The sequence below is a fragment of the Thunnus albacares genome, chromosome 11 (assembly GCF_914725855.1).
Source record: "Thunnus albacares chromosome 11, fThuAlb1.1, whole genome shotgun sequence".
In the NCBI taxonomy this organism is placed as follows: Eukaryota; Metazoa; Chordata; class Actinopteri; order Scombriformes; family Scombridae; genus Thunnus; species Thunnus albacares.
In genome coordinates this window covers 13,485,658-13,621,497 of record NC_058116.1, presented here as the reverse complement: position 1 = coordinate 13,621,497, position 135,840 = coordinate 13,485,658, and the positions used below count along the sequence as shown (strand labels likewise).

At 40.6% G+C, this 135,840-nt stretch overlaps 4 protein-coding genes across 5 annotated transcripts; 2 read left to right on the top strand and 2 right to left on the bottom strand.

Annotated features, from left to right (window-relative positions):
• Positions 1-5,932: 5,932 nt before the first annotated feature.
• Positions 5,933-19,915, bottom strand: LOC122991745 (retinitis pigmentosa 1-like 1 protein). The gene is made up of 11 exons (XM_044365024.1): positions 19,585-19,915; positions 18,412-18,702; positions 16,386-16,664; positions 15,550-15,660; positions 15,273-15,335; positions 14,781-14,945; positions 14,233-14,265; positions 13,532-13,774; positions 11,690-12,295; positions 10,292-10,378; positions 5,933-8,036 (listed from the first exon to the last, which is right to left on the bottom strand). Exons 1-11 carry the CDS (start codon positions 19,631-19,633, stop codon positions 7,702-7,704), a joined length of 2,262 nt encoding a protein of 753 aa, XP_044220959.1. The 5' UTR covers positions 19,634-19,915; the 3' UTR covers positions 5,933-7,701.
• A 1,556-nt stretch (positions 19,916-21,471) lies between these two features.
• klhl6 (kelch-like family member 6) lies at positions 21,472-29,858 on the bottom strand. Of its 2 annotated transcripts, XM_044365025.1 has the most exons (10): positions 29,829-29,846; positions 29,675-29,715; positions 29,297-29,409; positions 27,646-27,971; positions 27,401-27,566; positions 25,276-25,725; positions 24,769-25,006; positions 24,071-24,273; positions 22,446-22,659; positions 21,472-22,260 (listed from the first exon to the last, which is right to left on the bottom strand). In XM_044365025.1, the coding sequence occupies exons 4-10, from the start codon at positions 27,900-27,902 to the stop codon at positions 21,962-21,964; spliced, it is 1,827 nt and encodes a 608-aa protein (XP_044220960.1). In that variant the 5' UTR covers positions 27,903-27,971; positions 29,297-29,409; positions 29,675-29,715; positions 29,829-29,846; the 3' UTR covers positions 21,472-21,961. The 2 variants fall into 2 exon arrangements, with proteins under 2 accessions (XP_044220960.1, XP_044220961.1); XM_044365026.1 differs by lacking the exon at positions 29,297-29,409 and having other exon boundaries at positions 27,646-27,976; positions 29,675-29,858.
• A 172-nt stretch (positions 29,859-30,030) lies between these two features.
• Positions 30,031-35,802, top strand: LOC122991744 (immunoglobulin superfamily member 3-like). The gene is made up of 8 exons (XM_044365022.1): positions 30,031-30,256; positions 30,816-31,190; positions 31,298-31,717; positions 31,887-32,291; positions 32,542-32,913; positions 33,564-33,935; positions 34,065-34,448; positions 35,400-35,802. The coding sequence occupies exons 1-8, from the start codon at positions 30,187-30,189 to the stop codon at positions 35,594-35,596; spliced, it is 2,595 nt and encodes an 864-aa protein (XP_044220957.1). The 5' UTR covers positions 30,031-30,186; the 3' UTR covers positions 35,597-35,802.
• Positions 35,803-63,199: 27,397 nt separating this feature from the next.
• igsf3 (immunoglobulin superfamily, member 3) lies at positions 63,200-135,610 on the top strand. Its single transcript, XM_044365021.1, has 9 exons — positions 63,200-64,248; positions 81,982-82,362; positions 106,120-106,539; positions 110,080-110,466; positions 113,608-114,015; positions 116,764-117,189; positions 127,961-128,371; positions 130,256-130,702; positions 131,469-135,610. The coding sequence occupies exons 1-9, from the start codon at positions 64,209-64,211 to the stop codon at positions 131,717-131,719; spliced, it is 3,171 nt and encodes a 1,056-aa protein (XP_044220956.1). The 5' UTR covers positions 63,200-64,208; the 3' UTR covers positions 131,720-135,610.
• The last annotated feature ends 230 nt before the right edge of the window (positions 135,611-135,840 follow it).

The window sequence follows — 135,840 nt, the reverse complement described above, 5'->3', positions numbered from 1 at the left end:
GTCTGTTAAGTATTAGAGTCAAATAAAAGTGATTATATTATGTGACAAAAACAGTTAAAAGAACATCTCAGTGCGCTCATGTAGTATGTTATTGTGGTGAAGTGATCATGATTTCTTATCTCTCTCAGGAGATGGGAGGCACCTGTAAAACATGTAAAATGTTACTGAAAAGCACAGCGCAGACTCAGAAAGGCAAAGACAGACAGAGGAAGGGAGCGGGAGACTGAGATCAATGATAATGCGATCTGATGACATAGTTGAGCGAGCTGTTCCCCTCTGGTGGTCTCGGCATCGACCAACTTAGAGAGAGTGAATTTTGTTTGGATTGGCTTTAATCTTCCCATCAGACAATACGAAGCAGGCAGTGTGCTGCAAGTGTTTTCCATTTTGCCACAAGAGAATTATGTCAGGTTCTGAAAGTGCACAAGCACAGATACGTCAGCGTGGCACACTGACAGGCAGCTTGTTCAAATAAAGAACTGACAAATCTCTGAACTGAAAGACTTGACTCTTGAGAAAAGTATTTACAGAAACACATGCACATGACAACAGAAAACAAAAACAAAGTGATTCCCTCGACTTGTTCTCAGAAACTGCCTGTCCATGGTACTGAGGGGATATATATCCAGTCGCTGAAAAGGGCAATGCATGCTTTGCCACTCCAAAGTTAATTAGAAATGGTTACAGAGTAGGCTAGTTTAAAAATGTGAGCAAATGGAAAACAAACTTTTGTGACAGCTTTGCCTATGCAAAGTCAAGAGTATTCAACAGCTCATCTTTGACAAATACCATCATATGGTGCTCATTGTTTGACACAAAAAGAGTGTGAAACTAGATGAGGAGTCATACTTGTTTAAATGTATTAACGTGACATCCATCTATTTTTTTCTGTCTTGAGATGTCCATGCTCTGCAGGACCTTTATCATTAAGAGAAATGTAATAGTGTTCATTCTCTGCTTGTGCCCTAAACCCACAGGTCAGGTGGTATGAGATCACTGATTTTCCTGACAAATAGCACTAGGACAAGACTGAGCATCTACAGCCCTACTAGCAGCATTGTGAGGCTGAATTTAAAGGCTCAGCAGTGCTCTGAGTTAAATGCTAATGTCAGCATGTTGACATGCTTACAGTTACAATGCTAACATGCTGATGTTTTGCAGGTAGGCTATAATGTTTACCATGTTCACCATTTTAGTGTTTTAGTTTGCTAATGGACATTAGTTTTGCAGGCGTTTGGTCATAAACCACAGTACTGGACACATTTTAACCTGATGATGGTGCTTAATGAAGGGTTAAAGGATCATCGTTATCATCCTAAGGTGGACATGAATGTCTATATCAAACATCATTGCAATCCATTCAATAGTTGTAGAAATATTTAACTCGGAACCACAAATGTCAACCTCATGGTGGCGCTGGATGAAAAGGCAGGGGATTACTAAAGTCATACATTCTCTGGAAATCATGAAGATCTGCACAAATGTGTGCCCAGCCATATTGTAGATGTTGTAATATTATGTTTATTTTGATTTATTTGTTTAATTAAGTGTCCTTTCTGGTGCCCAGCCCATATGAGCTTACAAGACACTAGACAATAATAAACAGGATGACCACATGACAGATCAAGATGGACAGTTCCACAGATTCAAAAAGAACATTTAGTTTACATGGAAGAAATGTCCTGTTATGATGGAGTGTTCTCTGCCTTAGCAGCCAAGCCTCTCCTATAAATCATGCTAAAACAAAAATCTCCATATTAAAAAGCCGACTCAACATACCAGCTTCGGACAACCAAAACAAATCAGGGATTTTTAATGGGATCTTTTCAAACCAACAACTCCTCAAGTACACAGTGCAAAGGGCAATGGAATACAAAATGAAATCCATCCTTGACGGGGCTGGCTGCTTGACAACACCAAGATCACATAAACGTTGCTCTTCAGGAATACCTTTATATCTGCCTACCTCAATTGCCAGTGGTTCCACAGCCTCACCATTTCACCTCTCTGCTTTAAAAGATCGTGAAAAATTTAACCTGCTGGTGGCGCTAGAAGAATTGTCAAGGGGTCAACAAAATCATTAGGAGTCATCTTCTGGGGACCATGAATGTCTGTACAAGATTTCATGGCAATCCATCAAACAGTTGTTGAGATATTTAAGTCTGGACAAAAGTGGTGGACAGGCCGACCCATACTGTCAGCTGTTAGCATGGCTAATAACATACAGTATATTATTTAAGTCAAAATAATGTTTTCTAATGTTTTACAAAAGATGTTTGTCCATACTGTTTAGATAAAATACACACACAAGTTAGGCCATGTTCTGTGTCCCTACCACAATGATGAAAGCTGTCTCCAATGCAAATGTTCAAGAGAAACTTGAATGAAAACATGTGGATAAGATTCTTCCTGGCCATACAGTGGAAAATATTTACTTATTAACAATATGAATAATTTATGTTTTAGAGGTAAATTATTGTCAAGACATTATGTGACAGAGAAAGCTGTGACTGAGCTCCAAACTCCAGCCACAAAGGGCTGTAATTAACTTTAAGCTGTCCTGATGTTAAGGAATCCACCATGAGACTCACACAAACATTGCTGCCACTGTGCACACCTTTCTTCAGCAGGGAGGTCTAATAACTAGTGTTTATAATGTGGTCACCAAATATGCACATGGCAACAGTGCAGTGTTTAATATGGTTGAATTATTGTTCAAGCACAACCAAACAGTACATAACATCCTCAAATTAAATTGCATATTAGTGAAGTAATGACAACATTATAGCTGTATAAATCTTTATAATGATCACATCAGGTTTCCCCCCCACAAACAGCAGGGCCTCATTTATCAAGATCACAAAGACGCTGAGATATATTTGTAGTTACTTTAACTACTCCTGACTACTGAGATCATTTTTGGTTCAGAGAGGACAGTCAAACAACTTTCAATCTACCCTACACCTATTTTATCTGTCCCATTTGTAGCATTTATAGGAATATAAGTGGTATATTAATACATGTTTCCACTGTTTTAGGTACTGCCGTGGGTATAATAATCTTCCTCCCTAGGACGGAGTTGAATTTTACATGACCCAATGTTAGCAGAAAAATAAGAGCATACACATTGAGTTGGACCCAAATATACAGTCATAAACATCATTACCCAAGAGGGAAACCTTGTTTAATACAGTGCAATAATAACAGTGACAAACAATGCTCTGTCATTACTTCTCATACGGTAAAAGCAGAATCCAAAGACAAATCATGACTTAATAGGGGTTTTTTATAGAAATAGGAAGGGGATATTATTTCATTATAGTGTCTCAACCACACAAAAAAATTTATCCACATAATTATAGTGGACGCCCTAGTTACACACTTAAGTATGGCCCAGACAGAGCCAAGAACTTTTATTGAGCTGATATTAATTGATTTGTCCTGACCTACCCAGATCTGGCCTCCCAGGGTTCAGCTTCCTCAGTGGAGCAGTGCCAAGGCTCTGTCCTAACTCTGCATAAAAATAAATGAGAAGCTATGGGGCTAGCCTTTAAAGTCAGAGGATATTGTTCGATTTCACGTCAGCCCTCCAGGAGGCAATTTAAACAACCCAGCATGCTAATCAACCTGGTATAAAAGGCCGTTCTGGAGGGTGGCCCATTCTTCTTTTTTCCCCTCTCTCCTAGTGCAACAGGGCCAAAAAGGACCCAAACTATCAGAGGGGAAAAGTAATTGGACTTGTATATGAAGGAACATTACACTCCAGTGTAATGTAACTATACAATGTGGAAAAGCAAACAACTACTCTTACATAAAAGGATAAGGCTGGCGATTGTCTAGACTTTTCTAATTATCGACAAATATAATGTGCAGAGCCAAACCAACAATGAACTGATCTTACTTACAAGTAATGTGTGTGTATCCAAAGTCTGATATATTCCTCTGTGCCGCAGACCTCCATTGTTGTCCAAAAGCTATTAAAAACATGTCAATGAGCCTCACCGCTGTACTGGGTGACATGTTCCTTCAACACGGACAGTAGTTTGTTTAGAAACTGCTCCAAAGACTAATAACAGGGATCACATTTTCAGTCTCCGGAGTAGTTCCGTGTAAGGCAGACACCATTGCGCATGCTCGGGAAGGTGGTTCCCTTTGCACTGAAGTTCTTTGAGAAATTTACAATGTAGCACAAAGTCAAGAGGTTGTGATATGTAGCACAACAAGCTAGTGAAGCTCTGTAAATGGAACGGCGTTCTTGTGCATGCGCAATAGCGTCTGCCTTTGACAGAACTCCTCTCTGGAGACTCAAAACATGATTGCTGCTATTAGTCTTTGGAGCTGTTTCTCAATAAACTACCGTGCCCAAAACTCTTCATGATGAAGGAACATGTCAGCCAGTGCAATGGTGACGTGTTTTTAATAGCTTTTGGACAACAACGGACGTCTACAGCGCAGGAGGAATGAAACATATCAGGCTTTGGATACACAATACTTGTGAGTAGGATCAATTCGTTAAGAAAAATATTGGCAGCCATATTCTTTAAAAGCGTGCCCGAGGCCAGTTGCATGTATATATGGGCCGGCATGCCAGTGTTACATTTTTCGAAATCCTGGAAAAACTCAAAAAGCCTTTTTGCTGTACAGTAATCATCATGCTAGAGCTGGGATTCTTCTATAAAAATATGTTGGCTTGAAGAAACAAAGCAGGACTCCGCTGGGGGAATCAGAGCCAGGATGTAAGCTCTCCTGCTGCCTTCGACACATTAACAATGTCTCAGTGAAACCACATTGTGACCCTCATCTGAAGAGGCAAAACCCTGATCCCCACAAATAATTCAATACTCTAATATCCCCTTGGTATTTGCTGTGACCACGGAAATATGATAGCGTTCATTCTCTGCTTGTGCCCTGAACCCACAGGTCAGGTGGTAGCAGATCACAGAGTCTTCTGTGACTCAGAGGTTAAACTAATCATGCATGACTTTCTCACATGGCCTGACCAGTACCCTTAGAAATCTACACCAGCTTGTCATCCAGCCATGGGTGAACCTGCTTTATATTCATTTACATCACTGAGGACTTCTGTTGGTTTGACTGGTGTTTACTGTAACAGCTACACTGATCATCATTGAATTCAATTATGTAGACATACATACATTAGATTGTGCATGTCAAAATGTTATGCAACTGCCCAGTAAGACACACATTTCTTTCAACTGCACCAACAACTTCTTTGAACGTCTCACACACAGCCCAAACATGCCTACATACTGCAGCATTTGTACAACTTATCAACACCTTGCTCTGAACTCAAAGCAATATCACATACTTGTGTGTTCTTGACTTATGATAGGTTATCTGCAAGAAATTCCTGTAAAGCCACATTTCACCATCACATTTTTCATCTTTTTATTTGTCAAGCCTGTCTTTATAGCTAAGAATGTCCTTCAACCATGTCTGTGTTAATGTCTTACAAGAAAAAATAAATAAATAAATTCACATCCCAGCATAAAAATCAACCCATGACTGGAGGTAAGGGCTGATAAACACTGCCCCCTACTGACACAAAAATGTTCTTACAGTTACTTGCTGTATTTTTTTTCTGTGTGCAGGTTATAGATTAGATTTGCTGTGTTAAACTGTCAAACACAACACCAGTTTATTAGATTATTTTCCTCCTATTTCATTGCAAATGTATTATATTTCATTTCAATAATCATTTTTCTCTTGATGCATGGTTTCTTCTGTACATTTGTTGGCTCCATTTCTCAGCTTTCTTCAGGAATTTTAAGGCAAACCCTGCAACCTTCAATAAAGATTCTGGTACTATTACTAAGATATTTCTATAAACAATTTAAAGAAACTGAAATCTGAGCTTTTAGTGTATATCAAACCGATATTGAAGAGGAAATAAACTGCTTACAAATCACAATCACACTAGAAATGAATTTACTGGTCAGTGCAATAAACAATACCCAAAACATCAGCAAAAAGTACAGTGAGACAAATGAATAATTAAAAATACACCCTGAACTCTGAGAAATTGGAATTATTATCACAGCAGTTAATTAGCAGAAATAAGCCAGCCTCAAGATTAATGAGTGCAAGAAGCCTTGTTTTAAACACATAGAAGAAAACACATCTGACAGTGAACCCTCATTTGATCTTTTTAAAAGTGTGTATGGGGGTTACTTTTATAATGCAGCAGTATACAGCATCATAATATTACATAGTATATTTTTCAGTCCTTTATGAATCCACAAGAATCTGATACTAATGCTGATATTCTCCTAAATCACCTTCAATGAAGGTTTTGGATCCTAATAAACAACAAAGATCTGTTTTTTAAGTTATTTTTTCACCTTAGTGTATTCATTATGAGTAAAGTCAAAAGTCATAGTTTCAGCTTTATAAGATTAGTGTTCATTTCTATTGTCAATGTAGTGTCTTCCTAATATGTTAGGTCAAAGGTCAGAGCAACGCATTTGTATGATTTGTGCACTTAAAATGATTTAAGAGTTTACCTTTTGTGAAAAACAAACAAACAATGAAAAATGATACACAAGAAACAAGAGATAAATCAAGAAAAAGTCTTCTCTGGCAGTCCCTTCCTTCAAACTATAAAGTGTCATCTCTGTAGGGTCATACATACATAATGCATGCATAATGTCTCTCTGAGACTGACTGTTCACTGTGTATAAGTTGGCTGACTCTTTTGTTTGTTTAATCTTTCTTTAGTTTTGTTTTCTTCAGTTATGAAGATAGCATACTGGTATGGCTGGCTTAACCCTCATCCTCGCCGCAACATATTTAACATACAAAAAGCACCGACGGGGGGCCCTGGGGACCCCAAGAATACACTACTGTGAGAAACAACCATTATAGCAAAATGTTAACTTTTTTTCTTGTCAAAACATTATTAGTTATGCTATTAATGTCATCTGAAAAAACAAACAGATTATTATTATTATTTTAGGAAAGTTACAGTTAATTTGCATATTGTGTAAAATGAAAATATAAACTAATCTTTGACACAAATTGCAGCTTTTATCCCAAGTACAATCATTCTACAAAGCCTTCAAAATGACTGACAGAATGTCCCCTATCCCTCTGACAGTGTGTGGTACTTTAAATTAAGACCCATAGCAAACATGAACTCAATAAATAGTTCTATCTATGAAAACTGCATAGACGGAATTGGCTTTTGACTGGGGTCTCCCAGGACCGCGATACATTAGTATTTTTTAAAAAGCATTAATTAAAACAGAAACAGAAAACAATGAATGAATTCATTAGGAACAAATTGACTGACAAAGTCATGAACAATTGCAATAATAGAATAAAACACCTGTGAGATATGACAAAAAGTATACCTCTGGGGTCTGCAAGTACCCAAGTTGGTAGGATTAAGGTTAAAGGAGACAGTGATATATATTGTTACTTTTTTTTTTTGAACAAGTAGTGCACTTCACTTTTTACCTAATGTAAACTATTACTTTCCTGGCTCATGTTGCCTGCCTTCCTTCTTTTGGGCCACACTGGACCTCTTTTTTCTCTTCAACAGATTGACACTCATCTTTGTCTTCCTCTGCTGTGCTGCTGTCTGGCTGTCTCTCAGACTCATCTGAGTCATGTGTGGTCTTGCCCTCTTGTTCTGGCTCTGCCTGGGCAATGTCTAGAGACTCTTGACAGGTATTGGTGTTACTGTTGTCTGGTGTTGTCTGGTGTTGTCAGTGTGGCACTCTGAGGCTGCTGGGAGGTAGCTACAGACTGATTCTGTGCCTTATCTATTGATTCCTGATCACCTACACCATCAGATTCTTCTGTTGAGTTAGACTCCATGTGATTTTTCTCTGCAGTTTCTCCAGTGACCTGATCTGAGTTGGAATCTTCCTTGAGGTTAACAGTGATGTCCTCAGGTGACATATGTGGAGAGCTTTGGGTCAAAGAGGGATGAGGCTGAGGAGAAGAAGGAGGGACACCACTGGCAGGAACAGACTTTTCTTCCTCATCCTCATCTGCCTCCTTTTCTGGCTCTAAAACAGACAATAAAAAGTATAAGAAATTGCAAATAAAACACTGCATCAGTCTACTAAGAATTTGCAAAGTGATTAAATTGTTCATAGGCAGCTTTGGTTTAAAATTAATCAGTCTTACTCCAGGGAGGTTTTAAAAATGAGCAAATCTAAGAAGCCATCTTTCAAGTGAACCATGGTCTACATTAAAATGAACAATAAAGTGAATCAAATAAATCCTAATTGTGCAGTCATTTTTAAAGGGTAATAACTGGTTGACTTTAATTCTTTCGTCTAAGACCCAGGACATACTGGAAAGATTTTTCTTATCTGCCATGGTCTAGAATAATCAGTAAATAATTGTAACTCCTGCTGCTACACCGTTTGTAATGTGTATCTGATATTATCAAGTATGCACAAACTAACTTAGATGTCTTGGTTTCATCCAGTGGCACTGTACTGATCCTCAGTTTCAAATCAGACTGCTGTACTGTACAGTGAAAGGCATACATGCTCAAAATACTTCAATATTCAATATTTGAATGAGATACATTTACAAAGTAATAAAAATGATTATGAACATAATTTGTATCAGCATGTCAGAGATTAAGGGCTCTGAGAGTAATCAGTAAAGTTTTAAAGTCAATCCTAAATTTCAAAAAGTAGCCAGTGACTGCCCACAGATTAGGTTAACTGCCTGGCAGCAGCATTTTGTAGACGGAGGCAGGAGATGGTCTTAGAATAGAATAGTTGCAGTGATCTAGTCTTATATCTAGTCGATATAAACACATGAATTACCATTTCAAAGTCAGCAAAAGACAGAAATGACAGGAATGCAAAGGACAGTTACACACACCAAAATTACAGGCACCATGCTAGACAGAATTTTGGGGGTCATATGAGATGATTTGGGATTTGAATAATTTATCTCTCGGATGTTCTCTCATATCCATTACTTAACATTTGATAAACAGAGTAGAATGTGAGACCAGCCGCACTCATTGCAGGGTTTTAAAAGTGAAGACCTGAGAATCATCAGCATAGTGTTAATTAATGGTTGAATTTTGTGTTTGTGAATGATTCAGTAATATAATTTGAAAACAATAGAGAACCTGGGATTGATCCCTGTTGAACACCACAGGGCAGGAGATGGGAAAGAGAAGATTTTGTCTAACAACAGAGAAACTTCTGTTGTTCATCAAAACAAATCAAGTCTAAAATTCCAACATATTCATCTAGTTGACTGATTAAAATAGCAGGATATACTTTGACTAAAAGCCACAATCAGATCATAAAAGATTTGCATTTAAAAAGTAGATTGCTAGTGACCTTCAGACCTTCAGCCTTGTTTTAAAAGAAATAAATTACTTAAAAATATTGTTTTCTAAATTTTGATAAAAGCAGAAAATCAGAAAAAAAGGTCTATAATTGCTAAAAAACTATGGAATCACTGGGCTTCTTCAACACAGTCTAATTATAGCATATTGTAAAGATCAAGGAAATAAACCAAAGACAAGGAGCCGATAACAACTGCAGGTATGCTTTAAATGACTGACTGATACACATTTGTTCCTTTGAAAAAGGAAGCAGAAGGACCTACAAGTCCATTTCATACGATCAAAATCAATCAGCATAATATATATCTGTCAGTTAATAAACTCTAACATTACAGCACTATGTATAATATGGATATTACACAAGGATATGTACTTTTACAGTGATAGAGCAATATATATCACAATATGGGCAATTTCCTGACTTTTTTGGCTAATCCAGCAAAATAAATACCTGACAAATCAAGGTGCTTCATCATACTGATACAACAGTATTGTTCATTGAGTTGCAGCATTATCTGCAATGACCAAATACACCTTGTGATATTACAGCAATGACTATCTTGCTATAAACAGTAAAGTAAAGTGACAAGTCTCTATCCTACCATGGTATACATTGTCATATCACCCAACCCTAAATTCTGCATATCTAATTTATCATTTCATGTTCAGAAACTAGAATGTCTTTTCATTGCGGGTTAGTTTCTGCTGTGTTTTCGTGAATGCTTTTTTTCCCTGTTACTATTCTGAATCTAACTCAGACAATGTAGTTTCCAAACCTATTTGTTCAGGAGCAGTGGATGATTGCATATCATACTGCATGTCCTCACTGTCTGGTTTATTTGCCTCCTCAGAGTTCGAGGAATCACATGGAGAAAATAATCAAAAGAGTAACTGGTATGAAAATAAGTATTAGTTGCAGCGTTAGCTAACAAAAATTACCTTTCCTTGTGTCTGCTGGTGGTCTTTTGGGGGTAGTCTGTCCACCATTGTTTGCCTCAAAACGTTCTTTAACTTTCATGACGTAACCTGGAAAGAGCGAACAGTTAAAACCAGAAAAAAAGATAGGAATTAAACATAAAATGATTACTGGTTCAGTCCGTAATAGTTTCAATCAATTATGATTTGTTTCACATGCCATTCCCTGAAATTATCTAAATCTCACTGCGTTCTGTATTCTACAATGTAAAGATAAGGACTGGTCTGTTCATTGCGTATAAGCCGGCTGACTCTTTTGTTTTTTAATCTTTCTTTAGTTTTGTTTTCTTTAGTTATGAAGATAGCATACTGGTATGACTGACTTAACCCTCATCCTAGCAACATATTTAATATACAAAAACCACCGACAGGGTGCCCTGTGGACCCCAAGAATAAACTACTGTAAGAAACAACAAACAACAAACAATAGGGAAATGTTAACTTACTTCTTCTCAAAACATTATTAGTTATGTAATTAATGTCATCTGAAAAAAACAGATTAACAGATTGTTAGTTTGCATATAGTGTAAAATGAAAATATAAACTAATCTTTAATACAAATTGCGGCTTTTATCCCAAGTACAATCATTCTACAAAGCCTTCAAAATGACTGACAGAATGTCCCCTATCCCTCTGACAGTGTGTGATACTTTAAATTAGGACCCATAGCAAACATGAACTCAATAAATAGTTCTATCTATGAAAACTGCATAGACGGAATTGGCTTTTGACTGGGGTCTCCCAGGACCCCGATACATTAGTATTTTTTAAAAAGCATTAATTAAAACAGACACAGAAAACAATGAATGAATTCATTAGGAACAAATTGATTCAGTCATGAACAATTGCAACAACAGAATAAAACACCTGTGAGATATGACAAAAAGTATACCTCTGGGGTCTGCAAGTACCCAAGTTGGTAGGATTAAGGTTAAAGGAGACAGTGAGCCTTTTATATTGTTACTTTTTTTTTAACAAGCAGGGCAAGCTTCACTTTTCATCTACTGTAAACCATTATTTTCTTGGCTCATTTGCTTGTTTTACGTTGGTTCCCATCTTGCTTTGTTATAAAAATCTTTCCATCTGAATTTTGAAGTGGAACATCTAATAAAACAACTTTCTTTGGATTTTCTTTGGATGTTATACTGTCTTATAACTCTTTATCATTACATCTTTGCATGGAATTTTCTCTTTTGTCTCCTGTGTGTTATGTCACTTTTACAACTTCACTTTCACTATCAGCTTTTAGGGAAGCTATTCAACAACTTCACCTTTTCTTTGTTATTCAGGCTCATGTTGCCTGGCTTCCTTCTTTTGGGCCACACTGGACCTCTTTTTTCTCTTCAACAGATTGACACTCACTTTTTTTTCTCTCTGCTGTGCTGCTGTCTGGCTGTCTCTCAGACTCATCTGAGTCATGTGTGGTCTTGTTCTCTTGTTCTGGCTCTGCCTGGGCAGTGTCCAGAGACTCTTGACAGGTATTGTTGTTACTGTTGTCTGGTGTTGTCAGTGTGGCACTCTGAGGCTGCTGGGAGGTAGCTACAGACTGATTCTGTGCCTTATCTATTGCTTCCTGATCACCTACACCATCAGATTCTTTTTCATCTTCAGAAACTGGTTTGTCAGTTTCTTGCTGGTTATCTTCTCTTTTGTCAGTTTCTCCCTGTGCCAAGTGTGAATCTTGCTCATGTGCAGTTGTTTCTGAGCCTTTCTGGTCAGAAATGGTGGACGACTGTTTCTCCTCACTAGAGTCATCTGCTGAGTTAGACTCCATGTGATTTTTCTCTGCAGTTTCTCCAGTGACCTGATCTGAGTTGGAATCTTCCTTGAGGTTAACAGTGATGTCCTCAGGTGACATATGTGGAGAGCTTTGGATCAAAGAGGGACGAGGCTGAGGAGAAGGAGGAGGGACACCACTGGCAGGAACAGACTTTTCTTCTTCATCCTCATCTGCCTCCTTTTCTGGCTCTAAAACAGACAATAAAAAGTATGAGAAATTGCAAATAAAACACTGCAACAGTCTGTTAACAATCTGCAAAGTGATTAAATTGTTCATAGGCAGCTTTGGTTTAAAATTAATCAGTCTTACTCCAGGGAGGTTTTAAAAACAAGCAAAGCTAAGAAGCCATCTTTCAAGTGAACTATGGTCTGCATTAAAATGAACAATAAAGTGAATCAAATAAATCCTAATTGTGCAGTCATTTTTAAAGGGTAATAACTGGTTGACTTTAATTCTTTCTTCTAAGACCCAGGACATACTGGAAAGATTTTTCTTATCTGCCATGGTCTAGAATAATCAGTAAATAATTGTAACTCCTGCTGCTACACCGTTTGTAATGTGTATCTGATATTATCAAGTATGCACAAACTAACTTAGATGTCTTGGTTTCATCCAGTGGCACTGTACTGATCCTCAGTTTCACATAAGACTGCTATACTGTACAGTGAAAGGCATACATGCTCAAAATACTTCATCATATAAATACACACATATATTTTCGACAACTTAGTTGTTTGTTATCCAGTCTAGTTATCCAAACAAGTTGCAAAGCCATTTGAATGAGATACATTTACAAAGTAATAAAAATTATTATAAACATAATTTGTATCGGCATGTCAGAGATTAAGGGCTCTGAGACTAATCAGTAAAGTTTTAAAGTCAATCCTAAATCTCAAAAAGTAGCCAGTGACTGCCCACAGATTAGGTTAACTGCCTGGCAGCAGCATTTTGTAGACGGAGGCAGGAGATGGTCTTAGAATAGAATAGTTACAGTGATCTAGCCAAGTCGATATGAACACATGAATTACCATTTCAAAGTCAGCAAAAGACAGAAATGACAGGAATGCAAAGGACAGTTACACACACCAAGATTACAGGCACCATGCTAGACAGAATTTTGGGGGTCATATGAGCTTTTCTCTCGGATGTTCTCTCATATCCATTACTTAACATTTGATAAACAGAGTAGAATGTGAGACCAGCCGCACTCATTGCTGGGTTTTAAAAGTGAAGACCTGAGAATCATCAGCATAGTGTTAATTAATAGTTGTGAATTTTGTGTTTGTGAATGATTTAGTAATATAATTTTTTGGGATGTCTGGAATGTCTCTTTATTGTGGCTTAGTTTCTGCTGTGTTTCCCTGAATGTTTTTTTTTTTCTCTGTGATTATTCTGAATCTAACTCAGACATGTAGTTTCCAAACCTGTCTGTTTGGGAGAAGTGGGTGATTGCACATCACACTGCATGTCCTCACTGTAGTCTGGTTTATTTGCCTCCTCAGAGTTCGACGAATCACATTGTGGGGGCTCATTCTCTGTGGGTTCTCTGACTACATCTGCATCAGCTTCTTTGTCCTTGCTAGCATGATGGACAGGCTCAGTATTCACATCCAGATGTGAGGGAGGCTCAGGACCAGGAGAGAAAAGAGGTTTGTCTGCATTCTTCCCTAAACATGAAACACAAAGAAGAAAATAAATTGCAGAAAAAGAATGCTTTAAGAGATGAAACATACAGAAGCAGAAGTTGAGAGTCAAACAGTCCGGGTAAGTAGTGTTGAACTTACTTAAATCAATAGTTGATCAACATAAAATGGATGATTATCACTTTTAATTATGGACTTACATTTTAGTCATTTATAAAGCAAAAATGACAAATATTCACTAGTTTCATAACCAGTGAGTACTTGCTGCTTTTGTCTGGCTTATCTAATTGTTAATTGATTTTTTTACATGTTAGAGATACAATTTTGAGGGGAAAATCTGTCCACCATTGTCTGCCTCAAAACGCTTTCTAGTTTCCATGACACACCCTGGAAAGAGTGAACAGTTAAAACCAGTAAAATTAATTGGCTGCACCCTTTATACCATGTAACAGTTATAATAACAACATTTGTGTTGGTGTAACCTTTTTGTGACAACCGATCAGATACTTCTTGTGCTGTAAAAGAAAAAAAAAGAAGATAGGAATTAAACATAAAATGATTACTGATTCATTCCGTAATAGTTTCAGTCAGTTATGATTTGTGTCACATGTCATTCCCTGAAATTATCTAAATTTCATCACTCTATTCTCTACTCATAAGCACAATTCTTGATATTTATGTTAGTCCTAAAAGGCAATGTGAGGCATCCACAAGCCAAATATTTACATACAATGAAGGTTTTATTATTATCATTTAAAATTATTTGATACAAATTTTGTTTTTTGCACTCCTGATCAGGGCTTAACAGCAGATAAATGACATTCAGAGAGAAAATGACAATGCAAAATGTTCTTTATCCATTATTAGAAATATATTCCTTATTTGCTTTAAACCCATGTTTTTGCCACTGTGATAGCACATATTTACATGTTTCTTAGCAAAAGTGAAAGTTGTTATAAACCTGCCTATAGCCTAAAACAGGAACATAAAACAACCCAAATCAGAAAGTATAACATTCAGCATCCTTTACCTTTTTCAGTGTCTGGATCTGAGTATTTGGCTTCTTTGTGTTCACTAGCAGAGTCATTAGGCTCCGTTTGGACCAATGAGCGAAGTAGCTGTTTAGAGGGAAGTGTGGGTGCTCTGTCAAGGAATGGCTGATTTTCCTCAATCTCAGATGCCTTGTTATCTGACCCTGACAAAGAAATTGACAAATTTTTCACATGAAAGCCATGGACTGCATCATTTTGAATGACATAATGAATCAATACCCATTATGAATCCTCAATATAATAAATTACAAATAATTCATTATAAATCAAATGTTTTGGGGTTTTGGTCAGTTAGTCTGACAAAACAAGCAAATCTAAAGACAACTTGTGATGGGCATTTTGTTATTTTCTGGCATTTTGTAAACCTGTGAATTAATCTCAATAAAATGGTCAGGTGAATTGATGATAAAAAAAAAACGTTACTTGCAGCCCTACATCTGAGACTGACCAACGAAAACAGAGTATCGTACCTTCCATTCTCCGTTCTCCTGGTGACTGTTCTAAATCACCTCTTTTTCCTTTTTCACAGCATGCTGGAAGAGCAAGAGGACAGGAAAAGACGAAAAGAAACAGTATGTTTTAGTTTTATACAAAATGTCTGCACATAAATGCTTTTGTCTACACACTGCTGGTAGTCCTGTAGGAACATGGGATCTCTAAATGGCAAAGAACCTTGTCCCGGATAGAAATGGCTCCATGCGTTATTGTTATATTCAGTAAACCTCTGAGAACACACAGACACTGTACCTTTAGCAAGTTTTCTACGGAATATGAAGCCCAGGAGCAGGAGTAGGAGTAGAGCGATAATTGAAAACAAGATGACGAGGCCGATAATCAGTCCTGTAGATGAACTTTTGTCTGCACAGAAATACAAAAGTCAAACTTACAGCAACCTCTTAGTACACAACATTACATCACTATAACAACATTCACATACTGTTGTACCGTAACCCTGGACATTTCAGTCTAGATTTATGATAATATACAATACATACATACAATACATTTATTCCATTATTATTGATAAGGTACACATCATCTGTGTGTTTAATTTTCTATTTTCATAATGTTATCACTGTAAAAAAAAGAAATCTTTGAAAGATCAAAATCTCAGCTTCGCATTTAATGTTACTGTCAATGCAGCAGTGCAGGTATGGGTTTCTTATTAGTTGATTAATTGATTAGTTGATCAACAGAAAATTAAACAGCGACTAATCGAATTATTGTTTTAGTCATTTTTAAGAAAAAATGCCCAAAATTTGCTGATTGCAGCTTCTCAAATGTGAGGATATGAAGCTTTTCTGTGTCATACATGATTGTAAACTGAATATCTTTGGATTTTAAACTGTTGTTAAGACAAAACAAGTGATTTGAAGATGTCACCTTGGACTCTTAGAAATCATAACAGGTGTTTTACACTATTTTCTTTTTTAAATTTTATAGACAAAGCGATTAATCAAGAAAATACTCATCAGATGAATTAATAATGGAAACATTAGTTGGAGCCATAATCCAATGTAAATTACTGTAGTTTTCTGAAGGTATATTTGCTTGAAATGACAAAATCTACAGTGAAATCTTACCAGGGTAGCAATCCTTTGCAATGAATGTAGCTCTTTCATTACTCAGAGGGTTGCTCACACTACAACTGTATTCTTCATCATCATATCCATCCCCCAGAGATATTGTTATGTTTGGGCCAGGCTGCACTGGCTGGCCAGGCCGTGAGCTCCACTCTAACTTCATTAACGACTGAGGGTGACTGGGCTCTGCAGAGCACATTAGTGTTGCCTGGATTCCAAGTTTGTCTGAGCCGCTGCCGTCGATCATCTCACAGGATATGGTGGGCTTGGCAACTTTGTCTATATACGAAAACATAAATGGAAATAAATTATTTATACAACATCATACATTACATTCCTGCATAAACACTTAAAGCATGGTAAAGGGTATAAAAGGCAAAAAGTGCTTAGCAAGAATTAGCATTGCAAGACAAGATAAAATGTTAATAAAACTACTAAAAATTTGATTTAGTATTCCATAGAAGATGTATGAAAAGAATAAAATAAAACAGAATTCAGTAAGAGAAATAAAATAACAATGGCAGGGACATCATCATCATTATTATCATTATTAATTCCTATCTATAAATCTTCATTATTACAAAATGACACTTGTTGTCTTCTGATCCACTGCCTCTACATTTAAGGCATAATTAGGTTTAGAAAAGTATAACTACTTGGTTTAAAGGTCAGGGGAACATACAGGCCATGACAAATTAATTTTTAACAGTGTGGTTAGGGTTAGACCATCACACTTGGTCAATGTGAGGGAAAGAACGGTTAAAAGAAACAAACACTGACTACTAGTGCAAGACACAGGACACGTCAAAGTCAGTTGCTTTGTTCATCCATCCATATCAACTCATTTTCTACTGCAATATAAGAAAGTCACACTAATCCCTGCTTTGGCACTGATCATACAACTGACCAATATTTTCTGGAGGGCTACTAAAACCAGCAGGCCAACTATAAAATCCATTTTATAGGTGACTTAATAAGTGATAATACTGGTTTGATAACTTAATATCCTCACTACACACATGGAAATGCATTATCAAAAACAGTAAACTTTCAACTGTGTTGAAATTATCAATTTGAAACACACACCCTTTCAAAGCTTAAAAAAGCTATTGAGGTTTACATTCAACTCTTGAAAGTAAAAACAAATCCTAAACAAGTGATCTAAACTGAGTTGACAGTAAAACACATGTATTTGCCACCTCTTAGGTCCACATTATTTAGTGTAAGCAGCATAACAGCCTTGACTCTGAGTGAAAAGGTTTCTATCAGCCTTGCACATCTGGCCAGTGCAGTTTCCCCCCATTCTTTGTTGCTTGAGCTCAAAATTTATTACAAACTCTGAACTGGATTGCTAGAGAATAAATCTTCTTACAAGTCACGATTACCTTGCCAGTTGCAACAGGTTTTCCTCAAGATTTCTTAGTATTTTGCTGCATTTATTTTCACTCAACCTACCGCCACCATGCTTCTGATGTGTGGTGTTTGACAAGATAAAACATGGTTTCCGTCTCATCAGAACATAGAGCCATTAACCACTTTGTTTCATAGTCTCCCACATCTTCTGAGAAACACTAACCCACAGACCATGTGAAGGTTTTTTTTTAACAGCTTTCTCATTGTCACTCTACCATAATGTTGCAACTGGAAAAATGCCCGAGCAACAGTTTGTTTTATGCACAATGTCTTACATTGCAGAACTGAAACTCTTACAATAAAAAGTCTGTTTTCTGTTTAGTGTCAATGCAAAGTTGTAAAACATAAAACATGAAAGGATTCAATACTTCATATTGGCAGTGGCAGTGACAGTTGTGAGTCTACTGCTGAACCGGATATTGTTTTGTGTTGTGTTGGTTTTTTATGAACTTAAACAACAATTCCTTGAAAGCTATGAAGTTTTACTGAGTTACTATGGCAACACATCAACTTAAAGGGAATGCAGGTATCAACGTTCATAACACTGACTGACTTACTGTATATCTACTTTAATATGTAAAGGGTTGAAAAAGTTCAAAAGTAAAAAACTTACCCATGACCTCTAATTTGTGATTTGAACGATGAACCCTTCTACCCTTGGTTATTTCCAACTCATAGTCTCCACTGTCTTCATATGTGAGATGTGTGATAGTGAGCTCTGCAGTAATCCAGTCAAGAGTCACCCTGTTTTCATAAGTGCCGAACACCATCTGCTGCGTGCCATCATACTCTACCGCTTTGTGGCCTTTATGTTTCCACAGAATATCATCAGGATTTTCAGGGATGGATGGTATTAGTTTGACCTCCCGCCCCTTGAGTGCATATTGTGGAGACTGTCCTGTAACTAACACAGAAAATGGAGAATTGTAGGAATATTCAGGATTCAAGATTAAAGGACATGGTAACAACTTGCTTTCAACTATGTTTTGTGTGCAGCAGCGGATGGAGTTGCACGGTTGTCATGGAGATTGTTCAGCTGCCATCAAAATTCACATCTGACACCAGAGAAAGGACCACCTGCTATCACATGACAGAAGTTCCATGGTCACATGATGACAACTCCATCCTCTGATGAAGACCATGTAACAGGGTTAGAAGCTCCAGAAAAAGCAAGTAAATAATAGACCTTCAATGTTTTATTTACATTGTCAAATCCTTTGATATAATTCAGTCCTATTTTTTTTCAAGAATACATCTCTGTGGAGCTGCAACAGCTAGTCGATTAATCGATTAGCTGTTTGACAGAAAAATAACCTGCAACTATTTTGTAATAGTAATCAATTACTGATTCAAACATTTAACATTCCCTAGTTCCAACCAATAATTTGTTGCTTTTCTTATGTGATAGTAAATTGAATCTCTTTGGGTTTGTTGGACTAACAAACTTAAAGATAGTGTGACATTATTGCAGAGTTGTTGAATTATTTGATTGTACAGGTGTAATTACAGGTGTAATAAATCAGTGAAATCTGCATACAAATAAATGTTGTTTTGGGATATATCTCTCACCTTGTCCCTCTGGTAAGCTAGGCTATAAATGGAACAGCATTAACTGAAAATATGATAAGATTAATACTCACAACTTGAATCGTACAACTGAGGTAAATCATTAACATGTCATATCCTGTCAGGCCTGAGTCAGTCTCGTAGGTTTTAACCTTCTGTACTGTAGTTTTTATGTCCGCACTGCAAAGCTTAAAAAAACAAGCACAACTAAGAAACTCACCTAGGGCGAAAGCACAGAAAAAATAGGCCAATACATGTCGATGAGCCATAGCAGAAAAATCACTTGTACGTAGCCGCCGTACTTCCCTTCTGGTCTTCGCAGGTGTTACAGGAACAAACAGGTTAACAACTTCCAGATAAAATAAGTCGAAAAGTTCATGTGTTCTTTTTCCTGGAACAGGTTCGGGCAGGTCTGAAACAAAGAGTATCCGCAGGTTAACCAAAGGGTGTGTTTGGTGGATAAACGTCGGAAAACTTCCCAAAGCGAAAGTTACTCGTACAGACGCGCAGGTACGCAACACCTGAGTTTCTGGTTTTTTATGGTCAGCAGCGGATGGAGTTTGCATGGTGATTCTTCACAATAAGACCTTTAGTTTACGTTGAAACTTTGTAAGAGAACAAATCAAATAAGTCAATAATCTTGGATATCATGGAATATATAGGAATTACAACAAATATTTGCTAACTCGAGTGTTTTTATCTCCATACTTTTCCACATTGACCTCAAATCCTTCTCTTGTCAGTCTGCGCTAAAAGGCTACATTTGTTACTATAAAGATGTGGCATAGTTTTGTTTATTCATTTCCTTTTTAAGAAATTTCATATTTAGTCTCACACTTTTAATTACTTTTTTTTACTGGAGTGGTCATAGCATATGATTTAGTTTGAAAATACCGGACATTGACCTTGGTATTTATACAGGATATTCCTCTTCTCATTCTGCGGGCTACAGGAATGTGAGATATGTGTTCATGGAAATGTTTCAGGACTTCAAGACACCACCGAAAATAAACAATCATGGTTGTGTCTCCTACACTGAAACTTGTGTTTTCTGTGGTCTGTTTGGTTGACTGAAAGCAATTTGAATAAAACGAAACTCTTGAGTTATGTTCACCACTTGATGGCAGTGTTCGCAGGAAGACTGACAAGATCAAGCTCAGCAGTAAAGAGCAGTAAAAGACAAAAAGACTGTTGTGTGTGTGTGGTCTGTCATAGGCTACTTTTGGGGACAAATTTCAGACTTTGGACCAGTTAATTGGGGACAGTTTGTCCAACTGGGGACAAAAGCAGAGTCCCCAATTGGGAAAAAGCGTATTTTTGAGTCAGTGGTTAAGGTTAGGGTAAGGGTTAGGATTATGCAAGTAGTGGTTATGGTTAGTGTTAGGGTAAGTCTCCAGGAAATGAATGTACGTCTATATAATGTCCCAAAAAGTGACCAGGGTCTGATATGTGTGTGTGTATGTGTGTGTGTGTGTGTTTACCAGGAATTCCTCATGGTCATGTTTTAGGGACTCGCCTCCCTTATGGTGGCATAAAGCAAGTCCCCTTAACTTAAATCACTAATATACTAATATCACTAATATATATATACTAAGGTAAGTTTAGGGTTATGTAAAGGTTAAAGTAAGGTTTAGGGTTAGGTATGTGATGGTTATGGTTAAGGTTGAAAGTCTCCAGGAAATGAATGTAAGTCAGTGTTATGTCCTCTGAAGTGATGAAAACACAGCTGTGTGTGTGTGTGTGTGTGTGTGTGTGTGTGTGTGTGTGTGAGTGTTTGTGTTGTGAATCAAAAGCCCCAGGTGTCAGGGCTTTTGGTTTGGTTCCTCATATTCCATTCTGACAGCAACATTTCTTTGTTTAGCATGTTTGATTTAATGTCAATGTCTACCATAGTAAACTGTAAAAACCAAGAAACAGCATGTTAACTGATGTGTAATTCGACACTCAGTTATTGCTCTACATTAATTTTTATCAGTATCAAATCAAGTTTAAACGATATTGCTCCAATAATATAGTATCACACAATGTTCTCCAGAACAAAGTCAGGAAAAAAGGCAGCACTCCATAGTAAAAAAAAAACAGTAAAAAGAATCACTTCATGTATCAGTCCTTTACATTAATTTATTCATAATCAATAGGCTGACAAATATGTTGACATATTTTGGCATAAAGCCTTCCTCAGAGTATAGTATCATACTGTTAAAGTATAAATAGGTGAGGGATTGGGATACTGGATCGGGTCTTACATTGTGGTTTTGTTGATGGGTTAGAAGAAAGGACTATCTCTAGTGTTGAATGACTGCATGATTTAGCTGATGTTTCAGTCTTTATTTGTTAACCATTTTTGTAAGTACTCCATTTAATTTCCTTTCAAACATATTTATGAAATAATTACAACATTATTGCTTCACTATGATATTGTTTCATGTCTTTATATTAGTCTTAACTCAATGATTGACTAATATTTTAAAGTGTCCACTCACATGAATTGAGCATTGTAATGCAGGTAAAAGCATTTATTTTAAACACTTTTTTTCTTTCCATGTGTTATTGTTGCCTTCTCGGCAACAATAATGTCCTGTTTGCTGGAGCCTGTGTCATTGGCACTCTGGAGTAGGTACTATCCTGTGTATATGTGTGTAGGACTTCATCAGTGTCACACTGCCATGGTGCGACACTCCCATAGGTAAAACACACTCCTCTGTCAACACTCCTCGGTCAACATCCCAGCACATCACTGTGGAGATGACTTGGTTCTTGTTATCCCGGCCCCCAGTGATGAAGAGTTTGTTGCTACAGGCAGCAATGGCACAGCTTGCCCTCTCCCCAAGACGGGTCACAAGTGACCAGGAGTCTGACAGAGGGGAGTAGCAGTACATGGCGTGCATGGCGCCGCCTGGGAGCAGACAAAGAATTGGACATAATAAGTTTCCCAAAAAATAAACATATCTATTCTTCACTAAATATGTCATTACTCTTGTTTATTTTAAAGCCTGTCTCTCAATTTGGGATGAAACTCTTCTCATGTATTCTCAAAGGTAAACACAGAAACATTGTCCAAATTTAAAGCCACCAACTTACCAACTATATAGATGCAGTTCTTGAAGGTGACTGCATTAGTGCATTTGGTTTCGATGGGAATGGGCGCCCGTAGTTCCCAGCACTCTGTTCCAGGCTCCCAGCACTGAACTTTATCAGTTGCCAGCTTTCCATTCGGCCCACCACCAATCACATAGATCCATCTGTCAAAGTTTGCAGCAGCAAAGGAGCTCACACCTACCGCAAGAGGTGCCACCTGCAATAAGCACAGCCAAAATGACAGTAAGGCATGATGTGAAGTACAGTCAAAGAAACATAGAGGTAAATATGTGAAGTATAGTGTTTAAAAGCAGTATGCTCTATGGAGCATTGGATGTACATTACATAACACCTCATGTACACAATAATAGCACAAAATTAATGAGTATGGTATGGGCCCAATCCAGTGTCTGAGGAGGACATAACTTCCAGTTTTGAGAAAGACTAAACTTTTGGCTGAGGGGTATATGACCTTTAGAAGACCAAATGATATCTTTAAAGGGACATATCATGCACACTTCCAGGTCTATAGTTTTAATCTGGGGCTCTACTGGAATATCTTTACATGATTTACAGTTCCAAAAACTCCTTATTTATCTTATACTAACTCTCTGCACAGCCTCTCAGTTCAGCCTCTGCATCAAATAGGCTCCTGTCTCTTTAAGGCAACCCTCCAGATGAGCCCACTCTGATTGGTTAGCGGGAAGCTGTGTCATGGCTGACTTCTGGCCAGTCAGGGGGCTACGTCAACAAACCATGAAACAAACTATAGTAGTATAGTATAGTAGTAGTATAGTAGGATTTCAGTACTTTTTCTCGTTCTTTACTTGAAATGTCAACTTCTTAAATACATCTATACAAATTTGAGACAGAATCCAATCCGAAATATGAGAGTGGACAATACAAACAACACATGGAATAACCTTAGCAACAACCTTAGCAAGCAAGGCTACGGAATGGACACCCGTTTTTGGGCATGCATCATTGCAAACAAAGCCGTCAGGGCAGGTTGAAGCCTTAGCATTTGACTTGCAGGGAGCATGTCTAAATACATTAACCTCAAGTTTTGGAACTTTGACCATGTTTGACATAGATATCCGACATCATAACAGTTTATAAATAATAGACAACCATAAAAAGCACATCATTTCCCCTTTAAACATGCATTAATTGATTTTTAGGTCAGTTGGGGGCAGCAGAACCAAGCTGAAAACACAAACTCTCCTTATAAACTTGATGTGGCAACCATGTTAGCAAACAGTTTCCCATTCACACATCTAGCAGACACAGACAGACCAACATTAGCCTTCATATGGAGTCATGTGTCTGGCCAATTGATGAATGAAAATTCTTATATTCACTCTCCTTTTAGCTCTATTTTAGGCTCTACCAACTCCTGAGGGAATGTCTAGCTGCTAAATGCTCCACTATGTGCATCAGCTAGTCACCAATTTTGTCTGTCTGCCATCTGATGCTAAAGGCAGGTAGCTTACAGTCTCTCCACAGAGCTGAGGGGAACTGCAGAGTCAATCTAAAAATTATATAGCTTAATTATATCTTCTTTAACAATTATTTGGTGCAAAGTTACACGTAAGTGCCACTATTATATAAAATATTTGTATGTTTACCTGTGTCCAGCGATTGTGAAAGGGATCATAGGCCTCTACGCTAGTGAGTCTCTGAACTCCATCAAATCCACCCAGTGCGTACACCTTCCCCCCATGGACTGCCATCTTGTGTCTCCAGCGGCCAGTTGTCAAGGACTCTATCTGAATCCACTTGTCCAGGGCACCATTATATTTCCAAACATCGTGCTGTGTCTCTTTACCTCCTAAAATAACAGGAGCATTAGAGAGAGCAGTCACCTACAGACTAAAAACTAGGTTAATGTGTCACAGAATCTGCCTGACAAAATTATCATTCTGATTAAAAATGTAAAATCTCACAACCCAGTTTTAATTTGCACAGTGTACATGTTGCTGAACCGTTACAGAAACCACCATAACTGAGGTGTCAGTTCCTGAGTTGGGAAATGTAAAAACCACAACTCCTGCAGATGATGTCACATCCTCCTGTTGTTTTGTTCAGTGGGTTTACTGAGTAGAACAACATTACATTTGAATAAAAGAAGCCACATTTATTTCAATATCTCATCTAGAAAGTGCTTTATAGAGGAATTCTGTAAATCTTCAATGTAAAAACCAATTTGGCAGTCTGATCATTCAGTAGTTGAGCAACTGTTTCACTTTCATCTGCGCTATAAGGGGTCCCCCACATATTATAGTAACTAAGCCGTTTTCTGAAAGTGTGAAACAGCATCTCTTACCAGATATATACACTTCATTGCGGAAGGTAATGCAAGAAAACTCCACCCATTTTCTGTTTAGAGACTCATCCTCCAACTCTGTCATTGGCAGCCTAGCGACCTCCAGCCTGCTGCGTCTGAGAGGGTCCAAACAAGTGACAGTGGAAATGAAGCGTTCATCTTTAGTGCAGCCTCCAATAATCAGGAACACCTCAGATAAAAAGTGCCGCACACGGGGTTTGGTTCGTTCAGAGACCACCTATAAAACATGATACACACATACAAAGCACATGAAACTATAAAACAATAAAATACAGTAGATTATTTGATCACAAAATGAGGTAGCCACAAAAAAGGTGGTTTAAGCTTTTTCTACTGGTGGACAAAGTGACACACATTTAGATCTTTAATACAGCCTAAGTTTTTCAGATATATTCAAGGTATAATGTTTCCCAAAATAGCTGACCAGTATTTTGTAAAAGAACTCTACTTATATCCGACATATTTTGGTCCCCCCTGTATACTGACCTCCCTGCCGGAGAGGTGATAGATGCGGGCCTCTTGCAGCAAAGGAAAAACCTCACTGCAGCGACGAATCAGTTCATCCGACTCCACTTTTTCTACAAAGTATGCTGGCTCCAATAACGGCAGTCGTATATGTGAAAGCAACCTGGCCAGCAAAGGATAACGTTCATCCTGCCGGGCTCTGACCCAGCGCATGAGTGCCTCGAAAACACACTCCTCACACTTCACATCAAGATCGTCCCTCTGCAGAACAGTCTCCAGCGAGTCTGCTGGCAACTCCAGGAAGTCCTCCTGATGGACTACCTGGGAGAACTGAGAAATGATGTAGGCCTGAGCACTGGTCTTCAGAGCCAGCAGGGCATGACTTTCAGCCAGATTCAGAATCCCAATGCAACTCTCCAGGTGCAGTGATTTGCTCAGAAAGCCAGCACATGCATCCACCACACGCAGGAACTACAAGAAACAAGCAAGCATATGTGTTACAATTTCTTTTTAGCTGAAAATGGAGTAAGGACTCTGATGTAGATGTACAGTTTCTCACTATTGGGATTGTGACCTTGTTGATGAACAGATAAACCTTCAAAATTTCTTAGACTGATGAGTTCTACTATAAATTTCTTTAATAAATAAATTTTTAAAAAATCATTTTAGTATGCCACATTGAAAAACTGACAAGACAACATGAAAATTCTCTTGAAGGTCCAGAATGGGGTCAGAACAGATACATTAACAGTCCATGCTTAATCTCAAACTGCACCCTAAATCTTAATCTGATTGTAATTCTAGCATCAAAGAAGCGAGGACCAACCAGAATGCTTAAACTTAAATTGCTTCTCACAAAAATAGAAGTACACAGACACCTGTCTCATGTGTTATGTAGCACAGCTGTGTAGTTAATTTAAGCCTGTATGGAAAACTGATCCTGACTGTAAACAAGCGGGCAACTTTCACTTCCCTCTTATAGCGACTGGTCTTTTTTTAAAGTATGTTGTTTGTCTCAGTGAACAGGAGAAAAACTGTTTAATGTAAGGTTGGAAACAATTTGGTGATTTTCAATATAGTTCTACACTATAGTGGTGCCATGATATTGATAAAAATTATCAATGTAATATAATATGCCTTTTTGAATATAAATAAATACATTTTCTACATTTCTGATGCTTTTTGTTTCTAATTCTGTCCTACAGTGATTTCTGTCATTCTTTCTGTGTGCTAACTGATAATTCTGTCACTGAATCAATGATTTCAATCATAGACTATAGACTATATTAGGTCGAGCACAGTGTCGAGCTTCAGATTTGACTAGAATAGTGAGGGGAAGACAGATTTTGTTGAGGAGAACCTTCTTTTCACGAATGGATTATATAGGCAAGGTTGCTTCATTTGATCAGTATGTGATCAAACTGGGGGGTTGGTTGGAGCACAGTATAATAAGGACTCTTAATGGACCACACTGAAGATATATGAAATGAAGCTTATTGAAAGTCAGATATATTTGTATACAGCTTTGTGATCACATGTAATATATGCATGTTTAAATCTGAACATAGGTTTAGGTATGTACATGTGGGTGTATGTGCACAAATGTTAATCCATATGTATATAAACTGTATGTGTGCTGGTATGTTGTTTCGTTTTTGTCCATATATTTATAGTTTGGGGTTTTTTTTGTATGATTTTCTTAGAGAATTTCTGTGCTGGTTTATACAGCAAATATAAATCACAAAATGCAATGAATATCAGCCAAACTGTACACACAATAAAATGTTGCTGTTGCGTTAAAGTCTCTAAACCACAAATTTTGGTAGTATGATCCCTCTACTAGTAACACTTAAATCGAAATGAGAAAACGTTACAAGTCTCATGCTGATAATGCACTTTCACACCCAACTAAACTAAAGTTGTAACAAGTTAAGACCGTTTTATTTACTGGTTGGTTTATGTTTTGAGGGTATTACAGCTTTTTGTTTTGCAACTCATTTTTAAGATTAAAAGTTTGTGATTGCTACTAATAATGTGCTCCAGCCTGACAAGGAACTTAATGTGTCACAGATGATTATCGTGCAAAGTGAACTAATCAAGTATCTTTTTAAAAGTTTGTGTCATTTAAAAGCTATACTGTTTTTACCTGGAATTGACTGGCAGCCTCTAGTATTCTCTGGACATTTGAGAATGTGAAGAGGGCTTGACTGGTGTAGGTATATTCCAAAAGAGAGCGCATCGTCCCACTGTCCAACCCTTTAATTTCAACACGCTCCTCGTGACTCTCCTTCAGACCGCTGCAAAACATTGCCCTACACACAGAAAGACATTCATTCAGTAAAACTAGCAGTTTCATCATAATGGAGTCCGACAATGCTTGATTGTTTTTACCTGAAATATTGACTGGCGGCAGCAAGTATGGCTCTGTGGCAAGGGAAGTCATGTCCTTGAACACACAGTATCACATCAGTCAGTTCTCTGTTCACTCGTAGGGTCTCCATCCCTTTCTGCAGCTCCACAGGAAGACCTCCATCTTCCCAACGTAACTCACTCGAGCTTGTCACATTCCCTTTCTCCTCGTCCGGGCTGGGGTCATCTCCAAGAAGAGGCAAGGGACAGTCTGTAGTCTTCTCGAGTGAGTCACTCATCTTCACACCAGAAGCTCTTCAGAGACTCACTCTACTACAAAGAACAGCGTGCAGCTACTTTAGGTGCACCTGCACTGGTAAATAGGAACAAAATAAACCCTGTGGTTTATGCTTGCAACTGTTATGTCGCTCTGAAATGTGGATTTGTTTTTTCCTGTCCTCTTCATACTTCCTATTCCTGTTCTGTGAAGAACACGTATGTAGCAATGCTTGTGTCTAGACACTTCCTCTTCTTGTGCTGAGTAAATTTCCCCTAAGTAACCCAATTTTCCTCTTTTCTCAAGTTGCCAGGTCTCATACAACAGACCAAACAATAACGACACTCAGCATCTACTCTTGCTTGGGACAGAAAAGTCATTTAAGTGTCTGATGTCAAATAAATTTTTAAATATTGTATACTAATATGTTCTTGTGTTTCCACAAAATGCTTTCAACACAAACTATTTTTCTGTTTTATTATCTTACATAACTCCATAATTCTAAATGGGATAGATTTATCATAATAACAAGACCAGACGGTTGCCCGTTTGTTTCCCCAAGAGTAGCACATGCTCCTCCCTCATTACCACCTATCAGATGCCGCTGAGCGAGGCCCTTAAACTCTTAATGCAGTTGTTCTCAACCTCTTTGTCTTATGACACTTTAAAGTGAAGTAGTGTCTACTTGTGACCCCTTGGCACAAGTACCATATGTCTTAGTTGTGTTGTGTAGTTCCAAAGTAATTCCCCTTTCAGGCAGTTTTTCAGAGGCTTGAAAAAAGAAATTATACTGCCCAAGCAAAGATTAGAGAAAAGTTGGAAAAATATCATTTGTGTAGCAGATTTTTTAAATTGCTATCTATGATACATCTGCTCCTTGTCCACAATATATCACTATTTTTATTATTACCACTGAAGTGTAAGTAGTAGTAACATATCTAACACTATACTGTATATTACATTGCTTTATGTTACTTAACACTATATTACTACAATATTTTCATATTTGTATATATATATTTTTTTATGTACATATAATATGATGCCATGCTATTTTGTGGTATTATTTTCATTTTTACTAATATATTTCATATTTTTGTGTTAATTCTGATTGTTGTGTGTATATTATATATAATGTACATATTTTATATATATCACTATATACTTTAATATCTTATCATGTGCCGTATATAGCATTTATTATTCAGTATACACCGATACATACATTATAAATAGTACACACATCTTGGTTGCTGCATCGGATTACTGGGTTTCTTCTGCACAAATATTTGCACAGTTCTCTTAAGTAGTTTGAAGTATTATAATGTACATATTGTATATGACCTTTTGATGACATCACCTTAATTTCCTAAATATCTTATTTTATTATCAGTTACTTCATTTTTGAGGATTTACCTTTGCAATTATTGGACTAGAGCAGGCTGCAGTGAGAGTCAGTGCAGGCAATGTTATCATCTTCTCCACCATGTGGCACTATTGTCTCATTGATCCACAACACAATTTCAAACCTAATCAAAATGAATCACAAAAATGTTCATGTTTCAATATTTGATCAGTTGCCGAAACAGGTCAGACTTGGACCCCTGCTGCTTCCTCTAAACGCAATTAAACCACAGGCCCCTTATCTTCCATGACCTTCCTGTATGATCGGCTTATTGGAAGCATTGATCAAGTCAATGAATAACTGCGTTCGGTAAAAAACAGAGGTTATATTTTATTCTGAGATAAAATAAAATAAATACATGTAATTCGCTCTAAAGGCATAACACTTACAGACATAGGAGGATGTTGATGGAGTGTACATCACCTGCCGGCTGCAGAAAGGAGCAGAGAGCATCACGTTATTTCACTGCACATAACTTCAGGTGTCACTGAGGTAAAGTGAGCGCATTCCACCTTATTTCCAAATAAATGTTTGTTAATTTACATTTTGTGTATATTTTTCAGTCAGATGTATAACTAACTGTTATAACTAACTAGCTGTTGATGTAGGTCAGAACAGGGTTGTTTTATGTGACTTTTTCCCTTCAAAAACCCACGCAGTACCACGCGCGCATGCGCACATCGCATATCACTTTAAGTAATTGTTTTTGGTCTGTAACACATGCACTAATGTGTTAACTGGCTGTGTGTACAATGCAGGAAACATTTCAGACTTCCTCTTGGTGTACCTACAGGAAGCATGAGCCACTCTAATAGGCTAACTCTGTCTTCATGTAGAGAGACAGGCGGTCACAGCTGTTATGGTGTGAACACTGTGTTCCTTCTTCTGAAACAGTCTCAGGATGAAGTGTTCCCTGCGATCCTTTTGGAGGGTTTACCTGCTCTGCTGTCTGGGTCTACTCTGGTACTGTGGTAAGTAGTATTAATTACTGCAGTTGAGTTGGATTCCAGTGAGAGGCCATGCTGAATGAAAATGGTATAACTGTGGACAAAAAAGTACAAAATAATATAAATGATCATTTATATAATAATAATAATTATATTATAATAATAGAAAATGTTAAGTGTAATCTTTTGTGAATTAAGCTTAATTAAGAACAGAAAAGAAATAAGTAATTTTGAAGATTTCTGTGATTAAATTTGATTGAAACATTTCATAGTTGATGTTTTACTTTTGTTCTTGTATTTTAAGGAATAATTCAATTGATATAGACAAACAAATAATTTTATCATTAGACTGAAACAAAAGCAACAGCAATTTTTGGATGGAAATTAATGCCCTGTAACAGACCATTTCCACTATTTGCAGGTATTGGTCCTCATGGTTACTTATACAATACATACTTCACACATACTGTGAATAGTTAATATTTCATGCAATCTACAGTACAACTTAAATGTTATGGCACCTTTGTAATATGACTGAAACAAACTTCTAACAACATCTGTGTTTCATCTGTGCTCCACTCAGGAGAAGCCAGAGTGCTTACTGAAATTCAGGCTGGTCCTCTGTATCGTGTGGTGGGCTCCCCACTCTTCATCTCCTGCAATGTGAGCGGCTTCACCAATAACAACACTGAAAAAAACTTTCAATTTCGCATTTCCAAGCCTGAAAAGCCAAGTTTCGAAATCAACATCATCAGCACCGATGACCCAAATTTCGGCTATGCCATATATCAAGATCGTGTGAGAAGCAATGAAATTACTCTGACACGTGTGTCGCCAAACTCTGTCATCTTTAAAATAATAAGCCTACAGAAAAATGATGAAGGGGATTATGACTGTACTGCAGTCAATGAGGAATTGACTTATGATGGAACCTACAGTGTTAAGACCACCGTCAAAGGTAATCAATCACCATTCTACTCTTAAGACCTATTTATCAGTATATCTGGATTCATGTATTGTAAAGCTACATCTTTCTTTTTCTCTGTTTGTGATGTGGTACTGTAGTGATTGACAACTCCCTAAGTGTTTCATCACCACCTCACTCCACCTCACTGAGCTATAATGAGGGTGATGCTCTCAGTTTAACATGCCAAGCCTCCAGCAACACCGTCCAGCACACCCATCTGTCTCTCACCTGGTATCTCCGTAAAGCTGACGAGGACGACGCACAGCCCATCATTTCTCTGGACAGAGATTTCACACTGAGTCCAGGCAAGGGGTTTGAGGGGCGTTACCAAGCTGGACTCATAATGTTAGATAAAGTGGGAGAGGCCACATACAGGCTGAAGATGACTCAGGTGGAGCTGTCAGATGAAGGCAAGATATACTGCCGGGCTGATGAGTGGATCCAAGATCCAGACCGCTCCTGGTACTCTATCACACAGAAGGATGCAGAGGAAACTACCCTGCATGTCAAAGCCAAAGGTTAGGAGAAGCATCATTATCAATCATTTCATTTATATTATCTGTTAAATAGCACCAAAAATATAAGTCTTGAGAACACATTAATTTTTGCTCTTCCTGTTGTGGCTTCTTGACAGGATGTGTGGTGCATTTTTATCTCACTGTGTGTGTTATTTTTTGCCTTGAGTAGAGGTGGTGCTAGACACGGCGTCTCTGGTGGTGAGAATTTCGGCACAGCAGACAACTCTGCAGGAGGGGCAGGAGCTGTCGCTATCCTGTCACGTAGACACACAGAACCTGGAGGAAAGGTTTTTCTCTGTAGCTTGGCTCTGGGGAAGTGTTGAGCTGGCGCGCATCGGCCCTACGGGCATTCTGTCTTTTGGGTCTGAGTACAATAGTCGAGAAAAAGACGGAGAACTCAGGGCCGCCCGGATCAAGAACGGAGAATACCGTCTTATATTGCAGCCTGTCAGAACCAAGGATCAGGGAGAGTATGTCTGTAGAGCATGGCCTCAGGAAAGAGGCCAGGATGGTGCCTTTAAACAGGGTGCAGCCCAGGACTCCGGCTCCCAGCTGATCAGCATCTCAACCACAGGTTAGTCAGCAAGTGAGCCCATACTGACTGACACACACATACACAGGCATTTATTAAGGGTTTATTTTCTGGGTTTTCATTTTTAATTTCATCTCCTGTAAAGAAGGTTTCAAAAAGCTCAAGGTTATTAGTAATATTAATAATTTTATTACTATTAATGAAGTTATTATATTATCTAATATTATGTCCAACACACTCATGCCCTCTGTCTGTTATACATAGATTCACCCTGTGTCTTGTCTCATCACAGAAAGTGGGCTCTCAGTTGAAATGCAAAGCACTGTGAGTGTTAACGAAGGTGACAGGCTGAATCTCACCTGTAAAGTGCAGGGGGTCAAAGATCAGCTCTCCGTCAACTGGCAACGCAAATTAACATCAACATCAACAGCCACCTTCACCGATATCATCGGTCTGAGTCAGGAGGGTGTTATAGTTTCAGCGGAAGAGTTCGTAAATCGCAAAGTAAAGGCAATGCGTCCAGCAACTGACACCTTCACCCTGGAGCTTGATGAGGTCACAGTCACTGATTCAGGTGTCTACCAGTGTACTGTGTCTGAATGGAAAGCCAATAGCAAGACCAAAAGCCAATCAAAGACTGCAACTGTGACAGTGGCTCCTACAGGTATGATATGTTGCTCTCTGTCCATGTTGACAAATTAATACAGTAAAAATTATTCAAGGTGCATGAAGTGTTAAATCTGCATATTGACACAACAATCAACCTTCCTTGCATTACCCTCAGCACAAACTTTACACTTTTAACCCTACTATAGTAAAGTTCTAAGAACCACCTAGATCTTAAGGATGTTTTTTGTTCCGTATATTGGGTGTAATGAATATTGCAGGGTTCACTTACACGGCTTTAGACTTGAAGTCTTGTCACTGTGCATGTGTTGAAATAACACAAAAGTATAATCTTTGGAGTGCCTCACTGGATAACTTTGCATATTATTTCTTAAAAACGACTGCTTAATGCTTTTAGTTATAAGTGTTATGTGAATACAAGCATGTGGACATAGAAATATGTGATATTTAATACTTGAATGGTAAATTTGACTATATCTTGATAATTATGGACATATGAAACTTTTCTTGTTTTTGAGAAGGAAATGGTATTGAGAAATGATGTGTGAGACAATGAGCGTGAGCTGAACTGAGACAGGAGATAGACAGCACTTAGGAAATCTCATTTACGCACATCTCTTTATTTTGAGCACCCCCAGCTTCTGCTTTTCAGTCATCACTGTTTACTTTTTTGTATTTGTGTCACAGAGTCGCTTGTGAGAGTGAACCTGATAAGTCGCAAAAACATGGTGACTGTAGGAGAAATTGTGGAGTTGATGTGCCGCGTCAAAGGGCCTCGCCTGCAAATCACACTGACTTGGAGCCTACAGCGTGATGCCTCGACCTTAGATAACATTCTGACTCTGCACTATAATGGTGCCATCAGCTGGTCTGGAGACCAGCATCGCTACCAGCTGAAAGTAAAAAACGAAGGAGATGCAGTCACTCACTATCTACTTATCAACGGTGCGAGCCACAGGGAGGCAGGAAAATACCAGTGTGGAGTGTCTGTCTTCATGGAGAATGCGTACAAGAAGCTGCCTCCATCCAACCAGCTGGCTGTCATGGTGCAGAATCCAGGTACTGCTGATATTTATAAGGTCACATGTTATCTTGCTCAAGCTGTTTTGGATGAAAGCCATACTGTGTTTTCTGTTTCTTTTTTTTTCACCATGTAATGTATGTCTCAAATCTGTCTCTCTCCTTCAGTGAGCCGGCTCGTTCTGACCTCCACCCCTCTCTTGACAAGAAATATCAACACTGACATAGAAATAAAATGCTCCATTACCTCAGCTCACTCTGCGTCCTCTCGCTATGCTGTCACCTGGGTACTCCAGCAAAAGGCAAAGAATACAAGCCTTGTAAGCTCCGACCGGGATTCTTTAGTAACGTTTGGGCCCCAGGTAGACAGACAGCGAATCAGCATGTGGCGCACTGAGGGGCCTAGTTTTGAGCTGACTATTCGGCAAGCTCAGATCTCAGACAGCGGCTCATATGTATGTGAGGTGGTAGAGTGGCTACAAGATCCTCGTGGTGAATGGTATAAGCTCTCGCAAGTCTCCAAATCTACTGAGCTAGCACTGATTGAGCCTGGTAAGTTTGATTTCATTAAACACATAACACATCTCATCATCCACATTTAGTGCATACCATTTTGTCAATAATTTAACAAAGTTTTTGATCAACTTGGATTTCTCTTCTCTGCACACTCTCATTTTCCAGCCAATGACCTTTATTTAGATAAGAAAGAGTAGAGCACAACAACACAGCAAAAAAAACACTTCCCTATTGGTGAAGTCATATCTTTTGCCTTAGTGGGTTTTTTCTGGTTTATGTCTTTTGCTATGTCTACTTTCTAATGTGCATCTGTCCTACTTATTCTGCTTTACTGTCTCTGTAAGTATTGCAGATTTCTTTGTGTTTTGGTCTATGCCCTTTGCAAATCCCCCTAATCTCTCTTTTGTCTCCTTTCTCCAACTTCTTCCATGTCTGACTATACACCAGGAATTTGATCTTAAGTCCCATTGATTGGTTTGCCTGGATAAACTAAAGTTGAATAAAATGTGTCTTTTTTATCTTGGTGCTTTTTTATAGAGAAAGAACTGTCCATTGTAAAGGGAGAAGTGAAATTAAATGTGAGCAGATCCCACAATTTCACCATCCTGTTTCATGTCACCAAAGATTTTAGCCTTGAATCTAAGTTCTAGGTCACATGGTTTTAGCAGGAGGAGACAGGAACTAAACAACACCCCATATTCACAGCTTACTGAAACTCAACCCTACAAGACAGGTTTGGGAAGGGAGATCAACTAAGATTTAGTCACCCTTTGCCCAACCAATTCAACCTTACAGTCTTGAAGCCAGTTCCTGCAGATAGTGGCCTGTGTTTCTGTGAGGTAGAAGAGAATCCCTGTCCCAAGGGTGGAGGATGGTTGCAGTAGAAAAGTCAGGATATTTGACAGTCAATGTCTATACAGTGTCTCTCAGCAAACAGCAGCAACTGAAAATCATGTGAAATCATTTGTCTCTTTGTCTACTTTGCAGGGGACGCCCTCTCTGACACAGGATGCAAGTCAGATATCTGGATGGGAGCTTTCATTGGTGTTATCATCTTCTCACTGTTCATAATTCTGTTGCTGGTGCTGAAGAAATACTGTGACAAGGGGTCAGAAAAGAAGTCGGGCCAATCTCTGTGGGCAGAGCAATACCCTCTGAACACCAAACCCGTTGTAGAGACCTGAACCTAATAGACCGTATTGTTATATGTGTCATCTATTATATGCAATAATGTTTTATCATTTAAATAGTTGCACTTGTTTTTTACTCATTTTATAATTGTCTTTAGCAAAGTCCAATATTTCTTGTTTAAGTGAATCTGTTTGTAAATGGATATTTTACTCTCTGTGCAGCTGTGAATAATTTTGCCTCTGTGAATTAATAAAATTCATTAAACCTTTAAAATTAAACAGCCATTTCATTTTATAGCTAAAACTTCTTTGCATAATCACCCGCTTCTTACTGTCTGCCATGAACAGTCGAGCTAGGCAGAAGCTTGACTTTGTGTCTTTACACTCTTTACACTCCCAAAGCAACCTACTTTGAATGACAGATTCATTTTTATGCAGCAACGTGATCGGAGGAAGTCACAACATAGCATGACTGGGGGAGCAGCTAGGCACAAAATGTGGTAAGATTTGAAACCGTCCTCTACATAAAGAAGCCCGGCGATGAATCAACCAGGAAGTGCTCTGTGGTTTTGCACAAAGTACAGGATGACTGTGTGGTCTGCAATCTGCTGAAATGTGTGTCTAGTGTTTGTGCAGACAGAGCATTATCATAGAAGTCAGACATGGAAACTGTGTGCGTGTGTGTGTGTGGGCGGGGGTCTTTCATAGGCTACTTTCAATGACAAATTTACAAGTTTTAGACTAAAGACCAGATAATTGGGGACGGCTTGTCTAATTGGGGACAAAAGCTGTGTCCCCAATGCAGAAAAAGCTGATTTTTGGGTCAGTGGTTAAGGTTACGGTTATATTAATCTCAGGGTAAGGGTTAAGGATGGGCAGGTAGTGGTCAGTGGTTAAGGTTAGGTTCGGTCTCCAGGAAATTCATATAAATCTATGTAATGTCCCCCAAAAGTGACCTAGGACCATGTGTGTGTGTGTGTGTGTGTGTGTGTGTGTGTGTGTGTGTGTGTGTTGTCCATTAGTAATATAACAGTGAAACATTTTTCTCTGTCTTGGCACTCTCTCCAGCACAGTAGATCAGTAGATTTGACATGAAACCATTTGTGTCTTAGCAGACAGTGTTTTCCTTTTCAGCTGCAGTCAAAGGATAGTAAAAAGAGGGAATTTGGCACCTAAAAGACAGTATCTTTGAAATATATTGAATTGATTTGACTAATCTGAGTGCATTAGTTTCAAATAAACTTTTAAATACATTTTTGCACAGAAAGAGGGCTGTAGATTTTGTCCTCCATCACTTACATTCAAAGTGTATTATGAAAGGATCACATAATGGACAGTATGAACAAGAGGAATAATTTCAGCGAGAAAAATGTGTCAGTGTTCATTTGGGCACCTGACTATTGTCTTAGGAAAGACTGGGAAAAATTAAGAAAGGAAAAATTGTGAACCTGTCCTCTAAGGGCCAGTGGAAGGTTCTTGATTGGGCAAGTCAATAATCTCGATCCAGTTGAATAATTCCTATTCTGAAAACCAGACTAAAGGTAAATCTATACCACCTATACAAGCAAGAAGTGAAAATGACTGCATTACAGGCCTGGTAGGGTATCACCAGATAAGATACCAAATGTCTGACGATGTCAGTGAGTCGTAGACTTCAGGGAGTCAGTGAATGCAAATGATGTGCAACTAATTTTAAATATTTTAATTTGTCCTGTTTAATTTTGGTGCCCTGTTGTTGGGGGACTGCATAAAGAGGGCTACAATTCCTAAATGGTTTGTCTGATGCGTGTGTAAGCATATTCAGAGTAAAGATTAAAGTCAACACTTGAACCTTTAAATCAAATGTGCCAAATAACAAAAGTGTGTCACTGTCCAAATACTTACTGGCTGCCTTGTACTTGTATATGTTTGCATGTGAATGCATGTGAGGTTTTGAATCTCTCCCATAATATCATTCCTGTATGTTAACAGATGTTCCAACTCAATAAAATTGGATGCTGGAGAGTAATCAAATCAAAACTAAGGAAGCACAGAGTAGTCTGATTCTCTCTCTCTCTCTATCCCTTTCTCTCTGCATCAGCCCTATCAATGTTTAACACCCCATCTGTGTAAGAGACTAGAATAGAATCCATTTCTCCCTCTCACTTTGGAAGAAACAGGCCTAGGCACCAGATTACTCCCATACAGAGAAAGGCTCTTGTCTGATGAGTGTATACCAGTTATGTACAACTTAAGGTAAAACCAGCAGTGGCTTTCAAAAAGATGTGAGAGACTAAAAGTACACTGAGAAACTCTAAGGCAGGCTGTAGTCTTCTCAGCCCCAGAGACATGATGCAGCTCTGTCTTTGGTCTTGAATTATACCAGCTCTTCACAGTCTGGTGGACTGCTTACAGCCTTCCTCTTAACTTTACTGTAATTCTACTCCCTTGTGTTTCCATGGCAATGCCTGTCAGAGCAAACAAAGAAACATCGAATTTGGGAGGCGAATCGATGCTTGTGTATATGCAGGAAAGACTTGATGTAACAGGGACAAACTAGTGTGTATGACGGCAGCCGTGCCAGAATAAAGTAATAAAGTCTGAGCTTTAATATATTTAACAGTCATATCATCAGTTCTTGATGTGACATTGGCGCTGTTGCATGCAGTGCATGGAGTGCAAAATGGGATTTCTAACACTACATCCCTAATATTTCTCTCTCCAAATATCCAAAATAGGTGTTAGATGACATTGTGGTTCTGAGTTTCCCAGCATGTAGCTGGATGCTTTGAGCTTGTTATCTCCATTGCTATAATCTCATTCCAGATTTGATTTGGCATTAGTTTGATGCTCTGTCCTTCATGTGCCATGAATGCACTGGATTTATGAAAACTGTGTGGGCACAGTTCCATAACATCTTGAACTACAGCTACAACAGACAGGAGCATGCACATAGAAACATTGCTATGAAAAGTACACCACACTGAATGTAAATCAGCAATATCGCAGCAGTATATTACCTGAGTTAAAGCAAAAGCTACCTGTTTATAGGCAATGAAACTGAAAGAATGTTACTCATCCGAAAGCAACAGTAACTTCAGCTTGCATACCCGTAGACTTGTCAATCACAGGTACAATAAGCAACATTAATAATAGTTTGTGAATGCTGTCTTTCTGGCTTATTGACACACCTAAATGGCACGTGTCATTATTCATGTTGCACCTGTGTGTTTTGGTTTTGTTTTCTCCTAGCACCTTCATGCAGTTGACATTTTTTTTTGTTTTTGTTTCGTTTCGTTTTTGGGGGGGGGGGTTTCTGTAAAATGTCTCACTCCAGCAAGTCTAGTAAAACCATGTATACATTAGCATGAAATTTGGCACAGATAACCATGGTGCCCAGAGGATGAATTCTAATAACTTTGATGATTTCCTGACTTATCATTTAGTGCCATCAGTCTAATACTTCGGTTCATGTATCTAATAGCTTGTTAAAATTAGTCAAATGAAGTCATGTCTTTCATTTTAGTGCCAAATTCTCCTCTTTTCTCCTCTTGTGTATCTGTCAATACACAAGAAGGATTTTTTTTTTCTAAAAACACTGCAACTGTGGAAGATATTCATTTTATTTGACTAACTCACACTGCTGAAGCCTCATATTATCTTCAGATAAACTTTTAAACACATTTTTGCACAAAATGACTGTGGATTTTGTCCCCCATCACTTGCATTGTAATAACATTTGGAGTGGATCTTCTAATGGTGAGTTCAGGGGACCTTTTCCCACTACTTAATTCAATAGTTACAAGATAAAAGTTTGAATTTAATGATTTAGTTAACCTTTTTAAATTGTAAACATTATTTTAATTGGTTGTGTTGACATAATAATGTTGGTAATTACATCAACCTTAGATTGTGTGTGATTTCAATTCAAATTTTTGCATTCTTTGATTTAAAACAAAATTCAAGTTGTTGTAACTTAATGAAATTGGCTTGATTACTTAATTTCTCCCCACCTTGAGTGCAGTATTTCATTTACCATCCCCCACCCACTCAATATGCCTGGATATAATTAGACAGTTCAAACTGTGTATTACAGGAGCTGCAGGCTGAACAAATATCACACAGGTATACAGAGGACATTTTCAAGGTGAGTATCATTTAATTACAAACAAATTCTACTAAAGAAGTGTCTTTGGGCATGTTCTCTATTGCAACGTGACCAATAGTGGACTCATGTGCAGAAGTTAGTTACACCTGCTAACACACAACTTGATGGAATCTGTCACTACCAACAGTAGTCATAGCAGTGGATTAAAATGATGAAGTTTTATTTGTGAAATCTACTCAGCTGAAGAGGGCTTTTCATTTGGGAAGTGGGGAGGAAAAACATGTTTTTCATATTTCATATTCCTGTAACTGTTAACTACATTATGTAATCGAAATTCAGCCACAGACACTTTTAAAATCTGCTGGTTTTCACATAGATAGCCTTGTAGTTCCACTGTAGGAAAATTGCTGTTGGCCAACTTTAGGAGCCCTTGGACTGTGGGTAGTTCTGAAGGATGCGGGTGGTGCGCTGCAGGGTTTTTTTTCTCAGTCTCTTGCTCAATCCTCCAGCGTTGCTCTTGTGTCTATAAAACCTGCAGCAAGAGATGTGGTACAATGATATTTGTATTGTAAATCATTTGGGATTTTGGTTAATGTGATATTGTGATACAACTTTTGTGTTTGTGTTTTTCCTCATCTTAAAGGTTGCATTACATTTTTTCTTAATGTCAAGGAGCTGGGTGAGTGGAGCAGGTGGACCCAAACGCAGGGATGGTAAGCAGGGAAAATCCGATGCAGATATTTTTAATGAAAATGAAAAAAGTCACAGGAACAAACCAGAATGCAGAAGACACAGGAACATCAAACAGAAGCAGGGCAGAAGCAGGGCAGAAGCAGGGCAGAAGCAGGGCAGAAGCAGGGCAGAAGCAGGGCAGAAGCAGGGCAGAAGCAGGGCAGAAGCAGGGCAGAAGCAGGGCAGAAGCAGGGCAGAAGCAGGGCAGAAGCAGGGCAGAAGCAGACAACTCGACAAAGACCGAACTGAAAACTGGACTATAAATACACAGGGAGAGATTGCAAATTAAATACAGGTGAGGGCAACAAGACACAGGTGAGACACATGAAATAATCAAACACAAGAAGTAAAGTGACCAGGCACAAGGAGGAAATATTTAAAAATAAAACAGGAACTAAAGTAAACAAACAGGTGACACAAAAACCACAGGCAGAACACATAAGGGAACAGAGAAAGCCAAAACCAGGAAACACATGCAATACAAGGGAAAGAGTCCCTCAAAAAGTCCAACTAAAAACAGAAAAAGTCTGAGGGCATCAGAAGGATAACAAAAACCAAGGAAGTCAAAAGAACAAAAACACAAAGAGTCCAAAAAACACACAAAAGTCCATCCAGGGTGGACACTTAAGACACTTAAGATAAAAGTAAAAAGTAAAATATTGTCAATTTAAACAATCCAACTCTTTATTTCAAACACGCTAACCTATCTTTTAATTTGTTTTATACGGACACGGAGGAGTTCGAGGCTGGCTTTGATAGGCAAGTGAAGAAAACTGCCATCATGTGTGATTGCTCCACCCTAGGATCTGACCACAAGACAGCAACACTGTGGTCAAGGGAACCAAAATCCTGGAGGGAAGTGATATCCCAAGCTGCTGTCCTTTACTGAGGGGCATAATGTATGCTCTGAATCTGGGCTATCCCAAGAAACTTAAATGTACTTTTGAAGCGTTTTCAGCTGTTCCTTGAACCCGTTGGACTAAAATCCAGTGGAAAAGTCTGAAGAACAGTATTTTCTGAAGATTCCACTCATTTCACAGCAATATCAGATGATGTTGTTTTGTATGTTGAAGTCCACTGAAGAGGCTACAAAACTGATACTGAAAAGGAGACAGAAGACACCATTTGAAATTTTTTTGTGAACTGTCAAGACAAAATTTGTTGCACATACAGCATACTCTTGACAGAAATTTTGTAACCTTGAGCTAAAAGGTCTTTACTATATTATGCAAAAAAAAAAAAATCCAAAAACCAAAAAAACACTGCAGTACCTGAAGAAGATTGGGGGCCATTGAAAGTTAATACTTCATAAGCTTTGTTATCACCTGCTAGATTGCAGATTTTTTACTGTAGTTTTACAAAATGTTTCACAAAATGATTTTAAAACCAGAGTTAACATTTTTTTTTTGGCACTGTGGTTTTGAATACTTTGGACCTATAATTTTGTTGTGATAGCATAATTCAGCATGCTTACTGCTTGATTTCCAAAGACAATATGGATATTGCAGTGCAGTGCAAAATAAAAAAGGTTAATTGCCTAACAATTTTGTTGTTAAATGAATTTATTTCTTTAAGCCACTACATGAAAAAACCCTAAAAACTACTGAAGAAAGTATAATTGGACTGACTTGACCAACTTGTCCACTTAAAAACCTGTGTTCACAATTATGGTAATAAGGTACATAATACTTAAAAATTCCTTTTAAAACTAGTTGGAACAACAAATTTTATGAATAATCAACTTAAAAATTTGTGTTTATGCTGCCAATTATGAAGCACATGGTAATTAAAAATATCTTTGACTGTAGAGGAAAAGCTCCCCTAACTCACTGTAGTTTGTTGGTTCAACATAATTTCATCGGAAGTTGTCCTAACTCAAAAAGCTTGATGCAAACTGTTGCATTATTTTTTTTGTTGTCATTGAGCCAAAACATTTTTTCGAGTGTGTGAACTAGAGGAATCATTACGGCAAGCAAAACCTGTTTCAGGGTTCATACGGGCACCTGACTGTTGTTTTAAGACCGACCTGAAAAATTGTGAACCTGTCTTTTAGGGCCAGCACACATTGGCGACACCATGTAGTGTCACATCAACAGACATTTTTGAAACCTTGTTACTATGACAATTAAAAATATCCACTGTAAGAAAGGGATATTGTGGCATTCTAATATTCAGCACATCCTGACTTTCACCATACTATCTAAGAATAATTTGCCTCCTTAAGGTGTGGCGTAACGCCTACTCTCTCTCTCTCTCACACACACACGTACACACAGACGCACGCACACAGAGTTGTTTCCATGACTTCAGAGGACATTACATTGACTTACATTCATTTCCTGGAGACTTATCCTAACCTTAACCCTAACCACCACGTACTTAACCCTAATCCTTACCTTAACCCTAACATAACCCTAAACTAACCTTAATTTTAAACCAAGTCTTTACCCTTAAATTAATGATTTACATCAAGGGGACTTGCTCTATGTCCCCACAGCATGACTGTGTAAACAGATTTACGTCCCCACAATGTGAGGAATATCAGGACCACACACACACACACACACACACACACACACACACACACACACACACACACACACACACACATACACACACACACACACACACACACACATACACATACACACATGCAGCACAACTGATCAAAGTTAGCCCTGAAACTCCCTCCTGAGCAAGAGGATAATGTGTCCTTGCAGAGGTATGGATGACACGGGAGAAGAGAGACACTCAGACTACCATCTGCACAAATTACGTAAGGCCTCTCCTGAAATCTGAAAGACTTCTCTGAAGCACTTTATTCCTCCCTCTCACCTCAACTCACTGAATCTCTTTGCTTATACCCTCCGCTCCTCTCTGGTCCCCTATGGCCCTGTCTTGTCTTTGATATTCCCCTTTCTCACAAGGAGAAGACACAGGCCTGACAGAAATACCTTCTGTTCCTCATCTGAGCCAAAAGCTACATGGTTTTACTCTCTCTCTATCTGCCTCTCTGTCTCTCACTTTCTCTCCACATCAGCCTCATCATCTGTCAACACTAGAGGGAGCTATTGCTGTCCTAAAGGACAGAGACATACAGTAGTCAACAGGTTAACATAGAGAAGAGTGAGTCAGAGTGCTTCAGAGCTTGTCATTGCAGTATCCAATCTGAGATTCTGATAGCATCTCCAACCAGAAGACTATAATCTTTTTCTGCATTGACTTGTTGATATGAGCCCCCTCAGTGCTCAGAGATTGGTGAGTAAGTCTGTATGTCTGAGAGCATAGAGAGGGAAAAATGACAACAAAGTTGGACAGAGACATGCGATGCGAGTGGAAGTCAGCATGAGGTCTAAGAGCATGTGATGGTGTGATGGTGACACCTTAAAAAATGTTGTCATCTAGAATAGCAGCATTTGAGAAAAGTAGAAGCAAACTGAGCATGAGTGGCAGCCATGGTGTCTTCACGCAAACACACACACACACAGAATTACCTCCTTTATCCAACCCCACCCCTGCGCACAAATATATAGACACACATAGTGTATACAACTCTCTGTTCAGAGCTGTTTGCCTTTTCTTGTTGAGGCCTGATTGCTATCCCTAGAGACAGCACCGGCTGGTAGAAGGAGCTGGGGAGTCCAAAATAAAAACAGCTTAAATGGTGCAATATGAAGTAATAGCCCGTTCTGCTCTCTGTCAAGGGAGCTCTCAAACAAACTCAGAGCTCCTATTTTTTTTCACAGCTGTACACTCACATACTGGAACCGCATAGATGAACACCCCAATGCTGCTGTATCTGAGTGTCTCCTGTAACTTAAAGATATGTTTTTCATACTTGCGCGTGTATCTTCATGCACATGCCGTCGCTGCTACCTTTAATCATGTTTGCCGTGTGCTGTGTGGCTCCCCTGACAGAAGATAGACACAAGATGGAGGGGATGATGACAAGTTCAGATTTCATTTTTAACAGCATCGTGAAGCATGTATTGATTCATGTGTCAAAATGAAATGTACCTTTCTTTCTTTCTTTTTTTTTATTTATTTGTTGGAAGCGAATATTGTGCCAGTAGGCACATGAATAAAACAATAATTCTTAACTGAATCTTGATTTGGCATATTTCTCCTTTGTCATTCCTTCTCTCCTAGTCTCTAGAGACCACGTTTAACAAGACAAGCAGAGACATTTCCATCCCACTGACAAACAAGAAGTAGATTTTTCATTTCGGGATTAAATGCAACATATTCCCCAGCATACTTTTGATGTTTCTCTATAGGATTATAGGTGCCTTTACTATATGAGACTGCTTTTTCTTGTGGTGTGTAGAGCATCCTCTGGTCGCTATCATAACTTCATTCAGTCATACTAGAATCACTCATGCATCTATTTGGCTTGCCGATGACATACTGAAAAGGGCAATCTGAATCAAGAATCACCAAGGAGACAACAGAAGACAGAAGTAGTATGAACTCCGGAATGTCAGCTGGAGCAAGACTTTTTAATTTAGCACAACTGTGATTTCTGGCTATAGCTGTTGAATTGAACTTTTCTGGCGGAGAAAATGAGAAAACAACAGTTAAGCTGGTTCAACGCTGTCTATGTACAGTTTGACGTTATCTGATTTTGATACAGACAGAGCTCCTGCAGAGAGGAGGCCTCTTAGCTGAGGGATGAGAGCGGAGCAAAATGTCAGCTGCTTCCAAAACATTCACTCATTGGTATCTCAGAGCACGGGAATAAATATAGCTCTCCAGCTATCAGGGAAGTCTATCAGCAGAGGCCACGCCAACTGCTTATCAGCCAGTATATCAGCCAGTACCACTGAAGGCTTTCCTCACACCCAGTGCCCATCAGGGTCCAGATTCCAACATGTTTTCCTAAAAGGCAGAGAGGAGAGAAATGTCATGGTCAGTTTGACATTAACCACACTACACCTTGTTGTTACACACTGTGTGAGGAAAGAAATCAGACCAGTAAAGAAATAGCTGTCACAGTGTTGTTGTTGTCTGAAAGCAAATATGAAAATCCTGCATAAGCGTGTCTTTGCATTTTCCTCCACATTTTTTTTTGCGGTATGTCTGCATGATGTTGCTCTCATCTCTATTGTCCTCTATATTACTTATTTCACCTTATTCCACTTGTATAAGGTACACCAATTGTGTGTTTTTTGTGTGTGTCTGTGACTTTGACTTTTAGGCATCCAAAAATCATAGCCACGTGTGACTTTTACTTTCTTTCTTCATGTACACCTACATTACTGTAAAAAAACTCTGTGATGCACAGTTAAGAATTGTATGTTCTTTTTCCAGTACTGTAGCTAGCCTTCATATTGTCATGGTAACAACATAAGCACAATGAGAGAAGTGAAAAAGATAAAGATTTTCAATTTTACCCTTTGCTGCTCAGCCTCTCTATTCCAGCTGCTGTGGATTACTGTACGCAAGCAAATACTGTGGAGTGGGAAAGACTAAGATGAAGACAACTCAAATCAGACAGATCCATCAAACAAATAGAGCCAGTCTGACAGTGTTTGCTGCTTTCTTTTTATTTTAGTTCTGCACATTTGACTAGCTGCTCAATGCCACCAGGACACCACCATTCCTACTGGAGTGAGATGATGGAGTGAGTGTGTGTGTGTTCACAGGCACCAAATGTTTTTGTTCTCTGCGCCGCAACGCCTGATCAGTTTATTCACGCCACAATGCCAGTTTTGACGGCTGCCTCGCCTGTGACTAAGATGGCTGTGCTAGTCAGCGGATGTCTTCATTAGCAGTGGTTTAGATGCTGTCACCCCCCCTTCCCTCCCCTTCCTCCTCCTCAGTAACCAGCAACGATGCTCTGCTGCGCCCATCAGCTCCCATCAGCCTTTCTCTGCGTGTAAGGAGCTCCCACAACTGCTGTCGCACTAACTCATGTTGCTAATTAGCTGACAAACACTGTACAGTTCAACCGAGGGCCTGACACATCTGCAACACTCATGTTTGTGTACATCTGCAACCACACACACACACACACACACTTTATTATGATACATATGCACAGTAGCATTCATATGGCCATACACACATTCACATAAACACAAACATTCTCCCCCACCTCAATAGCTTCATTTACATTTCTTAATCTACACCACCAGGAGTACTGTCGAAATGCTATAATTAATTCAAATCTTTCCTCATATAGCAAATATACATTATATATAGATGCTTAATGTGCATATAATGATTTCAACTAAAATAGAGGATATGATTATCATCCCCCTTTCAAATCACTATGTTGCTACCATGGTAACCAACTCCTTAGGAGTATAACAGTTTTTCTCATTTGCTTGAACACATTCTTCCATTCAGAAGTTACATTTTCAAAACAGTTCACACACTGACCTAAACTGAAAGTCAGTGACCAAAATGATACACTTTGTTTGCAAAATGCTCTAATAGTCACAAAACACTAAAAACATTCAACACAAGCAAATATTTCCACCAAACAACACAACTTGTGGTCAAATTAATATATTCTTTCAATCAATCATTACACAACAGACAACAAAATACAAATGACAGCTATCAATATGAACCAGTTCAACCTTAATTTATGCTATATGCCTGTGCCATTTGTTGATACTTTACATAGTTACAGTAAGTGCCAAACAAGGCAAACAAGCATATCACAGCATGAATTGTTTTCTTTTCTCCAAACATGATTTAACTAGAGATAACAAACCCTGCTGCACTCTGAACCTGCACTTTTTACACTTTTTTGAGATGTCCTGTTGAAACAAAAAACCAAAGACATTTTCTAAGAAAGTTTTCTTCACTCATTTTATTCTTGTGTGCAGCTCTTTCTGTGCCCATGAGCTGTCGCTGACATGTAAGACCTACAGTAAGCACCTAGACTAGACAAACTCGGACATTCATTATGGTGCAGCTTTTGTACTGCATTCTTTCTTCACCAAAGAACCAATAAAGAATTTCAGCTACTCAGAAATATTCAGAAACAAGATTTTTATTGTAATGCATCAGATTTTTCTATGTCATTCTTTTTTCCATTCTTTTCAAACTCAGAAATGCTGAATACTGTAAAAAAATAAATAAATAAATAAACATAAAAGCAGCCGAAGGAATCTCCAAAAAACAAAATAAAGAGTTGAAATACTCAGAACTTAGGCCACAGGTTCTCATCAACATCGCCTTGGATGTTTTCCCTTACAATACACTGAGGGAAAAACCTCCTTGCATGGCGTATCCATCCCTGACAGTCCACTGCACCTATTGACAGGAAACCAGCATTCATTGCCTCCAGGAGGGACATCTGGTTATATGACTGGTGATCATATACCTTCCATATCCAAGCAGAGAAGAATTCTTGAGTTGGGTTCAGAAAAGGAGAGTATGCAGCGAGGAATTGCATCATCATATGGGGCTGTGCTGCAAACCATTCATTCATAAGGCGAGAGCGGTGAAGGCAGTATGTCCCAAATGATGACATAGAGAGTCATGCCAGGCCTCAACAGCCCTCTCTCTTTGGATGGAACCACTCTTTCATTCAGTGCTGTACTGTATGGGCTGATAGTTGGTATGTAGCAAAGGACAGCATCATTGGAAATGGCAGCACACATGGTGATATTGGCTCCCCTCTGACCTGGCACTGTAACAGTGGCCCTCTGCCCAATGATGTTCCTCCCTTGTCTCCTCACTTCAGAGAGGTTGAAGCAGGCTTCATCCACATATATGAATATGTGATGTGCCCGTTCAGCGTCAAGCTCAATTATTCTCTAAGAAAAAAGCAAATTCATTAAGCAAATCACTCCAGTTGCATGTAACTGTACAGTATGACAAGACATTGTAATAACAAATCCTTACCTGCACATACTGGGGTCTTGCCTCCTTCACTCTGTACAGCTGCTTCATTCTGACTCGATCAGTAGTAGCCAAACTCACACTGATGATATTTCTAAATGCTCCCTGGTCTGCAATTACTGCTGCCTGGTTTTCACACAGTCTGATTGCATTGTTTGCTACAACCATATCTACAATGGCAGCCTCCTGTTCAGCACTAAAGATCTTTTCTATGCCACCAGTGTGTGGTAGTCTGTAAAGTAAATGCAAAAAGCATGTCAAAATTGACATTATGACAGTGGATCCCAGTTTCATTAACCGTGTCTTAGTAATTTAAAAAAAAAAAAACTGTAAACAAAAGGAAAACATCTATTCACAGCTGATAGAAATTACTTGCATAATTATGAATTTCTAATGCACCATGTGTGAAACTGTGTGTTGCTATTTGAAAGCATGGATCAAAGAAGCCAAAGACACGCAAGGAGAGTAAGAGGCCATGGCAAAGGAGCATGAGGAGGAGGAGTTTGCATGTGCGGTGGAGGAGCAAGAGGAGAAAATAGCAACAATTATTGACCATATGATCAATCATGGCTTGTCCTTTAGAGAAGCTGGACAAAGTGTCCAGTCCATTCTGAGTCGGAGCACTGTGACGTCTATTGCCAGACTTTTTCTGAATGAGAATAGGTAAGTCACAGTGTTACTGTATTTCAGCTTTACTGTATTGCCCTGTTGGCAGAACAGAAGTAATACAGTTGTTTCGTCAATCCCATTTATATAACTGTCATAATGTCAATTTTGACATGCTTTTTGCATTTACTTTACATACTACCACACACTGGTGGCAGAGGAAAGATCTTTAGTGCTGAACAGGAGGCTGCCAGTGTAGATATCGTTGTGGCAAACAATATGATCAGACTGTGTGAAATCCAGACAGCAGTAATTGCAGATCAGAGACCATTTAGACCATGTGAGTTTGGCTACTATTGATTGAGTCCTTACACGCAACCATGTCGGAATGAAGCAGCTGTACAGAGTGCCATTACAAATAAACTCTGACATCGTGAAGGAGGCAAGACTCCAGTATGTGCAGGTAAGGATTTGTTATTGTAATGTCTTGTCATACCATACAGTTACATGCAACTGGAATGATTTGCTTTATGAATTTGCTTTTTCTTAGAGAATAATTGAGTTTGATGCTGAAGGGGCACATTACATATTCATATATGTGGATGAAGCCTGCTTCAACCTCTCTGAAGTGAGGAGACAAGGGAGGAACATCATTGGGCAGAGGGCCATTGTTACAGTGCCAGGTCAGAGGGGAGCCAATATCATCATGTGTGCTGCCATCTCCAATGATGGTGTGCTACATACCAACTATCGGCCTATACAATACAGAACACCTCATCACATTTCTTGATGCACTGAATCAAAGACTGGTTCCACCCAAAGAGCTGTTGAGGCCTGGTATGACTCTGTATATTATCATTTGAGACATACTGCCTTCACCGCTCTTGCCTTATGAATGAATGGTTTGCAGCACAGCCCCATGTGATGATGCAATTCCTCGCTGCATACTCTCCTTTTCTGAACCCTACTGAGGAATTCTTCTCTGCTTGGATATAGAAGGTATACGATCACCGGCCATATAACCAGATGTCCCTCCTGGAGGCAATGAATGCTGGTTTCCTGGCAATAGGTGCAGAGAACTGTCAGGGATGGATACGCCATGCAAGGAGGTTTTTAGAACATCCAAGGCGATGTTGATGAAAACCTGTGGCCTAATCATCAGAAAGAAACGAATGGACTAAATGTGAAGTTCTGATTATTCCAACTCTTTATTTTGTTTAAAAGGAAAATGAAGGTCTTCATCAGGGTACCCTTTATGGTTGAAGCCGGTTGGGTTTTTTTTATTGTAAGTAGCCATGGTTAATAAAATTTTTTACTTAATCCTAGATTTTTTCATTCTTGCTCCACACATGAGTGCCTGAAGTTTGTTTTTCCTTTTATGTGATGACCCTTATCTTCAAGAGCACTTGCGTTTTTCTTGAGTTTTATATGATCAACACAGTCCTCGAGCACACCACTACCTCTTTTTCACAAGTTTTCTTTATTTTGTTTTTTGGATATTTCCACCCATAAGTTTCCTTTGGTTGCTTTTATGTTTATTTTATTTGTATTTACGGTATTCAGCATTTCTGTGTGGGTGAAATTCTTTATTGGTTCTTTGGTGAAGAAAGAATGCAGTACAAAAGCTGCACCATAATGAATGTCCGAGTTTGTCTAGTCTAGGTGCTTATTGTAGGTCTTACATGTCAGCAACAGTGGGCACAGAAAGAGCTGCACACAAGAATAAAATGAGTGAAGAAAACTTTCTTAGAAAATGTCTCTTTTTTTTTTTTTTTTTTTTTTTACAGTATTTCAACAGGGCATCTCAATTGTTACTTACAATATGTGCCTTGTTTGGCACATACTGTAACTATGTAAAGTATCATGTTGAACTGGTTCATACTGATAGCTGTCTTTTGTATTTTGTTGACTGTTGTGTAATGATTGATTGAAAGAATATTTTAATTTGACCACAAGTTGTGTTGTTTGACAGAAATATTCGCTTTTGTTGCATATTTTTCATGTTTTGTGAGTGTTAGCCCATTTTACAAACAAAATCTGTCATTTTGGCCAGCGATTTGTCATTTTCAGTTTAGGCCTGTGTGTGAACTGTTTTGAAAATGTAACTGAATGTAAAAATGTGTTTAAGCAAATGAGAGAAATTGTAACACAGTTAATCCAATAGAGTTTTGGGTCTTTCTATGAGATCTATGTTAAATGTTTTGAAAAAGGGTGTGGAAAAATGTGTGAAACCAATGAAAAAGTGTTAACACATTTCCAAGAGAAGACTTCTGCTGTGCTAAGAAGGTGATGATGAAGATTAAGTGGATCCCAGTTTCATTAAGTCTGTCTTAGGCCCTGTTCACACCTGGCATTAACACGCGTCTTGGGTGATCAAATCACAGGTAGACAGCTCCAAGTACATCAGTGCACAGCTGGCATTAGTATACGTCTCCACATGTGTCTCGAGTAACCACTTGTGATCGGATCTCACTTCCCTGCTCTATATGCAAATAAAGACGTACATCATTTCTGTTTGCAAAGACCAAATGTGTTGCTTTTAACCGGCGGAAGGCAGCAAGGCACTTCCCGTGCCTAGTCTGCCAAAAATTAAAAGAAGAAGAAGTTTCAAAGACCTTGGTGTGCGGGCAAAATCAAAACCCTTCGGCCCAAATAAAAATCAGACAGTGTGTTTCGTGTGTACTCCATCCACAAGATTCCATTTTGCCTGTTGTTGTAGCTTCTTCTTGTTGTTTCACACTTAAATATGACGCCATTGGTGCGTGAACAAGTGCATACTTCCGCTTACGCAGAGGACATCAGCTGAGTAGGCAGTCCTTCAATGTGGCCCAGGACATATTCACATACACACTGTTAAAAGAATGTGGCCATATGGGGCCCAAACCACCTCTGAATGTGGTCTGAGTGATCGGATCTCAGTGCATCCTCAATACATCTTGGGTGCATTCACACCTGTACTTAGAGCTGTCCAGTTGTGATCAGATCACATAAGATGTATTTTAATGCCAGGTGTGGACAGGGCCTTAGCAATCGAGAAAAACTGTAAGTCAATAACTCAATTTACATTTCTTAATCTACACCATCAGGAGTACTATAGAAATGCTATAATTAGTTAAAGTCTTTCCTCATACTGCAAATATACATTATATATTGATGCTTAGAGCTGGAGTGTGGGACTTTTGTCTCCCCCTTCTGGCAGTGAGAGTAATTACAAAAACACTGCTGACAGACCGAAATACAGAGAGATTTATCTGGAGGTGATAGGCTTAATCAGCATTGTGTGAACTCGTTTGGCAAGGGCTTTAATGTGACAGATGTTCATTTATATGTAAAAGTTCAGCATTGCAGGTTTAATGTGCACATAATAATTTCATCTAAAATAAAGAATATGATTACCATCCCCCCTATCAAGCCACTCTGTGGCTACCATGGTAACCAACTCCTTAGGAGTATTAACAGTAAAAGTGAAAAATAAATGTTTTCATGATAACCAGTTACAACTGACATTAAGCCCTATTATATCTAATTCATAATCATTACTTCACTAATAATCACTACATTTTCTGTGACACTTGCAACTATTCCATCTCTGGTTAAATCTTTTATAGTAGTATATGCAGAAATATGAAACTAAAGGACTTTAAGTCTATATCTGTCACTGCCTCTCTCTCACTCTCTCAGTCCTGCAGCTTCTCTTGTTCTGAGCAGCTGGTTGAAGTGACACTGAGGCAGGCAGGCCTGTCGCACATCATCAGAGTCTTACGGTGTGACACATAGGTCTCGAGGGCAGAGAGATGGTCTGGTCCACGTCTACATGTAGGTATATCATCTTTTTCTAGTCCAGAGAACACGCAGACTCAAAGTCAAAATGGAGGTAATGAGAGGTCCCATGATACTTTTATGCGACGTTTTCTTTTATTCATCATGTGCCAGTCTCTGCCTAATTACATACAGTACTGATCTGTTACATCAGAGAAGCTACTCTTTTTATGTCATTCATGGTTTGCAACCATGAATTAGGAAATGACCTAGCAGGCACTGGCACAATATGACTATTTGGTGCTGTTTTGCAGGATTTTAATTGCATGCAACTAATGCAATGCTGATGGGGGAACATTATTTTGAGTACTATTATAAATCAGCCTTTCCTCTCTTTTCTTCCTCCTTTAGGAGGCAAATCTATTCTGATTCATGTAGGGCAGAAAATTGCAGGTGCAATGAAAGTTTGAATCACTTTGCACCTCCATGAACAATGTAATCAGAGATATAAAAGCAGGTGGCTCTCCTTTTCAAAGCTGATGGAAAACATCACAGACTGGGGGTGTGAGCAGAAATGCAGCACTTCTGACAGTTTCACCCACACAGAGAATGTGAATTCAGTGTTGATTTATCTTTTTATTTATTCTTTTGACAACCAGAATCACAAAAACTTTTTTGTCCTAAATCATTTTTTTGGAATCAATCATCTTTTCAATTCAACATTTTGACTTTCTTTTTACTATGTATAATTTTTTTTATCAATATTACATAACTTTTTCACACCAGTACATCACACTTCATACACATGACCAGACTAATGAGTGTTGAATAAGGTGATCACAGTATAAAGGCCATTCAGGTATTCACAGGTTACAGGTGATGCTGCTTGTTTTTTTTTTTTTTACACTTTAATAACACAAATATTTTCTTAGCATTTAATAACTTATCTACAGCAAAGATAGCCGATCTGCTACAGACACAGCTAACATGAAAGGCTAACCCCTGGAGGAAAGCATGTAGCCCGCTAGTGTTTTTGTCACGCTTTTCTGTGTGAAAGTGTGATAGCAAAAAACCTGAAGCGAGTTTAGATCTGGGTTACGGTCACTTACTGTAATGGCAGACGCTGTTCTTTCAGTATGTAAGCTGAACAAGAAAACCACAATGAAGCTTTATTATGACCCAGTGTCCGCATTAGGTCCTTCATAACTGTACTGGTAGTTTTCCTACAACAAGTTGCAGAGATACAGGTTTTACTGTAAGAGAACTTACAAGTATTTCATCCTGAGCGTCTCTCTGCCACAGCAGGTCCATTAGGCCTCATGATGCAGTGTGCAGTAATTGGTATTTCTGTTGGTAAGCAGCTTCTTTATCCTGGGGCTGAGCCTCACACTGTGCAGGAGACTATATGATATCAGACAACACGAAACTGAACCTGTATAGCGAGCCACACACCAGTCGCATAAACACCTCAGAGGATGAACAAACTCCAATACTTTACTTAGAAAATTCACTCATAGAGAGATTTGGTTTGGTTTTTGCTCCACATCCTGCTATGCTATGTAAATTCGCCCCGTCTCTGTATAAGCATGAAGCAACAATCCCTCCCCCAATGGATAATGGCTGTTGCATATCTTGAGCATACTCAATAGGATGACCCTGACACAGCTAAAGGGAAATTCATAAATTAGCATCTTTCTAAAATGCTGTTAGTCATCAAAATTGGCGGTTCAGTTTACACAAATGGCAAGAGGGCGGTTGCCCCTTTGATGTGGTAATAGGCTGTTTTGATTTCTGTGTGTCAAGCATGTTTTAACGGTGAGAGGCATTCCCAACAGCTACCACTTCAAAATAAATTAAAACCCTTTCACTAACAGCCCTGCCTGGTTCAGAAGGAGGAAAAACTAATTCTCTCTTGCAGTCATTTGAAGAATGTGGACCAAGGAGAACAGGGATAGGGTGTGCCAGGGGAGTGAGAGTAAGTCCTGGATTCTGATAGCTCGGCTGCAGCGTTATCTTTACTTTGTGTGCTGCTCACAGCACACAAAGTTAAGTGTGCAGGCAAGGGACACGGGCCAAATAGGCCTATATAGTGTCTTTTTTGTTATTCTAGATGTATGCATTTAACTTCATGATTGCATTTGCAGTGTTGGGAATTAATTGCATAATACAGTTTGTTGTTGCCAAAGGAGTAAAAGCCAATTTACATATTTTCTTCTGATAAAACTTAATCAACCGTTAATTGTTTTGAATCATGGTACAGTTAATGCTCATTAGCCATGCAATCCAAGCCAAATCTGTCAACGCCAATCTGATTAATTCCTGCACTTCCTGTAGCATTTACAAGTCCTTGAATTAATATCCCCTGAAACGGTTAATCTGCTAGAACTAATATTACATGATTTGATACTGGCTCTAAGTATCCTATTGATTTAAAATGATAATTTATTATTTGCTGATGAAAGTCTTGCTCTAAAACAACATTCCAAACCATAATTACTTTCTTCAACAGCTCACAGTGCCAAAGGTTGAACCCAAAAATCAATACAGACAAACAGGAATTATTTCTGGCTTCATGATATAAGATGAGAATGTCAAGACTTAAAAGTATCGTATGATATGATTCATAGAAGCCAGAGTCCTCTAATACACAAGCACTCCCAGTATAAAGGATTCGGAATTCTTTTTTGAAAACACGTGAGCCTGAGTTTGTTTGGGCAAGATTAGATTTTGTGCACATGTTTGTATGAGCATGCATGTCTATCTGCAGGTCCATGCTTGTTGGTTACTTTTACAGCCATTCTCTCCAGGCTGTGAAATCCCTTTGACATGCTGATATTTTGCAGATTCCATACCTCTCAAGAACAACATTTCTCCAGCAAGGCAGTCATGAAGTGCAAAGATACAGCACTGCGTACCTCCATTTATCAATATTGAAGGACAAACGTGTATATGAATGTGTGATGAAAAAGGAGAGCAGGCTCGAAAACATGTCAGGGATGTGTTTTGCATAGGAGTGATAGCATGAGATGGTGCATGAGATCAGAGGCAGTGCTTTTCATAGCAGGTGTATGTGTGTCTTAAACTGTGCGTGCGGGTGTGTCTTTGTGCGAGTGTGTCCATTCGCTCAGATGAATATGCAAGTGTGTTTGTTTAAGAGAGTGAAGTGCATGACTCAGCTCGAGGTAGGCAGGCAGCTCATGTTTCTCCTGACCTGATCATTTAAGAAGCCCTGGGCTTTACCTCTACCAAACAACACACACACAGCAGGCTCAGAAATCTGTAAACTCTCAACTCCCATCTGACTGGTTTGATTAAAGATCCGTGCACAGATTGCCTTGATCTAAATCAAAATAATGGTACTTAATCCTCTATTGTCTTTGTATTGTATTTTATTTTACTTGCTTGAGCTCAGATAAAGCACACATAACAAGGGGTTGCGGATAGATAGATAGATAGATAGATAGATAGATAGATAGATAGATAGATAGATAGATAGATAGACAGACAGACAGACAGACAGACAGACAGATAGACAGACAGACAGACAGACAGACAGACAGACAGACAGATAGATAGATAGATAGATAGATAGATAGATAGGTAGATAGATAGATAGATAGATAGACAGGGGATTTGCTCAAGGACACTTGGACAGAAGTCATTGCTGATTAGAGTAACCACATTACTCCTCATTGGCAGCCATAAGGTCAATACTGCTATGCTTTATGCCAATGTGTATTAACAATGAATTTTGGTTTGTAGTTCAGTTCATATGATGTCTTATTTTCATGTATATTTCATTATTGAATATGATTTGACTGAATTGAATGATGCAACACAGTTGCTCAGTGATGGGCTCTGGCACTGCAAAGGAATAGTTCAAAATGTTGGGGGAAAATGTGCTTATTCTCTTTCTTGCAGGGAAAAGAGAGGATCAATATCTTCATGTTAAAAATATAAAGCTAAAGCAAACTTGGCTTAGCTTGACTTAGCACAGTGACTGAAAACTGCTGGGGAAAGAGGTAGCATGGCTCTCTCCAACTGTAAAAAGCAAATGTTTTGAAGTAGTTTTTATATTTTGGTTTTATATGGATTCAATAACTAGCTGTTTCCCCCGTTTGTCGTTGTGTTAGATTAAACTAAACTCCTGGCTCCAGCTTCAGATTCAGCGTGCTGATATGAGAGTGGTTTTGATCTTCTTATCTAACTCCCGTAGATAATAAGCATATTCCCCAAAATGTTAAACTATTCCTTTAAATCAAGAAGTACTATGCACTGCTGGATTCCCAGTCTTGTACATAAGTATGAAGATGAGAGTATAGTTTGTCTGTCTGGAGATGTGTCCGGTGTGTTTCTATGCCTTGCACCCCAGTGTATGATTGAGAGCTGCATGTTCCACGACGATGAAGAGTATTAAGCAAGTGGAGAAAAAACAACTGACCTCCAAGCACATTGTATAAGACAGAAGTAAATTTGCATTTTACAGTCCCAACTTGTGCGCAAGTTGAAACCCATCCTTTCTTATTTCACTTTCACACATAAGGTGACATTAATCAGGTTTGACCCTTTTCAAGGTTCAAGGTTCATTTTAATCGTGATTATACAATGCAGGATTTCACAATGAAATTCAGTTGTAGCTCCCTCCGTGCTGCACACATAGACAATACATACATATTTATAAATATTAGAATATTTTAAATGAGAATAGAATCAATTTGGCAGTACAATAGAGCAAAGTACATAAAAGTAGCACTAAATAAGAAATACAAAGGAACAACTGTATTATATATACAAGGAATACACAATTACATAGACACATATAAACAGCATATATACTGTATATACCCATAAGTCTTTACAATATGTGCAAAATGTATGTTATATGCAAATCATAGTGCAAAAAAAGTAGTAGTTTTACCCAATAGACAGTTGTCACTAACGCTGTTGTTTCATGCACATTATCACTAAATTACAGACTTATGCCACATCTAAACAGGGCAATAATCTTTCAGTTATGGTTCCTGCAGTGTTTTAATTGGTTATTCAACAACAACACAATATATGTTGACATTAAGTTCAACTAAATCCATGTTTGTGGTTGTTTATCTGAGGAAGGAGGGACGGAAATGTTCCTGGGATTGAACCTTGTGGTTACAGAAATCCCAGCAACTGCCGGAACAGTGACATGAACTTGCACTATGTACACAACCACAGTAATGTCATAGTCCTTCTGTTTTTAATTAAATGAATGAAATTATCAAGTGAAACATATAGGGAATATATAAGGGATATACATAGGTGAATACAAGTAAACATCAACACACTCAGCAATGAAATTTCATTAATTTGATGTTCCAACTAATAACATTTCACATGTGGTGACTCTCTTTTGTTACCAGCTTGGATAATGCTGTGATTCAGTAATCTGGTGGTGTATTAACTGTGCCTCCAAAAGCCTTTTTCCCCCCCACATACTTCCTTTTCTAGCTATGAGTCATGTCCGATTTTTTTTCCCACCTTGTTGTGCAACACAAACTAAAACCTTCAGTAAGTGTGACCATGAAAAGCAATGTTTTTTCAGCCTGAAGATGATAGATAGCATCTGCTTTGTAGTTGTTGTTACCCAACAGCAAAAAAGGGCGAGCCTGTACCTGTGAGCGATGATGACGAAACGTGCATGTTGTGTAATATGGTCAGCGTTTTGGGGTGTAAAGTTGAGCAATCTTACAGTGTTTCTAAGCTTACCTTAATACCTTTGTCATCATGAGCTACAGTGTGTGTGTGTGTGTGTCACTCTGACCAGTACACTACAGCACAAATGAATAATGCATGACATTCAGCTGTGCACGTTGGGCAACACCCACATAATCAAGATAAGAGAGAAAAACAAAGACAGACAGACGGAGAGCAGAAAGTAGATGGATGCAACCCTCAGGCATGAACCTCACTAGAATTATTTTTAATGAAAATCCCAGAAAATTATTATTTCTGCTGCATTTCAAGGAAAGAAACAAATGTAGACAGCCGTCCTTCTTCATGACACAGGAGGATTATCGTACTGCCAGAAACTTAACTTAACGTAATTGAGTGTGACCTGCTTTGTTATTCAGTGTGGCCTGGTGGCTCTGCTGCTAACAATGGGTGTATAAGAACACCTGGTGTAACACAGTGTAATAACAGCTACAGTAAGCTTACCCAGGCTGGGTGAAAGGATCTATTGTTACTCAAATGTTCACGTATTTGTTCACTTTATTTAAAAGCCTTTAATTGTCACTTTCGGCTGGAGTAATCACTTGCAATGAAATAAATATAGGATATTTCTTGCAGCCACCTGTCAGCTAATGATAATGAAAATTACATGTAGTGTTCGGTCCTGTTGCAGCGTCAGCTCTGCTGTAATTTGAAAACAAAGGGGATTTAAATAAACATATGTTAGCCATCTCAACTATCTGCAAATGCACAAAGAAAAGATTAGACACCTTCTCTGTAGCATAGTAATTACTGCGGTACCTGTGTGTTATTGAGAGCCTACATGCTTACATGCATATAAACATCTAATGCAGTGTATTTTTATATATTGGGAACAAAAATGACATTCACATAGAAAAACTAACACATATTCAAGAACACACACATACACACACACACACACATTCACATACACACACACACATAAATACCGGTACATATAATTATCAAGCAATCATGGCAATCAGAGCTTTCAAGTGGAAAGAAAAACAGACATGGGGTCTGAGTAGCATGCGACACAAAATGACAAAGAAAGGGAGAGAAAAAGTCTGTCAGAGATGAAGGATGGAAAAGGAGACAGACAGAAAGAAGGCAAAAAAAATGGTAGCTTGACAGTTATTTCATATTAATACCCTACATTAAAAGCCCCCATGATGAATAATTAATCTTCTGGAAAATGTAGTGATTTGTGCTCCTGGCAGGCTAATGCAATGTAAAATAAAACCTTGTTACAGTGGCTGTGAACATATATACTGTAGAGTCAGTTTGTTGTGTAGTAATGTAAGTTTTGGAGAACTGAGCTTGATTTTTAGCTTGTGTTTGGCACTTTGTTTATTATATGAAGGCAAAATTACATCTCTGACTGCACCGGTCTCAGCTGTAAATAATCACAGGTTATCTGGCAATGCGGGGTGTAATCTTCTGAGCCGATGTGAAGTGTGGCGTGAGAAATTGGACTGTATTACTTTGACTGTGTTAGTGACTCAGCACACATTAAATCCTCGATAGAATAATGGCACTGTTGAATCTGGTTGGTTCCAGCTGGAGCGTTGCCTTCTGGCTGCTGTCAATATGTCAGGTTGGTACCTGTCACTATACTCTCTACATGCACTCATGACCCCCTGACAAATGCTAGTTAAAGGACAGTATTCAAGTCAGTCTTAAAACAATAGCCAGGTGCCCAAATGAACACTTAGGCAGGATTTTACAAGCTATAATCAGTCTTTCTTTTCATACTAGTCATTAAAAGATCCCTTCTTAATGTGCTTTCAATGGAAGTGATGGGGACAAAATCCATAATCCTATTGTGCAAAAATGTATTCAAAAGTTTATCCTAAGCTACTATAAGATTCCAGCTGTCCAAATTAGCCAAATCAAGTGGATATCATCCAAAGTTACTGCCTTTTTAGAACAAAATTCCCTCTTTTTGTAACTATCCTTCCACTGTAGCTCAGCAAGAAAACACTGTCCAGGGAAACACAAAGAGGGAATTTTGTATTAAAAAGACTGTAACTTTAGAAGATATCCACTTGATTTGTTTAATTTGGATAACTGAAGCCTCATACTAACTTCAGATATACTTATGAGTATATTTTTGCACCAAACAAAGACTGTGGATTTTTTCCCCCCATCACTCCCATTGAAAGCACATTAGGAAGGGATCTTTTAACGGTCAGTATGAACAGATGGAATGATTATAGCAACTAAAACCTGCTTCAATGTTCATATGGGCACAATACTATTGTTTTTAGACAGACCTGAAATCTGTGACCTTATCCAGATCAGGGCATGATAGCCTGTCACGTGTTTTGGATTATGATTAATGTTATTTGATTGTGAATGTGTCCATATGCCCACTTCTTTTTCATCAACCTCACTTGCACTCATGTTTAATTCACATATGGCAACATAAGTTTCACTTGACAATGAAAAGTTATGCTTCATCTGTTCTCTGTTTATCTTTACCCATCTGGTTTATTTCCACATCCCTCCCTGCCTGGCTCACTCCTCTTGGAGAAGCCTCTTAGTATGAATATGGTCAGAAGTAGTTTCAAACGCTTTTTCCTCTTGCTTTCTGACTCCATCAGAACAAAGAGCTTTTGTTGACTTATTTATACATTTCTCATTTGTTTCAGAGATCATTTATTTAACAGGACTCATTGCATAATCTGCGCGCGCCATCTTACAGTCAGGATTCATTAACAAAGTGGCTGCATGTGTGTGTGCAGTGTGTGTATTGAATAGTATGTTTTCACATGTAAGTGCGCCGTCTCAATTAGAAACTTCCCTCGATGCTTTTTTTTGGTTTGGTCTGCATGTTTTAATGAATGTATCCATCTGTGTGTGTATATGTTTTTGTGTGAATTGCCTCCCCTGTTTAATAAGACTCGCAAATTCACTTGAGACTGTGTGAATGATGAAATAAGCGAACAAATCTTTCTCTCTCTCTCCGCATAGAGCTTCTCTCAGCTCTCCTGTGTAACCTTGCTGACACCACCTCAACAGATAGTGCCGTAAGGGTACTAAAATATTAAGAATTTCAAAAATTAAGTCTAAGACAGTGCATCAGAGGAATGCTGTGGCTACCAAGATTTCATCTGGGTGATGGACTCTGTTATGAAGTACACACAAAGCAGACTTCTCTGTTTCCATGGAGACCTATTGTGATCCCCATCACCCACTATATTTGCAAACATTCCTCTGAATCCTCCCCCCAACCCTTGAAGCAAACATACTCGTGGATAGTCGCCAAAACTGGCGTGAGGAGCCAAAGGTGATCCAATCGCCAATGTTATTGGAGACTTTTAGCTGCCCGCTTGTGAAAACTGTGCCATCACTGGGCCATGCAAGGAGGAGTCTGTGGAGAACTGAGCTAAATTTAGGTGCAGCAATATGTAGACCAGGTGTAATGCACATGGCCTACCTAGCCAGCTCTGTTTGCCCGTGTATTAATTCTGCAGCGTCGAACCCGGATAGACCTTTGAAGAGGCTGAACCAATAGCCAATATGCTCTATAACAGTGTCTAGTCCCATTCTGGCTTACTTTTTGTTGGCAGCAATGTGTGCTAAAGCCTTTGTTTTCTCTATACAAACATGCCAAAAGCTGTCTGTCTTTTCTCTTAATACCATGACACAGTTTTAGACAGAAGGAGGGACAGTGTTTTTCACTAAATTGTTTGGTAAATTGTAATTCAGATGTGAAGTTATGGTTAATTAATGGACTGTATTCTGTAAACATTACTCATGGTGCCTCAGGGCCTAGACCCATTTCACCGTTTGTTCAGGAAGTTTTATCTGAGTTGAAATCCGTGAGCGCAGCAAACGGAGAAGAATCATTTTTACTGCTTCCAGAAAAGAAAAAAATGGTATTCATGTTGCATTCAGGCAGTGTTCGAAACTTGCAATTCCCAGATGAAAAAGTGAACACCAGATGGGTCCATCGCAATTACTTTTTATATGCACATGCGAAGGCCTGCTCATTTATTTATGGATTACACAGGAGAAAGCTTTGGGTTTCACTAAGCTTTTTGGATTCTATATTTCCCGTCCTTTCCCAAAAGCAGCAATCTTTCACAGCTTCACACCAAAGCTGTATTATCTCACTGTGCTATTTTCTGTTTCTCGGCAAACTCCCATTCACTCTGTCTATTTTGAGATCCTCCTAATAACGCAGCGGAGTCGTGCAAATCGATAAATCTGAGCATACTTGTATGTCAAAGTAATGCTTGCTTATGATGTGAATAAAAGAGGGATGGAATTTGCAACTTTCATCCCCTGAACACGTTGAGAAAGGAAAAAGTGTTTCCCAAGCAGAGTGACAGCTCATTATGTGTATTGCCTGTTGTGTCTATGGAAGTGTGGGGGGTGGGGGGTGGTGCTGGTGGAGGTGGGGGGGTGGTGATATAAAATTTCTGTCTATAACACACAGAGACTGCTGGGTAAATTATGCATGAGAGGGTGACTTTTGTGATCAGCGCAAGACAAGTAAACACCAGGAATGAAAAGCCTAGTATTTTATACAATGATTAGTGTCTCTTTTCTTAGAAAGACCCTATCATTATGTACTTAATAGCTAGGCTATACAGTATAATGTGATTTTGTGGCATCATGATTCAGCTTCAAAAGGTGGTTAAACTCTAGCCTGCAAATAAAAAGCAGAGAAAATTGCCACCTTTTCAGGCTTAATTACCCTCCACTTCGTTTAACCTATTCAAACCATCTACTTCCTGGCCTAGAATTTAAATTCAGAAATGCAAATATGGCCTCTCCCTACAGTGGCTGGTGTCCCACACGGCCGGGGCGTGGTCTCTGTGAGGCGGGGGTGGGGGCAGGCAGGCAGGCAGGCAGGCAGCACGCTGTGAAGTTTTCAAACTGCCGGTCAAACAAAGTGCTTTGCCAAGCAGGAAACAGGAAAATAACCTTGGAGGTAGAAACGCTGGACTGTTTCTTTTCCTGGAATCAGGGATCAGATCACAGAAAACTGCCAAAACAGAATTAAGCAGGAGTGTTTGGACTCGTGCTCAAGCTTTTTTTTTTGACGATTAAACCGTTTTTGTTTGTAGATTTATTTTAGTGCTATTCATGATTTAGTACACTGGCTCAGTAGTAGTGGCACAACTGAGGAGCCAAAGCTGTGAAGTGAAAGTATTTATTGATTCATCAGATTTATTGTGTCAGAGCACAAAGCCTTGTCTGCTTCATCTAGAGCGCCCGCCCATTGGGGTTTCTGCGGAGCGATAGTGGGAGATTGATTATAGTCTCCGGGATTTGCCGTGGAGAAAGCCGGAGCCTGCTCGGACTGCGATTTGCTCTCTCTCTCGCTCTCTCTCTCTCTCTCTCTCTCATCAGTGGAAGAGCTGGATAGGAACATTTTTACGAGGACTTTATTTGCAGCTTGGCTCCGTGCAGATCCGCTGCACACGCTTGGCCCTGTGTTTAATCAGGTATCCAAATAACGCGCAAGTCACGCAGGACTTTTTGTCTTTTCGCCGAGGAGGCTGCGAGCGTGAGTCGCCTCCGCAGTCTCGGATGCGTAGTAAACGGGGAGTGGGTTGGGTCGCCCAGGCGCCTGGCACACGCACACGTCGTCAGCGATAAAAAAAAAAAAAAAAAAAAGCAGATAGGTGAGGGTGAAAGCGAGGGGGGAAGCGGCACCGGAGGCTTTGTGAAGCAGGAGGACACCGGGGGAGGAGAGTCGGACACTGGCTGTGGATTTGACTCTTAAAGACAAGCCCCCCGGCAGCTTTTGTCGTCCGGGATTCGTAGATCCTCCTCTTCTTTCCTATTCAGGACAAGCGGTCAAGCACACTGTCAAAACCCCCGGCCAGGCATCGTCTCCCTCATACTGGAAGTGAATCTGCGGGGCAACATACAATGGCAACCGGTGCGCTCCTTCTTGCCTGTGCGCTGCTTGGTAAGTCATGTGAAGGTCTCAGTCTGCATTTCTGCCGTGATTTATTTATTATTTTTTCTCCCTCAAAAGCATCTCCTGTGTCTCAGTCACGGCACACCTGTATGACACATGTGAATTTCAGCGGTTTTAGTTGTGAGAGCAACTATTAGTCACTGTGAGTCAGGTGGAGGCAGGGTGCATCGATAATCACTGCAATAATAACAGATGCCTGTGAACAGCTGTGTGTGTGTGTGTGGTGAACTAGGTTAATGTGATATTTGGACTTTAGTCACAGATTAACCCTACAGCTACAATCTGACCTCTTGTGTTCAAGGGGTGATGGGCAACCTTCTATTGTCTGTTTAATTAATACACACACATTCATAAGTACATGCTTACAGATAGGGACCTATAGGCTCCCACACATCATGGACACACCTGGATCACACATCACCTTAGGAAATGAAGTCATCCAGAGTTTGGGAAGACACCCGGTGACACTGAGGTAAACCCTCAGTGTGTTTTTTACTTCTCACATATTTGTCACTTACCTGCTGCTCCTGTTTATTGGATTTTCACAGACAAATGCCAGTTCAAGCGTGCGAAACCCGATGACGCTGAGTGACACATACAAACATTCATACGGGCATGATTGCTGACACACACGTACACACACAGAACATCCTGCCTGTGAACTGTCCCAAACAAACACCAGATGGCTTTTCTGTTCCTGGATGGGGAGGCCTGTCAGTGCTGCCGGGGGGGGAGAGGGGAAGGAGGGGGTGGGAGTGGGAGTGGGAGTGGAAGTCGGCCCGCTGGAGGCCCCCACTTGGCCAAGAGGATTACCAGTCTGTGCCTTGTTTTGCCTTCACGTTCCCTGAAGGTGCATCAGAAGTCACTTTCACTTGAGGCAGCAGACAGTCAATGATTTTTGTGAGGTGTATTGTTCTCTCTACTGTAGAGAACACTGCACACAGACATAATACAGATCGAATCACCGGTATAGGCTGGATAAGGGAGGGTTTTGATATTACGTAATAATCATGAATCATTTGTTTAACTGGGAAGCAGTTTTAGCTGGTGAGGAACATTTCAGGTGTTAGGAAGGCGTATGGCTTTGTTAAATGTGATGTGAATCATAGATACAGATCACAGGGGGATTCGTGATACTCTCTAATGCTATTATGATATCTTGCCAGCATTATTGGTGATGTTAGGCTGGCCATTCTGCAATATGTGACATGTTGCAATCATTTTCTAGGGCTGGAAAATTAGTCATTTATTGGGCAACAATTTTGATCATCAGTTTTAGTTTTTAATTGTTTTTTTTAGGTAAGTCTGGCATGGGTTGGACTGCTGGTTGGACTTCACATTGGGCTTTGGGAACTTGTGATGGGTATTTTTTTGCTATTTGCTTACCAATAAATCAGTAGAAAATTAATCAATATTGAAAAAAGTCATTTGTTGCATCCCTAAAATGATCAGCTGCCTGTGACAATGTTGAACATACCTGTAAAACTACAAAATGATGTTTCAGAAAAAGAAGAACCAAACATTTTTTTTTTTTTAATACAAAGAGCTGTAACAGACAACATAGGTCACGCCGTGTGCAACAGTGCATGAATCTGAGTCTTTAATTAACACATCACAGCGGCATGTAATATGTTAACGTAAAACAGGCATACACAAGCAAAAGGCTGATCTTGCAGAAAGCCGAGCAATTACAGTACATATTTAGTGTCTCAAGGAAGGAGGTTGGTGCTTGTGTATGAACGCACGGCAAAGAAAATACATTGTGATTTCTTGTTTTCTTTTTTTAAACCGCCATATCGATTGTTTATCCCATTCCTACTGTTCATGCGCAGGTGTCTGTTGTAAGTGAGATGTGCTTGTGTCTGATTTTGACATGTGTGCTTGCCTGCACGCGTGTTTGCACCTGTGTTTGTTTGTGAAAACGTATAAAACAGAGGCTGACAGCTGTGTTAGACGGGGACCAAATCAGTCATTGTTAAACCCAGAGGTGCCACTTACACATTTTTTTTTTTTTTGGCAGGCGAATCTTATATCGGGGTTATTTATACTGCTGAGTTTGCAACCAGGTGTGAGCGTGTGCGTGTGATTATTTGTGCCACCGGGGTATTTGATATAAAGCATATAAAAAGAGTTGCCAGAGGGAACAAATGTTTATTAGCTTTACAAACAGGATGCTTTCCTTCTCCCCCACAGAGAGTGAGAAAGATGTCATCATGTTTTTGGTGTGGTGTGACACAGTGTGCTTTTTTTTTTTGTTTTTTTTTGAGGGGTGTGTGTGTGCTCCTGTTTGCGTAAGAGTGTGTTTGAAACGGAGAGCCAACCCAAAAAGTACCCAAGACGTCTCCGTTTATATAACTAAATTGAAAGTGTAATATGTGCGAGGCTGGCTGGTTTAACTGTGAAATGCCTGAGTGGTTTCCATTTACTCGGCTGACAGGAGAGCGGCCCGCAGTAGCAGGTTCAGATGAGCTGCTACTGGTCCTGTTAATCAGCTGGTCTCAGAGCAGCCGTACATTGTCCAGATGAAAGTCTTAAAGCTTATGTTTGGCAAGATATACATCCTGCCACCTGCTGTTATTCACACGTTTGACATAATGGGATGTTTTTTATATATATATATATATATATATATATATATATATATATATATATATATATATATATATCTTGATTAGCTCTGCCAAATCAGTGACAGGTGCTGTTTTCATCCTTCTGTCCATGTTCACATAATATCTGGACATGTTATGAATACATTTGCGCAAACTTTAGTTGGGAGGTTGGTTGTGGGGTTAGGAAAGATGTCATAAATTTTTCATACCGCTCGGCCAAAAGATAGGGGGGGGTTGCAGTGGGTGTGGCCCCTCATTCAAAAGAACAAAACTTTTGAGCAGCTGCGCATTAACACCACTATAATCTCCTTCTTCATAATCAGAAGTAAACAATATACTTGGATAACATGGTATAGCACTGAAAGCTGCATCTTATCTTTTATCTCAATATTCAGCAAGCAATTTTGCATATTTTGTTGTTTGATTTTTAATCTATTTTTCCTTCTCTTCATTGGTTTCCATTCATTTCTGTAGGATATGAAAATATATTAGCAGACGCTTCATGCCTATATGCGTTTTTGTTATATTGTTGTGTTATTTATATTTAAGGTAACTAAATGACTTCCAGACAGTTAAACTGCATTACCACACAACAATAATGGAACTCAACAGTGTGTTAATTAATTTTAATACTATTCCGATATGAAAGAAAACCAGTGGCTACTTGGAAAGTAACAATAATAGATTAAAAACTCTATTGTATGCTTTGAAAACTGGTCAGTGGTAATTTTAAATATACATATCTTGTAGTCAAGGAAGTAAAACTCACAAAAAAACTTTGTCATTCAGCGGCCTGCATTTTCTTTTCTGTCACTATTTGTGCAGTGGATGTTTTTTTTATTTCCTCTCAGTCATCATTATGTCTTAGTGATGTTTTTGATGCTATTTTTGATCCTTTGTTTCAAGTCAGACAGGAAACTGAAACAATAGCTTGTTATCTATTGATTTGAAAAGTTTTTAAAGTAGTTCTAGAAACACCATCAAACTTTGTGCTAATCATTAAAGCCGGCCCTCCATAATTGGCACAATCAAACATGAAGGTACTTAGGAGCTCATTTCCATTTTAGGCAGAGCTACTCTGTCATTTTTTTCCCCAAACATATTTTGTACAGTGTAAGGAGGGCAGTCCTTATAGCCACTTATGTATATGTTTGATTGTCCATGTGGTGCTGTGACAACTGTCATGCTTGAAAGTGGTTTGTTTGAACAATCTAATTTTTTTCAGACCCAGTGATTAAAACGTGTGCATTTCATAATGTGAAACGAGTTTATAATTAGGCATGAAAGAAATGAGAAATCCTGATAATATGCCCTTCACTAATTACCATCTAGTTTGTCAATATTATGATGTAAGTTCAAGGAAAAGTAGGATCATGCCATTTTTGCATAAAGACAGACAAAGAACATTAAAGTAAACCGTTTTAACTAAATAGAGGTTGAAGTGAAAACAGGCGGCGTTAAAAGACGTTAGATACACATGCAGTCGTTATTTTCTAGGGCTGTTGAGGTCAGCTCAGAGGTATTTCAAGGATTCAAACTTTTGTCAGGATTCAAAGTTTGCAGTGCCACTCCCTGATGCCCACCCCGACCGGTCCCAAATAAGAATGACAGCTGGAAGTCTGCGATCCAGAATGACAGGGATTTTTACTTGTGTGTGTGGTCAAGCTGTGCGTCCTCTTGCTGTACATCTTGTGTCAGCTGTTACCACCCTGGGAATGTTTTCCATGTGTTTGTAAGCCTCAGCTGACATGAGAGAGAGTTCTGTCTAGACAGTGGACAGTGGGGTAAAATGTAATAACTCACTGTCAAGTTGTTTGTATAGCTGTTTGTATATATTTATATATATATATCTATATATATGTAAGCTATGGAAAAAGTTTGGTGTGTGGATGTGATTGTCTTGAGTTTTGTTGCTCATTATTTTTGCCTTTTGTTGCCAGTGGACCTTCTCCTCTCTGTTAGGGGAAATGCGGGTTAGTGCAGCTGTCTGATTTCGGTCCTGTTTGCTCCCCTTGTTATTTTCTGTGCCTGCTATATTCTCTAGTTGCACGCGCACTTGTTTGCATCATAAGCACTAGACCCACGTCTTTGTGTGTACCCATGACAAGACGCCTTTTGTGCTATTGTTTTTTCCACATCATAACATCGTTGACTCAACTGCCAAAAAAAAACAAACAATAGAAAAGCTGAAACAACACTGTCAGCTTGGCTATCATCCAGTAAATATTCATTAAAGACGAGATGCATATTGAAAACGTGGTATATTCGTAGGTCAGTGTTCTCCTGTTTGCTGAACACTGAGATGTCATATTTAGTCGTGGATTAATAGAACTGGAGGAGGGATGTGAGATTGTGCTAGCATTGTTTTTGTGCTTTGTTGCGTCACGTAAGTGTCCACCTAAAGGCACGTCAAAATAGTGGTTACTACTAGTGTCTACTACCCTCAGGGCAAGTCATTTCCCTGTAATACAGACTTCACAGTCAGCTACGGAAACTCGCACCTAACCACCACTGCAGTCACTAAAACCCCACTGTCCTCAGTTAACGGAGAGAAATCTGGTCTGGAAGTTTAAGGAGTAAAACAACTTTTCCTCCAATGCAGCATTCAGAGGGAGATCAGGGAGACATCTGAAAACATTTGAGATTGAACTGACTGAACGTGATTGCTAACAGAACAATAAATCAAAAGCTGAAGTTGTGGATAACCACAGCTAGTCCTCTCATGCAGTGTCTGTTGTTTTAATGATGATCCTCCCCTGTGACCCAAATCTGAGCTGTAGTCTCTCTCCGGTTCACATGGAGAGATGAGTGACTGTGTGTGAAGTGAAACAAAGTTCTTCGGGGACACTTCCTGGCCTGCCACAGTGAATCAGGAGAAAGGCTCGAGCTGGAGCCGGAGCAGAGGCAGCGTCTGCTTTGTGTCAGATTTTTTTGATCCCGCAGTAGCACCTCTGGTTAACTGTCAGGATTCTCTCACCCCCCCACCCCCCGACATCGCCACTTCCTGCCAAGATTGCATGGCTGTGGCTGCACATCTCTTCACGCTTGAGATCGTATCTCGTGTTTTGTGATAACAACCCAACAACAACCCTTCAGCCATTCAGTTTGTAAACTGTTAAGTGCTCTTTCGGGATGATTTGCATGTATCTCTGCCTCTCCTCGCTCACACATAAATGGCACTCCAGCTGCCTCCTCCACCTCCTCCTGCAGTGAATAGTCCCTGACCTCCCTCCCCCACTCTTTTCTAAACAATGCAATGCCCAGCCCACCTCCTCTTCAAAGAGCACTAATTAGAAACTGCCCTCAAGTGTGATCCAAAGCAGATATTTTCATCTTCTTTACAGTGTCAGCGGGGGAATCTACGTTTAAGAGTCATTTCTACCTCCGACTGTTTACGAGCACCTTTCTTGCTCACTTTAAGACCCGCCCAGCCCCCATCCCCTTGGGATTTTGTCTGCTCCTTCCCCCTCCCGCTGCTCTGTGTAGAAAGCGATGATGACTGGCCGGCCAGAGGATTCCACTTTACTCCTCCACACGCGCACACACAAGCACCCACAGTGCTATGAGCCGCTGTCCTTCGCTGTAGCTGCTCTCCCCTGCTCCCTGCTTGATCCTCCACCCGAGTAGATCCCACGCTGGTGGGTTACACACCAGGCACTGTAACTATGGCGACCGCTCCCCACCTGCACACCGCTGATCCATATTCAGTGGCACACACTTCTCTCAGTGTGCACGTTCAAAGATGAATGTGTGCACATGAATAGCTGCATGTCTGCAGCCCTGTTATTTTTTTTCTCCTTTTTTGAAAATACACTTACGTAATAAAGAAGAGCACTTCAGTCACTTTGCCATTATGTTTCCGTTAACGTGCTTCTTTTCCGGTTTACACCTAAAAGCAAAGAGATGCTTGCGTGTGTGTTTGTGTGTCTAATTGCTTATGCATAAATGCATGAATTTACAAGCCCATGTATTTTACTGCCTGAAAGGCAAAGTGACTGACAATGGCGGAAAAGTCTGTTTGAAGTAGACTAATTAATAGTTAATTAGTTTTCTTTCCGATCTGCAGCTTAATGCGCAAAAAGTGGGAACTGATAGCAAGCTGCCAGTCATATAAAAACTAACCACTGTACATAAAGTAGACACAGCTGTTAGGCTTAGTTGTGCACAAGCAGAAGATGGATAATGACTGAAGATAGTGTGTTTTTATAGCCTTGCATTCTTTTAATTAACGCTAAAAATAACAGTTGCTCATGACAGGATATTATGAATTGAGGGATTTGTTTTGGTTATGGTTTATGGAATAATCTGTGTCTGTGTTAAAGTTTTGGTATGGAAAGTATAAGTGTATAGATTCGAGATCACAGTGCTTTGTCATTCAGACAGGGTGGGGGATGTGTATGTTTTTGAGGAAGGGGGGGTTGAGGTTTGATTGGGGGTTGGGAAGATGAGGTTTGTGGGGTAGCAGGTGTCCATATAGAGTTAATGGATTTGGCGAAGGGAGTAGATGGAGGCTCTTAATGTACTGGAGGTGTGTGTGTGTGTGTGTGTGTGTGTGTGTGTGTGTGTGTGTGTGTGGGTGCGTGTGTGTGTGGGTGCGTGCGAATGGGCTCAGATGAACAAACCAGTTTGACAACTTGCCTCTGTCCTCCATCTTCCCTTTTTTTTTTCTTTTGACCCATTTGACCCTTTTTTCTCCCACACAGTCAGAAACAAAAATAAAGCCTTGATGGGATAATGGCCATACTCTCTATCCAAGGATGATTGCCACTTTTAAACACTTCCACTGACAGTCCTGTTTTATGTTCTGTTCATCATAGTCCCAACCTAACTGTAACCATCTGTCACACTGTAAATGTTTACCAAGCTTACGGTGACACACAAAATTGTAGATTTGACAATATGCAAAGAATTGTATCGCATAATTTCTTATATAATTATTTCTTCTCCATGTCATATAGGTCTGTGATAAAACTGTAGGTCTGAAAATTGCTCCTTTGTCAAGTGCCTTCAAAGATTCAGCGCTTGTATTCAGTGAGCTAATGAGGCAGAATTTAAAAGCACGTTGATGGGGGCATTCATGGGGAAAATAATAGGGAGTATTATTATTTCCTGCATACAGTACTTGCTTTTCTTTATGTGCGGCTGTTGATTGATCGCTCACATTGTCAAGCTGGGTTGACTGAAACTATTGTATTCCTGCGTATAATAGTGTGGTGTAACATATAATATTCCAGTCGTTTTTTGATGTGAATAAGCAGTATGTCTTAGTGAAGTGACCTGGCATGGCCTGGCCTGTGACTGTAGGCGTTATTCAGTCCAATGAGTTCATCGCAAACACTAAATTTATTACGTGGCCTTTATGGACAGAGGCAAGAGAGTGGCAAGAGAGGCATTGCTACCCAGCTGCAGTTTCTCACTGTCTCTCTCTCCGTGTTTGAATTATTTATCCATGACAAGGTTAGTAAGGAGCCGTGTTCAAACACACACAATTTTTTAGGCCTTAATTACGTTTAAATGTCAAGATTTTGCTGTAGCTTCACCATATGTAACCGTGGCGTTGTAACTGAGTTATAGCTCTGCAAGGCCTATGCCTGTTGCTGCACTGCTGCAAAACTAATTAGCAGAATCATGTAATCATTCTCTAGTTAAGTTCTTAATCATGTTTGCATTTACTCACATTAATGCAATAAAAAGACATATCGTTTTGTAAACAGTAGCTTTGCTGTTTGAGGAGGAGCAAATTTTGTTTGGCATTACTGATGAGAATTTTGATTTAAAAAAAAAAAAGTAATTTAAAAAGTTCAGAGGAATCACTGAGTGCTAATTATATGTTTTTAAAATGATCACTCAGTATTAAAACAAAGAAACTCAAAAGCTGTGTACCATTGTGGTCCAACAGGAAGTCAGTGCAGCTGAGGGTGTAGGAGGAAGGATGAAGAGATGCAGCTGTTCAACAGAGGAGGATAGATCATGATCTGCTCTATGCTGTCGACACTACCGATGAATACTGCCGGCACTGGAAAAGAATAGGAGAAAAATATGAATCAGCCCCCGTAGACCAATCACATGTTTTGCTCAGCATGCACAGCCCCTACGCTCAGTTACATTAACAGTGGAGTTACCGCAGACTCCTACAGTGCGCAGCAACACATCAACACAGAAGTATGAATCAGGCATGAAACCCCCACTCCCCCACCCCCCGTTGCTCCAATCCTGGTCTCACCAGCTGTTATGAGCAACTACCCAGGTAGGGTCATGACTGTTGTAGCCCAGGGGGCCCATAAATTAGGACTAGTTAGCATAGTGAGAGCAGAGGACAGCGTGACCCAGGTGTGACACAAAACAGAAGTCCCAGTTCAAGGCTACTAGACTTGAGAATGGGATTTGAATCAAAAAATAAAATGTCTTCACTTGGACTTGACTGCTGTGAGACTTGAGTCCCAAATGATTTGACTTGACATGAGACTTGAAAGCAAAAACATTTGTGGCTCATGTTTTAACATTGTATAATTATTGTTTTAATGGTGAATATGAGGCAACAGACAGTTAGCTTAGCTTAGATTAGCTGAAAGACTGAAAAATAAGATGCAGCAGCTAGCCTGACTCTGTAAGTAGCCTAACAAAACAATTTCTTGGCAGTGTGCAGTAATTTCCTGAAGACTTCAGGAAATTACTGCTTGCAGCCTAGAAATAGTCCGAGACATAATATTAGTAAAGCCGCAACTACATGAAATTTGTGCACAGATTAAGCCTACAAGATAAAATGTCAATTAGTGAGCTTTGTTTTTGTTACCTTTGGACAGAGCCTGGCTAGCTTTTTACCTCTATTTCTGGGCTTAATGGGTCAGCCAAGCTAACTGGCTGCTGGCTTTAGCTTTATATCTACCGTACAGACATGAGTGATATCGATCTTCTCATGGCGACAAAGCAAATAAGCGTATTTTTCCATAACTATTTCTTTAAAACTCTAGCTAAAGATAGAGGGCTCCTCACAGTGTGCTTAAAAGTGCAGTACATGCACGTGCATCTGTTTGTGTCTCTCTTTACCCTCTGCTTATGCTAATGGTGAGTCCTTCACTCTGCTGCCTTACAAAGACTCCCTCACTGAGTTATTTTTCTCTCCACGTAACTGTCTTTATCTTGAAATCCTTGCATGTGTACCGCAGACATCACCTGGTTGCCATTCTTTACTTAAGCCATACAAAGATGAAATAGTGGTGTACAGTATATCCACTTCATCTTGCCCAGTCTAAAGAAACGCTCCTGTACTCTCTTGTTCTCGCTCTGATTAAAGCAGCGTGGGTGTAATGGGCAGTTGTTGTAACCGTTTGTCAGCTGTTAGAGCAGCCTGCTGGCCCATCTTACTGGCCCTCTAATGGGAGTAGACCACTCAGTCTTTCTGCCTCGATTTGTTTCTCCATGTCAGATACTCGCACACACACACCTGTCTCGCAGCTGACAGACCTTCAGCGGCTAGAACGTTTTGCCTTGAACGCTGTAAAATGATGTAGCTTTTTCTGTAATGTAGAATCTCCTTCATCAGCCTTTTTTAACATCCCAGTTAATAAATCAGGCGGTGGGTATGGGATTTGTTGAAGGTTTTGAAGCTGACAAAAGGGTCAGAGGTTGGTAATGACAGCCCTGCTACACTGATGTCTACATTCTGATGCAGATGATGATTATCACAGCGGGAAGGACAAGGAGTCGTAAATGGAAAAAGAGTGAGAGGAGAAGGCCTCAATTGTCATATTTTATGCTGCCTAGAGCCCATCAATCAAAGATCCGAGAATCTGAGGAAGCTATGAGGGGAAAAAAAGTAAGGACTGCACATCGATCCATTACATGGTTTACATTAGGATGACATGCTTACCCAGCACCATGTACAAAAATTCACTCACTTCCTCAAGGACAGAGTTTTTATAATTTTTCATACCGCTACACTACTACATCACACCAGCGTCAGCACGAGCACAAATTCACGGTATGTCAAATTTAGATGAAGAAGAAGAGAGGCAATGACAGAAAAAGTGATTATTATTTTGCGACAAAGCGGATACAGGTTTATTTTGTTGCACGATTTCAGGAAACGGGCATGATTCGTACTGTACCATGACCATATCCTCTCTAAATGTTAATGTTTCCCTTACATAAAAACTGTCTCCTCTTTCTACCGCTTTCATCTTTCTCCCTCCAGTTTTCCCTCCTCTTGGAATCTCCCTGTTTCTCTCTTACACTCTTGCTCTCTGGTAATGATGTTAACGGGGTCAAATGCTTTCAGGGGCCTAGAGGGAGAAAGACGCGGAGTGAATTTGAAGAATGGTTAACCAGTGCTGAGAAGTGTGAAGAGGGAAATAATCTTACGTTCTTCATCTTTCCTCAGCGTTTATTTCTCTCTGTCACACATACTGTACATACATCACACATAAAGAAGTGGTACACTGGTACATTCATTTAGTTCTGTGCATTTTTATGGTGTTCAGCATCCTGGAGGCAGTTGTCGTTTTCCTTTTTTGCTTCCTCCCTCTTCCTCTTTTTTTTTTTCCCTCTCCTTTCACCATTGCCTTACTTTCCTCTCCTCATTGCTACCGGGCTGTCTGGGAATCTTCACAAGACTTCAGATCTGTGGGATGAGTGTGAACCTCCCTTGGGGAGATGGGACATTGACTGGGTCCATTTTCTAATGTCTAACTAGCATGTTCATAATTAATTCATACTACATTGCTTGGAGTTACTTTAATTCCCCCTCTCTTCAACTTTCCTCTGAAAAGTTTTTATAGAAAAGTTTATGGGTGGTATGTTCATTCACACCATTAGATGTGGGCAATGCCATGAAATGTGCTTACAATCTGATACCAAGTAATACCACTGCCAGAATCATAAATACTGATGTAGTTACCAATATGTCTTATTAAAGCCCCTGAAAACTTGGCTTCAGATTTCAGAAGTATTTCTCCATCACATAAAATATTCATGACTAAATGAGCAACACTTAGGCAAGGCAAGTTTATTTATTTAGCACATTTCATACACAAGGAAATTCAAAGTGCTTTACATAAGCAAAAGAATATAAGAACGGGAATTAGAACAATGGAAATAAAAACACGACGTTAAGAAGCAAGTAAAAGTAACAAAAAAATTTCAGAATAAAAAATATTAGTCATTATTAATTGAGTTCAACACTCTCAAACTCAGCTATTCTGCTTCAACAGGACAGTGTGTGTGTGTGTGTGTGTGTGGTTTAATCAGTGTCTTGGGAATGTATGGAAACACATCTTTCTTGAGATTTCTGTGACAGCACCTTTTTTCAACTGATTCCCGCTGACTTAAAACCAGTGAGAAAAACACAAATACAGAAATCTTTTGTGTTCATGTAGGACCCCATCGCTTATGAAGCAGATAATTCAGAAGAGCTTTCTAGAGTGGCTTCTCTGCTGTCATGTAGGGAAGAGCGTCCGCTAACCATTACCCAATGTTTTACATGTGTATCATTTATTGGCAACTGAACGTCATGCCCACCAAGTTACTTGCTAAACATTAAGCATTTCTTTTTATTATTGACTCAGAAGAATTTAGTGTCATCTAGCAAAACGGACATGGCAGAAATGGAATATAATATTCATATGTTTTAATTAGTGCATAATCCTCAGAAACTAAGAATTGTTGTGTTTTCATTAGCTTAGAATGAACCCTTTATATCTACACAGGGAGTGGGTCTTCTTCCACAGAGCCTGGCATGTTGCATCGTCATGTAGCCCAGAACAGACAAACCGAACACTGGCTCTAGAGAGGGCCCTGCACAGTTTTCACAAGTTTCGTGGCCACTGTAGGTTCTCCTACACGCTTAGAAGGGGAGGGTGAGAGGAGGGGTATTCAGTTCACTGGTAGATGCCACTAAATCCTACACACTGGTCCTTTAAACACTACTTACTTAATTACTTAATCACATAATTGTGAAATAAGTCTTGATGATGCCCCTCTTTCATTCAGTGGGTGTGTGTGTGTGTGTGTATATATCTTCTCTGAAGTAACAAGGTGATCATGCACACAACACCATCAGCAGAGTCGGAAGATGACAATGAAGCATTGTTTACCGAGACAGTTTCTACTCTAAACAGAAGTGGAGGAGACAGAGGCAGCTGCCTTTTTTCATATCCATCCTGTTGTTGCTACTATTAATAATCAAAACAAGAGTTAGCTTTTGTATTGCGGGATGTCGTACTGTACCTGGGTTTCTTCTTAGTGTTTGTGTATAATGAGGAATGGAACAAAATGAGAAGCGGTGGCAGACTACTAGAATCTCGGCTTTAGCACATCTCTACACTGCTGTGACTGTCCTCTAAATTACTTGCACCCTGCAGTGCTTTGATTATACACCTTTCTAGGTGTATAATTATCATGTGTCATAGAAGAGTGAAGATGTGAGTAGGCATGAATGCTAGTGGCCTCACTGCTGTTTCCACTGAGAATAAGACACTGGCCACAAATGATTGGATTAGTGTTTAACCCCCCTTTCACTTAGCATAATCCTCTTTGCAGCTTTCCCTGTGTGTGTGTGTGTGTGTGTGTGTGTGTGTGTGTGGTTATGTTTGTGTGTTTAGACTCATCTGGTTCCATTGCTCTGTATGCTCCAGCTGATGAACGGCAAGGTCGGTTAGAGAAGCCCGTCCGTGGACATTGACCATCGTCTTGACATGGGACGCATGTTTCCTGTGTTCACTCAACAAGCTGTGTGGGAAGCAAAGATGAGAGATGAGACACAGGAGAGGAAAGCCAGAGAGAGCGAGGGCGGGAGGAGAGGTAGCAAGACATCCGCGGTATGCAGAGATGGAGATGAGCGTTAATAATAGAAAATCTGAGGCCTTGTTGAGCAAACATGGGCACTGTGCGATCGAGGCGGCGCAGCCAGAGGTGACGGAAGTGGGGGAGGTTGCGGGCACGGGATTATTGTGGAAGGGTGGTGGAATAGAGCGATCAGTTGAAGGTCTGCGGGGTTTGGTATGTCATTGTCAGTCTTTCTAAACAGCCCGCAGAGCGATGGGCACTTTGAAGTTTCACAGAGCTGCTTAAATCCTGCCTGAAAAGACGCAGAGAACCGCGAGGCAAAGAGAAGAGACAGGAGAGGGAGAGAGAGAGAGAGAGATAGAGAGAGCGAGACAGAGACAGAGAGAGAGAGAGAGAGAGAGAGAGAGTGTGTAGGGGCAGGACGGAGGGAAGGATTGATGATGGGTGAAACACGGAGGAAAGGAGTGAAAGTAATCAGAAATAAGGAGGCAGCTTGTTTCAGAAAGATGACAGGAGACAGGCGAGCGGAGGAAAGCTCTTAGTGCGCCAACACAGTATGAGTTGTATGGGTTTTTTTTTTTTTTTTTTAGGGTGTATGAGTAATATGTTTCCAGCAGTTTTTAGATGAGTAGCTGCAACATGAGAAGCAGTGATGCAGCGGTACAGCTCTGAGCTGATCTGAGCTGAATGTGGGTAGACCGGGCGCCGCCAGATTAGCACACTGACATCACAGCGAAGAAAAGCTGGGAACTGAAGTCTGAGTCAGGATAGATGGCTGCTTCTCTTACCTAATGCTTCCCATAAATGTTCAGCCAGATTCAGTCAGCACCCTTCGCTATAGACTTTCTGTCAATTTCAGTTTTTTAACTCCACAGCGTTTGCTGTTTTCTGAACCTGGAAGGTTTTCCATGTTGATTAAATTTTTAAATGTCAGTTGCCAAATGTTTAGCAGGTTTTAGCCTCTAGCCGCACAGTAGTGTGGTACGATGTGTGCAAGTGGACAAAGCAGTGATGTTATGTGCAAAGCTGGCGTTAAGAGACTGAAAAGGTGCGACTGGTCTGGGTTCCTGTACCAGCCATATGAGCTACTGATATTCTAAACCTCATCACAGTTTAATATAACTTTATCTTAAATCTATAACATTTCCACTCATGTGTTTTGTTCCTTAAGTGGCTCATTAGTTTGGATTATTACGCATTTCTGTGTGCAAACAAACAAAAAAACTAGTCTAAAAGGTGAACTTCATGTTGATTATGTCTATTTGTGTCAAGCGTCAGGAGATGTATTATTATCATTATTCGACAGGACTGCAGTTTGGAAGAACTGAATCATTACAAAGCACTAGTTCACTTAGCTTATCATTTCAAGCCTTGTATGATATTCCTATAGTATTATTTCGTAAAGAGAAAAAAAGAAGAGGCTCCCAGGATACAAAAGAAAAATTTTATTTCATGTGTGAAAAGGGACACAGGAAAAAAAAAATACAAAAAAATGAACGTTTCAGTCAAAGGACCATTGTGATGAAATAAATTGATTCTTTTGCATCCTGGGAGCCTGTTCTTTTGTTGTCAGTGGGCAGTCAGTCTCTGTGTAAAATGGAACTGTTGTCTTAGGTCATACGCACCTGATGCCATCTTTTGAAAAGCCTGGATTTAAGAGCGCAAACCTTGTTACTGTTCCTAACCATTCCTATAGTATATAGATATAAGACATATCGGTGAAGGAATCAGGCAGGGTTTAGTGACTTTACAGTGAGCTTAACATACCTTTCAGTCTTTTATGTAATATATGACAGCAGTATCATTTAAGATATTCCTTCAATAAGCTGATATGAAGAAAACTCTGTCATTTGGTCAAATAAAATCATTTTCTTTCTCCTTTTCTTTTCCTCCAAACAGACTTAACAAGTTTAAAATTTTAAAGTCAAAGCATTTATGAGTACCATTTCAGAATTTATATCCTCATTAGTCCTGTGGAGTCCTTTGGGAGAAATCAAACCATACAGAATGATTACTCTCATCAGTGTTCACTTTGGCTTACCACTGTGACTGAATTTAAATCCCAAATCAGAGATTTGTAAAGATTTTAATACCCCATGGGTGGAGTGTACTTCAAAATGCAAGACATAGACAAAAGACCTGAAGCTCCGAGCAGAGGAAGGAAATAAGACATACAGACAGATCCACACAGACAGATATGCAAAACTACACACACACACACACACGTCTGCACACACAGGAAAATGAATGTGGACCTTCCTCCCATTTTCCTCCGTTTTGCCGACTCAGTGAGCACAATCTGCAAAGGTGTCTTAATTTTTCAACTAGATAACCTTTTACTGCAATACAGACACACAGACTCATGCATGCCCGCGCATGGACACACACATACACGGGCTTAAATGGACTCGCACTAATAATGGAAGGTGGGGGTGTGTTGTGGAACTGTTAGAGAAAGTTACTATGAGAGGATGTTGAAGTTAAAAAGCTGTTGTGGTGAATTATTAATGCCAAGCATTGTGCCCACAGACACAGCCTCTTACAACACACACTCTCTCATACACACATACACACACGCACATACACACACACAAACACAGCTGCAATCCCCAGTTGCTTGTGCAGGCAGGAAACGGCGTACTTGTCGCTCTGTCTGGATTTGGGGTATGTGTAAGTGCTCTGTTGTCTCCGGCCCCAAATGAGAGGGGCGTTTGTAGTTGTTCCCTGAATGGTGAATGCTCTGTGTGTGTTTGGTGTATGTGGGTGTGCATGTGCATGTGCATGTGCATGCAAGGAGTTGAGGCATAATTCACATATGCTGTCTTACTAAATATAGGCTACAAAGCAATGTACAGAAAAGTACTAATCAGTCTTCACTTGGGGTTTAAGCCACAGGCTGCTCTGTCTGCTACAATACTCTCTACATGTTCATTGTTCAATCCATCATATGACAATAGAATATTTCTTATATATTCCTTCTTAAGCGTACACTTGACAACAGTGTTTTGAAGTTCATCCTACAGTATTAGTTTTCTATTTGCAAAATGCAAATGATGGAATATCTTAAATGAAAAATAAACCAATGGTGATACAAGCAGATCCTCATAAAACTCAATTGGGACATTACAAATCTTGAAAAGAAGCAAATGTCTAAACTTAGTTGGAATAATTTCCCCAAGCACCTAAAATCAAATTTAAACATTTTCAGGTTTGACCTCTTATAGTACAGTGTTAACGTATGTTATTTCATTCATGTCAATGCAAACAATTTGGAGAGATAGTTGCAACGATTTAAGTGATAATGACAATACACATTTTTTCAGCTCAGCATAATGTGTATCACAAAATATAATTATCACAATATGTTACATCTGTAGTAGAGCCAGAAATATAATGGACTTCTGAGGAGGATACTAATGTTTCTAAGAAAAAAAAAAAAAAAAAAAGATGATGACATTGTGGCAGATATTAATTTTTTTTTACATAAATGAATAACAAACAGTTTTAATTACAATCCTTTAAATTTGGCTGTTAAAGACATTTATTAGTTGAAAAGTAAACCTCTACGTGCTCTCTGGTGGGCAAGCTAATGATGACACAGTTTCTAATTTGCCTCAAACATATGTTTGGCATCTCTGCACTGAAATTTCTGGTTACTTATCAACCACCATATGTGCCATATGATATATCAGTGATACTTTAGCAGATATATCAACCCGGCTGCATTTATTGGTCTAACTCTAATCAGCAGTCTTCGCACATCTGTGCTCACAAGGACTAAAGACTATGGATGTCAGGCAAAGCAGTATTTATTATCCATTCCATAAACACCTGTACTCTCTACAACTTGACACATTTAACATGCCCTCCTGACTCGTGTTTTACCAGCTCACACTGACCTCTCTCCCAACTCCCAGATGGCTGCCTTTCACCTACAGTACGTGTAGTACAGCTGCAGTGCTGTCCTTGTGGTGAAGGGTTAACGTGAGTGCGTGTAATAGCAGTGAGCGTGACTGGATGACAGCTGTTAAAAAGAGTTACTGTGAATGTTTCAAGTGGTTAGTGGTGTTCAAAAACTACGTGTGTGTGTGTATATGTGCACACCTAAACCTCAGTAAGGGCTCTCGAGAATGCTTAACTGCACATGTCACGCTGTTCCTGTATTTCCCAGGAGATTTGGGGTGCATAAACTCTGCTAATGCTAAATATTTAAACCGCAGTTTTGTAACCCATGTTCTCCATTTCCTCTCTCCCTGCCTTCACCCCATCCACTCTCCCTCTTTCTTTTTCTTCTCTCCATCTCTCTCTCTCTCCTCACATCCGTCTGTAGCCGGTGTTGCCGTGGCTCAGAGAGTTGTAACTGTGCAGAGTGGACCGTTGATACGGACTGAGGGCTCCCATGTGACCATCTGGTGCAACGTGACGGGCTACAAAGAGGGGGTGGAGCAGGACTTTGAGTGGTCCATGTACCTGGCATCAGCACCGGACAGGGAGATCCGCATCGTGAGCACGGCTCAGCCAAACTATGCCTACGCCGTTTATGCCCAGAGGGTGAATAGTAAAGAGATCTATGTGGAGAGGCTGAGCCGCGACTCAGCCGTGCTTCACATCACCAAAGTGCAGGCCAAGGACCAGGGTCTGTTTGAGTGCTACACACCCAACACAGACGGGCGGTACCTGGGATCCTACAGTGCACGCACCAACCTCACTGGTGAGTCTCTAAGCACACACACACAAACACACTGTCAGTGTACAGATAAACCACATGTTGTTACTACAGATGCTCATACATTTACAGCTGTACATGTATCTGTTATAACTGATCAAGCTGTTAAATACAAAGCCAACCCTAGTCAAAAATTGTACCAATCATAATCAGCCAATCCACCTTTATAAATAGGTACAAATTACCTCTCCAACTGCCTAAATACATCATATGGATATATTTGTGTCTATGCTTATTTGTAATTTGATAATAAATGTATCCAGTTAACTTAGTGTGCTAATAGAGAATCTGCCTGCTATTCTTTAAACGTACCCTGTGGAGTTTTTTTTACCACTAGTGGTGCTATAGAGCAATGTTTACATAAGTGGGTCCCCGTCTTGTTTGTATCTTGTGCTGTACTAGCAAATGCATGAGGACACACATGTCCCACAGGAGTATGTGGGTGAGACAATACACATATGCAAACATGATTGGAAATTTATGTTGTATATCGAATTGGCTTTCAACCTTGGCAAGGGAAGTTTGTTTGTTTAGCACCTTTCAAAAACAATTCAGTGCTAATTAAAGTGCTAATTTAGGGCAAATCTAATATGACCCATTTTTGTAATAGTGTTGTGATTATACCACTTGATGGATTTGACTTATGTTGGAGTGTTTACATTATTTTCAATGCCAGATTAACAAAGTAGAGCTGTGAGCCCCTGTTGACCCCTTTTCTTACCCTTATATTGTATATGTATCCTGTTACTTTTAAGTACCAATCAGGTACAGGGCACATGATAGTCTACACATGGCAGCTTTATTATATTTTGCCAAGAGCCCCAGAAACCAACTAGTACTCCTAATCTGGAATACTACCCTGGCCCAGGCTTGCTGTGTGTTAGTGTTAGTTTGTGGTAATTTGATTAAACATACATTTATTTAGGATTAAAAGATTATGTGTAAGCATAATATCAATGAAATTAAAAAGGTGTTAAAATTAGATGTTGGCACAGGGCCACTACATATAAGACAAATGCTCATGATTAGGTAAAAATGCAGGAACTGTCTTGAGTCATGTCAGTACATATTGTGCTTTAGTGTTGCATTTTCCCAAACACATTTACAGCAACATTTACGGCAACATTTACAACAGCGTTTTCAGCGAAGGGCTTTTGGTCCCCATGAGGGTTTTGGAGCCTCAGGCAGCTGCCCAGCCTCTCTGTGTGTGTGCTGTGAACTCTTGTTGTTAGTGGTTTGTAAGTCCAAGTAAAAGCAAGGCAGATTCAGTGACAGTGACAAAAAAATCAATAACTAGAGCCCGTCCAAAAACTAGCTGTGATCTGCGCACCCTTTGGAAAGAGTGTAAGTGGAAATGTTGCACTCCAGTGTCGCACAGAATCTCACCTGTTCTGACCGTGGAAAATCGTGCCCCCCCCCCCCTCTCAATCTCATGTACACACGCATCACCTCTTCCCACACCAATTGTTTCCTTGCCCTGACCTGTTTCAATAAAGCACCCGTTGTGTTGGCATGATGTGAGAGTTTCAGTAGGATGAGTTTCTCTCTACCACCCCTTCCCAATCTCTCTCTCTCGCTCTCTTTCTCCCAGAGACGTATATCTACCCTACAGGCCCGCCGCACTGAGGACACAGCTGTCATAGTTGGGAATTCCGTTCCCTTCATAACTTCATTCCCCGGACGTGGCTGACCTTCCTCTCTGGGTCAAAGTTTAAACCAAATGCTTATTGGCAGAAAATTCCAGTTGCACTTATTTGTGTCCCAGTGTATCCAGGTCACTCTGCGCTGAGAAACATCGCTACTGGTGTGCTCTCATTTGGGTCTGCATCAGGTGATGGATGCTGGCAGAAACAAAACTAATTATGCTCTTAACAGATCAAGTGGCTTGATTTTTCATTGTAGAAGTATAATTATTAGGACAGTTGTATTTGTAGTAGGAGCAGTATGATCTGAATGTGGGGCAAGGCTCAGGCTCAGGACACTGTAAAACGGAACTGCTGATAGCACACAGTATTTATAGATCTGCGTGTGAGAGAGCTAGACAGAGTACATGAGTGGAGGTGTTTAGGGACTTTGTTATCTGAGCCTCTTTCTGTGTCTCTAACCTCTTAACCCAGTTGCAGGGGTCAGGGGTATGCAGCAGGGTCTATCCTGTCTTTTCTCTGCGTAGCTCTTGAGTCCATCTGTGATTTCCCCAGCAGCTGCACGCCTTCTTGGACCATTGTGGGCAAACAATACCTAGTCCTTCCACCCCTACTTTTCCTCCCCCTTGTCCTCCTGTCTCTCATACTCAAGTCACCTTTCTGTCTCCATTCATCAGCCCTTGCCTCTCTCACTAATTTGCTCAGGCTCGGTTGCAATAAAAAGCTCTTTGATAATGCTGCCTTTAAGGATTTGTGTTTCAAAGGTGACGTCAAAGCACAACCAGAAGCAGAGAAGGGCAGACAGAAGGGATGTGTGTGTGTGGTGGGGTGTTTGGGTTAATTGTAGGGCCAGAAGGCCATGCAGTAATCTGTGCCCTGAGTGCTGCATGAGGGCTTACTCACAGGGATGTGTTTCATCCTCAGTCACTGTTTTGTACAAAGAGCAGGGAAGGGTTTTAACATAGAACTTAAAGCTTGCTGTCTGAGCAGAGGAACAGTTACAGCAGTACACCTGCACACCATTGTGCCTGATACTGTGACGGTATTTCCAGGTGTTGTATTGTCTGACACATAAGATCAGACACCTGGCTGTGAGTGTGGTTGATTGCCTAGAAAGATGATCCCTGCTTCTCTTTGTGTGTAAGAAGTTAAAGGGAGTGAGTAGTCAGAAAGTGTGTGTATATGTGTGTGTGTGTGTGTGTCTTTTATACCCTCTGTGATACTAAACTTAGATTAATCAAATGAAAACGTAGCTCTGCTCAGCCCCCAAATACCAATACTGCCTTAGGCGGTGTAGTAATATTACGCATGAGAATAGTTAATTGGCCATCACAGCAAAATACTGGATTATGTCCACTAAATGGTGGAGGGCCATAGAGATGCAGAGAAAGATCACCTTTCTGTAATACAGAAAAAGGTTACGTTTGATTTTTCATTTGTTTTTGTTTTCATCTTCCTCTAAAGGTTTGAATGGGAAGGCAGGATGGCCTATTGGCAGTAAGCTTGTCACAAGCAGAGATCTCCACTGTGGTTATACAAGTCAATGAAGTATTGGCCTACATTCTTAACACTTTTTTACTTTAAGCACCAGATGCCCCTGAAAACACCAAAACCAACAGTGAATTTATCCTACTAACAGTTACTGTTGCTGCAGTTAGTGTTTATTTGTTAACGGGGATGATTTTTTTGTGATTTATATACTGTTATGATGTTGGATGTCCTAGTTAATGAGGTCAGAGTTTCAAAACTTGAGGTGAATGTATGTAATATGCTACCTGCAAGACAAAAGCACAGGTTTCAGCCTGCCCTGAGCCTATCGTTTGCAGCCGTTCAGTAGTCTTTGTTGCTAAGGTTGTTCCATGGGTCGTTCATGTTGTCCACTCATATTTCAGATTGCATTTGGGCTTGAACATGTACAGATGTATTTGAGAAGTTGCTATTCTGAGTAGAGAACGAGAAACAGAAGTGAAGTCCCACTACTACTGTTTTTTTTTTTTTTTATGTAGCCCCTGGAGCTGGAAGCTGGCCAATCAGGACTCAAAGATTAGATAAGACAAGACAATTAGATTGACGAGTTGGGAGGAATTAAGGAACTAAACTTACTGTGATTGTCATAATGAAGGAAGTTGGAGGCAACAGTTCTCTTTTTTTTGTGCTCGGTGTGTTTTTGTGTGTGTGTGTGTGTGTGTGTGTGTGTGCATATTTTTGTTTTGATAGTGCAGTTCTAAAGCATAGATGCATAAGCTATACTGTTGCTACACAGGTAACACTCAGTTAGTTGGATTACTTAATTTATTTATTTTTTCAGATGATTCACTGATAATAGTAATAAAAGGGAACACATAGTTGCAGTGTTTACTTTACAGTGTTTTACTTTTACTAGCAGTGCCATAACCTGGTTGACCATCTTGGTAAATGACTCAACTGAAAAAGCTTCATTTCTTCGTAACAGCGTTATTTCTAATACTTTGTGAGTGTGTGTGTCTTAGTCATTGGTTGTTTTCCTCTGTCTTTGATTAAGTGTTAGACCAGGCATTCATTTAACCTGGATTTTATGAAGCTCTTTGAGATCAAAGGTCAGCTGTAGTTTCTCTGGGCACACCTCCATCCTCTGATCTCAGAGTTTATGGTTCCTGAAGAAAGGTTGGGCCCTAAGAGATTGACTAAGCTCCGTCTGTTGCATGCTAGTGTGTGTTTCTGTGTACTTGTTTGCGCTTTTATGTGTCTGTTTGACATCCTCCTACACATCAGATTGCAGAAGAAAAGGACAACAGCCTGACATGGCCATCATGGTTGTCCTTATCCTACGCACCAGCCTGTGTGCGAGCGTGTCCAACAACTAGCTAGCAGAACAACAAGCCCTCGCTGAGACAAGTATCACATTGCTCTTACTTATAAAGCCCCCCATATACCCTCACTGTCATAGAAAGCACCATAGGAGTCACCGTGCTGGCAGATATACAGATTCTAGCCTCCGCATTTGGCAGCAGTCATCCATTCCCAGTCTTGTAGTAATGTAGTAATAATGCTGGAGAACCAAAGCCTTGATGAATTCTCAAATAGAGGCATTCTTGCACTTCTGTTATTCTCCGCCACCCCACGAGAGAAAGGAAGAAAACGTCTATCTTCAGATATGTGACGCTAGAAAAAAATAAGTTTTGCAGTGAGCGGTTTTTAAGAAAAGAAAGCGAGATGGATCATGTGAAAAGGCAGAGATGAGGAAATTGGAAAGGAGAGGAATGGGGACAGAGGCGGCAGTATTGGAAATGGGTAGTGGGGCGATGCTTAATAGTGTGTGTGACCAATAAATGATGAGCTCTTCCTCTCAGCTCCAGTGTGATTGGTTACACCTCCCCCAGGCATTACCCACAATACATCTGGCGCTATAGGGATGCGTTTTAAATAGTCTCTGCCTGATGTGACTCCTAAGGTTAATGCAGATACTAACCGCCATACAACTTCTAAATGCAATTAGCCAGCACAAATTGAGGAGACTGAAAACGGAAAAGAAAGAAGGAAAAGGGGAGAGATGAGACCTAGAAATTTCAATTAAGGCAAACGAAAGCTGTTGGGCGAATCATTTTCCAAACAAGCCGCGGCAAAATGCCACATTTCTGCAGTCACACTTTTCATTTTCATTATATTTATGGCCTACATTTGCTTTCTTCCATCCTCCAATGAAGTAAAGGAATCCTTTCACCTGATGAAACTGTGGCCCTTATGTAAGCTAGAAATCTGTTTATGTAGTGAAGCAATGCCTACCCAAGGTCAAAATGCAGTTATCTTTTGTGTGTGTGTGTGTGTGTGTGTGTGTGTGTGTGTGTGTGTGTGTGTGTGTGTGTGTTTGTACACGTGCAGCCTTCATGCCTGTATGTTTGTGGAAAGGGGAAAGAACAGGAGTGTTGATTTTTCGTCAACTGGTTGAGCCTGTGCACCGCTAAACATACATAGAGAGTAGGAGCGGCTGAATCATGCTTCTGCTGAGCTCAGCGTTGTAAGTGTGTGTGTGTGTGTGTGTGTGTCTCTGATTTGTGTCTCTCTTTTCCCTGTCTTTTCACGAGGGAGTTTGCACTGCCAAGTTACACTCCTCTACTTCACTTAATGAGATAGACTGAATGGGGAGATGTCATCTCGCATTCTCGCATCTTTTACACCCGGTGACACAGAAACCCCACCCACCGATTTCCCTGTTCTCTTCTTTGGCTCCCCATCTGAATCCCGCTCTTTCCGTCAATCCGCATCTCCACAGTCGATTCAGTCTGGTCCCTGCCCCGTCCCCCAGCTGGTGTTGGTCATGCAGGTATATGGTTTTGTCAATACAGCTGTTCATTGAACTTCATCACAGGAGAAAGGTACGAGGGTGATTGAAGCACATAGCATAAGAAGGTGGAGGGAGCCAGTGATTGAATGGAGACAGAGGAGGAAGGATGGGAAGATTAAAGATGAGGATAAGCATCTTTGTAGCAAAGACAAACATATGGGTTTAGCCTTGTGTTTTAAAGAAGAGAGATATAGCATGACAAACATAAGGAAAAGGTGGATAGGTGGAGGAGAGAGTGTAGATGAATAGACAGAGGATGTTGTATCTCTGTGTCTGCTAGTATTGATTGGGAGCAGAGGCCCGTGCGTGAGTGGAGCATTTTATCTCTGGTGTCTCTCCTTGCAGTGACACTTCTAGCTTTTTCTGCTCCCCCCTCTCGCTGGCCTTACCATCACCTCTCAGTTTCATTTACAATTACAGTCCCTTCTCTGCCTTTTGTGTGTGTGTGTACGTGTGTGTGTTCACGTAGTGTCTCTAAGCTGCGGACCAGGCAAGACTCCAAATGGAAAGAGATTTTATCACTATGTCTGGCTTGCCATTTCCTTGCACATCTCATCTACTTTGGCGGACAGGGCTTCCTGCTCTATAACATTACTGCCATTGGGGCCCACTATAAACAGGCACATGCATATACACACGCACAGAAACACAGTCACAGTCACACACTGTAGTGCGCTGTCAGTCAGGACAGATGTCGCACCCATAATTGAGTCTGAGAGAGACGGTGCTGTAGTGCTCCCATCGGAAAACATGCTTTCTACTGAACATCACTGAAGAGGGCTTTAACAACCCAGCGGATCACTGTGTTAGACAATAGAACTGCTGAATATAACATGTGTAGCACTGTGAATAAAACTTGCTGTTGAACAGGGCAAAGCAGGCGCCTTGAAACTCTGTAGTCCCGCAGGACAAACCATCCTCTACTGTATACCTATACATTGTGTAGTTTGGGGACCACTGTGGTGGGTTTTGGCTTAAGGGCGTTTTCAAACCTCATTGTTTAGTCCAGTTGAATCGGACACTAGTTTGTTTTCCTCCTTGATGTGATTCATTTGGGCAGATCTGTACACTGCAATCGTCCTCCGGTGCGGACCAAAATATGTAAACCCTTTGAGGAAGTGGTCTTAATCCTGACACAAATTAATTCTGGAGCAGTTCATTTGTAGTGGGAACGTGATCCGGCCTCTATCCAACCCAACTGCAAGTTTGAGCTATACGGCTGTCGTAGCCAGGTGCGCTTTGCATACTTGGATGCAGATCTGCAAAATCAACAGTTACAAGCAGCTAGCCAGAGAGTGAGACGAGGTTTGTTCTGGACTTAAGACAACGTACGTTGCATTCTTGTTATTTGGCCAGATCCTCTTTAGGACCTTCTTCCTGTGTTGACATTCTTGCTCCTGGCTCAGACACAACCAACCAACCAATAAGCAAAGTGAACATTCTCATGTGGTTCTGAGTGATGCATTTTGTTTCACTCAAATTTTTTTCTGTGTGAAAAGAAACAGAAATAATGGGAAAACACAACAAGTTTACCACTGTTTCAGACAAGAGCAAACAAACTATAGGTTTGTTTACATTCTCTCTCAACCTTAGAAAATGCATTTTGTCCTGTGGTGTTTGGATCCACTCAACTATTAGACATGTTGACACACAGACCCAAGTCTTGCAGCAATACAACAGGCCTACCAGACCCCGTTGAAATAAATATAATTTTGACCCGACCCAATTATGGTCCTGCGTCGAGTCTCAAATACTAGAAGGAACGAAGAGGACCTGTGACCTCTAGATGAGGTTGTGTTTTTGCTGTTGGTCAATTAAGAAGCTGTTGCTTTGATAAACATTATATAAATGTTCACATAGCCTACAGACACACTTTTAAGCATATGCTGTCTTGGAAATGTTGGCTTTTACCCTTATGAAAATATAAATGATGTCAGAGATGCTCTGCATTTAGCTCAACACCCACGCTACTGAGCTAGGCTAATGAGAAAGGATTTAATATGTTAACAAATACAGATGTGTGTGGTTGCATGTGTTGGGTGTATATGTTTAATAATGTTTATATAATGGGCTAAAGATGCGCCACTGTTCCTCTAGTTGATTTGATTAGCTTAGCTTAGCTAAGCACTAACCCTCAGGGGCCTGCTGCCTCTTCTCTGTGAGATTAACAGAACACAGCCACAGTTTGAATATGAATTCTACATGAATATGGATGTGAATGGATGTGCTAACGAGTGTTTGTGTTCATGCTGTTAAAATGTGTGTTTGTAAAGAGTGGAACTTGCAGTATAATAGCCTCCAGGAGTCATGTGGTTGTAAGTGTGGTCCAGGACAGGCTCCTGCCGCTTTGTTTGATGTTGGCAGTGGCTTTGAAGCCTTATCTGAGCATGGGGCAGGAGGGTTTTCTTGGTTCAAGTTATACATCTGATAACCCCTTTTGACACTAACACACACACAAGCATGAAAATGTATTCACACACATTCACATGCACAGGCATTGGCACTCATTTCACTCAGGGCAGGTGATTCAAGCGCTTATAGACACATAAAAGATGCTGAGAGATACATTCTCCAGTAACCTATGTGTGGAGAGGTAGAGAACTGGCATTTTTAAAGAGTAACTGCATCCAGGCTAACCATCTTTCTTGTAATGCCGACTAGTGGTTGGTAAGGTAGTTTTGCGCTAATGGTGAAGCACTATTTTACAGCACAAGTACATAGGCTGCTTGTTAGGTAGTTGCAAGGGCGCGAAAACCCACTTAATTGAATTGCAGCCAATATTTAAGCAAACAGGGCCATAAAGCCAGCTGAAGGCTGTTTTTGAGTGCTGGTGTGGACATGAAGAAAAAAGTAAAAGTGAAGAAACCTGGGAGGTTAAACTCAGCAGCACCGAGGCAAGCAAGCCAATAACCCTCAAGCTATGTCTCAGGGACACACCACAATCTGTAGTACAGAATCTAATAATGCATACACAGACACTTACAAATATCTAAAAGCTTTTGCAAGGACTTTTGACTTTGTGTAAAAACATACTGCACACACACATGTGCACACATAAGCAGACGGAGGAATGACTGGTCCCTCCCTCACAGTTGATGGAGAAGTAGACAGCAGACATATGCCGTCACCTGTGCCCCCGTGCCAGTGCTGCTACCTTGGGATGTGGGTAGACAGATGAGCGTGAATGTTTGTCTGTGTGTGTATGAGAGAGGGGTGGGGTTGGCATATGCCTAATTCCCCTCAGTGCTGGCAACTCAGACAGACAGTTGCTCCCTCATCTGCTGCCCTGCTGGATGGATGCCTGGTGAATGAGCACTGGCCGCCTCCCTTAGCTTCACTCTATTGTTTTTTTTTTTCTTTTCCCCCCTCAGTGACCCAATGCATGCACAGTGTAATACTTTGCCATTTCTGTAGCACCTTTGGCCAGCCTCCACACTCTGCTCCACTCAACCCTGCCCCACACTGTGCTCTAATGAAGTGATACTCTAGATCTTGTCATTGTGTGTTTATGCATAATTTAAAAAAAAGGCTTTCGATATGGCTGTATTCCTGGACTCATATACCAATGGACTCATAGGCGTGTGGAACTGGCCAAAAGGCAAAGCTTTGTACTCTGATTAAAACACAGTGATATGTTTTGTAAGGTTTACGTGCACACACACACACACACACACACACACACACACACATACACACTTGCACACAGAAATGGTCAGATGGCTGAGGCTATAACTGGTTCTATCCTCAGGGAAGTCTTTAATTGGTCACAGTGCTTTACCATCTGGGGCTGGAGCAACGGATGGAGGGAGGGATGAAGGGAGATGGTTGGAGCTCCTGGAGTATGAAGAGGAAAAAAAAAGAGGGGGAGAGACAGTAAATGCAGCACAGGGATGAAGCGTATTAGTTTTAATACTTGCACCTCCAGTAATATTAGATTCATAATATGCTTGATAAATGCTGTTTATAGTGTACAAGTGGGAAGGTGGTTACATGTGTGAAAGCGTGAAAGCACAGGGTGTATTTGTGTGCCTGTGTGCATTCACGTATGCCTCTAGGTAGACAGGTTATTGCATGGAGGCATGTGTGTGTTTGGGTGTGTGTGTGTATGTGTGTGTGTAGAAGTGGTAATGACTCTGGGGTGTGTTTGTGCTGATGTTGGCAGAAGGAGCAAAACCTTCCACATGGGCTAACAACCTCCAGGACAGCAGAGATGGAGAAGACAAACAGACACACACGGAGTTGGCTGTGTGTATTTCTCTCTTATTGAGCGCCGAGTGTTTGCTGTAATTTATTTTATTTGGGTACGTGAGCAAATCCAGCCAGAAAATGGTGAAGAAAGCGTATGACAGATGAAACGATGGAGAAAGTGGGTCTAAAGCTGGTAGAGATGAGGAGAAAAAAAATGCGGGGAACGAAAGAGAAGGAGGGTGATACCGAATGTGGGGTGGTGGTTGTGGTAGGAATATTTCATGTGTTTAGGCATGTTGAGTAAATCTTTGATGCTCTAAAGGATTTCAGTCAACGATAGCTTTGCACACAGCTCTTCTCAAACGCTCTTAGGAAGATTTGTCTTTCATACTCCCACCTCTCTTCAGACTACCCCTCCTCTCACGCCTTGCCTTTTAATCTCCCGCTTACTCTCTCCATCTTCCCTACACACTCACTCAGGCTCATTTCCTGGCCGGGCCTCAGTGAGAGGTAGTGCCATATTGTGTGTATGTGTGTGTGTGTGTGTGTTTGCCCGTGTGTGTTTACGTGCGTCTTAGTTAGTGTTGAATCCTCCGTTTCTGTCTTTGTGTAAACAGCGTCTCATATTTGAAAGCTTCTCCTCACCACAGATCCCCTCTCTTATCGCAACATTCAGCCTTTTAAATCCACGACACCATTCTCCTGCTACAATAACAAAGCCCACTCCTTCACTGACTGCCCATCTTTCTTTTCTTTCTTCTCCCACTTTCTTCTTTTGTTACACCTCTCCCTCTCTGCTTGCGCTGTCGAGTTAGAAAACCTGGACACATGCACATGAATTAAATAGAACAAACTTGCTGGCTGGGTGAAAAGTTCTTTCCATGTATGCCTATCATTAATAATAAATTATTATTTACTATTATATTTTCTATCATAATATATTAGAAATGGAAAACATATGGACAAGTAAAATGCATGCTAAAGAAGAGTTGTTGTTGTTGTTTTGGCCACATGGGGGCAGTGCAATGAGCTGTAAACACAACCGACTGGCAACTTTAAGTCCAATACTCAGTCTCCTTTTTGCTCTGTTTTGTTCTCCACCAACTCTTGAGGGAATTTTGTCAGTCTTTAGTTTCTAAATACTCCACTTTGTTCACCTAGTAGCTAACTTTGTGTGCTGTTTGATGCTGGGCAGTAGTTGTACAGTGGGCTTTTAGAGCTTTTCACATACAACAGCTTCCTGCTGCATCTGGATACGGGGTTGATAACAGTCTCGAGAAAACCAAAACAATGAGCTGAAAAAGAGGAACTGCAGAGTTTCTCTCTGGGTTCGTCATTACCAGTGACACCTCTCACATCACACATTCCTTTCATCCATTCTCTGTATTAAAATATTGATCAGATCAGCTTTAAGAATGAACCTAAAATGCCAAATTTTAGCATGTTGGCATGTTCTCATACACATGCTTGATGTTAGCCTGTTAATATTCTAATTCCCTTACTGTCCTTGTCAACTGTCATTCATGAATTTCCAGCCTCCTCGGCATTCTTCTTTCTCATTCCCTCAAAGATCCTGTTGTCACAGTATACTTCACATTTGTCTCGTGTAGGTAATTATTTAGTCATTAAATCAAAACATGCTTGCAACCGCTGCCTTTTTTGAAGATGAACTCTAGTGTGTGCGCACTGTAGACTGTGTAAGTGCTGCACTGCCCTCGCAGTTGAGTTCCGCCTTTTTCGTTCCGTCAACATCATGTTATTAACTAACATTTAGAGAATCTATTTTTTTGACATTTGTGAAACGAAACTTGTCATAAGGGTAGATATATTTTTCCTGATTTTATCTTATTTTCTCTTGATTTAATGGCCCTGCTCTATTTAAATTTTCCTCCTCATACTACAGATCTCTGCACCTTGTTGGGCAGAGTGGAGGGCCTTGATGATTGTAATGGGAGACATTACAGCTATTTTAAATTGCCATGTTTAATTTGTATTTATTTAATTATTTAATTTGTTTTCCCTCAGATATTTTTTTTTATTTCAACTATTTTTTGCAGAAGATATTAATTTAAAGGGAGCAGGGGAAATTAAACTTTAATTTCTTAGAGTTATAATGCTTTATTCAAATTAATTTTCTGTTTAATTGATTGGGTATTCATGTGCAATTTGTTAGATAAAAGTATGTTCAAAATAATTTATTTCATTTCTTTACTCAGTGGGCATAGACTATTCAATGTTTGAGATCTATGTTAACAGTGTACCTATTAAAGCAGAAAGTCATAGGAACTATATAGCTAATATGCACACTTATAAAATAAAATAGGCTCGGAGATCAAGTCATTCTTCCTTTGTCCCTCCTGCATTCCTCTGCCACCTTCAGTGGAAGTTCAGTTTATATCATTCAGAAAATTCCTAGTAAATTAGCAGGAAAATGAGGGACTCATAAAATACAGACACATTTTTTAAAATAAAGGTTAATAAATAAAGGTTTTATGTAGTAAATATATTTTGTTAAAATGCAATGTTAGATTCTGTAACCTTCCTAATTCATGCATTTTGCAACTCAGCACATGCTAGAAAAAACATTCTGTGCTAGTAAGTTTTAATGAACCCACTGTGTGTTCCTTTTAAAAAAATAATGTTAAAAAGCAGCACAGCCCTTTAGTGCTGTGTGTGATTCAGTGACCCAATACAGCTTAGTCACAGATCGGGAGGAAATGTTTGGCCAAGCAGAGGGGAGTACCTCAGTCATTTGTACTACTCTGTGTGTGTCAGAGAGCAGCTGTCCCCCCAGGCTTGACTATCTGTGTGTTTTGGGGTTTTTGGGTGGGTGTGTAAGAGAGAGACGGAGAGAGAGAGAGAGACTGCCCAATTTTACAATTTCATTTAGAAGACATAAGGGTCTTGCTGTGTCTCTCTCTCCCTAACACACACTAACACACACATGCAGCAGATGTTGCCATTTTTACTAGTTTTATGATCCCCTAGGATTAAAAAAACCAAACAAAACTTATAATAAAAAGTACATGTACAGTATTACAAACTGGTAAGAGATGGCTCAGATCTCAAAAAAATGTGCCTGTCTGTGTTTTAAGACACTCTTGAAGAGAACAAGCTGGAGGAGGAAGGAGGCAGGGGAAAAAAGTGATAATTGGGTGCTGACAAGCAACTTGTCTAACGAATCGGAAATGGGTTGCATAGATGAAAAAAAAAAAAAGTTTGAGTAAGGAGAGAAATGGGACAGAGGCCGAATAAGAATGACGGTTTAAGGAGACAGGAAGGAATGCTTCAGAGATCCCCCTTTATTAAATGAAGAGGCCTTTTCCTTTCAGTCATTGTGACCTCTGTGTTATAGCACAGGACACACTTACACTCACACACCCACTGAGAGTGATGTTCCATTAGCAGGGGACCTCACAGCTCCTAACTGAAAATCTCATAACAGCATTTGTAAGATCTCATATCCTCTCGCCCCTTTCATCTACTCCCTCCCAACCCCCCTTTTCTATTTCATCTCTCTTCACATTTTTAGAAGATTGGATGTGGTGTGTTATGATAGGACTGTGTGGAAATCTCTTTGATCAGATGGGATAGTATGAGACATTCAGCTCATAGAGCCTCATTTACTAAGCAAGTTACGGACTCATTTGTTTTCATTTGTACCAGTTTGTTTTATAAAATCTCAAAATCAGGCTTCTTACATTATGAGGGCTAGACAATTGGGGTTTTCTGATAATAAACAATTGTTACTGCATTTATAATGTATAAGAGCCCATTTAGATTGCACATACAAAGCTCAGAAAGGAAAACTTTGCATCTAGCTTATTTTTGGTCTGATTTTCTCACATATTAAAGCAAATGTACTGTTTGCATGGTGATGGGTTCTACAATGGTCCCTTTATAGGGACTGAGCTATTAGTCATTGCTATAACAGACATCTCTGGCGTGACTAATGCTTACAGATTTGCTCTGGTCTTTTTTGGCCTTTTTCCCTTTTATTTGACAGTTGACAATGAACACTCACAGGAAATGTGAGGGGGGATCAGCCAGGGGTTGTCATGTGATACAGAGCAGGAATCAAAACCTCTTTAGCCTTCTAATACACGCAAGGTTTGAGTCCCTGTATGACTCCATTTATCTGCACAGGGAAAATAATGTTTTGCAAAAAATTACAGAATATCAAGACAACTTATTGATTGAAGAAATTCTGTGACTTGACGTTGATGAGCTAAAAATGCATGTAATCAAGGCCAGTCTCACATTTGCCATAATTATGTGGTAGTTAAAAAGGTCTTGGGTCCATGGATGAATGTCATGTATTAATGTAACATTTACTTATTATGCCAAAAATGTATTCATCCATGTGAAAATCATTCGTGCCTCTGACCTTAGCTGTGTAAATGTCAAATATTTGACAGCTCTGCAAGATGTTAGCTAGTCACAAATAACTGCAATGGAGTCCACACAGTACCATCCACATGCAGACTAATGAATGTGCTAAATGAAGCTAAAGATTACGGTGTTGGAAAAAAACTGATTTTACTGTTTGCAGCATGAGTTGGTTTGGTTTTGATTTCTTGGTCACTTTTGATTGAATTCAGCAACTATGACGCTGTATTTTGTTTACAACTTCAACAACAAAGCGTTTTGAATTCATTATTGCTCTGATGGATGCCTCTGACTGGCTTCTTCTCCATAGCAACGGTAACTGAGGCTCATGGGTATTGTAGTATTGTTAGCCATCCACCATTGCCAAAATCACAGACAAAATATGATTTCCCAGAAACAGAGTTAAAAAAATTGAGACTGGCAGTCATAATATAAACCTATAGGACTGTTACATTATCTGGGAGAGTCAAGTGTTTCTATGTTTATTAATATTGAAGATATTGTTTAAAGAAAAACTTGAAATTGGAATACAGCATGGGGAAAAGCACTTCTAGAGACAGCGGTCGCTCCCACTTCACACCTCTATTAATACAACTCCCCTAACTATTCTGCATTTTCCCCAATTTTCTGAGCTGTGGTCATCAAAACAAATTTTGAAAGTGCACACCTGAATATGTCAGGAGGAAAGCACTCCTGTCTTGCTCACTGCTGGTATATTTATTAATTTGCAATATTTATTTAACATTTATTTATTTATCTACCTTCTAAATGAATAAATATACCACAGGATATCAGGCATATAGCTCCAGCATATCAGATACCTGATGAATATCAAACAGACCGAACTGTCAGATATTGTGAGTGTGGAAATTTTTTCATTTTATTCAAGTTGAGCTGTAGCTATTGTAAGAGGACTTAGTTTACGGTGAACTACAGTGGTCAGCACTTCTTCTTGCAGGGAACACAACAATGTTCAGTGAATATAGGAGCATGAAATCCCACAGTGCTGTTAGTTTTGGATTAAAAAATCATACATCTAAATAAAATAAAACCAACAAGCCTTACTAAGAGTGGCACTGTAGCGACACAGCATCATAAATTCACATGAGAACATCATATGAACAAACAACGTTTTGACATTAGAACTTAAAAAATACATAATGATTTCCCAGGGTCCATCTGCACAATGTCTTTTATGCTTGTATTACATAACACATAAATATGTTAAAACACAGTAACAGGCAGATGAAGGAGTGCTGTTCTGTGTCTCAGACTCAATTAGGTTCAGGGCTCATCTGATCATGTGCGTGTGTTGTATTATGGATGTACCCCCCGCTGTGGATTCAGATCCCACATTGCAGCCTTCAACTCCTGCTTTTTTTTCTTTTTTTTTTGCACACGCCACTTTCTTCTCTGCTAAAGAGGGCTCCCACATGTCTCCTTTCTGGCTCCAAGGCGTGATCCATACGCCCTTTTGTTTTTCTCAATTTACTCTTTATCCTGTCCTTATTATCTATACTTGCTCATGGGGATGTTGTGTAGACCTCAGTTTGTCAGAGTTTACTTTACAGGTTGCTCACAGTGTTTTGTTTGAAGACCTGCTTGAATCCTCAGTCTCCTGAGAAAATGCTCACTCTGTGTGTTGTTCAGCAAATTGTGTGTGTGTGTATGTGTGTGTGTGCAGTATTACAGTATTGAAGTAAGAGTGACAAGTACACTGTCTATATATAGGTTACAAACAGAATAATTATTTAAGTTTTGCACTTTCTGCACAGGAATCATGAAGAATTGCTGTGTGTTGGATGCATCAAGCAAAATGGCACATCCTCTTTGTTCTTCGTCTGTACTCTTTTCTTCCATTTCCTACATCTTCATCCTCTTCTTTCCTCTTCCTCCTACTTAACCCTCCTTTCTGCTCTCTACCTAATTTCCCAGTTGAACCACTTCATCCCTCATTCTGACTCATCAACAGCTCTCACAGAGAAGAACAGAGAAGTGGAGGATGTGAATGGGCAGGATAATGGATAAGTATGAGAAAGATAGTTGTAGACACCGTTTCTGTATTATCTCTCTTACTATTACTTCCTGACCCAATACGCCTGAACGTGTTGCTGGCATCCTAGGTCAGTAAGGGAATTCTGCTGGGTGATGAGGCTGGACTCACATGAAGTGGAGCTAAGGATCGCCCACTCGCTCTGTTTTCCTCTCAGCAGTACTCTCAGTTTCACAGAGTAATTAACAATAATTACCCTACTGGCTATGCCAAATGGCCATTTGCTTTGCAGCAACACACACACACAAACAGACACTTAAGGCCATTACACACCGAAAAAGCGGTAGCCACTTCAGCTATGGATGAACATCTGCAGTGCTAGTAGTGTGAATGTCACTATAGTGCCAAAAGTATGTGGACACCCCAGTCTATACTCCCTGTCCCAGGCTGTTTTTCAGGCGCACATAAACACTTAAATGCACAAACAATTGCAGAGATCCACACGATGAAATAACATCTGTGTCGGTGTTGTGAGTGTGTGTTGTTAAAAGGAGAAAGTGTATACGTGTGTGAGCCAGAACATTTGTGGTAGTGATAACATCCAGAGGGCAGTGATCCCCACTCCCCACCCTCTCCAATTCCTCCTATAATAATCTTTTCCTATGACAAGAGCACAAGAGGAAGCAGAATGTGTCAGGTGCTTGGTTTGTCACTATCTGCTGTTTTGTTCCATCTTAAAAAAGCAAAAACAAAAAAAAACATTCCCACTTGTGAAAAACAGTGTACGCACAAACACTGTTATTTGATTTCCTGTTGTTTCTTGTCTTCTGTAAGGATCCTTTTCTGCTTCTACAACTTCAGTAGACATTGTACACTCTGCAGAGAGGTGTTAAGAGTTTGCCTGCATGCAAAACGTAAAGATCAGACTACATAAATTATCATCTTTTTTCTCTTCTAGTGTCGTCTTTGCGAAAATCTCTCCTCCGATTTTGTGTCCTCGTGTCCCCCACTCTTCTATCCCTGTGTGACTGGACTTAAAAGGCCAGCTTGAGGGATGACAACCGTCGCTCACTTCAGAGAGCTGAGAGAGTAAGGGGAGATCAGGAATGAGGAGGGGATGAAAGCAAAAATTGTAGATGAGGTAGAGCAGGAGGAGAGTAGTTTTAAAGATTTATAAAGGATTGACAGCTTCTATGTCAGTCAAAAAAAGCAGAATAACGTAGCTAATGTTTTCTTCATTTTCACACCTGTGAACCTACAAGATCTTAAGGATTCATTGGTCAAGTCTTAATCGTGAATACTTTGAAATTCATGTGTATATGTCTATGATACAAATAAGGAATGTTACGTTAAATCCTTATTTCCTAAAGATATGAATGGAGATAAATATTGGCTTGATGTAGAGTTGCAGTGAACACACTGACATTTTTTTGTAGTGGTGAAATGACAGTGCCAACTGTTTAAATATGTTAAAATGCACTGAATGGAGGCATTTCCATAATATCTGGCATTTGCTCTCTGGAACAAATTTTAATGTCTGCGTTTACACCTGCGTAACATTATGGTAACACTTACACGAGCTAGGAAGATGTACAGCTTCACACCTTTTTGCTCAGCAAAATGGCTGCATTTTCATTGGACACAGACTTTACCCAAGTCTTGTGTTTGTGTGTGTGTGCCCTTGTATTTATTACAATTTGGGGACAATAATCTTTTCAGGACACTGTGGGGACTTACTTTCCATCTGAGGCCAGAAAGTCGGTCCCCACAACAATTTTTTGAACGGTGAACATGTTGTTTTCTTTAAAATTAGGCTAAAGTTTGAGAAAAGGCATATAACAGTTATGATAAAGGTAGGAGAAGTCAACACAGTGTCCTCCCAAGTGACAAAAATGAGTGTGTGAGTGTTTGTGCCCGAGAATGCCATCTCATTCTGTTCTTAATCCTTCCCAGATTGAGGTCAGTGAGGCTATTGGGGGATCTCAGTGTGTTTACAACCTCAGCCTGACCCTTTGAAATTCTGAGATTGGCTGGTGTTATCTGATTGGTCCTTTCTCCCAGACATATTTGTGTGTAGGGATCTGATTGGCTCAGAGGATTTGAGATGAAGTCAAAGTGTAAAATATCTCAATAAGAAGCCGTCTGAGGGACATGAAGCATCAGTTTGCTGTTTTCACACTCTGTATCTCAGGTGGGTCTACAGAGGTGACGGGAGATTCAGAATTGGGTTGGCGTTGGTGGGGGGGCAGTTGTTATAGTAACTCTGGGCTGTTCTCAAAGGCCCTCAGCTTCATGTGGGAGGGTTGCTATGGCAATGGCAGGTTGTAGCGTAGGTGTGTTGTTGTGGTAACAGTATGTCTATGCGAGGCTGCCGCTTACTCAGTGTTGACTGGAGAGTCAGAGTGAGTGGACTTGGCAATACCAGGTCCTTGAAGAGTTGAATCAGACTTTTATGATGCTTGTGTAATGAAAATGATCTTTTTTATGATCTTTTCTTTTTCAATCAGAATGCCTAATGGTACAAGAGAGATATTAGACTAGAGGTTGCTTGCATTTTTAACAAAGTGCTTGGTGATATGCTTGGAATTTTTATCACAATACTCAGTATTTTCTGATACCGATATCACAACATGGCAAATGTACGCACAACAGTGGAGGCTGGTCCATAGAGGCAGAGGAGGTTGAGCCTCCTCTATTTTTTGAGAGGCAAAAGGGAGTCCAAAATATAAAAAAAGATTATTTGGCTGAAATAAACCATTACAAATCTCAGTATTATTTATAAAGTATTTTTTCTCTCCTCTTTGGAAAAAATCCATTACTGATATTCTGTTTAAAATGCTTCAACAGCGACACCTGCAGGGCGGGAGGAGAAAGGGCAGTGTGTGAAGTGGTGGTGGGGGGGGTGCAATTGGTGGAGTGGGGGACAGAGGAGGACGGGTGCCTGCTGTCCTCCGCAGGGCGGGATCTCTTACATTGGACTTAATGTATGTCATTAGCCAATGCAACAGCTGGCTTGTTGTAGCAGCCTGAAGGACTCTTTATACATCAATGGAAGGACTATTAAGGACTGTTGTTAAGCTAACGGGAGAAATTATCTGGCTTGTGCAGCAGCAGGATGCTGCTTGGGAGGCTGGAGAGAGAAGCAACCGGAGAAACAACCAGGAGAGTTAGCTTGTTTGTCATTGTTGCTAATGATATCAGACTGGTTAAGCAGCAGCCATAAAATTCTGTTAACTAACATGCAAGATGACCAACAGTCACAAATGGACGTTATGACATGAATACTTCATCTCCATGATAGAAAGAACAAGACGTCAGATAACGTGATTCAGATACAGCTTCTCTCTCTCTGTCTCTTTGGTCACTAATTTCATCTCTGATGGTTAAATGTCTCTGTGTGGCTTTTTTGTGTTTTTTATCTCCTTAACAAGAATGCAGCAGAGATCCTACAATGTGTTGTGGGTAGTTTGCTTGTTGAGGTTACAGTGAGCTGTCTTTTTAATTGAGTGGTTGTTCAGTCACCTGTTGATGTTGTGTGATTAATGAATGAGTGCAGGGAGTCTGGCTGCTTGCTTCTGACAGTTTCTTTAGTTCGTTTTTTAAGCTGAGCTGTATATTGAGTAATAAGCTTAAAGTAACTAGAATAACAAGTGTTAACTAATGGTGCAATGGATTGTAGTTGATCCATGATCCGTACGGATTGCCCCCCACGGTTTGGCAGGCATATGAACTGCGGATAAATTGCAAAATTTAATGTCTCCGTTAAGACAAAGTAAACAAAAAGCTGTAAGTACAAGTCATGGGCAAACAGCGTGTCCCTAACAGGGACTTTGAAGAGCAATGATCAAACCAGCATCTAACGGTTCCGAAGGGACATTTGAGTTATGTTTACCTGCTGTTTAATGTGCTGCAGCTGAGCAACTTATTAGCGTCTAGCTGCCAACTGATGTTAGCGGTGAATGTTTGTTATCATCAAGTTTTGATGATGTGGACAGAGGCTGTTTCATTCACTGTTTAAAAGAGGAAGGTTTCATGCCTCATATTGCAATAACTGAGCATTAAATATTTTATATATTTTATTTTATTTAAACACATAATCTATTTATTTAGACATCTTAAATGTTGTTTTCATCTAAGAACATGGGCAAAAGTTCCTTGCTGTTTCTGGATGTAAGTGTGTTGCAAAATTAATAGAAAACAAAGTTTTATTTGTTTCCCCCTTTTTTTTTCACTGATCCTAATAATGATCTGATCCGTGACTCAAATCCATGATACGATCCAAACCGTGAGTTTTGTGTTCATGTTAACACCCCTAGTGTTAACATGTCAGCTTTGTAGACTATATTTTGTATACCGTACATATAGATAAGAGTGTGTAAGTCATGTATTTGATACATGCATTAATACTTTCTGATGTGAACCTACACTTTTAGATCTGTGAATGTTTTTAGTGTTCAATCTTTCTAGTATTCAGCACTGATCTGTTCCTGTATCACATTATAAGCTTTGTGCTACTTTATATATTTCTGTATACTAAGAAAATACACAGGAAACACATGTAAATCATGTGATATGATGTCTGTTTCTGATGAGAACATAAATTTGTTTTCACAATAGAACAATACTATAAATTTGAATTTAACTTTGTTGGTAAAATGACACATTTGAACCACTCCATGGCTAAAATGAGCACTTCTTTGTTTAGAGACATTATGTATATGCTAAATGTCTTTAAAGAAGCAGCCTTTTCACCACTCAAGCAAATTGTTTTATTGGCATATAAAATTGCCCCCCATCCCTCCGATTTCATCAGGTGGGACAATGACATAGTTTGATGCGGTTTGTTGTAAGATTCCATGTCGGTTTTCCTCCGGTCCTGCACAATCACATATAAAAATGATCAATGTTGACAGCTATTACCTTGGTCTCCAAAAAAACCTCTTCATATCTGTAAAACCCCACTTCATCATTCATTTAGACAACTCAAATCTGTAGAGCGATAACAAAAGATTACATCATCACAATATTGTTCCACTGAAAGTTAGTAAACAATAATACTGAAGAATTAGACCCATTAAGAGAGGCAGATTGCTAACCCTGAAACTGTTATAAATAATTGTTACACTGGAACAGGCCTATTTAAGATTCCTGTGTTAGCTATTTTATCATACCACCAACAAACAAATATATCAGCAGAATAGTTTTATTGCTGCTCGTGACTAACATTTCACCCCCTTGCTGCAAGACAGTTTCTTAAGCACTCAAGGTTTTTGAGAACTGCTTCAGAAGACAGTCAAGTCTCGTCAGTATTCTCAAGATTGCCTCTAACTATCGCAGGAAACTGTTTATTCTTGTCTGGATTTACAATATACAGCAGCAGAATGTAGCATCTCATTAGAGTGCTACACTCTCTGACCCACCTGATTACTCACTTTCTTTTCCTGCCACTTCTGTTTTATCGTTGTTTCTTCCTTTGAGTATCTTGTTAAACTTCAGTAACCAGATGTCAAGCCTCTTCTCTCCGCCTCCTCTATCTTTTTTCTCGGATCTCTCTGCCTTTGTTCCCCCCACCCCCCACCCGTTTGTTTCATTATTGGTATCTGTTTCTCTGTTCTCGCAACCCACTCTCTGTTTTTCTCATCTTTTCACATGCAGACACATTGAAGATTAATATGGACACACACACAGATACATACTTACTGTGTTTGCATGTATGTGTAGTGTGTACTTGCATACATCAAATGATTGCAGAAATACAGGAGAAATTCCTGCATCTGTGATTAGTCTTAGCAGGTGACTTGAGGAGAGGCACAGACCTCAAACATGCTGATTTGTAGTCACATGACAATCCCTTAACAGTCTGAATAGCCAAACATCTTGTCAAAGCACTCCACCAGCGTAAACCCACACAAAGCACTTCCATTTTCTGGCTTCTAAGAAGGGCTCACAGTCACCACATAGCAATGCAAGAAAGATTCCCTCTGCATTATTTGCTCAATTCACTTTATCTCTTCCCATCTTAAATGGTCGACTGCTGTCCATTGTGAGCACTGAACACCACCGTCTTTTTATATTCTGTTTTTGAGGCATTGTGTACATGTGCATATACATGTGTGTCTGTATACACCATCCCACAATGAATGTCCCTAGCCTCAACCAGTAAGATCATGCACTTCAGGATAGCATCCTTGTGCAAACACATACATACAAACACAGAGCTCACACTTGAAGTTATACTTTTCTTACTATGACTTTATGACCTCTATGCTTTTGGCTGCATGCATGATGCTCCGGGATCTTAGGTCCAGTGTTCTGTATCACTGCGTCAGTCTCTCACTGTCTCCTTCGCACACATGCACAAACACACAGTGTTGCCCTGGTACTCATCCAAAAATACTCCTTTAGCTCCTTTTTAAAGCTATGCATGTTTATTTCCGTAGATGCATGGAGTGCTTCCAGCCTGCTTTCTGAAATTATCACATCTTGTCACATCTTGACGTCTCTGTTGCTTCCTTGCACTTGACTGTCCCCCTCTCTCATCTCCTCTGTTTTCATCCATCTGGCTTGAAGTCTGTCCTCTGTTCTCAGTTGTATTGTAGATAGAAGGGTTGGGCAGCATTTCTTACTGCAGTTTCAGCTTGCCGTTTGTATATTTAGTATGTGTGATCAAAAAATGTTTGAAAAGTTTAGTGAGAGGGGGTGCGTTTGTAAGATGCCAGAGTGGAGCTGTTTTGTTTGCTTGAGCAAACTGTATGTCATATAATCACTCTGAAAGAAGTGTCAGAGGGGTCTCTGGGGGCATCTGGCTATGTGAGATAGAGAAAAAGCCATCAACACGCGGTAGCATGTGAAAATCATGTATGGAACAGGAAATGGAGGGCAGTCACCTACAAACAAAAGTATGGTTGCATTAACACCTTTTCCTGACACTTGGGTGTAAATCAGATCTTGAACCACTTACAGCATAATGTCTGTTTATTTTCACTTCCGTAATAGTAGGCATGAACCAAAATGGTCTGTTTTATTATAGTTCTTCACATTTAACAACAACATTACATGGTGTTTGAGATATATTTTATAGGCAGGTAAAGAGTTCAATTGCTTCTTAAGGAACTAGATGACACTCTTCCAAAATTAGTGGTTCTGACCAGCCCTCCAACAGCCTCTACAGTATCCTGACTGTCTCTTTTTTCTTCTTGTTCTTGCAGTTATCGCCGACTCATTGACAGTAACAGCTCCAGCCCAGACTCTGTCCAAGGTAGAGGGCGACACACTGCAACTTACCTGTGAGGTGTCTCGCACCACAATGCAACACACTCACTTGTCGGTGGGTTGGTACCTGCGGTCCCCGGAGGATGCAGCCGCGCCACCTCAGGAGCTGGTCACCCTGTCGAGGGATTTTGTTCTACGCTCTGGGGGACCATACCGGCAGAGGATGGCTGCAGGGGACCTCAGGCTTGACAAAACCAGTGCCACCGCCTACAGGCTGACCATTCACAAGCTGCAACCAGTGGACCAGGGCCTGCTCTACTGCCAGGCTGCTGAATGGATTCAGGACACAGACGACAGCTGGTTTGCCATGACCCGCAAGCAGAGTGACAAGACTCAACTCCGCATTCAACCCACTGGTGAGTGAAGGGGAAGAGATGTTGGGAGGAAAGAGGAGGGAGGGAGGGAGGAGAAAGGGTAAAGGCGCTGGTATACTCTGCACTCTTTGGTCCCCCCTTGTCCTTTTGACAGGCACACACACACGCATGTGGGCAGGCCTCCCCTGATTGCTGATGAGTATCTCACACTAAGCTCATTAGCTCACTAAAAAGGGCTTAACTCAACCTCCACAGACTCCCCACTTTTGTATTTGTGTCTGTTTGATAGGCAACATTACAAGCACATCCTAGAATAATTTAACCAGCTCCAAACAGTGTGAGAGTTTGCCACAGTAGACCTATGACTTCCACATGTACCATCTCCCCAGGCAATGGGTGGCCTAGAGATTAGAAGCCAAAAATTGTGTTTTTTCACTCACTGCTGATGTGGCACTCCTTGCCAGCAATTACACCATGCTAGTTTGTGCTTGAACGCACTGGTTTAGTGCGGTTTTCAACTCTGAGGGAGGAGATGTCTAATGGTGGGGAGGGGTAGCAGGGAGACAAGGGGTCAAGTAACAAGGGGTGCGAGGATGTAACAAAGCATGTGTTTGGGCGGTTGTTGGTGGAATATGCCTCGTATGATAATGATCTAATGAACTGTCGACCTCAAGACTTGAAAGACCAGAAACAAAGACAGCTTTATGACTCTCCACATGCACTTCCAAACTGATTCGATCCCATCACCCCATCAGATGCACTGTGCTGTATCTTACATACAAAAAGAATCCCTTTGTATGCTTCCAAAGAAGGGCCACGGAGATGGGTGATAAACTGCTTTGACATTAGCTCAATTACCAAGGCAGCACACAGTGGCAAGTGTCTCATGCCAGTAAATCACTTCAAAGTGGAATCGTTTTGCCTTTCTCCATTAAGCATCAGATCCACACAAGTTGATGGTGCCCCAGATAGGGCTGGGTGGATGAGAAGAAGAGTCAAAACACGGCTGTAAAGCAGGTTTGTCAGATGAGTTCCTGCTACTTCAGGGAGGAGACAAAAGGCACAAAGCGCTCCCCTCTCAACACCCTTCGTCACTCTCTGTCTCCTCTCTGATCTATAATGGATGGAAGTGTTGTTGCGTGACAAAGAGAATACAGCAGAGTTGTGCCGCCGTGTGCGGTTGTGGATGTGAGTGCACAAACTTGATGAATGAGCATGAATTAATTTCTTTTTGTGTACTTTTATCACATGGTGAGGGCACAGCTTGCATACCTTTGGGCTGAACTTGTGTATTTTATGTTGCAATTGTCCATGCGCATATTTTACAGAGAAAGGGAGAGAAAAATTTAGAAAAGAGAGGGAGCAGCTCCTCCATTAGGCTCCGATTATAAAAGATGGAGTAGATCTCAAGACAGCCCCATCACTAGCTAATCACCCACAGCCGGCATCAGAGAGAGCAGCCACGGACTGAATCCTAATGTACCTTTCTCTCCCAGTTTCTACCGTCTCTCTTTCTTTCTCTTTTCTCTCACCTCCTCCCTTGTTCCCTGCTCTCACATCACCTCTCATTTTCTGCAGTCGTGTCTCATCACTGCATTTTTTTTCTGCATCCTTAAATATTCTCCCTCCTGTTCTTTCCCCCCCACTTCACTCAATCTGCTATTTGTGCTCAGTGCTTTATGTTTTTTCTAATTAGCTCTGAACACTAACAAATGCTGGACCTGTAAGGCCATTTTTTTTTATCCGGGGTCTCTGCTTCCTCTCAACTGAACTCTTCAGTTCTTGTCAAAGCAGGTCAAGGCTCTTTTAGCTTTTCTGCCCCTTTTTTCACAATTATTCATTTTCAAATGTCTTAATGAACTTGATGTCCTGCTCCCTTGTTGTAGGTGCCGCAACCTATCAGCCCTTTGTTTTGTCATCTGTGTGCTGTTCCCTTCACCCCTGTGACATTATTTGCATGCATGTGTGCACTAATGCTGCAAGTAATAATTATTTCCATTAGCGATTAATTTGATTTTTCTTTTTTTTTACAAACCAGTTAATCATTTAGTCTATGAAATGTCCAAAAATTGTGAAAAACACCCAAAGGACACATGCAGTCCAAAACCAAAAGGCATTCAATTTATAATTATAGAAAACATAACAAGTCCTCACATGTGAAGAACTGGAAATGAAGAATTGTTGACATTTTTATTAGATTAGTAAACTGATGATAACTCGATTATCAAAATTATCATAAATTACGTTTACATTAATAGTTTCTTGATTGAAGATGATGTTTTCAGCACACAGTAACACATTCCTAGCCACACTACTATGATTTATATGCTGTCAGTCTTCTAATAAAAGGTGCTTAGCATTCCATTTCACATCTCTGAATATACAGTACAGTATGTGTTTGTGTATCGCTATTTCATATGTGTGTGTGTGTATGTGTAAACAATAACCCCCCTCCCTCCCATCATAATGTTCCCCAGCATAACAAGCTCTATAGCAACAGCAGGCTTTGAACTTTTCCACATGAGTGTGTTTCTCAGGAAGTCTGTTTAAAGTCTTTGTAATTACAGCTCGAGGCTACCACCTCACTGAGCGGCAGCGCAGCCGTCTCTGATACATACTGTGCTCGTCATCTGGAAATTAATACAGCAAATATAACTGAACACACAGCCATACACATACAGTACAAGCACAACCACACATGCGCTGACAACAAGCGTAATTTGACCAAGTGGAAGAGCTAGCACCAGCTATGTTTGTTTTATCTGTTCTGTCTTAGGCCATGCAGGAGGAGGAGGAGGAGGAGGAGGAGAGGAGCGCCTGACTCTGTTTCAGACTGCTGAAGAGAATTTTAATTAGATGTTGCTTTTTTTTATTGCAGAGGTGATACCAAGGGGGGAGAGAGAGCAGAGCACTCTGAAAGATCAGCATTTTATCAGAGCGCTGCACTGTGTGACCTCAAACTTTCTCTCCTTTCTATTCTTTCTGTGTCTGTAGAGAGAATGGCACTAACCATTATTTTAGTGCCCTCTCCCAATCCTGACCACCTACAACTCCATCCCACCACACACATCCCCTCAATACTCCCTCTCTCTATCTCTGTTTTGGCATGCAGCTTCAGCATCCCACACTGTGGACATTAAACAAGCGCAACATGTTGTGCATTTCAATTGTAGCCCATATTTAGACATCAGTCTTGTTTTGGAAATTGGAGACAAGTTGTTTGGGAATTTAACAAATATCACCTTCTTGAAGAGATCTCTCCCACACCTACACTCTTTCCATTCAGCTGCTTTATTTAAAATAGAGTGTTATATCCAAGGGTTTTCTGCATTTACTGGTGTTTGATAAAATTCTTGTCTTACAAAGCCTGAATGATGTCCAACATTAAAAAAGGATTTACTGTTGCAGATTTTTATGAATTATGAGTATTATGTTTCCCATGTGATGCATGACTTTGTATTTTTGCAGCCAACTGACCGCATTTCTGATTGTTCTACAAAACATGCGTTTAACCCTGTCATTCCCTCCGACATTCCCTCTGTTACCCATACCCTGACATTCCCTTTGTTTTCTTTCTTTCAGATCGGGACTTCAGCATCCAGGTGAGCACGGAGCGACGGTCCTTCACGGCCGGTGAGCCGCTGGAGCTTCGCTGCACCATTGAGGCCCAGAATGTCCCCGAGCGCTTCTTCTCGGTGTCGTGGGTCTTCAGCAGCTCACCGGTGGCCGTGGTGGGCCCCAGTGCCGTGCCTGTCCTGGGCCCCGATTATGTCGCCCTCGAGGCTGCTGGTCACATGACTGTGCGTAAAGAGAGCGCCAATGTGCACTTGCTCAAGCTGCAGCACCTACGCCCCGAAGATGCTGGAAAATACATCTGCCGTGTGACGGAGCGGGAGAAGACGCCCACGGGAGACTTCATCGACCGCAGCAAGAGGTCCCGCAATGTTCAGATCACAGTCCAGCCACTCAGTGAGTAATAATCTGTTTGCGAGGACACTGGCTTAGTTGTCCTGTCCTTACTTGTCAGTTACAATAAGAATGATGAGCTTTTCATAATAGCAGTTTTATCTTCATATAGGCAGTATGGAATGTCATGCTGTGCTCCTCTCTAGCCTATCTCTCTCTCTCTTTCTCTCTCTCTCTCTATCTCTGTCTCTCTCTCTCTGTCTCTCTCTCTCTCTCTGTCTCTCTCTCTCTCTCTCTCTCTCTCTCTCTCTCTCTGTCTCTCTCTCTCTCTCTGTCTCTCTCTCTCTCTGTCTCTCTCTCTCTCTCTCTCTCTCCCTCCAAGGTGGCCTAGAACAGATAGCTGCACAGCCTCTATTGTATAGCTGCACAGCCTCTATTGTTAGCTGTGAGTAAGTAGGGAAATGATAATGCTGCTCTTATTCCTGATGTATTCTCTGTTTGAGTGGATTGCTAAGGATTGGTAATGCAGCATTATGGTCCTTCCCATTTCCTTGGCTTAGCTGGCAGGGGGTGGGGTGGGGGGTAACATTATAGTAGCATAATGGAGAGCAGAAGAGTCCAGACTCAAGGAAGCTGAGCTAACAGCCATGAAATGAAAGCGTGGAGAAAGAAAAGAAGCAGAAAAAGACCCCTAGCTCTCCAGGGCCCTCTAAGTGGTTCCCCAGGCTAAATTAATGTGTTCTGCTGGGCCAGACCTTTTCAGCTGGGTTAAGCGGGGCAGGCTGGTGGGGTTTTGTCAGGCTTTCAGCTGATCAATGTAAATCTGTAGTCAAAGGTTCAATACCTCACTCACAGTCCCTGCTTGTCACTGAGATTGTTATTCCTCTCAATGGCAGAAAGAAAACGCCCCCTTCCCCAGCTTGGGTCATTTGCCTCATCCCCTCTTCTCTCTGTGACTCCATGTGTCTTTGGACTAGAACAGTGTGTGTGTGTGTGTGTGTGTTGCCAGCTGCTACCAGCATAATAAAGCATAATAACCACAGAGTAGTATCTCCTCTCAAGCAGCCAATGCTACCTTTATCCTGACCGCTCTGCACTCCCTGCTAAATCAGCCCAAAACAATGGCCCTGAGCCTGCAGGAGTGTCCAGGGAGCCTCTCTGTATGGGAGGTTTTGTTTTTCCAACAAAAGACATTAATGCCCCATAAAGGATGTTTATAGGGTTTACACAGGATAATAGCCATGGTTATTGAAGGAGAACTTCCGTGAAACGCAGCAGAATTGCTCAGACAACATGTATTTCATGCACAAACTGTCCTCTCATGCCTGCTTTTTCTCACTTGCACACACACACACACACACACACACACACACACACACACACACACACACAATTTCAAGATGTGCTTTATCACTTTAATTTGGGGAATTGGGTGAGAGTTGGTAACGGGGTGTGACATGGGTTAAAGTTGATGAGTCAGAGGCAGGCAGAGGTGACAGCAAAGGAAAAACAGAGATAAACACTTCTGACAAATCAGTATTGATGGATGAGTTTACCTTCAATGAGAAAAGGAGAGAGCGCTTACTTGCCACACTGAATCTTTAAAATACAGATAGAAAGGAAAAGAGCAAGGACTGATAAGAAAGAAAAAGGGGCATATTGTAGAAATGAGAAAATTTCCACTTTTTAGTCAAAAAAAAACATAGGCGGAAATTGTAAACATTTAAAAAATCTCTCTGCTAAAGGAAAGAATCTGTATGTATGTCCTTTACGTATCTCTTGAACCATTCATCCGATCGACACCACACTTGGCAGGTGTATGGTTGCGGACCCAAGGAAGTACAGTGTTGAATATGGTGCAATTTGGACACACAATATGTTTAATATTAATAAACTCTGAATAAACTAGCAATCAGTGAGCCTCTCCACTCTGTGCAGGGGCAAGGCAGATCTTCAGGACCGAAAACATTCGAAAACACTGTCTACTAGTTTGTCTCATATGCTCCAAGGCCATGGAAATTGTGAGGCACCATTACAGACAAAGCACAGATGTTTGGAGCAAACATACCCTCTCAAATTTGAACTGAAGGCACAGAAAACAGGAACGATCTAAGAGCCCAATATGATCGATCTACTTTATTTTAGGATGCACATTATTTTATTTTTAAATGCAGCCCTTATTTTACTTGAAAGAACATTTATTTACTACTAGAGTACTTATTATTTATAACATCTGTGTATAATAGAATGTAAATGTTAAAGGAAAAGGGAAAGCGAGAGCTGTCCACAAACCTTTTAAGGTGAAGCAAGATGTAAGTGTCTACATTTCTACCAATCCTTTCTTCACGTCTCAGTGTGAAAAAGTGATAGAATACAATATGTTCTTAGGTTTGAGACCATTCAAATGAAGGATGGAAAAGAAGAAGAAACGGATGAAGGGTTTTCCCTTTGTTCATTTGAGTGTGATAGAAGTAAGAAGTGAATTTATTCCATATTCACAGAGAGCTTGTGCTTATTAGGAGGGCAGGCAAGCTGAGAGTGAAGCAGCAGAGCATGAGGGGAGAAAAGAAAGGGACCTTTAGCCACATCACCTAGAGACAGCAGCGCTGGCCTTGCAAGGCTAAGAGAGCTTTAGGGTCAACCGGAGCTTCATGATGTTTGATGGATGTTGAAGTGATGAGAGTTATGATAAAGCAGAAAAACCGAGCAAGAGGAGCCAGTAAAGACTTTTATCCTCCTCCACTTCTGAGGTGCCACTGAACCTTGTGATCTGAGCCTTCTTTCCTGTGCCCCCATGGACTTGGTCAACAAGCTACACTGGGTTCAGGCTGTCACTCAGAAGTGCCCGAGGCCAGTTACAACACAACGCTATCGTCCTCTCACATGGAACCTTTCATACATACACACACACACACACACACACACGAGCATGCAAACACACATGCACAGCACTTGTACAGGATTGTGTTATACTCCTGGGAACAGGCTCAGCGATATGTTTTATTGCCCCCGGCCTCCTGTACTCTCTGAATGTTTTAACACAGAAAGTGTTATTCTTGTTGTCTCTGGGATTCAATGTGAGAAGAAGAGATTTTGACTAACTCTTTTCTAACTCCTTCTTCACCTGTCCTCATGTCTCCTATCTCAGATACATGCATGTCAAGCTCACCTCCATGTCTCTCTCTTGTTTTTCTTCCCTCTCAGAGAGCAACATCACAGTTTTGCTGTCCAGTAACTCCTCAGAGGTCCTAGAGGGCAACGTGATGCAGTTGACCTGCTCAGTACACTCTACTACAGGCCCCCTGTCTGTCGTCTGGCAGTGGATGGACAAGCAAGCAACTGGACCGGCCCAGGAGGTGGCCTCTGTGGATCGGGACGGCACTGTATGGCACAGCCCCAGCTACAGAGAGCGCTCCAGCTATGGGGAGATACGTGTGGAGAAGGTGCGCGCCGACACATTCTCTCTGTCCCTGTATAATGCCTTAGCTGGGGACGAGGGCCAGTACCGCTGCACAGCTACCGAGTGGTTTCAGACCGTAACTGAAACAGGGCTAAACTGGGAGCAGATAGGAGAGAAGTCAGACACCAAGACAATCACCGTCAAGACTGTTGGTGAGTTATTGCAGCACGATCTAACCCCAATATACTGTATGGTCTCTTATCTTCAAGTCAGTAAGGCATGTAAACTCTTATAAGACAGTGTGTCTCCATGCATGCACACCAAATGAAAGGGAGGCATATGGTTTGTGATTTGCTAAAGACTGATGAATGGCTCAGGCAGAACAGGCAGTCCACATAGTAGAATACACCATGGTTTATTCATGCACCGCCCTGGGGAAAGAGCTATTATGACACACACACACACACACACTTACATACACACTCGCACACCACCTGCCACACGTCAAGAGCAGTACTTCAGTGACACTCATCATAAATGCGCGTACACACACACACATACACACACACACACACACATATGGATTAGCCTGAATTATTAAAATGGAAATGCAGCTGCAATGTGTTTCACAGTCTGCGGGTCTCCTCTGTCAGTGCTGAGTTAAGCTGAACATCCTCGGTACAGGCTGAGGAAGCCACTGGAGCGGAGCAGTGAGGAGCTGGCTGGCCAGGAGCGCAGGGCTCAGTACACACACACACGCACACACACATACACATACACACAGAGCCAACGGATTAGTTCCCTGCAGCAGCACACAGCGGTGCTGCAGAGAAGAGATGTCAGTTTTTAAGTGGCCATTTGTTAAGTTCAGGCAACAACAGAAACATTAGTTTGAGGAACAAGGGACGCATTATGCAAATCAGGGAAAAGAAGTCCGAAGCTGCTTGTCTCTCCTCAGTTATACTCCTCGACATCTCCTCTCCCTTTCCTCCAAGTCTGTTGATCAAAGGATTTTCTAAATGTGCGCTGTTGTGTGACGGTCATTGTGTGTGTTTTACTTCATCTCAGATTTGTTTTGGTCTTTTGGTTTTCTTACTTCAGCTTCCAGCTGCAGTTTTATTGGAACTAAACCTTCCATGCAGATAGAGCCATTGCTCTTTTTTTGTGTTTTTTTTTGTTCTTTTCTACAACTCTTTGACTTGCTTCAGATTGGTATCTACACTGACCTGTCCTCTGAGTGAACCAGTCTACAGGCTGAAGCTCGAGATATTATATATGATCACTTTGCCTTCGTTTAGTTCATAGCCTCCTCCTTAATGGACTCCCTCTGCTTGGTGAGTAGACCTGGAGGGAGCGGGAGAGGGGTGTCCTTTGAGAACCTCGTGTTTTTGTTGCCACAGTGAATACAAAGGTGCTCGGTAGTGAGTCTTCCTTTCCAGCTGATTGGCTTAAGGGGCCCTCAGGGCGTCTGGGGTGGCAAGTGTGTGCAAGTGAGAAGCCCGTATACACACACACACACACACACACACACACACACACAGAGGCCCAGACCCAATATATAGTAGACACACTTAGACACACTCTTAGACACACTCTCCCACTCAAGTACACAGACTTACAGACTTGTACAGTGCTTGCATTCATGTCTATTCACATAAACAAAAAGACAGAAAAAAATGGATCGGTGTGAAATCCTCTTTTCCATCACAGAGGCAGGCAGACAGTGAGGGAAATGGATGGGTGGATGGATGGATGGATGGATGGATGGATGGATGGATGGATGGATGGAAGGAAAGAATAGGAGCACAGGGAGATGAGAGATAGAGTGAGAGGGGAGAGTTATTGTCTCTTAGAGAATTATGGCCCCAGGCGGCTGTCCCAGCAGTAGCCAAGTCTGGACAGAAAGCCATTGATTACACACCCTGAAGGACACCGGGGATGATGGCTGTCAGAGAAAAAGAGGATGAGGGACGGAGAGAAAGCGACAGCGCTGTTGACAAGAACATAATGGGGAAATCTGCAAAGTCTCAAGGAAATAAATTATCTGATCTAGCAAAAATCAGACTTCAACATCTCCCCATTCCTCCTCCATCTTTCATCCTTTTTTAAATTTTTATCTGTATATAATCCTCTTTCTCATATTCGAGCTCAGTCAATCACATTCATTGAAATACCCCAAATTTGGCACAGCAGGACTAGGTTATTAAAGGACCAAGGAGAAAAGAGATTTTTCTTTATCTAGTCTATCTAGTCTTTCTCTCCCTTGTCTCCCTTGGTTTCCAGTGGAGGTGTATCTTAGCAATAATATATGAAGCTGGGTGAACGTTTTTAGCTTAATGAGGATAGTTTAGACTTGGCAAGGAGTTGGGCGTAGATCGAACATCGGCGCTTAGAGGAAATCTCTCCCGTGGGATTTCTTTGTTGCATCACCATTAATTTTGAAGCACAGTCTCACAGTCAAGCACACAAACTCATACTTACACACAAGCCCAAGGTAGTACATACAAACACATGCACAGACACATGCACAAGCTACAATAAATTACTTTCCTTAGGTGCCTTCACTTACTGTACATACTGCACTTGCCTTACTGATGGAGAAAAATGCTAGTGAAGATTAAGAGGTTCTTTTTGAGTATGTCAGCATGGGCCCAGTGCAGTTTCAGTAAATGCTGTCTGTATTTGTTCCAGCAGGGGTCTTTGTTCCCCTTGGTAGCCATGCTTAAAAGGAAACTTCTTTCCTGGAAGTGATTACAAACACCATATCAGTTTCTGAGGTTTCAGCTTTTAGAGAAAACACTCAATCATACACCCAGGCCCTGTAGTGCTGTTATTATTTATTATTATTACTGCTATTATGTATTTTATATTGTTAAAGTATGTTCTTTATTAGTCAAATGAAAAGACCACCTCACATACTGTCCTCTTAACATCAACTCTCCTCTTTCTCCACCATCTAGAATCCTCCTTCATGGTGTCGGCCTCGTCACGGACGCCATCCGTAACATTCGGAGACTCCTTTGACCTCATATGCCTGGTCAAGCCCCGTCATAACCCTCGTGTCCCCGCCTCCGTCACCTGGCGCTTCATGCCGACTGGCACAGAAGCGGGCGACGAGAGCAAGGGAGAGTTCAAAGACCTGGTGACTTTCACCCGAGAGGGCACGCTGCGGTGGGGGGAGCAGTTGCTGGGATTGGGTACCCGCACCACTGTGGACCGTTCCCACTCCAACACAAACTTCCGGCTATCAGTGACACGGGCAGGGCGCCGTGAGGCTGGCAAGTACCAGTGCACCGCTGAACTGTGGAGGAAGAACTACAACAACAGCTGGAGCAGAGTAGCCAACCGCACTTCCAACCTGCTGGGCATCAGCGTCCTACAGCCAGGTAAAGCTGAATGGCGGCTCGCCAGGCAGGCACACACTTAATTGGAACAGACACAGACCAGCACACAAATAGGAATAAACACAGATACACACACACACACACACACACACACACATATATTGTGAATTCAGCAGAGCTTAGAAGATTTCTGCCTGCTCTAATTGCTCTTAGTCTCTGGTTTAGCTACTGTGTGTGTGGACGTGTGCGCATTTGTGTGTGTACAGTGTGGGGTGGAGTCTCCTAATGGAGCACAGTGAATGGATCGCTAAATAATAATAATAGACGGAAGCAAAGGACTGAGACAGAGAGAGTGAGAAAGCGTGATTAAGAGAGTGAGCGATCTGTCCTTGAACTTTTTTCCTCGGCGGACGCATTAAACTGTCTACACCACCCTCATTGGCCCCAAACGCATACACAGAAAAACACATTCAGACATAGCCCAATTAGTGGCTAAACAACAAACACACACACATACGCACAAGCACACACTGACCCAATTTAGCCCAGTCTGGTATACCTTAACAGCATGATACTTCATTTATTCAGGTGAATGGGCCTGGAGGCAAATACTCATCCTGTTGATAAAAAAAAAACCACTGCTGTAGTCTGGCTTTCAAAGCAGTCCAGCAAAGCATTGTGGCACCTGGAGTACCACCATTGCATGGATTTGGTTGGAGGAATATGAGAAAGTAGTCAGCAATCACGCAGCATCATCTGAAATGCCAAATGTCAGTCTGTAATGTTATATTTGGGATCATGAGCATGCATGAATAGAGTGCATCTGCCTGCCCACAGGCCTCTTCCATGTTGAGGAGAGGATAAATAAGATGCTGTTCAAAAACATTATCTCACATGTGTAGACACATGTAGATTATAGACTCTCATTCCCCGCTGCTATTGATTCAGATACACACATGAATGCAAACCGATGTAAACAGGCACAGACATACAGAATCGAAGAGGTGCAGAGAGAGTGCTTTACTTGCTTGACTGACTGTGCTCTGACCTTAACCATTCACGTGGAACACACAGCGTCCACCAGCCCTTCAAGAGTTATTTGGAAATCGACTTATCATCATGAATGCTCGTTTACTTCCCTCCTATGTGTTTGTTTACTTTGTTTATCCTTCACCAGAAAAATCTGAGAACACACACACAAACATTTTGCAGGGAAGTAAATACCTGGTCCACCTCCCAATTCTCTTTTTCTAGCAGCTTCTCCATGACAAAGTGATCAGTTACCTTGGTAATGCTATCAGTAACCGTGACGATGTGATCAGTCGCCGTCTGAAAGCCAATCAGTAACTGTTACGGTGCGATCATTCTGTGTGTAAGGGCACTGTCTCGCAGGGGAAGGAGAGTGAGTAATTCCCTTATGTTATTAGTTGCCGAGGCCTGGCTCAGTGCTGGTCACGCTGTTGTTCGTCTTGTCCACCTATTTCGGTTGTGCAGCAGACCTTCATTTAAACTGATGATTCATTTGTCAGAATGCCGGATGTCTCTCTCTGCCTCATGTCGTCTCTTCTCCCATCTTCTGCTTTTTCCTTTCTGTTTTCCTAAATGTTAAACACTCCTGGCTAAATGAGCGGCTGGCATTTTCAGTCCCTCTCTCAAAAGAAGTGGGATAAAGGGGAGCGTGTGTAATGAGGTGTGAGCAAACACAGCATCTGACCAGATACATAATTGAGAGACTCTAAATCATGCTTCCAGAGGTACCTGCTCAATATGTATGAGCTGCCTCACCAGCATAGTGTATGCACATACATGTGTGCATGTCTAAATCTAAGTTTCTGCATGAATACCAGTGCAACCATGTTTCTTATGACATGCCTCTGAAAGCTTTCATATGCTTACCATGCATATATACAGGAGCCTACCTCAACCCTGATGACACAACAGCAGAACTGTTTCTCTCAGCTTTCTGATGGTCCATTACACCACAATCTTGTATTCAGGAGGAAGAAGGGTGTGTGTGCTTAACATAAAAAGGTTTTCAAATGCAAAATGATGCTCCTCATTAAATTATTGTGGAACTTCAAAAGCGGAGAGTGAAAACTAGCATCAGAAATAGTGCCCTTGATCTCCAACGTCCATGCATCTTAGATGGGCAGAAGCAAAAGTTGGATGTAGATAAAAGCTGGACCAAACCCACAACGAAGCCTGTCAGTGTGACGTTTGGTCAAACTAGCGAGGGGCCTGTAGCCCAGGCCATGCCTACTTCCTGCTCCAGATTGCATTAGCAGCACAGCGCCTGTGTGCAAGTCCCCTGGGTCATATCAGAGGAGTTCACCCACCGTATCTGCACCGACCAACACACACATGCATTATTTTTATGTTCATTATGAGGGCAACCTTGTGCAGCATTTAGGCTTGAATTATCCACCATAGACATAGATGCAGGAGAGAAGCATTTAGCACAAGCAGGAGCACAAACACCATCAGGCTAATGTCTACACACACGCAGTACATGGATACACGCTGGGGGGGTTTACCTCCCAGAGCTAAAGTGTAATTATCTTTTGGTAGAACACGATTCAATATTAGCCCACACAGCAGAGGATCTCCACAAACACACTCTCAAAAAAAAGAAAAAAACCCATAAGCATATGGTATACAGTTCCACATACAGTGGCAGTAATATTAGATTTCACCTGATTGAGTTTTCTCTTTGTGTCTTTCTGAAATGCAATAATGGCAACACATGTTCAGCATGGCGGATCACCAGGGAAGCCTCTGTCTCTACGACACAATCTAATATCATCTACTCATAACTCATAAACTGCGCACACACACACACAAACACACACACACAAACACACTCTTCATCTCTTTTTACCACACAGACACACTAAAAAGTACACAAAACTAATTATGCTGCATCTTCCCTAATGGAACCGGAGTTTAGATTAATGGTGGTTTAGGGAGTTCAATACATTTTTCTCATCATTTGAGTGTGTGCATGTGCACATTTGTGCACGTGTGTCTGGCATGAGGAGTGGAATATTAAGACTTTCTGGTTATTGGTTGAGCTAGAACGATGGTGATGATGGGAGGTTGGGGGGGGGGGTGTCCCACTTAGAGTTTTTCCTCATCTTTCCTCACACACCTACGCTTGCCTGGCTACCTTTCACTCACATGAGCAAAAACATCACAAGGCACAAGCTTCTTCTTCTTCTCCTCTCTTGTTTTGCTCTCTTGTGGTTGCACTTTGAGTTAAAGGATATATGCCTCCCACTTTCCCCTACTTTATCTTGTCCTGGCTCATATCTCTGTGTCGCGCTCTCTCTCTAATAGTTCTTGAGGGTATCGTCCCATTTAATATGGGCTGGCACTAGCATATGCCTCATGTGTTCTCCTTTCATGCCAGTGAAGCACTTGCCACCCAGCTGTTATTGATAGTGTTGGCGTCACTGAAGTGATTGGAAATTCCTGCTTATCAAAGCATGGATAGGAGCTGTCTGTCTTCATTAAGGCCCAGCCTATCACCCTCATGTCCTCCTTTTCTTGCTGCCGCTCTATCTCTGTCTGTCTATTTTGTTCTCACTCTCCCCATAAGTCTCTTTTAATGTCTTCTTTCCCCTTCACTCTCACTTAGCTGCATGTTTTCCTCCACGCACGCCCCCAGCTTCTTTCTCACTCTTGTGATTTTTAAATATTTTATAATTCCCTGCTTCCCTCCTCCTCCTCATAATTCTCTCTATTATGTTTACATTTTCCTTCAAATAGCTTCTTCACCATTGTCAGTATTTCATGAATAATAAGGATATGGCAGCTGTGCTTGTTTGCACATAATAGCAGATTTATCAGAGTGTTATTGTTGGTGACAGGGTTTGTAAACCTTTTCCGTGCCCTGTTTTTCTTTCAGATATAGTTTGGGTTTGCCCACAAGCTCACCTGAGGCTGCACTCTGCGTACTGGCTGCCTCTCCCACGTACAGTTTATATGTTGCATATACAAATCTAAATGCCGTCTTTCTGTCTGTTGCGCACACACACATACAGACATGCACATGAACACACAGGGTCATAATGAAGGTGACAAATGAAGAGCCTTTGAGGGGTGCACTGAAACAGAAAATAATTTCATAAAAGGTTTTTGATTAATCACGCCTGTTTCAGACATTCAAGGTCAAGCTCTTTCCCTTTGTCGTCTTCCCTCCTCACAAGAGTGAACCCTTGCGCTCTCTCACTCACGCACGCACACGGGCACATTTTTCTGTCAAATCCAATCCAGTCTGGGCCTCATTTCCTTGTTCGGCCAATCTGCAGACACAATGAGATTCTCTGTGTTGTGTCTCTCCATCTCTCTTAAGCACCTCTGTTTGTGTGTGTGTATGTGTGTGCGCGCATATGCATGCTTGTGTGTCCTGCTGCTGCTGTAATTGAAGTCATAACTCAGAGCTAGCTACAGTGCTGCTGCTCCCCATGTAAATCAATAGCTAATAGTTGGAGCAAAGCAGGAAAGGCTCAAGAGTGCTGCCTCCTGAATACACACGCATACACATACACACACACACACACACACACACACACACACACACACACACACACACACACACCAGCTTCTTGCCTGCACTGACTCAATGACCACTGTTCACTGTGGTTTAATGAGCATAATGTGTTTTATGCTTATTGGCAGACCTCTTCCTAACACACACACACACACACACACACATGCACACAGGCGTATGGCTCAATCAGATATGTCTTTATGCTCTCCCCTCCCATTCCAGCTCTTTTCGGGTCATTAATCTCCCAGAGTTCCCCTGCCCTGACCCCGTGTGTCACCCCTCTCTTGTGCATCCGTTTTCCCGTCGGGCCTGTCTGCGTCCAGCAATCACTCTTTCAGACAGGCAGGCAGGAAGAGGGAAAGTGCAGTCAGTGCATCTGTGTGTTGGTACCAGTGGTGGAGAATAGAAATTATATTGTTGGAGGTTGCGTGTGTGTGTGTGTGTGTGTGTCTCTGTCTGGGTGTGTTCAAGGCTGCTGTTACGTGCAAAGATCCCTATAATTAGCCCGGTCTTAATGATATTGTAGGGGGAGTTGGAAAGGAGGAGGGATGAGGAGAGGTAATATCCCTCTGACACAATGGGATCATAGATACATCGCCATCATTAGCATAGAAATTAGTCTCCCAATTCGACATGGGAGCTACTTTTCAGTCAGGGGGAACCCCATCCCTCATTGCTTGTGTCTAGCATCCTGCTCTCATCTGTGACAGAGTTCCAGATGGGCCGGAGGGATGGAGCAGTGTGTGTGTGTGTGTGTGTGTGTGTGTGTGTGTTTGTGTATGAAGTGCAAGGGGTTGGCGAGGAGCAGCAAGCCAAAGTGAGCTGTTCTGCAGGGGATCAGGAAGGCGTCTAAGCCCTCCGTCCTGACATGCTCGGGGTCCTGGCCGTGGATTAGCCCTGGGCTGTGCTAATGCTAATGCTAAAGGAGGAGCAGGCAGCCATTAAGACTATAAGTCCTTTGGAGTGGAGCTGGAGAGACTGCCTGCTGCTTTCCAAAATCCCCGCAGGAGCATGTTCTCACTTTCTGTCTTTTACATCTCTCTCATCTTTCCCAGGCTCTCTCCCACCCTCTGTACACTCACTCTCACTCCTCCGCTCTCCGTTGGTAGGTGCGTGTGAATATCTGTTCAGTTTGGTGATATATCCCTTAACTATCCTACTTTTCTCTCATCCTGTATTTTAAAGTATCTCATCCCTCTCTCCCTGCCTGCCTCTCTGCTTTTATTCATCCCTCTCATCTCTTCATGTCTCTTTCTCTATGTCTCTTGCCCTCCTTCAACTAAGTGGAAGCATTACATCCCTGGCCCAGTAGATAGGTTGTCAGTTCAGTGGTCATTAAGAACATATTAGATTATATTTAAAAAGAGTCAAAATGTTAGGCAGAGACCCACCAGCACCTCTGGTGAGGCACTTCATTTAGGTCTCATTAATATTCATGAACCCACAGGTGAGGCTGCTGAATATTCAAGATAGTGTCAGGTGATTAGACAGAATGTGATCAAGAGAGACAGAAATCATGGTAACACAGAGGGGAGGAAAGGTGATGATTGGTCAAAACAAAGACTGCCAAGAAAGGGGAGAGATGAGAGTTAAGCGCAAGGGTGAAGCAGACATTTCAACCCTAATGTTTAGAGCCTGTCTCGTATTAAAAGACTTCACCTGGAGCAAAGGCATGAAAGAGAGATGGAAAATGAATTGAATTTCCTCTCCAAGAATAAAGGATAACACTCTTTGATTTTAGAATCTCAGGCTGTATTCTCCTCCTCTGAACACTTGGCCGGACAGTTTCTGAGCTCCTTTGAAGTTATCCTAAACATTTTTTACTAGCGCGTGTGTGCAAGCAGTGGTAAGCGTGCGTTGATATGCCACAGTAGCATCCTTAGCTGTGCACTTCTCCTCCCCCCCCAGACTCAAAGATGTTTTCATCTGCTTCGTTGCTCAACCTCATAAACAACAGTTGTGTGGTGCAGCTTTTGGGGTTTGGGTGTACTTTGGGTGCTATTTTTCTTCCTTATCAAAATTGGGGCTGCCGTTTGTTGCCTTTGTGTACTTACCTCTACTGAAAAGGAAAAGACAACTTGATCTCAACTCTCCAGTTTTGTGTTGCTATTCAACAAGATAATTTGGGCGTTTGAGAAGCGGAGATAAGGGTTCAATGAGCCAATTAGTGACTGTACTGTGTGTAGATTTGTGTGTGTGTTTGTGTACACTGTAATGACAGTTTCAAAATGTATGTTCAAGGTTAACTTCAAAGTTATAATGAGCTTCTATCTCCTACCTGAGAAAAAAATAGACACAAAATGTACACAGGCACACAGTTTTTTGCCTCTTGAAAAAATGAGAACCACTTTCACTCCCATACACTGAGGCCAAGTTTGACTGGCACAAGAACTAATGCAGAGCAGTGATAACAAATGTTTCCAATCATAGATTTTTCTCTTACTTTGTGAATTTGACCCTCGAGGCTCATTAAAGAAACACAGTAGCGAAGAACGTGATCACACTTAAAAATAGGTATTGCTTTGCCATCACACAAGAACTACTCTTACTGTTTAGGGAATGCGCATACAGTAGCTACATGATGAGCAGCCTCGTTAACAATCTGTGAATGAACTGACGACCTATGCGGGGTCTATATCCACAACATAATGAATCTGCCCTTAACAATACCACATACGCAAACACACTGCATGCTGTATGTACATCTTATAGAATTTTTAGCCTCTTTCCTACTGCTTGCGTCAGCGGACGCATTGATGTAACTGGTGGTACGGTAGGATGGCTACAGCTCAAGGAAGAAACCTCGCTCTCTGTGGGAGTGGACACGTGTCAGATGATGTGACAGGCTGGTCTGTGAAGTCGCTGTTCTCAACTGTGACATTTCACAGCAAGAGTATTCTGGAGGGAGCGGAGACTTAAAGGCTGTTTTGGGACGGAAAAGACAGTATTTTTCTTCCCCTTATTACTCTTCCGCCTTTCTGCCCATTGTGCCTCCATTTTATTTGTCTTCCTGTCTTTGCTTGAGTGAGTGGTAATTTATAATGATGTTACTTAATAGGGCTTGAATAATTAGCCTATTTTATCTTTAAAAAGGCATTTCTGTAAACACTGATGTACGGCAACAGGCTTTCAGCCTCCAGTGTTTTTTCTCCTGGCTGCGGATTCAAACTTCAAATGGGAACGTCAGAGAATTGCTTTGTCCTGTGCCAATCCAATCCTGCATGGTTCCACTTCAGGAGGTTCTGCGGTAATTCTCCTGCAAAAAAAATGATTGCCAGGATTCCGCAGGGCTCGGCAGTAATTCTTGATGGTGAGATTGTCAGGCTTCCTACCAAGTCTCTGGTGGGTACCGAGGCAACGATGATGACTAATTTGAGATGCTAGCTCGAAATGCCGTTGCACAGTAGGGTGGTCTGGCAATGCCTTGTAGCCACGCATCTTTTGAATGTGTACATATTGTATGTACAATGTAGATATGCAGGATTACAAACAGCGATCGCTTGAGCACGCTCACCAATCTGTGGATAAGGGTGAAGCTTTTTGGGCAGATGGCTGTGACCCTAGGCAGTCAATCAGTCAGTCAGACATAGCAAAGCTTAGCGTGAGCTAGCAGGGTACATGAAATGTGAAATGAGGGAGTTGTTTAAGAACGCAACAGAAGCACAGAGGAAAAAATGGGAATGCAGAGTTTCATATGGGGTCAGATTAGTCAGTAAATCCATCAGAAAACAAGATTTTACAGGACAAATATGTGTTTGTATGTCAAGTTATTAGAAAAACCTGATTATTTCAAATGTATATTCCTGATTAGGGCTGGGTATTATTTGAAATTCTTAATGCAGATACAATACCTGAGTTTCAGTACCACTATCAAATACTGATATGTATTTTACGTACTTGTAAACATGCAGTTTTTCTACAAAACCCTTTTTATCACTAGAGCATCCCTTGACGTTTTTTCAGTTGTACACTACTATGTTTGAATGAAATATTCATGTCCCAAAGTCTGCCTTTTTCTAAAATAATGTTGTATAGCAGCCCCCTATCGTTAAAAGAAGATGGTGAAGATGAATCCAAATTAAAAGCGTAGGCATTTATACCTATAACCGCCACCGGGTAAAATTTACCCATATATGAAATGCATTTATTTCCACACGGTTTATGTTTTAACATTGTGAGTTGCTAGGCAACGGCATTCGTTGGAGAGTGTGATCTGATAACTACGTCAAGTCATAAGTAAAATATAAAAAGAGCAGAGGAGAATACAAAAAAACCTTTGCCGAGTGCCTGAAGTGTAGGAAAGCTGTCTGTGGAAAATGCAGTCAAGGTGCTGAATGTGTGCTGGAAGTGTGTTTTAGGGACAGTCAGATGTGTTCAAATTCATGATGATTTAGCCTCCTCACAAATTTTGTGTAAAACTTATTTTTAGTTAATTGATTATTCATTCATTTTTGTTTGTTGTTTATAGGGTGTTTAGCCTAATTTGCCTGTTGCCTTACTCTGTTTTCATGAACGGAACTCCGAAAGAGAAATATATATTTGCATCATGATACTATAAATTAAAAAAAGCTTTAATGGTTACCTCAAGCTTCTTGGTGATGTTCTCTTATTCACACATTGTTTGAATGCCTAAATTAATAATTGATTAGCTGAAATTGTGCACTTGACTCTGTCATGTCAATTTTGTTGCCACAGTAAATCACCCATAAGTGCAGTGGATGTTTATTAATATTATTATGTCTCATTATTGTCCAATTAGTGTATTTAGGCTACTTTGGTCATTTAAATAATATGGGTTATCTCATTATGTGATGAATGTTGTTTTATGATAATAATTATAATATGATTAGTGTTCTTAAATATACTTAGATTACAAAACAAGAGGACCAGAAGTCAGGTGATGATTAAACAAACTAATTTTGTGTCTTTAGACATTCCTTTGTGACAAAATTCAAATATTCAAGTTATTTGTTTTTCTTAATTTATACACTATAAATTATAGAAAAACTATATTTGTCAGGCTTCCTGTGCATATTTACCTTAAAAATATGTTTCCCATATATCTACTGTTTGTCAGTAAATACACCCGATCACTTAATAAGTGTGTTTTTTTTAGTTAATGCTGACAGATATCAGTAATCATCTCATCCAGCAACAACAAACTCGCTGTCTGTGTGTCAATCATTATTGTTTAGGATAGAGATGATTAATGCTGGGGTTCGAGCTGTAGTCTGCATTTGGTCTGCCAGTGAAAGATGCAAGAAAATGCACTTTAGAAATACGAGTGTGTTGAATAGTTTGACATGTATTAAAGCTGGGTGGCAGTTGTTTGTGTGCAGGTAAATAGCATTTTGATTAGCATTTTAGGTGTCTAATAATAATCTCAATTCTTTCAACATCTCCTGAAATAGCAGAGCTGTCCTAATTCATGTAATGTAGAAAGATACACAAATACAGCAGAAAATATTGCTCTCTTCTGCCTGAGAGTTTGTGGATGTGAATAATTTTTCGTTGTGTGTCTTTCTTTTTATACATCTTGTTTCAGGGGGTATGTGTGTGTGTGTGTGTGTAGGTGTGTTGTCTACATGCTTTGTACTGAACTAATCCTCCCCCAAGCATGTGACAGCGGGGCTCTGGTCGCGGTCACACCTGATGTACCTGCAGCTAATCCTATCCCACTACCAATGTCACTGTAACCAATCCTGTCACAGCACTCTGGGCCGCCTCAGCTCCTTCTTGACATCTCAGTCACAACTCTCAATCGTCTCCTCCCTCTCGTATCTGCTCTCTACCCATCCTTGCTTGACTTTATAAATGCGTAGCTTCTTCTTTCTCTTTCTGGCAGACTGACAGACCCCCTGCCCTGCTTTTGTCTCATATCTTACCTGATAATATCCGTACCCTCCGTTACAACCCCCCTTCATCCCTCCTTCACTCGTGTCTCTTCTGTTGTTCTGTATCTTACCTTACATTTCTACCTTGATACCAACAGACCTCGCATCCCCTCAGCTTTGATATGCCTGACATTTCCCCCTTCTTTCTCTTTCCCTCATATTTCTTTCTTTTTCTTGTGTCATCTGCCGCACCGCTATCTTTTCCTGCCCTGCTGCCACCAGAAATAAACCCAGCTACAGGTCGTCTGTCACAAAAACAGAAATTGCATGGTGTACCTGTCACCAGCATTCACATTTTCCGGCACCCATAAGAATGACTGTCTGTTCTTTCTCCCCACCTGATCCCCTTCCTCCTAATTCTTTGCAGAGAGTAAGCTGCAAGTGCAAAAGACCAACCACTCTCAGGTGTACCTGGAGGACAGTCGTGTCAGGATCAATTGCTCCATCGCCGCCCAGACCAGCAAGGAATCGCAGCACGCTGTGTTGTGGTACGTGAGGCGTGCGACGGGGTCAGAAGCTGATGAGCTCTTGCTGAGAATTGAACGCTCTGGGGCATTCGAGTACGGCGCCTACGCGGACGAAGAGAGACTGCGACGCCGCGTGCAGGCGGAGAGGCTGTCACCTCATCTCTATGTGCTGACGCTGAACAGGGCAGAGAGCAGTGATTCTGGGACATACTACTGCCTGGTGGAGGAGTGGCTGAGCGACCCAGATGGAGCCTGGTATCGACTCTCCAGGGAGTCCTCGGGGTTCACGCAGGTTCTGGTTCGACAGCCAGGTGAGCAAGCGGTCAGAACTGCTATTCTCTTTAACAGTATGCTTATTTATTCCCACTGCAGGGAAGCAGCAGCTGCTACTTTAGTCTCACATGTTGTCCTGTTTTGGACCAGTTGAACATTGTTACCCCAATGTTCAAATCCCTCCCTCTAAATTGCTTTCCCCTCACCTTGCCTCCGTCTCCCACATGCTCTGCTCAAGGCCTCAAGGCTGTCTCGCTCTGATGACCTTACACCTTCCTCAAGCAGTGCTCAGGTGGCAAAAAAATGGGATGAGGCCATGCCAGCTGTCATATGCCACACCGGAGGGCACAGTTTGGCTCAGATGAAGAACCTAAACCTCTTGTCCAGTACTCAAATCTTGTACTCAAATCAAGTGCCTCAAAGCCTCGATGTTCCTACTGCCATCCAAACCCAGACATCCCACAACAAGATAGTCTCTCAACTTGACTAAATTTCCATGTCCAGAAAAGGCAAATAAATAATAACAACCCATATGCTTGACATTACCTTTTTTTGCATGAATGTATTCCATGTACCAGATGAAGGTCACTTTTTTTCAGATGTCTCTGAGAACTGTGATCTTCTGCCAGGTATCCTGTTTATAATACAGTGTGAAATGATATGGCATCTGTCCAACTAGAAACTGAAGATCAAAATGCCTGGTCATAAGCCAGTAGGACAAGGAAAACACTCTCATTTTATGTAGACAGAGTAGTTGATGCTGCTCCCACAATTAATTGAGCTACAGCACACAGACTATATAAATGCAGAGATATATGCACCTTATATTAGGCTTTTTTGTGTGTGTCTAAGGAATTGATTATTTTCATGCTTTGGCTTAGTATCACCTTTTGATTCAAAAAGTAAACGCATACTTGTTTGTTGAAGCTCACCATGGACTTGGCTGTCATTATTTTACACTTAATCAGGAAGATATAGTATATTATTAATAAATATGTAGATTTCTATATGAATAAATCACATAAGATACATCAAATATGCTGTATAAACATCATGGATATTCATTAAGGTGCTTAAAAATACATTCACCTCGGAAGTCATCCAGACATCTGCCTGTCGGGAGGAAAGATGAGTGGAAATGTGTGCCAGCACTAGTTTTTTTTTTTTTCTCAGCTCTCCTGCTGTCCTTCCTGCCTCTCGTTTTGCTTTAACAAGACGATCGTTCCAAACTGTGTGTGAGAGGAGCCCAAGCAAGCCAGGTCTTCGGTGCTTCTTTTTTTTTTTTTTTTTTTTTAACTGCAGCAGAACTGGGTCATTGTAACACCCCTAAAGGGTTGTAGCATACCCATACAGACAGAAACACTGGCCTTGGGGAAGAATCTAACCTTGCTGGGGAGCTCAAAGACCGTTGATGGCTACAGGCACTGTGGGACTTTTTTTTTTATTTTTCTTTGTTTGCAGATTTTGAAAGTTTGTTGTTCATTTGCTGTTTTTGTTTTGTTTTTTTCTATAAAATGTCATAAAATAGTGAAAAAAAGTCTATCACAGTTTCGTAGAGGCCAAGTTGACATCTCCAAATTGCTTATTTTGTCTTACCAACAATCCAAAATACAAAGATATTCAGTTTACTATCATATAAGACAAAGACAAGAAGAACATTCTGACATTTGAAAAGCTGGAACCAGGAAATGTTTGGTATTTTCACTTGAAAATTACTCAAATTATTACCTATGTTGATCATCTAATTGATTAATAGACTAATTATTCATAAAAGCAGCACTCAAAAAGCAGCTGTTAATGTTGCTTTGAGTGAATATTGTGACTTGTGCTGTATTGCTGGGCTCTAAGAAATATATTTAAATACGTGTCCACTTTTTCTGTCCTTCTTCTGTTTCTCTTATTATCTTCTTGCACATCTGCAGAGGTTCGACTGCAGGTGGAGGAGATGGAGTCAAACGTCACAGTGCCGGAGGCTGGCTCTATCCGACTGGGCTGTAGCATTCCCTCCCAGTCATCCCGGGACTCCCGCTTCTCCGTGTCCTGGTACGTGGAGCGCCCCGAGGACGAGGATGAGGAGGAACAGCTGGCCGAAGAAGAGAGAGAGCGAGAGTGCGTGTTCTCCATCGGACATGATGCCGTTTTCGGAAATGGAAACTGCAGTCCCAGAGAGGAGGCGGGGCCAAATTCCCGCCTGCAGTTTGAGAGGATGACCTCCGACCAGTACAGCCTAACCATTCAGGGTGCACGGCCAACAGACACAGGCCGATACTACTGCCATGTAGAGGAGTGGCTACTTAACCCCCGCAACGCATGGTACCGCCTGGCCACCAATAATTCTGGGTTCACTATTGTCAATGTACTGCAACAGGGTAAGTCCTTTATTAACTAAATTATACTGAGCTTAGTATGTAATTAACTGCTGCTCTTATGAATGTTTTGTCTCATGGTATATGTAGATTATATTGCTCAATCCTAATGTGTCATCTGTGTAACAGTACAAATAAAAAGAGAATATTAATAAGCCAGTCATGGAGCTCTTAGGTACTCTATATGTCACCCCAGCCTCGGATGATCTTGCTTCCCCAGTCACAACATTCATTTTGAAGATAGGAACAAATCCAGTTGAAAGTGGAGCCAGAAGCAGACCTCCTACTGTTTATGGTTAAATGCGAGTGATTAATAGTGTCAAATGCAGCGGTGGGATCTTAAGAAGTCAAAAAGATGCACTCACAAATGTCAACAACTAGATATCATAGAATATCATTTACATATTTTTTACATATTTTATTATTGTTATGCTTTCCTTTTGTTTTATTTCTTTCACATACTCTATTGTTCTTAACATAGCTGTTCTTGCTATTTGCAGCCTCTTTTGTTTGTTACTCATTCGATTGTTTTGGTTTTACGACGCAGTACTTGATTCTTTACATTATTGTAAAGCACGTTGAGCTTCACCCCATGTATGAAAGATTCTATATAAATAAAGTTTTAGTATTATTATTTGTAACTGTATGAAGACCATTCAAAATGCTATAAGAGTCACAAAAACCTAGAACTAGAAATCCATTTAATTTCCTAAAAAATAATACAAGAAAACCCTTGAAAAACCCTGATTTGTATATTCTCTGTCAACAGTGTCCACTCTCCAGTCGGTTGTGTGCTCCAATGACTCCCTCTTCTACTTCGTCTTCTTTTACCCCTTCCCCATTTTCGGCATCCTCCTCATCGCCTTGCTGCTAGTGCGCTACAAGAGCCGCAACAACAGCAAGAGCCAAGAAGGCAAGAACGGCGCCCCGCTCCTGTGGATTAAAGAACCTCACCTTAGTTACTCTCCCACCTGTCTGGATCCACCTGCGCTCAGCTTGCACCCTGGCTCCGTTGACTAAGCGAGGGTCCTGCACACTGCCACGCGCACATCGCGGATCCAGCCAACAGAATGTCAGGGAGCATATCTGGACTCCACCTTCAGACCTTACTGTCGTTCACTGCTGTGTTGAATTAGTCAATCAGTTGATCAGTTTAAAAATTCCAACCCTGGTGGCTGCCTGTTTTATGGTGTGTGTGTGTGTGTGCGTGTGTGTGTGTGTGTGTGTGTGTGTGTGTGTGGATTAGAATGGGTGTGCCATGTTAGCACGAGTAATTGTGCGAGTGAGAATCGAAGGGCAAGAGAGTATCATGAGCCTCTCAACTTTTTGTTTTCTGTGAAACTTAGTCTCATAGCTGCATTTTGATTTTTATTATTCTGAATATTTGTCTATTTTTCAAAAGAAAAGAAACTGTGCACATGAGATCATTGGCCAATCCGGGAAGAACATTTAAGAGAAGGAACTCTATAATCAACTCCGGCACTGAGTGGATGCCAAAAAAGTCTCCGCAATGATCCAAGAGCAGCCTGGCCCACTATGTTGGTTGCCATAGTGATGCTCTGCTCCCACTGACTCCGTAGCTGATGACTTGGTTGCCAGCCTGCATAGAGACAAAGCAAAGGACACACAAGTCTGTGTCCTAAGTGAGGATGTGTGTATGTGTGCTGGCCCACCTGCCTCCACAATGAATTTGCCTTGGCAGACAGAAACAGGTCCTGGTGCGCCACTTAAACACTGCCAGACACTCTGGCCTTAGTGAGAGACTGCTCCGCTCTTCTCTTCTATCCTCCTTCTCTCCGAAAAGAGACGGCGAGAGAAAAAAAGAGGGAGGGAGGTCGGAAAGGATGGAGAATAAATGAACAGCTCTCTCCTGCTGAGGATATACGTACTTTGACATAAGGGATTTTTTTTTTTTTCAGTGCCAAAACCTCCTTATTTCCACGCTGTCCTCTGCAGCTAATGTTTGAAGTTTTAAAGAGAGGAGGAAAGCGGATTGGTTCTGAGGCAGATTGAATATGTCTGCTTACCTCCTGCTGTGGGTTTAGGGGCCTTGTGGGCAAAAGGGCAATTTTTACACTCATGTTAAATCAGTTGAATTGTCCTGCTTAAATTACACAGTGGGGGTTATTGACTGAAATTAAATTCTTGCACATTTCTTTAAGTTCCCCAGTACGACCACTCTGTCCTTTCTTTGAAAGATATCAGAATTTGAAAAGATGCATATTAGTTTAAGAAAAAAACAACTTCTGATTTATTAAGAGCCACACTGAAGATTACTAATATGTAGATGTGTAGTACAACACTCTAAAAATGTTATCTGCACATTATATGAAAACACATTGATGGGTGAGGGCAAATGTTTGACTTTTGTGTTTATTTTAAAGATTTTTCTATTTATTGTTTTATACTACTTTGCATAGCTTTGTAAGATTTTCTTTTTGCTTTGAAATTCCTTAAGAACTGTGCTGCTTGTGTTGCCAGGCAACTGCACCAAGTAGATTATGTCAATAGCCTGTGTGATGGCAATGTGGTAGATGTAGAAATGCTAGATTTGTCCTGCGCATTGCAGTCTGTAGCATTTCATACCGGGTTGTCAAGTTCGGTCAGTGTCAAAACACTGTATATCTATACCTATAATGAAAATTACTGTGGCTTTACATGTACAATAGTTGAACAGACAAGTCACGAAAATGGATTCACTTGATGCTTTTTGCTTGAGTCGCGTTTATTTAGTGAAATGTGATGTAACACCTAGGTAGGATGTTTGATCAAAGACTGATGAAACTGAACTGTTAAAACATCTTCTAATCATGGATTCTAGCTGAGGGCGTCCTCCTCGGCTCCCCTGACGCAAGGCAGAAGGGTTGAAAATCTGTCACCTTCCCTGGAACGCAACAGCCAGGAGAGGTGTGAAATCCTTTACCCGATCTGGGCCTAACCCTCTCACTGCCAGACTGGACATGAAAACTCTCGAAACTTGACATTGTTGTCTCAATCGTGTCAACATGTATATTGCATGACAATATTGCAGGAGGAATTTTGATGTTTTGTAAACTTTGAACTCTTTGAGCATTGTGTTTGTGTGACAGAGCAGTGCCCAACCCCCCCCAACTTCCTGAGCCAAGAGTTGACGCAAAGCCCGGTCCCTCATTTATTTACGATATCTGACTGCCAATTCCAGATGCCCTTCGAACCTGTGAAGTGGTTTATTTCAAGAATGGCTGTTGTGGAGATTGTGTTTGATATTATTGCTTATAGTTGTCTTTTTAATGCTTTGCTTCATGCAGCACTTCATTAAACAGATTTGTGTCAAAAACGCCAAAAGTACATAACTGATACTGACACAAGCCAGCGGGGTCTGATATTTCACCTTCCTCCACTGTTTTTCAAGGTAACCAGTCCATTTCAAGTAGACCACACTATTCCATGTGAAGAATAGCCGGCGCTTTTAAGTCAAGGAAGTTAGACACGCGATACATGTGCAGGGAATTCAGCTACAACTAAATTGATCTGTGTCTTCAAAGGAAGGGCCCTTTTAATTAGATGTCTCTACTCATCATTACTTTGGTGTTTACAAGTGCTTTTACACCAGAGATATTTGGATAGTGTGCACATCGAACCTCAGTTGGGTGCAGGATGAAAGCAACATGCAAGGGAAAAAGAGAAGTAGTTCACACACAGAATATTGCAAGAAACCAATTATTTAATGAGGCAACATCATGATCTTTGTCAGGCGAACGCTCATGTAAGAGAAAAACTGAAAACTCCACATGCAATCAGAAAAACACATGATACAAAAAACTTCTATAAACCAAGACAGTGTCCACTATATATACAGTATATGTGAAGTCCGATGGCAACTTTCCTACAACTGGCTAATAGACTCTACAGGGTATAAACTGTATAATACACATTTTTGACAAATGTACAATGATAGAAATTAGTACAGTGTTGTGATTGTGCATGAGGAAGATAAATCTGTAAATAGTCTAAGTTTCTTTTGGTATCATGTGATATAATTGTAGGTGGAGCTGTCATATTCTGTGTGCATATACAGTACATATAGCCAGTTTTTTTCTCGCATGGTAGTTTGCAGAACAGAGCTTGGTGGTTGAAATGTTGCCTCATTAAATTGCAATATCCAGTGTGCAGCCTACCTCTCTTTTCATATGATAAATAGTCTTTAACTTCCTGTTTTGTTGCCATAACACCAGGGATAATTGATGACTGAGCTCTTGGAAAGGGTCTTAGTGATTTGACAGTAATGGTTTCATATCTTATTTACTTGTATTTGCATTGGCAATAAATACTGATAGGGACCTGATTTCAGTTTTTCATAAGCAAAAACTACAGGAGCTTGTTTGTTGGTTTGAATGATTGCCTTTTATAAATCTTGAACATTCCCAGAGATGCAGGTTGGGTAATTGATTGCCACTGAACAGCAGCTTTAGCTTCAGTGTGTAAATCTCATAATCCTGGACTTCATTCATTCAAAACTGAACTCATTTCATCTTTCTAGACTTGAGCCAGGAAGTGGAGGGTGTGGTTACAGAGTATGTGTGTATGTGTGTTTCACAATGCCGCCATCATCATCGGAGCTGTACAGTCGTGCTCTGAACGATGTTTTTGTAGTAATAATAATAATAATAATACCATCCATAGCTGCCTCCCAAGGTTCCTCCAGACGTTCTGACGGTGTTGTAGCTGCGTTTTGAGGGCTGCATGTATTGACTGTGTGCTGGCTCCAGGTTTAGGTGTAAAATAGTTTGTGGTGATGTTTTCAGTTCAGCCAGTGATGCTTTATTTTTCAGTGATGTATTTTTATATGACCATGGTTTGTTTATTTTCTCTTCTGTTATTCTGTCAAATAGTTGCCATCGTGACCATTAAAAAGGCACTTTGCTATTGTCAGTTTATTGCAATAAAATACATTCAGAGCAAATCCCTGTTTTCCTTTCAAGCGTATGTATTTTGCAGTATTTGGAGATGATTTATCAGAACAGCATATCGATCCAGTTTTCTCAAAACAACCGTGCTGTACTAAAATAGTACCAGCTACCATCCCAATCATCTAGTTCTGCTTTAACCGTGAACTCAAGGTTAATGCCCTGCAGGCAGCTGGGTGTTTTTGCGTGGGATTT

What these genes read in the sequence shown, in the direction of transcription:
- LOC122991745 (XM_044365024.1), bottom strand. Translation starts at nt 19,633, where the DNA reads ATGGCTCATCGACATGTATTGGCCTATTTTTTCTGTGCTTTCGCCCTA. An exon ending in CACAGCAGAGAGAAAAAAAA is followed by an intron (nt 10,379 to 11,689) that starts GTGAGTGTCAAT and finishes CGCTCTTTCCAG; the next exon opens with GTTACGTCATGAAAGTTAAA. An exon ending in ACCAGCAGACACAAGGAAAG is followed by an intron (nt 8,037 to 10,291) that starts GTAATTTTTGTT and finishes TGTCTGTTTTAG; the next exon opens with AGCCAGAAAAGGAGGCAGAT.
- klhl6 (XM_044365026.1), bottom strand. Translation starts at nt 27,902, where the DNA reads ATGAGTGACTCACTCGAGAAGACTACAGACTGTCCCTTGCCTCTTCTT. An exon ending in GCCGCCAGTCAATATTTCAG is followed by an intron (nt 27,567 to 27,645) that starts GTAAAAACAATC and finishes TTCTGTGTGTAG; the next exon opens with GGCAATGTTTTGCAGCGGTC. An exon ending in ATCACCTCTCCGGCAGGGAG is followed by an intron (nt 25,007 to 25,275) that starts GTCAGTATACAG and finishes CATGTTTTATAG; the next exon opens with GTGGTCTCTGAACGAACCAA.
- LOC122991744 (XM_044365022.1), top strand. Translation starts at nt 30,187, where the DNA reads ATGAAGTGTTCCCTGCGATCCTTTTGGAGGGTTTACCTGCTCTGCTGT. An exon ending in CCTGCATGTCAAAGCCAAAG is followed by an intron (nt 31,718 to 31,886) that starts GTTAGGAGAAGC and finishes TGCCTTGAGTAG; the next exon opens with AGGTGGTGCTAGACACGGCG. An exon ending in TGTGACAGTGGCTCCTACAG is followed by an intron (nt 32,914 to 33,563) that starts GTATGATATGTT and finishes TTTGTGTCACAG; the next exon opens with AGTCGCTTGTGAGAGTGAAC.
- igsf3 (XM_044365021.1), top strand. Translation starts at nt 64,209, where the DNA reads ATGGCAACCGGTGCGCTCCTTCTTGCCTGTGCGCTGCTTG. An exon ending in TGCACGCACCAACCTCACTG is followed by an intron (nt 82,363 to 106,119) that starts GTGAGTCTCTAA and finishes TTGTTCTTGCAG; the next exon opens with TTATCGCCGACTCATTGACA. An exon ending in GATCACAGTCCAGCCACTCA is followed by an intron (nt 110,467 to 113,607) that starts GTGAGTAATAAT and finishes CTTCCCTCTCAG; the next exon opens with AGAGCAACATCACAGTTTTG.